The sequence below is a fragment of the Pomacea canaliculata genome, linkage group LG4, assembly GCF_003073045.1.
Source record: "Pomacea canaliculata isolate SZHN2017 linkage group LG4, ASM307304v1, whole genome shotgun sequence".
In the NCBI taxonomy this organism is placed as follows: domain Eukaryota; kingdom Metazoa; phylum Mollusca; class Gastropoda; order Architaenioglossa; family Ampullariidae; genus Pomacea; species Pomacea canaliculata.
The window spans coordinates 12,738,284-12,862,095 of NC_037593.1; the positions used below are offsets into that span (position 1 = coordinate 12,738,284).

Below are 123,812 nucleotides of genomic sequence, written 5' to 3' on the forward strand. Positions count from 1 at the left end.
CACGCACACATTGAATAAAATCCTTTCTTTGATCCGTTTTTGCAGTGTTTTTGTTTTTGTTTTTTTTTTTCTTGCTCGAACAATTTGATGTGATTCTATTGTGTTCCACCAGAACCTTTTTAGGTGACGAAGCTGTGGTCTTTCGTGAGAACTTTTATTTCACCGGAAGTGCCCCCCAGTGAACTTTCATAATCATAGTAAAGATTTCCAGAGCCTTGTCAGTTAACGAGACGCCATTTGCTTTGTGCCTGATGCGACTCGGAAGACACAAGCTCAGAACAAATCAAAAGAAACAAGACTTCCTCCATCCTCCCCGCACACACACCTCCTCGCAAACAAACTGCCGTTCACAGTGCGACAAACAGGGGCGTTGGATCCGGTTACAAGTCAAAAGGCCGAGATCGCCGGGTGTGGTGACGTAGCAGGCAATCTCCCGATGAAATACGTTTTCACGCTACGTAATTAGTTTGTGGGTTTGACGTGCTCTGCAGTCTGTCACACATCCGGGCTACAGGCCACGCTGCAGCTCGCTAGAGCTCGTAAATGTTTTTGTATTAGGCACAGGACATCGTCAGCCCTGAAGACAGGGTCCCTGCTGGTGCAGGAGCTAGTCGGCATGCACGACACAGTGCGTGACCCCCTGACCTTTCTGGAGCACACCAGCGCCTCTGTCAAGGGTCAGCCAGACACGAGGAGATCAGAATGAATGGCGCAGTTACTGTCGTTGGGCAGAAAGTAAGTTCTTTGCAGTCAAGACTACCACTGAACATAACAATGCCATTCTAGGATACTATTTACTAGTGTCTATGATCCTAGTATTTTGGGTGTTTGTAGCGGGTGGGGTGGTTTGATGAGTAAGTTTGGTTTCTAAATATAACTAATATGTTTGATCCCCTTCCACACCCTCATCAGAACCTTCACCGTCAACATTTAAGAATAAAATTAGCATAATTCAAGTTGCAAAAAATAGATAAGAGAAGCCTACCAAACAAGAACTGCTTTGTCTCGGGAAAGCCCCGAGGAAGAAAGGGTGGTAAGAGATTATGAACAACCAGTCACACACCTCGATCAACCGCAAAATCAAAGCAAAGGTGAGACGCCCGAGCAGTCATTTCATTATTTCCACCATCGCTTACACTCCATCGCTTGTTGTCCTCTTTGACGAGTTTCCCTTGATCACAATTACTTCCCTTTTCCTTCCTCTTCACAATTTCCCAATCACTTTCCGTATCCCAAGTTTCCTACAGTACTTGTTCTCTCTCTTTCCTTCTTTCTTTTCTCTCTCTCTCTCTTGTGTTTTGGTAATTCCCTGGAAACACATCCCTGGTCTTGAACTAATTTATCAACAAAACGCTGTTTTACCGAATTTGATGGCAGTATTTTAAACCTCCGACTTCTCTCCAAACCTTTGCCGGCAGATGGGCGAGCAGCGTTCACTGTTTGAGCGGCACGTGCATCTCACGTGCAAGTTTCCGAGTAGCGCGTGCGCTCGAAAACTGCCTGCGCAGAGAACTGCGGGATCGGGTTAATATTGTCACCCAAGCAGAGCACCCTGCACGGCCTTTTTCTCTTCCTTTGTCTTTATTCCTGGGGCCTTACGGGAAGACCCTGAGTCTCTTGTTTTCGCCACGTTAAGATTTGATCAGTCCCACCCATCGCCCCCAGAATTTACGTTAATGTACATGGATCAGATCGCGGATTACTCGGCGAACTCATTAGACTTGCAGATGAAACACATCACATAGATCACAGAAGTTCATCGAATGCCTCATTTAAATGTTAAAGGAAGTTGGAGGTTATTCCGGAACAATTTATTTTTTGCGCCTCTTTAACATAAAGTTAAAACAGCTGTCAGACAAACTAACTGTACTTACGTGTGACTAAACTCGATATCAGCGGTGATTTATGGCAGGAAAGTGGATGGTCGCCATTATTCCTAACACAGCTTTGGAAATGCTGGTGCACTCATGTTTTGTTTTTGCATTGATTTCATTTCCCTTTTCGCCCAAGTATTAATTTGTTTGCAATGAGAGTCTCAGCTGGCTCGCAGCTGCAAAAATAAAAATAAAATAAAATAAAATATTTCATGGCCTCAGGTGCTCGTTGTGTTGATTGTTTATTGTCTTATGTAAGGTCTTGGACTTTAGTCAAGAAACAGAGGGTCATTCATACCCTCTGATTTGCAATTCCTATGCTTAGTGCTTAGAGCCCAAGCAAACCCTCTGTGGGCTTCAGAAAGGCAAGATTGAGACCTGCTAAATCCTCGTCTGATTCCATTTACAGAAACACTTCCGGTTCAAAGTGAATCCGGAGGTAACCTTCCTTCTGCACCATTCCTATGGCCCCAGATGTTTGCCCTGTTATGAATAATCTTCTTGCCTCTTGTTTCTTGCACACGTACGCCCACAAAAGGCTTGGCCATTGGTTCTTCTCAACAAACCTCGCCAAGCCCTCATCATGTGTAACATCTGCTCTGGCCTACTGTGTTTGTGGCAGCAAATGTTGCTAAGCTATAATTCGTAAACAATAAACTCACAATAGCAACCCGTGGCATCAAACTCTTGAAAAAAAAGTGAAAAAGCCGAGCGTTCCGTTCAAAATTATAAAAATTATATTTAAAATTATGCAATTATTTGTAATCAAAGAGCTCGATTATGTAAGTCTACTACAATGGAGCGGTTGCCACCATTCATCATGTCAGGAAGAAATCCAGTTAGCAGAACAAGTGACGTTTAGGTTGATTAGCGGCACGTAACATGGTCAAAGGGGAATAAATCATGCTTAATAACATTAAAAGCATTAACATTTTATTTTCGTTTAACGTACTGACGTTAATTGAGACTTCTGAAAAGGCAGCGATGCAGCAACATGTGTTCTTTTATTTGGGATCCATAATAGAAAAAAGGTTCAAAGAATACAAAAATAAAAACAAATCAAAATATGGCAGTTTGATGATTCTGAAAGGAAGTATTTATGTGTTCGTGGTTGAATATCGTTATTTGCAAGCAGTCTATATTCCCGTATCCTGCTAGATGACTAAATGATAACATATGAGGTGCAGTGTGCAATATATTTTGGAGGCACATTGCCGTTTTATACGTGGACATTACCTGTCAAACCTAATAACCACCAACTTACCTACAACGCACACGTGACCTCTCCTATGTACCCAAGAAGATGGTCATCACATAGATTATTAAATAAAATTAATTTATTAATTCAAAATTTCAAGACGAAGCCCTTGTTAACACACACTGCATTATTATCTACATTTATTAATACTTGCCTTCTTACATAATATCAAGTTCATGTCGGTCTCTATTAATAGATTATGATACTGCCATCCGTCAATTCATGTTTGTGCGTTCGTTTGTGTGTGTCTGAAGGCAGACAGGTTTTCGGTCTTTTGTGTCTTTCTTTCTTTCTTCATCTTTCTTTTCAAGAGAACGTTAAAGTCAACTTCGTCCAGGTGTTGGGGCAGACTGAGGCGCCAGTGGAGGTCACGTGACACTTTTAATTGGCGACGCCCAATCAGTAAGCATAATGGTCACGTGGCGCTCGCATGTCGGTCACGTGCCGCTGGAGGAATCGAACTGCTCTTGTCGCCAAAAGGAGTTGTTTTAATGAAAAGTGCTTTCCCGGGCCTCGCCAGGGACCGCTGGGCCACGGCCAGACCCCAGGACGCAAACGGTTCTCACGGAGCATTTAATGGGAGGAAGAGCTTAGCAGCGCACAGCGAATGGTTTGCACTTGATGAATGAATTTTTGAATCGGTTTGTCATTAGTCGAAGTTTTCATGTGCACCCTCCATCTGACAAGATCCGAACACGCTTAACGGTTCTGTCTTACACGGCGGGTGAGGTCACAGGCCGACGATGCAAAGCGTCAAGAGGGACGTCGAGGAGTGAAAGGGAAGTAACAGAGGCCTGCGTCGCTGTGACAGGGGAGATAACAAGCGTCATGTCACAGTGACGGGACAACGAATCGCGAAAGGACAGTTTCCTTAGCCTCGATCTGTTGTTGGCAGAGACAACACAGCAATGAAAGTCAACAAAACGGCGAGAGTACAAGCTTGATAGAACCCAGTGGTGCTAATCAGTAGCCTCATACCCACACCCGGACCACGAACTGCACTCAGCGGCCACGTCACCACCGTCACACTTCTCGCTGCCTGCTCGCTGCTATAAATTATTTCCCTTGAGTACAGACGCACGTTAAACGATGGGAAAGCACTGCAGGGTTAAAGATTTCTGAGATTAACTAAAATTCTGATTTTCAGTGAATTCAATTTATCCTTAAAAAAACTCCATCCATAGGAGTGCATATTTCGGAAGTTTTTTTCTTCCATAGAAAGAAGATAATTTTCATGGCTGCACGAAGAGCTCGGCCAAGTGTTTAGGTAATGACACTGTATACCATATAGATACCTGATCAAAGCTTCAGCATAGGCTTTTAGCGTATCTTAACAATGATGTTAGTATTTTACGTCTAAATGCTTTAACATGGCGACCCTCTGAAGTTTGATAATCAGCGATCAACGTCGATCTCAATTTCATTCTAGAAGGAATGGCGCTCCAAGAACCTTCCTGAAGATGGATTGTGGACAAGGTACATGGCCGTAGACGTTATGTGGGAAAAAGGCATCTGCTAGTTGATACTTGAAGGTGACTTGCTGAGCTCTCGTGTCAAAAAGACAAAAAAAAATATATTCTAGCAGTACACGAGCGGGTTGTTACTTCGCGAGAATAAATATAAAAAGTGACAGCATGGTTGATTTGACGGTAGCAAAATAAACATGTATGATAAATTTTTTGTTAAAAATAACATTACTTTGTAAGATAAAACTTTTGTTAAAAATAACATTACTTCACTTAAAGTAAACATAATATTAAATACATGTACACAATAAAAAAAAAATACAGGAACAAGAAGACGAAAATGAACAAAACAAAAATTAATTATTAGTAAAAGCATTACAGCGCAAGTAACTGTAAGGTGTGGGCAAATTAAGGAACGGAACTCCTGTCACCTAGATCACCACGAAACCAGTTCGTGAATAATTGGCTTGCAATTAAGAACGACCTTTTGAGTGCTTTAACCAGGTTGGGTTCATGAAGGATCGTCCAATGAAAAGACCCGCGCATGAGTAATGCCGTCCATTGCCGACAGAGGATGGCTTACACATCCCAGGTCATTGATGGACTCGCATCTCGATTTCCCACAATACAAAGATGGAGCTGAAATAAGTAGATAAATAAAGTTATTTGCGTTTTGGGGTATAGAAGGAACTGAAGCACGCTCCCGCGAGCTAGTCCGTCTCGTGCAGATCACAGATGTCTGATAGAAACACTCGGCAGCCGCCGTCAGCAATCTCTAGCTTCGGGGAACCTCGTAAATCTTGTACATGGACGGTCATGTCGGGCAGTGCCACTGACTCAGAGAGTGAACCGTTACTATTCTTTAAATAACGTATACTGCTCTTTCTTTTTCCACAATCTGAACTTCTCTTGTTGGTATTTTTTTCTGAACTCGATGTAAATGTTGAAATAGAAGATACTTAACCAGATTTAATTAAATCCTGAGGAAAGAACTTAAAGTGACATTATTAACAACGATTTTTAATATTGTTTAACAACATCCTCACTCCCCCAAAAAACAACAACAAAACAGAAACGACAACAATTTTTTTTTTTACGACGACGTCATTGACAAAGAACTGTAAAATAACGTCATTAACAAAATGTAAATGACGTCATGAAACTATGACGCGGATACTGCTAGTACCGATGTGCTGGGAAGCGTCCTTTCAGTGTCCACAATGGCTCCGGGTTTTCCAGCTCACCCTTGTATTTCTAACCAGAAGAGCTCTCGCAGCCATGGTTCAGCTTCCACAGAGAAACTTCTTGAACAGTCCAGCTAGGCGAAGGGAGAAGATGTCACTCGGTGTGTACTCACCATGCACGTGCGGTCCTCGAGCAAGTCCCCCTTTTGCTCTCACAGGGAGGAGGAGTGAGCAGGCATCACGGTGCTGCCTCAGCAGGCAGGGCAGGAGAGTAAATGGTCTGGCAGCACAAAGAGCGTTGTTCCTCTCCAGTCTGGGCCGGCGCGTGCCAGGGTTCGCCCGCGCACGCGACCTCAGCGCTGGCGCCTTTCTCTCCCAGGGCCTCCAGCGTCTGGTCACGTGCCTGACACGTGACCGGCGTGTGCGCGCGCATCTGCCGTCCCACGTGCGCCAAAACAAGGGAGGTAAAACAAAAACCGAGTTACGTACAGAATCTAGAACGGTGGTCATCATACTGCTTACACTCCTGTAACATTTCGCGATTGGGGTGAGGGGTGTGTGTGAGGGAGGATGGAGGAGGGGAGATATTTGTATAAACATATAAAGAAATGATATGTTAGGAAACCGTTTTTCGTACGCAAGCTGCTGAGTCGTTCGCCTTTCCCCAAAGATGTCATTCTGCCTCTGGGAGGCCAGCCACACACTCCAGTTCTAACGGATCTGGATGGATTGCTGTGAATGCAGCGACAATGCGTGCATGATAAGGGCGACTACAACAGGGTGCCGTGAGAGACAACCCAGTGCCTTGCATCTGACGTCACGTGACTTGTAATCTGCCGACGACAAACAAGCTTGTGACTTTGAATGCACTTAATGAGGTGCACAGAACAATTCAAATGGCAGTTTAATGTGCGGTTTATATGTTGGACGGCGAACGAGAAAAAAGAAAGAGAGAGTGGGGCTGCAGATTCTATTATCAAGAGTTTGCATGTAAACTAAATCTAAAAGTTCGACATAACTCTTTCTGAAGCTTAGCATACAAGCAAGTGATCTCCCTTGATTCCCCGATTTCGTTTTCAGGTTAAAAACCAATTTAAAAATGGAAGCTTTCTTTGTTTTATTATCTCTTGTCAGCTGACAAGGCACTTTTGTTAACTTTGCTTATTAAATACTTTTCATCTGGTTTTAGCGATAGAATTAATCCCAGACTTCATTCTTCTCACCAAAAAAAAAACAAAACAAAACAAAAAAACACATTGTTTTTAAGGAATATATATTTATAGACATTCGATTTTTTTGGTAATCTTATTATTTCTTTTGTTCCAAATTTGTTCTGTTGCTAATTCTCTCCTTTTTCTGTCCAGCTTTCAGTTTTCTTTTGTCTTTTTTTAAATTTCTTTTGTCTGGCAAATTCTTTCCCTTTTCTCCTTTTCTGCTTTCTTCTTTCCCCTCCCCAACATATACCTCCCCGGTATACATTCAAATCAGAACCCCCGTGAAATAATCTATTGAGGCTATCTACATGCAGAGAATTCGTCTTAAATTTTCCCTCCTTTGTATTTAAATTGTCGTGGTAGAGGTTAACGCGGCGGATTTTTTTTTTTTTTTTTTTTTGGGGGGGGGGGGTTCTTTCCTCTTCCACTGCACGGCTGCATTCTGCGCTAAGAAGTAATTGTTCCAAAAAAAAAAAAAAAAAACATTAGGCATGCAGATGTTAGAGAAAGTTTTTTGTTTAATAACGAAAATGCTCAGGTACGATGTCTATCGCTGCTCACCTTTTCGAAAAGTCACACGCTAAGCGATTTTTAATTCCTTCTGAAGCCCTTGAACCATCTCATTAAGATGCTGAGCTTAATCCCCTCTTACCAAACTGCGCAATTTCATGGGAGATCGTAGAAAAAAATAGTATCTTTTCAAAAGAAAAACAAGGATAATGAAGAATGGGGAATTATGAATGGGGTGTAGAGAATTGTGCAGCCTATTTTTATGTGTGCTGCTGGGCTCTAACCTTCCCACTACAATTTAGTGTATGACTTACAGCTCTTCTTCGTTATTTAAAAACAAATCCTTATGCTTTAGAACATTCTAGATGCTAGATAGGCTTCATTTCACACAAGTGAAGCAAACAGTAAAAGAGAAGTAGTCGTGGTGTCGTCAGGTTGGCTCCACAGATTACGATAATGCAAGCACACAAGGAGACGCCATATCGTCTGGGAGAACATCGAGCTTAAGTAGCCTGAGGACACGCAATCAGTCGTTATGGGCCCACGTGCACAGCGCGTCGTAAGCGCGTAGCGGTCCGGTGAATGCGTCTGTTTTGTGAGCTGAAACTAAAGGATAGAATCTGATTGCTCACCTGCTGGATCAGTTTTAGTGATACTCTGCTAAAAGAAAATAATTTTTTTAAGGGAAGGGGATATTTTTAAAATAAATTTTAAGGACTGCATTTTATTTAAGTGTTTTAGCTCTTTGATTACAAAATTGAGGAGATAGAATGCAATTAGTTCATGCTCCTTGCTGGTTTCTATGAAATGACGAGTGGTAAGATGGAGGGGTAATGTTTTCAACAAGGTAATGGCGAATGGTACTAATCCTCCAAAGTTCAAGGCAAGCAATTCTACAGACATGACAAATCATACCCTGCGGTTAGAGGTGGAGAAAGGAATAGTTGATTACGGAGAAAGACCGAGGAAGAGAAGGATGATTCAAAAATGTCTTGGGACAAGTCAGTAGCAGTTAAGTCTTGTTGTCATTCCATTGCAACCTTTTTTTGGACTTTGTCAAATGCAGTTGACAAGTCTAACAAAGCAAGAAATGACACTTTTTCATCGTTATCACTAAGGAGCGAATCGTTTACGACCTTAAGAAGTACAGATTCAGTACCTGGACCTTTCCTATAAACCGTCTCGAACGGATTAAGATGTTTTTGCTCCACATGTACACTGAGTTTCGAAAGAACAATCTTTTCCAGAACTTTGGACAGAACGGACACAATTATATCCCCTACATGTCGCCAACCTAAGGGTGGGTCACAGTTTCCGGAAAACCCAATTCACTCTAGCTTTGCATCAACAAACCAAACTACATAAATCCATCACAGCAGCAAATCAACCAGCGAAATAAGAGCACCTTCCCCCTCACCATCATATCTCCCATCTTCCATCCTCCCCCTCCCACGCGCGCTCAGAGCTGTCGGCGTTATTGTCGGGCGAAGATAGTTACTTGTCACCTCATACCTGAAATCAACAGCCGCGATATTAATTTGAAAAGCGATCGCGCTGCTTGGCCTGTCACCTCCTTCTGAGCCCAGCAACGCGCGTGACACAGCGCGTGACACGGCGCGTGGCACCCCAAACCTAGCTGGAAGCGTCGCTCGTCGTCCCACGCCGGTGACAGCTTCCAGGCCGAGCCGAGCCCGCTAGGTGGCGTCACGCAGTGGCTGGCTGGGCGAGTCGGTGCGGGCGAGCCGACTGAGCGCGAGAGACGCTTCGCGACTGGGTGGACGGATGTCAAAACTGACAAAATGTCTACAATCGTCAAGACCTCATCGCGTCAGTTCTGTGGGTCGCAGCTGAAGGTGTGGCTGGCTTGCCTGCTGGCTGGCCCTGTCAGCTCCCTGAGTGGCTTGCGACCGAAGGATTTATGATGCCACAAAAGCGGCGTTCGCTGCATCAGGTGTACCGTGACATATGCGTCTACATCCTTGACATGTAGGGGTCAGGGCTGATTTCGCAGTGGCTTGTTTTTCTGGGTGGCTCTAACCTTCCTGTGGAAACAATGTGATGGCAACTGGATTGTGGTTTGATGCTTCACTGGTAGATATTGTCCTCGTAGCACCCACGGGGTCAGATTTTCACAGTGTAATGATGATTTCTTCTTTCTGCAATTATTATTTGTTTGTTTGTTCAGTTTTTGCATTTATATCGAGGTCATGCTAGCCACTGCATTTTTTCTATTTAGAACGAATGCTTGAAAGCATGCCAAGACAATCACCATGCATCTGGAGTACAATAGTCGGGGTAGGCTGGCGATCGTGACGTGTAATGCTTGTCTCGTTGCACCCGGTTTTCATGTCACTGATTTATGCTGTCTCTCCGCTGTCCTATATCTAAATATTAAACATAAACATATGTTTTTCGAAGTTGCCACAAGGTGGGTCCTGGTATTTCTAAAATTAAAAAAAATTAGTGACGATGACGATTGAAGCAAAATTCTTGGTTATTTAGAGTTACATTGCAAAACAACAACAACAACAACAAAAAAAAACAACCAAAAAAACAAAAACAAAAACAACAACAAACAAACAAAAGCCCAAAAACTGGCTGTTAGTATGAAAGGTGCTGAGAGTGGACGACATCTCGATGACCTTTAGAAAACAAACGTCATCTAAACCCTTATTCTGTTGCAAAAGGGGGGCACTAATTAAGTTAGTCCAAACCTTCAGGAATATTTGTTGGTGTTGTTATTACCATAACCCAACTTTAGATGCATGGAACTGTACAGATTACTTCCGCTTAATACCTATATGACTTAAGACAGGTAATTAAACTGCGACGAATTTTAACAGTGACCTTTGTACTTACGGAAAAGAAGTAGGGAAAATGAAAAAAATTCGTTCCACCTCAGACCCATCCCCCCAGCTTTCCTACCCAACCCGCGTAACACGTGCTGTGTGAGAGTGGGTGTAGACATGAGGCTGCACCCCTATTACACTAACTGTAATCGTGCCAAAGGCGTTCGCAGTCGCCATTGTAAGCCCTCGATATCGATCAGCCATCCCTTTCTCTCTACCTCCGAAACGACCTCGCACCCCTTCGCCTTCCACACCTGACTTCGCACCCGGATTCATGACACCCGCTTTTGTCCCGCCCTCCCGTCTCGGCGACGGCGCACACCTGCCTTGCTCCCTGACGTCAGTACCATCAAGTCGGGCCGCCATGTTGTGCCGGCACGCGCCTGCGCGAGGTGTCCACGTGCCAAGAGAGCCTGTCAATGGCGCGGCGCGTGCCACACGGCGTGACACTCCAGCGTCCCGCGCGCTAACGGGATTACCCGCCCCTCCACGAACAAAAGCGCGGAGTTAACTGCCCCTGACCGCCACCTCATAGCGCACGGCTAAACACCTGCATCAGGGGTGGAACAGTCGCGGGAGCCAGCGAGCCTGACGTGTGATGCTTGTCCCGTTACACGCGGTTCTCATGTCCCCAGGTTCCCGTCTGCTGGCTTCTGTCTTGTATCTTAATGGATCAAAAACATCAGCACTTAATATATTTTTTTTTTCTCCTCGCGAAACTACTTGAACCAAACTGATTAGAAGCTGTGATAAACGAACGGTAGCTGACTATGAAAAAAAGAATTTTGATGGGAAGGCTACATTATCAGAAACAACATCACTGTCCAGAACATTTGTCAAGAAGATAAAAGAAAAGTCACTGGTACATCAAAAATGACCATAGGATGTCGTTTATATACTTCACGATCAGGAAATTAACGAAGAAATAGTTTTGAGTTTAAATCTTCCCGTTGAGAAACCAGTGACTTTTGTCCTGGCTTCGGTTCTGTTATAGCTACGAAACATACATCGGATAGAGAAGAAAGAAGAGAGAGAGAGATAATGAGAGGAGAGAAAGATTTGTGATTTTACTTCGAGCCGACAACTATCACGGCAAAGCAGCCACAGGTGCTAAAAGCATATTTTTAAAAAAATGGTACGACCGAGTCGGTATTAGAACCCGCAACATCCGAACTTTACTTACGTGCTCAGTAACAACAACGGATGCGTCGTCCAGTCCTGAGCGGACACACTTACAGATCACTCAGTCGCTATGGAGACACTTCCCAGCACCTGACTGATTACATATGCATTGATGAAACTATTCTTATCTTGTTATGCTTTATTTTAGGAAGTTGATAGTAATTATATATGTCTTGCTTTGCTGACCAATATTCTCAGCTTCTTGCTTTTTGTGGCAGTTATAGCAATTGTTCTGGTTATTAGTCAACAGCTGGCGATGAATAAACACATTCTAAAATACATGAACCTCTGTTGCTGTTCCATCGATCGTAAAAGATCATGAATCTTTAAACAAGTATTAGAGAGAAGAGATGCATTGTGCGATCTTTTTGACTGTTTTTATTTTTTATCCAAATGTTGCATCTTTTAAAATGATATTATCAGGAATCATTGAAAGGTTCATTACATTGAAGTGACAAGCAAAAAAATGTTTATCATTTCCTGGTGGTGAAGTTCAAGCACTGCGAAAATTTATTATAAGAAAATATACGGCTTACGAAGTGCCTAAAAACGATACTTCGTAAATTATGATAACAGTGTGGAATAGAGATAGGAAAGGGAGGTGTCACTTAGCTTAACTTTTGTCAATGAATGAATGTTTGATCTCTCCTGTGTAGAAGGACATCATAGCTGCCCACGTTTTTAAATGTTGAATATGTGAAGACATACTTTACCGCATCAATATTTTATATCCAACGGTTTTTCATTTGCTGTTTGTCTCAAGGTGGGAAAAGCAAGCTTTCTTATTTAACCAGACACATTCAGATATTTGAAAGATATATAAACTTTTGAGAAATATTTAAAGACAAACATCGTATCCGCTTAAGACGACCTTTGCTTTAAAAGCGCATGTAAATATGCGGTTTGGGGTTCGTGCCCTTTTCAGGGTTGTGGTAATCGACCGTGTCTTTTCAGAAGGATGTCGTGGAAATCTTTATCATGCACTCTATAAATAGGTGTGAAAACAAATACACACAAGCACGCACGCATTACAATACAAAGATCACACCAGGACGATAAAAAAAGGACATCAGTTAGATAAAGTTGATTTAAGACATGAGAAATGTGTTTAAAAAAGTTAGTCTATCCAGCCCATTCCCCGCTTCTACGGTCATCACTCACCCAGTGTATCCACCTCCCCAGTGGGCGATCTAGCCCCTCTACCACCCCACCCGTGCAGTCGCTAAACAGTTGGTCATTGCGCGCGCTCATTGCCTTAATGACTTTATAATTAAGGCTCGCATTGTTCTTGCAGACCCGGGCGAGTGTTGACAACTACCTCGTCTATTTCCTACAGAAAAAAAAAAAAGGCGCGCCAGGCGATAGTCCGTACCCGTTAAGACCGCTAAATGTTGGCGAGGACTTAATTATGTTTGGGGAAATGGAACTTTCTTCCACCGATTCTCACGGTCCGAAACGACAAGGGGCAGTCACTCTACACCGACACCTCCCTTCATCCAGAAGTCGGATTCTGACGTCACCGCATCTCGTTCACACTTAGTTTGTAGTCCCCCCACCCCTGTCTTTCTCCCTCCCCCTCCTCTCTTCTTCTCTGATTCCTTTATCCCAGCCCCCACCTCTCTCCGCGTCTTTAATCAGCCTCTCTTCCCCCGTGTCGTCTGCTTGTGAGAGACGCGCCGCCTTCTTGTTCCCACACGCGAGGGCAAAGGCGAGCAACCAGGGGCAGACAGCTCCTCCGTAAGGGACATAACCGTTCTTCACTACTGTCAATCGATGAACGCGCTTGACCTCGGCGCGAGCGCACAGCCTGCGGGGTGGAGGGCGACTTGGAAGGAGGGAGGGGGAGAGTAGACGAGATGAACGCTGGTCAGCAGGCTGGGATGCTGGTGGCCGAGCTCTTCCTGATGTCAAGTTCTTGCAGGCCCCCCGACTGTCCAGCTGGAGGCGGTGGGAGGGTCCGATGCCAAAGGATGACCAGCGATGAGGTTACTTCTGTCGCTGGGGCTTTGTAATGATGACACCCAGTCGTGTCCCACAGTTCTGCCTTTTTTTTTTTTTGCTGACGTGACAGAACAGAAGGTGCTAAGCCTACGGTTGGACGGAGCTCATTCCAGGTTCATCATTGCCAACGGCCTGCGGACATCCTCGCTGCCTCTTAGTATCTATGACTCTTCTTAACTCAAAGCCATTAACCATCCTCTCCCCAACACAGGTTCACTTTTGAGGATATCCAGATGACTTGTGGCATGTAGTTAAAAATAATTAAATGAATAAACAGATTTGAAGCGAGAGATACGTGAGTCAGGAAGAGAGAAGGAAAATGGCAAATGACAATAATTAATGACGATTGATTCATAATTAATTATATAACAAAAGAATGTGCTATTTTATGCACTAATTTACACATGCTTGTCTGGTTTTCTTTCGCTGTTTTGTATAGTTTTTAATCTCTCAGAAATAAAGACCAAGAGATGAAGGATGCACACTTCTCTCTCTATCTCTCCATCTGCACGAATTGTCATATATGTCTATTTGTGTCTGACAGATTAGCGCAAAAAACGTAGATAGTTGATCGAAATACATCTCGCAGAAAGAGGCAAGTGTTATCTACATGCTTGAAACAAATTATTGAAAAATTGAGCATAACTTTAAAAAAAATTTTTAATATTTCCTCCCGCGCAAAACTCTTTTACATCCATCATGACAGTTACCTCTTCCGCGTACTATAGCTCCTCAAAACTGTTGACTATTATTGTTAAAATATTCCTGTATCAGTAGTTTCCCATGTCAGTCGAAAATCGGGCGTCCCGCTTTCCCAGTGGAGATCCTCACTTAAATAGAAGAACGTGAAATAAAAAAAAAAATAATAATAAAGAAAAACATATTGAGTTGTTAAAGAATAAAAATGACAAGGAAAAGAGAAAAAATACTTTTATCAAAAAATTTTAAAAGGACTTAGAAAAGTAAGGAAAATATTCGGAACCTTTTACATTCAGGGGTGGTAACTACACAACACGAGAGAAAAGAGAGAGCGAGAGCGAGAACACCTGTCCACCCGAAGCCAGGCTGTCAATGATAGTTGTAGCCAATGAGAGGCGGCGTCGGAATGCCACGTGACTCGTGTCTAGCCCGCAGCGGCGGTGCTGAATGGTGGCGCACGGCCAACGGGCGGTCTGCGACTCCTCCGGACGCCGAGCGAAGGGAGCGGGAGGGTGGGGAGCAAATTGTGACGGTGGGGACGGGGGGGAGCGCGTGCGCGACGCGCGTGTTTTATTTGGCGGCGCGCGTGAGAGCGGCCGTCACTTCGGCACGAGCGTCGTTCAGGAAGCACATGCATCCGGCGCTCGCACACCCCCTGACCAGTGCTCTGCCCCCGTGTATGTAGACGTCGGTGCCTCTTCTTCTCCCTCGGCAGCCAATTCTATCTTCTTGCATTTTTACTTCTTGAAGGCGTCGGCAGGGCTACAACCTCCCCCCGGCCTCTTTCCCACCACCAGCGCCGTCGCCACCACCACACCCCTCGACTCCTAAAACAGCGCACGTGCGTGGCTAGCGACGACGACAACAACAACACGTGGAGGCTGATGTCGGTGTCTGTGGCTGCACATCTCCCTGCTGCCGCAACATTTTGCAGCACGTGCAGTTCCTTCTATAGGCACGTGTAATTGCTTGCGAAGGTTAAAGTAAGGAACTTCCGGCTATTCACGTGAATGACTTAATTTTTTTTTTTTTTTTTAAAGCGACGCCTTGAAAAACAAACAACATAAGCAAATACTAGGCTGACTACGTGTTTGAATTCGTTTTGAATAAAACGAAAACGTGTCTGTAAGTAAATTTTCCGAGGCACTTCAGAAAAAGGTGGACACTTTCTGCAGTTAGGCCGCAGGCTGTGGGTTTGTCGTCCGTGCGGGACAGTCGGCGAGTTTTGTTTGTTGTGAGAGTGCGCGGAACTTGTGGAGAATGAAGCGAAGTCTCAGCGACAGCGACTCGGACTGCGATGTATTCGACGAGAGGCTGAAATCAGGGTGAGTCTCGAACTTTCCATATTTGTATTTCTGTCTCGCGAAATGGACGGGCGCATGCAACGATGCATTTGTGTGCTTGTGTTCTCGTGCACTTGCATGCGTGTAAGTGAGAGTGTGAGAGAGAGAGCGCATACCCGAAGCTTTGTTTTTAAGTGAGACATCTTTTTCTTTATTAATTTATTGGGTTGTTGAACTTTTATTTTGTTCAAGTATTTTAGCATCTATCCCATTGTCGTCGTGTACTCAAATATAGAGTTCTGATAGTCTCTAAGAGCAGAGTTAACAAGTTTTATAAGTTTTTTTTCTTCACTACAACAGATTATAGTTCATCTGTATTGATCACATTTGTGTAAAACATCAACAGTCAGACAGGAAATATATTCAGATGTTTATCCATCCGTTCTCCACTATCATCACGATTTTAACGATTAAATAAAATAATAATACTAACAATTTCTACACCAAAGCTTTAAAATGGAATGTTAAATGTTGACACGAAAAATTAATCCGACTTAAGGGGCAGGAGGAACGTTCAGCGTTTGTTTTAATGAAAGAATATATGCATTCATGATAAGCGAATAAACACGATGTTCAATTTCTGTGAAAGTTAATAATTTGAAAATATAGTTATAAATGTAAATGAACAATGTGTGTGTGCAACGAATGATAGCAAGAAGTCATTAGTTGTGGAAGGTTAGTGTTATTATACTTTTTTTGTGTGTCTGCAGGTCGCCGTCCCAAAGCTGTCAGATAACAGACAGGAAGAAGAGACGCGGGGTAAGATGTCTTTTCCAAGCGTTACACATGACTGAGCACCAACAGTAAATAAAGAAATAGCAGAACGATCAGTATAAATACCTATATTGTTTAATTGTCACTGAGGTATCAACAGTTAGTTATCAAAAATAGCTTCTTAGAGCACCATGTTCTCCCTTTAACCTTGGAATAGTTAGTTCCTCCAACTTTTAATCCCGACCAGTTAACTGACCTTTTAACTCTGACCCGTTCATATCGTTTCGACAGATTATCGAGAAGCGTCGCCGCGACAGGATCAACTCCAGCCTCTCAGAGCTCAGAAGACTGGTTCCTTCTGCCTTCGAGAAGCAGGTACGATTAGTGCCACAAGTTCCACCATTCTCTCTCTCCTTCTCTGTTTCTCTTCTTCGTTCCTCATTCTACATCGTCTTATTTGCTACTAAACATTGAGCTGCTTAGTGAACTAAACATTTATATATTTACAATTTTTGCGGTTCCTGAGTATATTCGCAACAGCAAAGGAAAAGAAAGGGGAAACAAATAAGTAACTCTCATGACCAGCTGGCTCGTTTCATCTTCAGCAACCGCAGGACATGGCCGATAAAAGAGTGGTCTCCAAGGGGCATCGCCGATAGTGACATCCGGCTTCCAGGTCCCTTGGCAGACACTGTCCTTTTGATAACACCAATACGGCCAGGATGAAGTCATAAACTGCACAACATGGAAAAAGTCTGGGATTTCCGAGGGCATGGAATAGTGGAGGGGTAAGGAGGGGAAAGGTTAGGTTACAGCAGGAACCAGTTCGGACACGGAAAGGAATCGTGTAGCGAGGCTGACAAGGGCAATCGCAACAGATGTATGTGTCGAGGGATCAAGCGCGGGACCCGAGTGAGGGAATGTTGGGATAAGCCCAGCTATGAACAGAAAGGGGTTTGGAGGAGGACATGAGCTATGAGGGACGTGGGCAGAACGCGGCGGAATCAAGTCGGATCGAGTCGGGCGCAAAAATAATAATAAAAAATGTGGCGGCGAGAGTCACGTCCACCTTATTTGTCGCCGGCTAACACAGCCAACACGGCTTTGGAGTCAACACGCCGTGCACCCCCACCCAACTGGCTCCCTCACCACAGCATGCTAAATAGTTTTTGAATAGGAAGCTAGAAATAATTGAGACTTGCTAATCATTAGCTCACTGTCACTGAAATCATATCCGCCGGATTACCCTCACCATTCGATTCGCTTTGTGTTTGCAGGGGTCAGCAAAGCTGGAGAAAGCAGAGATCCTACAAATGACAGTTGACCATCTGAAATTGCTTCATCAGAAAGGTGAGAGCTGGATTCATTTTGTGTAAATACATATTTCCTTATAAGAGACATTTAAATGGTCGGAGACACGTCAGTTCACGGGGATGGGTGAATCTGAGTAGTATGTCACAATGAAACTTATCTGAGGTTAGAAGTAAACTATTTCATTTCTTCAGGAGAATAGAAACGATCCAGACTGTTTCCCGAAGGACACCAGATATAATCTCCTTTAAGCGTTACTGCATTTCATAGGATCAGCGCCAGGCTGGAGCGGCTGATCGAATCCAACTAGTTGTATTTAAACATTCATAGCAAACAATCGCCGGCAACCTGTACTTTGCGGGCGGCCGTTTCGACAAGGGGAGAAAACCCCCCAGCATTATCTGCCCTTTGTAAAGTGTCTTATTGGCGGCAACTATGAACCCTTGTCACTCGGAGTGTGTCCTGCACCACTCTGCGGAGGCCATGCAGTGTGCAGGAAGGTCATGGGAAAAACAAACTGGGACACGCAACCGACACACGTTGACGACAGCCGCCGTAGAGAACAGAAAGGAGAAGGGGAAACATGTGGCCGGGATGCACGTGAAAACATCAGGAATACTAACTCCTTTTTGAGTGTAGATCACATTTCGAGCACGAGTAAACATTCAAACATTTGGGGTTTAAAGTAGGAAGCGAGACAATGGCTAGTCCATGACTTAAAAGGAAAACGGACAATGTCGCTGATGGAAAACTTGTACAGCTGAAGCAGGTATCATCGTGCTTGTTATCTTCTCTGACACCAACATGTCACTGTTTTTTTTTTTTTTTTTTTAATCGGACAGTAACCTTTTTTTTCATCGCATCGAACTTGGCCATTGTCCCATCCACACGTTAGACTCCATGAGGAAACATTCCGACGCCATAGTCTTAACCATTCCGCTATTGAGTGCCATTGGACTGCATTTACTTATCCAGTACTGATATATTTCTTTAAAGACAGTTTAGTTTGAAATTTGTTTTCTTTGCCATTTTTTTTTTTCTTGTACGTTGGATATGAATACTAAAGGGATACTTTCTTGTTGACTGACAGGAATCACAGGCTACAACTGCGATCCACACGCCGTTGCCATGGATTACCGCTACGTTGGCTTCCGGGAATGTGCAGCGGAAGTTGCGCGCTATCCTGGTGGCCGTGGAGGGCTTGGACCTGCAAGACCCCTTACGCATGCGCCTTCTGAGCCACCTTCAGTGCTACTCGGCGCAGCGCGAGGCCGCCGCCAAAGCCACCCTGCAGCCTGTGCCTCCCGCCTGGCCCCCGGCTCCGCCCGCCATGCATCCAGTGCCCGTGCCCTCCTTCAACGCGCAGTACGGCGCCATGGTGCCCACGGGCGGGCAGGCCTCCAGCACGCAGGGCACAGACGCCCACTCCGTCATGACATCGCACGCGGCGTCGTCGTCCTCGGCCTCCTCCGTGCTGAACGTTTTCAGCGACTCGCGCCACATGGCGGGCGACGCCAGCGGCGGCCTGGGTTCCCTGACCGCACACCACGCCCGCGGTGGACCAGCCGTAGCCATGACGACAACCTCCTCGGCAGCCGCCTCGCAGCCGCAGGCCATGTCACCGCCGCTGATCCACTCCCTGCCGCAGTTCCACGCTTCGCAGTTTCCGCCGCAGAGCATCATGCCTTCCGCGTCGCACGCGCCCTACTCACACGCTCACTCCGCGCATGCGCAGAGCGCCGGCCTTCATCCTTCCGCTAGCGTCAAGCCGTACCGACCATGGGGCGGGGAGCTGGCCTACTGACTAGCCGACTAGTCTGACGGAGGCAATGTGATTTCTGTCGCCAACAGGAAGATTGGGGACTTGAAGTTTGCATAATGATCTCCAGCGCTTTCGTTGCGTGGTTTGTTCGCGAACATTCGAACGCAAACCTGCATGATGGCGGTGATCTTATTACAGGTGAAAATATGAACATCAAACTGTGGAAATAATTGTGTAACCCGTTTAGTCAACCGCGTGAACCCCGACAGACAACGTAGGGAAAACAATTATCGCGTGAGCATCGTGTTCTTTCTTCGCACCAATTTTTTTTTAAACATGGACTGCAGTCGCAGACGGACAGACCTTGTCTGTAAGAGTTTGCAAATCCTTTTACTTTTCTCTTCGCATTGGTCTGGTCATCATAGACGATTGTCCTGACAAAGAAGGGGGGGGGGGGGAAAAAATCCCCATAAGGACAACCACAGGTTGCAAAAGAAAATATTTTCTTCCGTGACTTTCTCACTGAATCGTTACTCCCGTTCTAAACGCGATTGTCAAGCGATTTGCTGACCAAACATTGTACAAAGGTCGTTTAAACGTTGTGGCAAAGCCGTTAAACTGTTGAAGTGACGTAACGTTATGTAAGTGCCTGAGTTAGGTGCCTTTACTACGCACGCATTGTGCTTCCCCTCATAGTGGCTTAACAGGTTCATCGTTACCAGTTGTTTAATTAGTGCCTGATATTTAAGTCTTTTTTAATTGATGATGTTTCCCAACCATTCCTCGAATCAACGAATATCGGATTTTTGATAACTCGATGTACCAGTGAACTTTAATAAGCTGTTCGTCAAAATGGTAACATAATCTCAGCAGCTAATTGTTTGGTTACATTTTTTATTAAAAAGATGGCATTAACCCTACAAACTGTGGTGTTGCTATGGCAAATAAGTGGCTCTCACCACGATGTATTTTGAAAAGTAACAATGCCTTCTTGTTACCGGACAGATTTTGTGAAATTTATGTCTTGATGTTATATCATCAGTGAAGTCTCTCTCTGAAACACAATTTTATATCAGGAGGTTGTGGCTGAGTAGGTGTTTAGTATAGCCACCTAACCACTTTGTCACATCTTCTGTGTAATGAATGATGCAGAAAAATAATGAGGATTTTTTTCCTTTATGAATACTTGGGTCTAGTCTGTGAGTTGATACTGGAGTGCAATCATTTCTTAGTTTATTGTTTAAAAAGCAATTATTTTGATTTACAGCAATGCAAGGCTGTGTACATTTTTTCAGTTTACTGTGACTTATAAAACACATGAAATCAGTATATACAATATTATTATGCAATATTTTTAATCCATGTTATACAATCATATTCATGATATGCAATAAATCTTCATTTATATATTAATACAAATATTGTTCATCGAATCGGAACAAATTTTTTTCCTTCCTTTCATTCATTTTTTTGTAAAGTATTAAATTACACGGTATGTGTCATTTAATTGTGCAGTAAATGACGCTCTTCAGAAAACACCGACAACAGTTCTGAAAGATCTTTTCAGACAGAAAAAGGCTGCTTGAATGAATAGCACCTTACATGAAAGGATGAGCAGAAACAGTTTTAGTGCTCTGTGTTTATTGATACATTAACTGATTGATAAACAAGCATTTTCGGAAATCCAAGGTTAAAAATAAAACACCTATGCTCTAGTTCATCAAAAAAATAAACTAAGTGTTAAACAGGTATGAAGTCATTATTATAGCAAGTGTAAATTAATTGCTGAAGGAAGTACAAACAATTTATCCCATGCATTTGTTACACTGAAAACAAAAATAATCTCAGGATTAACCTATGGAAAGACCTTCATCAGGTCTAGTGTACTCTAAAGCATGAGAGTAGCATGCTAACAGTACACAAAAGTGTACAGTTCAGATTAGGACATAGACGTTTTCATCACTTGTAATCCAGGCTGGGCTGGAGGTCACTCAGTAGGAACCCTGAATTCATGATAATACCAGTGAATTGCTAACTTTCGAGGACATCTTTAGATGTTGGTCAGAAGAATTTTCACTGTTATTGTAGTTTTAATAGTACACTTAAGCTTTTTTTTCCAGTGCTGAATACTGAATATACTTAAATGCAGATATTTAACCTAAAAATGAGCCATCATCTTTCCACAAGCTGCACTGCATGTGACAATCTCAGCTGTACCTATAAAAAAAATAAACACTATTCATTTACAAATGATAAAACCCCATTGTGCAAGATGCTTAACGAAAAAACCCAAAAAAACCCAAGAGTCTATTTGCTGTTTCTTTTTAGTTGACCATTTATACATATCACGCATTTTACATTCAAAGACCTGATACGTGGTAGATATGTCTTTTTATAAGCATTGTGTCTTCTATGCACAATATTTTGACCATTATTGCTATCAATTTTATGAAATATTTTGTTGGAACACTTTAACAATATGCAACGAATGTTACCTTTTTCTCATAAGCCTTGAAATTTTATTTGTATAAATGACAAAATAACTTGGATCTTTCTTGCATGTTTGTGTATGTGTGTGTATGCATAGATATTTATCTAAAAACATGAAGCTACAAATGGACACTGAAGGTAGAAACGCTTGATTTTGCTGTTTCTGGTGACTTTGTCCTAAAAATTGCATAAATACATGTGCTCGTTCATGCGCTCACACATACACACTGTGATAATACACAGATATACCTTTTTCAATGTGTTTATTTTTATATATCACTGTAAATATATTGCAGGACCACAACGTGCTGCTGCATAAAAACACAAAAAAATATTATTTGGCTTGTTGAATTCTATCATTGTATTAGATATTCTTCAGTCACATATTAATGAGGGTTTTTTTTTTGTGTTTCCTCAATTACTCAGACATGGCAAACAATCTTACTACTGGAAAAAAAAATCATACATGCATGAAATTACACTCATAACAAATAGCAGACCATGAATAAAGCTAACAATCTCTACAAAATCAGATGTATAAATGAACATCTATTGATTTTACATTATGGAAAATCTATTCTCTCTCATACATGCATGTGTATATATACACACACACATTGTCTAATTCAAAGTTGTATTCAGATGGCAATATCAGATACTCAAATGGATAAGATAATGGTTCATAGTGGTTGGTTTAGTCTGTTACTCCTCGAGGAGCATAGGGCCACAACAACACCTCGCCACTGTACTTAGGTGGTTTCGATGTCCTTTTGTTTCTTTTCATGGTTCATAGTGGACTGACAGCCAATCATCTTCAGTTTCACAATGTCCAGCACAGTCCTCTCTGAACTAATTGCTGCTGATCTGAAAATCGATTAAACAAAAGTATATAAGTATACCTTATGATCATCATTAGTAATGCATTTTATAATACTGATCTATGTCTAAATTATCTCTACTATGAAAATACACTCTGTGAGATACCCGTAGTTGCTGACATGGTGTACAACTCCAACTGCCAAGAAAATACAAAGACTCTTTCTACACAATCAGGACACATTCAAGTAAGGATGAAGGAAAAATAAACTCAACATAAAACTTAAATCAATGAATAATTATTTTGCTGTTACCAGAAATAGTCATTCTTATTTACTATAAAGATTATTGGAATAAGCTGTAAATCCATTGAATTTGCTGACTTTCTTAACCAAATATAACTTGTGCACTATCAATGCAGATGTTTTTTATTAAACATGATAGATGCAGAGAAGCTTATTTATAAAACTTAATGACAACAATTTTGTAATGACTGCTGTTGTTAAACTGATAATAATTTTGATAGTTATTTGCATTATATCAGACAATATTATTACATAAAAACCTATTATTCATCCAAATGTTTGTGGTGTGCAGTCAAGTGAACAATTACAACCTCAGCCCACAATCAACATGTTTTCTAAAGGTTTTGCTCGAAACAGCTGATAACCAAGTGTAAAGTACTTTTATGGCAAGTCCAGACACAAAAAAATATATATTATGGTGCAACTGACCTTGCAGCACAAAAGTACTTAATTTGTCACCAACTGTTTCCTAACTTTTATTCTCAAGGCTTACTGTTAATGTTGTGGCTGGCGGCGAAGGCCTATAAGAGTGCCGTCTGCTTCCAGAAGAGTTATATGCTTGTTGGATCCAAGGAAGCTTGAGGACATTTCCAGATCATTCACTTGCACCTTAACCTTTGTGCCTCGATGGTAACGCCTGAAGGAAAGCAATAAATTGGTGAGAGTGCTTTGAGAATAACTACACCCTCACAAGTATACCACCATACAATAAGATGGGAACAACTCTAGGAATGCTCACAACACAATGATATAAGTTGTTATGGACGACATGGCATGCAACCGTGAATCAGAAAAAGATAAACTTAACCCTAACCCAATTTCTAAAGTTGTGATAATATATGATCTGTAGCATATATTACTTCTAGACTTACTCTGCGTTTAACTTGGGACGTGGACACACGCAATGAAATTTTCCACCGATATCGATGTAAAGGTCATCGCCCACAACCTCAATAACTGTTCCAGCCACCGTCCTCCCTGCAATGTCACCAAGCTGCATCAGCTTGCTGTGACGTAGCATAGCAGCAAATGTTGTGTGTTCTGTTTTAACAATGTCATCTTCGTTATCGACATTTGCCTCTATACTCTGGCTGCGAGCTTTCTCCAGAACCCTCGCAAACCCAGCCAACGCTGTTTCTCCTGTACTTTTTGGGGCATTCTTATTGCTTAGCGAAGGCTCAGAACTTTCGGATGCATATTCTTGATTAGTATTATTTAACCTTTGACCAACAGAGAGATGCCGTGACTCTTTAGGAGCTAAACTTTTGTAAACGAAGACACAGTTTCTAGCAGCACATCGTACCCACAAGGGCGCAGCCATGTTTTTTCTTTCCAAACGACCAATGAAATGTCTCGAAACTCCAGACGTCAGCCAAATGTAATTTTAAACAGAGAAGAGCGTCTCAGTGACGCGTGCACCACTATGCTCGCTAGTTGATTATAATTATTATAAGTGTTTTGAATTAAAAAAGTGCCAAACACTCACTGTTAGAGTAGGATAATGTCTCTGAATTCAGCGAATGTGTTTAAATACATGACATTGATTGGAAAGCTTAAGGTCTCTGCTAGAAAATAAAAACGACTACATTACTGATAATAATTATTACCTGCAGCATTCATTATCTATATCAACGTTATCGCTGTTTATTTGTATACTAGTCCCAAGTGACAAGTCTGTTAGGTTATCTAGTTATTAGTTTCACATACGTGAAAGTTGATTCACTCGATAAATAGTCTATGATTAACTATGGTCACTTTTGTTTAGATAACAGGCAGAATATACTTGAAACCCATAAGGTTATAGTATTTTCATATGTGGCAGCGAGTACAGCGAACAGGATGGGTTCGCAAAGGTGTGAAAAGACCAGAAAGTGTCGCAGACCACATGTACCGCATGGCAATGATGGCGATGTTGGCGCCTCCTGGGTTGGACGTAAATAAGTAAGTTTACAATTAGCTACTTTGAGAAAAAAAAATTCACAAAGGCTTTCATGCTGGCATACATGTAGACTTCAGTGTACCAAAGTATATATATATATTTGTTTACTTCATTTTATCTGACTATGATGATACTGTAATGTCAGTATAGGTATAACTGTTATTGTCTTTTCTCCCATGTGTTAGTAAGGCAAATAAAAGATTTAAAAAAAATGTAAGATCAAGGAAACATGTTTTTTGACAGATGCATCAAGATGGCCTTAGTTCATGACATGGCAGAATGCATTGTGGGGGATCTGACACCTCATGATAGCATAACCAAGGAAGAAAAGCACAAAGCTGAAGAGGTTGCTAATGTTTTGCTTTCTTGTCATTCAGAAAAATTAAGCTAAGTGTGTACATCAGTCTACATGCACAAGTTTGTTGCTTATGAACAGCAAGCTAAAGGTATGCCATCTTTCTCAGAAAACAGCTGTGAGGAAGTGAGGTGGAAGAGAAGGGGTATTGGTATTTGACTCTGAGCAAGCAACTAAGGCTATATCATGGCAAAGCAGCCATTTCTGTACAGTATATGCCACATTCAAAGCAAAGAAAGAAGTGTGCCTGAGACAAGCTGTGAACAAACTCTGATGGCCAATTCTTATAGTATTGGTGACAGGCACTGTCACCCCACCAGACTTCCCTGAAAGCAGGTGTGGGTCAATGTGCAGGAAGTAATAAATACAAATAAGCTGGTTAACATATCTACAGCATTTTGAAAATACCTCTCATGCTTTTCCTTTTGTAGCAACTTGAACTGACTATCAACATATTTCTATTTCTTTACATACTACACACACACATATATATATATACACTTGTTGTTATGAATGCACAGTACATTTTCTGGCTGTTTTCTTTATTGGTCAAAAGAATTGCTGGGAGTCAAGTAATAGAGCTGTTTTTTACAGTTTTATTTACAGGCCATAGGTTTAGAAAATGCTTTACCACTGTGAACAAAGGATTAAAAAAAAAGCGTGTGTAGTAAATTGTATAGGTGTGGGATGTGACTTTATTTTGTTTAGTTTATTACTTATTACAGCTTCCAGCAAAGGACATTTTTTAAAAATCTGAACAGAAAATGTGAACAGAAGTAGACAGAAAAGATATATAGTAAAAGAACAAAGTAATTTTGTTTTTGTTAAAAGGCAGCAATGAAAGAAATGTGCACACTTGTAGGAGACGGAACTGGTGACCAGCTCCTGGCATTATGGCAGGTTTGTTACAACACTTCTTTTGCATGTGTGTATGCCTCTGTTTATGTGTAACCATGTGTACACAGCATTCATGCACATGCATGTGTGAGAGAAAGAGTGGGAGGAAAAGGCAATGTATACAAAGTGGCAGTTTTGTAATATGTAGACATTATATTCCTTTTCACTGATTTCCAGGACTATGAAGAACAGGTTTCAGAAGAGGCAAAATTTGTGAAAGATCTGGACAAACTGGACATGGTGATGCAGGCCTATGAATATGAACAGCTAGAGGAACGACCAAAATTTCTTCAAGAGTTCTTTGACTCCACAGAAGGTGAGGACAGGCTTTATTTTTTCTTGAAAGTGTTAGAGAAGTACTCATTTGATGTTTTCCCAGTGCTATTTAAAAAAAAGTATGGCAAATCCATTATGGAGGTTTTGTGCAATTGTTTACTCACTTATGCTTGTTGTTAAGGGAGATTTTCTGTAAGAAGTTATCACATGCTTTATAGGTGTCAATGATGGATGGCAATGTTAAACACTTGCACCAATCCAATTTTGAAAAATAATAGGAATTTTAATCTAAGATGATTGAAATTAGACCGGAAGTTGGCTTACCAATTTACTTAATAATTTGTATGTAAAAGTACTCATTTGCCATAAATTTCTGACTATAAGCCACAATATTTCCCTCCGGTTTTAAACCCTGCGGCTTATACAGTGATGCGGCTTGTTTGCAGATTTTTTAGATTACTATTAATTTTTCGATGAGCTTTGTGTTAATTTGTTAATTGTTAACTGTTCACATTCTTAAATTAAAGCTGCATACAATTGAAGCATTCAGATCAGTTGCTGGACCACACACCCTTATCATGCTGATAACAAGACGATATGGCTGTGATGTAACTTTAAAGTTGTATTTATCTCCAGCTTATAAACCAGTTCAGCTTGTGTAAAATGTAGAGTTTAAAAAAAAATTAATGGCTGTGACTTATATACAGGTGTGCTCAACAAGTAAGCTTAATAAGAAATAATGTTCTTTACAAGATAGATTCTCTACTTTTCTTTTTTGTATTTTGTGGTGTTTACTGGCATATTGGTTTTGCCGTTTCTTCATACTCTTAGGAAAGTTTGTCACAGACACTGGGTGTGCCTGGAAGGAGCATCTGGATGCCTTACGAAAAAATAATGTGCAAAATTTGTTCAGTGATACAGAACTTCCTAACCAGAAGACGTGAGTTGCTGTGACTCTTTGTGACATTTCATGGGCATTCACCTGTAAATCAGCCATACTGATGAGGGAAGGATTAAATCATAACTTGCACAACTTGATGTTGGGCTAATGGAGCAGTGTCTTTTTCTTATGACTTGACATGTATTAGCAGCTTGTGTGTGACTGGTTTTTTAGAGCCTCTGCTGAGACAAAAAATGCTCTGGTTGCGAAATAAATGATTACTAGAAACCAAAGGGGAGACAATTTAGGGGTCAATCTTTACCAGTGGAATTTAAACACAAGGCAATAACAGGCATTATGCCATACATTTGTATATTACTTTTGTTTTTAATTTTAGATGTTTTTTAAAGCAGTTTAAATACAGTTTTATCACCACAGTTAACCTGAAGGTACTTGCATCCACTGCTGATGTTTTATTTAAAATAGCTAGATTTTAGAAATTGACACAGATGAACAAGATGACTCATCTATTGTAGTTCTTCATCTTGGGCATGATAACTCAGAGACCTTGCACATGGATAATGGTTGAAGTGTAAAACTTAATCATGTACATGTTGTTGGCCACATTAAACCAAACTGACTTTGGGGGGAAAAATATTGTGTCATTACTATGTATCATTACACTACAGGTGCAGAGAATTTTTGCTGATCATCTTGAAACAAAAATACATTTAAGTGCTAAGGGCAGGAGCTGAATGAAGAAGCGCTGTTTGTCCAAGTTACTAAGCTAATTATTTTAAAGATCAAATTGAAGAATCAAAGCCTTTTTGTAGTAAACATGGAATGTGAAGCATAAATTTTGGGTTGTCTAGTTAATATTCATCTGCACTCTGTCAGCAAGTTGTTTGGTCCTGTTAAAATAAATCTGAGTTCTGGACAACACCCACAGTGACTTTATGTTATATTGAGAAACAAGGAGTGGAAGCGTTTGTAACCTTTTTTAAAAACAAAGATTTAAACCTGTTCTAATCCTACCCAACAAACTTCCCTTTCTTCCCACATATTTTTACTCACTTTGGCATTAGCCCCAATTGGTACTTGTGCTTAACTATATCTGGGTTCAAATTGGGTGTTGTTTTTACAAAAAAGTCCAAGCCCAAGTAACACTTGAAGTTGTTTTCACATTAAGTTCTGAGTGGAGTAATGTCTGGGATTTAGGGAAGTTGCATAAATCATTTTAAGGACATCTGTCATTTTTGTTTTCATCATTTGTATCGTATTAGCCAATGTCAAATTGAAACTCAATAACAAAAGATGCTGCTATACACTCAAGTTTTATTTGTCTACATCAACTTCAACATCCAACATTTTTATCAAGTTCTCTGAATGCACCCATCTGAATAACAAAGCAAGCATATGCTGTGTAATACCTAAAAGTGTGTAAAAGCAAATGTCCAACTTTCTCAAAGCTTTGGGGCTGGCAACAAAATGTCCCTGTTTATCTGGTTATTCCCTTTTTAAAAGAGACAAGATAACCCCTGTATCATGTTCGAACCTCTGCTGATTGACTTTATTTTCCTGCTTTGGGACACTTAGTATGATATTGTTCTTATCCTACCTACAGAGAGAAAAGTTTTGCTTTTTGCTCTTCTCTATAAGGCAGCATAAGTCAAGCAAAGGCTGATTTGTGTACCAAGTGCATCAAAGTACAAGAGCAAAGTACAAAGAATTTGGACATTAACTAAACAAAAAAGAGTCCAAACATTATAAGCTGGTTTGCAGTGTCTTCCTAAGAAATCACTATGTGGGCACAGACATGGCAGCAGCTACAAGAGGTAGAATCTCCTGGGTTTTGAGGCGCCAGTTGGGGATGGCCTTGGACACTCGGCACCAATGCTCCCCATGGTGAGGCTCTGCTGCCACACATCGTGTAGCAATGTCATCAGCACTTTTCTGCAAAGAATACAAATTCATTTGTGAGGCAGCATTCACACAAAGCGCTACAATGTTTAAATAGTACATTACCTGTTGAGACAGGCGACCAACAACCTAAATGTAGCTTTATTGCTCTTTAATATTTTAAAAATATTTTATTTAGTTATTTAAAATTATATTCTTACTTGGTCACCATGGAGTGTTTCAAACTTGTAAAATGCTGCCCAGGCATCACCAAGGTCAGGGTCAATCTTGACTGTGCGGTTGAACCAGTCTCGTGCTTTGCTAAGCTTTCGTTCTGACCAGAAGAGTCTGAGCAGATGAAATGATAATCCATCAATTACAAGTCTAAGTGTGCATGACCATAAGGCAAAGGATGCATTAAAATTTTCATTTTTGCATCTTTTTAAGTTGAGCATGTTAATTAAAAGTACACATGCATGTGCATGTGAACAAGCAGCATAAACACACATACACATGTTTATTTGAAGGTCAGAGTAGTACTACAATGTGATAATCTAAGTTCTACTTGTCATGTTTATAATTATAAAGAATAAAATAACACAAGCCAGATATGTTTCTGAGTGTTTACAATATTTATTTTTCTAACAAAAATGCACAACTGTCTTAAAAACATCGATTACGTAATTGATGTAAGAGTGTCACATACTTGGATGCCGCCAAGAGAACATGTGGATCATGCTCACACTTGCGAAGAGCATCGACTGACTTTGTCTTACGCTGTGGTCTAGGTTCCATGAAGATAGCTTCAGCCCACAGTATACCTGAATTTGGGCACTCCTGTAATGCTGGTAAGAAAGGAAAAAGGCAGTTAAAGAAAACAAGAAACAGACAAGTAATGATAGTCACCCAAACATGAATAATAACTGAATAATGACCCATCAAGAAAAGCAAACTCTACTTTTCACCGTTTAAAATGTAATACAAATACCCACAATATTTCTCATCTATTGTAGCCTTTCTATTTACCTTTTGCCATGAGTGTCATAGCTATGTTTTTCAAACCAGCTCGATTCTCCACACGCACAGCTTCCATCCTGCATCATGCCAAAATATTATTTTAAATGTATATATTTGTACAACTCTCAAATGTAAATAAAAGAGTTAAGAAAGGAAGATACAAGAATTAAATAATTTTTAACCTTTTAAGACTTAAAGCTTACTCCTCTCCCTCAATTCTAAAAGCAATCATCACACATCATGAAAGAGATTTAGTCAGATGCTTAACTTTGCACTGCCTTGTAAAAGAAATAGCCTGATTCATTATGACAAGAAAAATAAATGTATTATCCTGATTTGCAATCTCCAATAAGCCACAAACCTTAATACATGTGCTCTATATAAAAGTATGCACTCACCAAATTTGCCTTTAGGTAACAAAGAAAAATCAAAATTGCATTAAAAATAAAGATAGTAATCAGAAAACAGGCTTTTATTTTTAACTTAGGCATGCAGTAAATCAGTTACCACAACTCTGGTGTCTTTGGGTTTTTTAGACGAGCTTTCTCAAGGATTGATCGTGCTCGTGTCAGCTGTCCAGCACGCTCCTCAAGACGACTCAAAAGTAGCCACAAAGGCCACGATGTAGGACACTTCTTCAGCTGGACATTATATTTGTAAAAAAATGTTACATGCATGCACAAATAATTTATGCATGATACTTAGGTTCTTCCAACATGAAGTAAACATTTGATGTGCCTATTATACATAACACCTGGATTCTAAAACTGTATCAGTGTACCATTCTCCTCTTATTGTTTTGTAAAATCATTCCTGCTCTCACTGAGAAAATCTGAATGTATTTAATAATATGCATGTTGTTGGTCACTGAATTTGTAGGGGTTTTTTTTTTTTTGGTACAACATAATGGAAAAAAGAAGTAAATAAAACACAAGTCACTCCAAAATATTTGTTTAATTTGTTAACAGATTTTCAGATTAACTCTGTTCAAATGCACATTTCTGGCAGGATGCAATACTTACCCCCTGATTGTAAGCATTCCGTGCTGTATCCAGGTTTCCACGCTGTTCCTCAATCTGACCACGCATCATAGACAACTGTAGGCAAAATGATTGTCACATCCTCATCATCACTATGACTAGCACTCCCTACTGTCATCATTCACTGACAAGCAAATGGTGAGTCATTAACATTTCAAATTCCTTCTTCTGCATACTAAGTCAATTACCGATTGTAAACAAAATGAATTATAATATCTAAAAACACAAGCAAGCACAAACAGCTAAGATACTTATGAATTTAGGCAGAAATTGCAAGATATAACAAGTAGTGCGCACAAGTAGAACAGCTTGGTGCAGCACATGCAGAGATTGGGGGAGTACTGGGTTTTTTTCTGCCAAACCAGCAACAAAGGCTATATCATAACAAAACAGCCAGCCCCGTAAACAGATACCACAGGAAGAGAAAGAACAGCGTGCCCAAGACAAGAGTTGAACCCAGGACAACTGTATTGGTGGCAGACGCTAACCATTATGTTACCAGACCGCATATGCAGAGATAAGGAGCGTAGACTGGGAAAATGAATAAAATAACTATAAAGCAGAATCCTGCACTGACCTTCGGGAAGTCTGGGTAATGTTTGACGGCTTCATCTAGCAACATCAGGGCATTGTCCACCTCGCCTAGGCACCATTCCAGCTTTACTGACTTCATGAAAACCTGATTTCAGCATAGCAACAGCATTATTTAAGGTTTTAATCTACATTTTCTTTTCAAAACCAAATGATTTTTTTACTAAAAGGTATAAACAATACTGATTCTCACATAACCTGTCCCTATGCTCCATGATAAAACATTCAACTGTATGCCCAATCACTTCATCACACAGCTACAAATATTTGTCTATCCTGATAAGACATCATATGCAATTGAAGGTTTTCATTCTTTAACTCCTGCAGCCATCTCACAACTGAAACTAAAAAAATACAACGCAGTCAAAAACGTTCAACTCTTAAAAAAAAAAAGGTATTTATGGACAAGGGAAGTAACTGTCAATTGACATGTCAAATCATTTTTCCGCAGTCACCTCCCTTTAATAATAATATAATGTAGAGACTGATTCTTGTTAGTCTGGAGAAGGGAGAAAGGGAGAATACTGCTACCTACCCTTGCAGTGGGTGCAGAATTACGAGCTTTGTGCAATAGTCTTCGCGCACGCTCAAACTCATTGTTCTCACTTTCCAGCTTGACGGCAGCCAGCCAGATCTCCTCACTGTTTGGATTAGCCTGGAATGCAAGTGCAAGGATGCTTCGGGCTGCAGGAACATCACCCTAAAAGAAAGGACACAGAGCTCAGTCAAGTGCAATATTTTTGTGATGGCCAACTAAAAAAAAACTATGCTCTCAGATACATGATCTCCCTCCTCTTTAATGCACACATTGCAAAGAAAGCAAATACAACTACAAGCAAAAGAAGGCAAAGCATAAACTTACAGCCAACCATTTGGACTTTGCACCCATCAGCCACAGCACCTCAGCTTTAGGACAATGAGCAACTGCTCGCTGCAGTAAGGACTCAAGAGACTCCCTGCAAAGCACAGTCGCTCTTGAGCTCAAGCATGAAGAACACATTGTATAGACTGAAGGAAGGCAAAATGTGGATATCTGAACCATGTTTTTGGAATTGTTTTGGATGACGTATTCTGTGAATCACAGCAGCATATTAAAAATGAACTGTTCTGTCATATTTGCAGTAGGATTGCACAATGTCATGGGTGAACTTTGATACTGTTTTCATAAGTTTATTTTTTTAAACTGTAAATAGAACAATGAACATATGAGGAAAAAATATCAATTCATCAATCAATGACAGAGGATGGTTTAAGGTTGTACGGGTGGGCAGATGTTTGCATCTTTACATTCTGTACCCACCTTGTACCGTGGTTCTTTTCAAAGTGTGCTGCTCGTAACCAGATGCTCTTCTTGCTGGGGAAAACAGTGAGGGCATAGGCGTAGACAGCACGGGCACACTCATATGCCCCATGTGCTGCGCACTGAAGCAATTAAAAAAAAAAAGAAAAAACAACCAGAAACTCATTTTATTCATCAGGTCATTACCGATTTGTTTTCTTAATGGATGCTATAAAGACATGAAATAACATTTGGTGGACCTCTGTGGCTATCTGACAAGACACCAAATTTCATGTGGCAATTAAATGCTGTGCCAAGGAACATATCATTTTCAAAACTAGCTCTTCTTGAATGCCTGTATGTCCTTCGCGAAAACACATGTTGAGAAATCACGCTGTTAAAAACTGGCCACTAACCATCTCTAGCATCTGCTTAATCTCAACAAATGAGCCAAAGTGTGACACAAAAATTGTTACAATGAAACTGAAATGTAAAAGCAGTCTTCTAGCTCTACATTAAATTATTTGGAACTAATATGTTAAATACAGTGATTTGCTTCTTACAGCATCTGCATCTGCCATCCATGTGTGCTTTTTGTCTTCCTCTTCCACCCCAATGCTGATGACAGCTCGGCTGTAAACCACATGATGGAAGCAAATGTTAGCATACCATATAGATGTAATCCTTCTAAGTTCCTTCATTCACCTTTAGGTCTTCAACAATAAACTTGTCCCTTTGCCTAACTGGCTGGAGGGGGCTGTTTTTGGTCACATTTTTGTCTCATCTGATGGTGATTGTTTTTGATGTGCCTGCCACCATGTGTTTGGAATGTGGCGCTCCTTCTGTTTTGGTGGCTTTCATTCCTTTTTGACAGAAAATCTTCACAATCGAGGTAGTGCTGTCTGTAAGGATGTGCTCTTGCAACTGAGTTTATGGATTTGTCTTTCTGCTTGTATGCTATAACAGCTGCTGTTTTATGATGTCGGTAGACACTATTCTTCGACATGGAGTGCACAGTCTGATACACATCTATATCATTTGCTATGTCTTCACCATATTTTGACTTATTACCATGCTGCTCAGTCTTTACCCTTGATTTTCATTTGTTATTGTTGGCTGTGGCTTTTGTGAAGTACCTTGAGCTTGCCCATAAGGCTGGGATATGGTAGTATATATGCAAACTTTATTATTATTACTTTTTATTAAATAGTTGTTAGATGCACATTTTTAATCAAAGAAGCTGGTTATGAATTTTTTTTTCACATATTGGCTGTTTCCTTCCAACTACACAGACTGTTTGGTTAAATTCCTGTCATCAATACTTTTCCCCATACTCTTTGAAAAAAAAAGGTTGAGCCTATGCGTGTGGTGAGTACTCCCTGTCCTGGTACCACAAGGTGTTAGAAAAGAATTAACTGATAATGTAGTACAACATGCTTCTTAAACATGTCATCATGTTAAGAGTAAAAAAAGAAAAGCTTTGACTATCTTGAAGACTTCCCTTAAAACTATTCTTTCTTGATCTTTTCTCTTAGTTCTCTCTCTTTCTTACATGATTGCCTGACAAGTATGAAGGCTGCCACTGCGCTCACAGTCCTCCGCATCCTTGATCCACTGCTCACGATTGATTTCCACCATGTTCATTCTCAGTGACGTTAGAGCTGAAATACAAGTTTTGAAAGCAAAATTTTCATGTATTTAGAGACAAAATTGTCAAACAGTATTCTCCCCAAACAGTCTGATGACATATTCTCCATTGGTTGTCAGCTAGCTTATATAAGAAAAAAAAGGTAATGGTTTCTTGGAGTAATCTGTAATCTTTATAGTCTTTCCTTCTTTCTGTTTTTGGCTTTCTCACATGACCATGAATTCACAATAACGAGGAATGGTACTAAAATGGACATGACTAAATGACTAGACATGCACATTCCTCCCTGCAAAGACTTTCTCACCTCTGTCAATAATTTTGTCCACCATGGGAATGTTACCATGTGCCTCTTCCAGTTTTGCTGCAGTAATCCAAATTTGCCTATCAGTAGGAATGTTCTCTCGTGCCCTGTTAAGAACTTTGCGGGCGTTCTCATAATTCTCAAGCCTAGCCAAGGCAAGCCACAGCTGTAGTCACAATAACAAAAAAGTGAAGAATATATGTGTCCAAGGGTATACTGGCAAATGTCATTCTTCACCTGTTAAGATAGCACTCAAAAAGAAGTAATCAGTAAAAACCACTAGATTCTCAAAGTTTTCAAACAACTGTTGCACACACTAGGAAACACAGCTGACACATAGTCATATGACATTGTGTGAAGCACGGCATTACATTAATAAGAGAAATTAAGAAAGTCTTTTTGTCTAACCTCAACGCTAGTGGGACAACACTCCACAGCACGACTCAGCATAATAAGAGCATCCTCCTCATCCTCCAGTTCTACAGCAGCCTTCCAAAGTCTGACAGAGTTTGGTATCTGCTCCAGAGCTAATAGTGTGCAATCAAATAAATGAATTAGAAAGATAGAAAGAAATCTACTTCAAAAGTCAAAAGAAAAGAAGCATGAAGTGGACAGTACTGGCAAAGCACTCTTATAAAACAGCAAAAAAAAAAAAAAAAAAATCACAAAAAATATTGTAAAAAAAAAAAATTAATAATGATAAAAAAGTTGATTTGTAAAGCACTTATCCCCATTGAATGCAGGCTCAAAGCACTTTACTAAAGAGGAAAAAAACCCCAAAAACATAATAAAAATGGATGCTGGTCTCATAAACAATAAGTTTCAGTGTTCTTATTAATAAGAAATTTCTAAAATCTAATTTAAAATTCTAAAAATTTAAATTAAAAAAAATAGAAAATAAAAAGACTGAAAAATAAAAAGCAAAGCAGTAAATAGAATTCTGAAGCATTACTTTCAGCTTAAATGCTCCTTTTCTTTTGTTTCAGTTTCTTTTCCTCTACTTCCACATTGTTAAATTTTCATGTGTGACAATTATTTTTTTATTGCTAGATGCCTGCATCACGATGACACATGCAAATATGAATGCACAAGCTGTAAACAGGATACAGGTAGTTGAATCCTTTATTTTTTTCAACATTGATATAGCAGCCCCATGCTTGACAATCCTTACCTTTGTGAAAAACTCGCTTCTGTGCTTTGATTTCTGTTTCTAGGTTTGCAGCTTTGATCCAGATACGAACAGATTGTGGCAAATGCCTGACAGCCTGTGCAACCACTGCTTTAGCCTGGTCCCCTGGCTGCAAACATGAAAATAGAACTGATAATTTTAAAGACCTACCAAGGTGCATTTTTTTTTCTGATGATTGCGTAAAGCTTGAAGCAAGATACTTCTCAAAATCTCAGATAATAAGCCCCTGCTGTCCTCAAGATACACATCTACAGACATCAGTATGCACAGAAAGAGGTCAAACTTATGATATCATGTTTCTCTACAGATATTTATACAGGGAAGCAAAAGAAATAGTAAACATCAATTCTGTCAACTATAACATAAGATGACATTTTATTTATCCCTGAAGACCATTCGGCGGGGCAGTCCGATACAAAAGCACAAAACAATATCAAAACCTATTCTTATCTTCCAAACAGACTCATGCATTCATGTTTCAGAATGAAGGACAGAATGTTGGTCCTGCATGCAGATACACAGAATTGGTAGTCCGATGGGAGTGGAAAATTCTCCTTACAGGACATACCTATTGCCACAAAGGATTTCAGATATTTTCCAAAGTGTCTGATTGTTATAGAGTCTGAAGAGCAGCCTGGGCTGTCCCAGTGCCTTTGGAGCAGGTGGATACAACACAATATAAGCTTTTCTTGTCCTTCACACATAAACTGTTGTAAAAGCAGATAAACAAGAAGGACGGTATGCTCACTATGTACGATCTATAAAAGAACTGTTGAAATTGCTGGGATACAGAGAAAGACTTCAGCTTCCAGAGAAGAAAGAGGCACTGTTGAGCCTTCTTTCCAACAATTAGAAGCTTTGAAATCCCCGCCCAGTCTCCTATCGAAGATGGTGCCCAGGTTTTTAAAAGCAGGGACAATTTCTGCCTCCTTGTTGTGGACGACAAGATATGCAAGAGATACGCACCATAAGTCGAGCAGCCTCCAGCCACATGTCCTCGGACTTGGGACACTCCTCACACCCTTTCATGATCAGATTACGAGCTGCCTGCAGCTTTCCTGTCACCTCTTCTAATCGTGCTGAGGCAATCCAGGCTATAGTGTAGAGAAAACACAAAAATTATTTAAAAATCTACTGTTCTTCACCGAAAAAAAAGTATTTTGTCAATTATTCTTAAAACTATCTCTATTAAGTCATTAAGAAAACCCATCTTACAGCCAGCCCAAATAGTAAAGAATACTCAGTATTTATTCAAGAAATGAAAGGTAGGCAAACCATTTGGCTCATCATAAATTTATGCCATATGTAAAAATCAGTACCTGGAGGATGTTTAGGGTTTGTCTCACGAACAGATTTCAGTAGTAGACGTGCTTTTTTAACATCATTGATATCTCCCCCATGTGAGGGCAGCATAGATTGCAAGTCAGTGAGGTAGCCCTTAGGGTCAACCACGGTCTGGCCACTGACTGAATCTGACACCTGAAAAAATGACCAAAATCATCATTATCATTGCCATCATCATCAGTCATCAATAGTCATCATTATTATCATTACCAAAATCCATAAAACAAACAAAGATTGACCCATTACCTGTGTAAGTTTGATGTCCATCAGCGTGTTTCTAGCCTGTCCAATTTTCTTCATATCGATATCTCCCATAGGTGTAGCTGAACCAATAGGAGTGATTGACCCAAATGGCGTAGTTAACCCTCCAAATTTCTGTAAAAGCAGAAACATGTCTCCTTTTAACCAAAAAAACCCGGAACAACAAACCAACAATAAAATCATTTGCTCTTAGAAGATTAGTCTTACCAATATAAAAAGATAAAAATAATAACCCAATTTTAGTCATATTTTGGATATACATATAAGTTTATTTTGTTTTTTAACAAAGCTCAGCAAAAGACACATTTTAACAATGATATCAAGTTGTATTAGAAAAACAAAAATGGCAAAAGCTGTGCTCCCTTTTATTTTATTTAAACTCAGCTGGATACTTCCACTTTTTTCCAGTCACGCCATCTATTTGCTCTCCTCTTTATTGACTGTAGAATAAACTGGAAAATGAAACAACAGCCACTGTCTGCATTTACTCTCTTAACTGCATGTCTTACCTGCTCTTGTTCTGACACAGCAGAATTGACACTGCCAGATGCAGCAGCACGTGCTAGCACACTATCTGGGACTGGAGTGAACCTATAACACATGCATTTCTTTTTTCAACACGTTCTCCATCACTTCAAAAGTCAGCTATTAACTCTCACAGTTTATTGGAACAACAGTCAAAAACACCATCTGCATGGTACATGAAACTACCAACTGTAAAAAGTTAACAAGGATAAGCTTGTTTTGTGCAGGCAGAACTCAAGGGATGATTTTAAAGTTACTAGTAAAGGCAAATTTATGTCTCAGTCATGGTTATGCTATCTTTGGACTTCTAGAATATGTTGCACAACAACAGAACAAAGGGAAGGTGGGGGGAGAAAATGAACTGATCCACATAGAAGCATCTTGCTAAATTAGTTGGCTCTATTCCTTTTTGAAATACTTGCCATTTTAATAAAATAAATAAAAGTATTTTTCAACATTAAAATATATATAGAAATGTAAAAGATTTCCAAGATATTTTGCAGCATCAATTTGGTTTTGGTGTGCTGAGCTTAACTTTTTCTAGTACAGAAAAAAAAACAGTTAACAGCAAGAGCAGGAGGTACCAGGGTAAAATTTTATACAGGCAGAATAAAATGTTCTACATTTATCGTAAAATGTTATACAAGTAATGAAGTATGTTATACATAAAATATAAAATGTAATCATGTGAACACTTTTACTTTTTTTAACGCTGATTAAAGAATGTAGTTATTATCATGTCTCACTTTTCTGCACGGCCAACACGTTGTTTGCGATTACGAGCATCTCCAACTTCTGGGAGATTGTTCCAATCATCAACACTGACGCTGGCCAGGTCTCGCTGTGGACATTTATCCATACAACAATTTAAGTAGCTGTAAATAGTCAGAAGGAGTTTACAGTTTCTGCTGACATGCACAGAGTATGCTAAAAAGTAAAATGGTGAGAGGGGTGCAGGCATACAAGTCTGCTGTTAAAAGGGACAGAATCTTATTTATTCACCTGTTCAAAGCAGAATATGTCATAAGACATGCCTAACTGTTGAATACATTATTATTCATGCTAATAAATCAGGAACCACTAATTGGTAGTTTATGGTATTGCACAAGGTGCAGACGTAACAGGTAAAATGCAAGATGCACGTGGAAATGTAGAAGATTTGAAATTTTAGAACATCTACACTAACCTTTTGTCTCAAGTTATTAATTATTTCTTTGCAGTTTGGAAAGGTCTTGTAAATAGTATTAGGTGGTAAGTAAGGAAGAAAACTTATAATTCACCTTTAAATCTGAGAACTGCTGTTGGATTTTGGGGCGTTCCTGACGGAACTTTTCGATATCCCTTTTCAGCTTTTCTTCACGTCGTTCCTTGCGTTTCTCATCCATTCGTTTATCAATGGCCTCATAGATAGCATCTGCTTCCTCATCATCTTTGTCATAGGGATCCTTGCTGCAAAGGCTGCCACCGTAGCCAGAAAACTGAAAAGAAAAATGCATTTCAGAGCATCTCTAGGACATTCTGCTTCCTCTGAGAATGACATCATCTGCAGTATGCATTTCTGAGGAAGGAGCTGCCAGAAAAGAGATTACATGTCTTGACTCCTGACTAATACAGGGATTAATAAGGAGATCACTTTTAGCACTTTCTCTAACCAATAAGTACAGATCTTTGCATTTGTTTTCCTGCATGGAATTTGAAATGTACACTCATGCTGGCCTAGGAGACAGCTGGTCCCCCTGTACTGTAAATAGATAAAATGGAAATAGAACCTTAATGTTATAGGGTGTAAAATTACTTTCAGGGATAAAACACTTGAACCATTTTCTGCATTCACTATGCCTCTCACCTCGTCATAGTTTGCATCATTCAAATCTTCATCATCTTCCTCTTCTTTCTGTTTTGCTTTCTTGTTTGGTGGTGCATGACGATCTTCCCTATATAAAAAAAATCAAAACATAAACATATATAAATGATATAAAAGGAATAAAGACCATTCAAAACAAAATGCTGAAAACTGAAACATCGCTATTTTAGATGAATATAATAAACATTTGTTAACTACCATAACCAACATAAGCAGCACAGTGATTTGTTGTGATATTTTATAGTATTTTGATATTGACTCATTAATGTACTGTAGAAAAAATGAGGACATTTTAGCATGTTTATTTGTATGATTGCCTATGGTGATGGCCTTCACTGTCACAAGGTATCAGACCTATTTTCCTTTATAGATTGTAAAGTGCTTTGAGTTCGGAGAAATGTGCTATATAAATATCCTTATTACATTTCTTTGAACTGAAGACATGTAAAAAATAAATTATATATTGCTATAATAAATTACATAATTACTGTAAAAGTCAGTTCATAAGTACTCACGGTATATCATCAGCATCTCTGGCAGGTCCAATATCTGACCGTGTGGTGAAGCCTGTGGCTCTGAGGAAAATATTTTATCATATTATGCATATATAATGATGATTATTAGATCATGCAGATACATTGATAATAATGTTGATTATCTTAAAAATTTTATGAAATCTCAACTGTACCATCTTAAGGTCAGTATGTAGTAAAACAGATCACTAAATAACTATCTAGTATTCTGAGTTAACATAAAAAAAACAATTCTCCATTTAAAATTTACTTCAAAAAATAAAAAAATATTAAAATGATATTTAAAAAAATAGGACTACAAAACTTTAATAACAAAAATATAAGGCATGAGTTTACTTTTTAAACTACCACTTCAGATAAGTTGGCTAAGGCAAACAACAAAAAAAAAGTGCAATGCTGTTTTAGTTACAAATACAGATGTATAAAGGTCACAATTAAAAAATGAGATGATAATGAATTTAAACAATTTATTCCATTTAAGAGGTATCCAGATATAAGACCACGGCATTTACTGTTTGTTCTAAAACAGTTTAATCACTTTTTTAATCATCATTATCATGTCAGTCACACTATTATACTATAACAAATACTTAATATTATTATACCAATTATAAACTATAAACAGTTCCATCCATTTAAAATATAACTAACTTATTACCCGTGTTCCATATAATTTTGTACTACGATGGTTATCGTTTGATTTGCAAGAAACATTGCTCAAAAGTATTAATTTTCAGTGCAAGTGATATGTTGCAAATTTGTACATAATAATAGTTATCTTGAAAAGCAATAACACATCGCAATTTTAATTTTAAAAATTAAATTGTAAGTACCCTCTTCCAAGACCAGGAACATAACCTAGTGGAGCTGGAAGACCTATGAAGGTCTTCTTTCTCCTGCTGACCAAAGACTGAACAGACATGGTTTAACTTAGGCTTTCAACAACTCCACCAACTGTCGCCATTGACAGGAAGTTGAAATAGAGTTACCATCTCTTGCGGTTAGCAGCTTGCGGCGTCTCTAGGAAAAGAAGAGCTGCTGATAATTTGAGTTCATTTCAAGTTTTTTAAGTTCGCATTGTTGCACAAAAAAAGACACTTTTTCTTTCCTAACTGCATCCGCGTTCAAAGCCTTCAAATCCAGCCTCAAATCAATGACTGGTTGGTTTTTGGGTCATTTGTAGTCTTTAACGTCAAGGGGAGCTAAATGCTCATTTCTTTAGCTGAGCATAGGAGTTGCCTCTCTTTGACCATCAACTTAGTAACTTCGGTATCTGGGAGAACTCTTTCTGTACCTATGAGATCGAAAATATTATCATTGTTTGTTCATCTATATTCATCCTTGGAGGCTGCAATCCAATTCATTTTATGTATGCGATTCTATGGCTATAGAATTAATGTCGATATCATGGAAATAATATACAGTGATACCTCGGTTCTCGAACGCCTTGACTTTCGACCAAATCGGTATTCGACCAGGAAATTCGAGAAAATTTTGTTTTGGAATCCGAACAAATATTTGGAACTCGAACATCCGAACGTCCGAGATGAGCCGAGTTGAGCCGAATGGCGTTCATTGGGCCCAGCGCGCCTTGCTTGCGTCATCAGTGTGAGTGCAGAGAGAGAGAGAGTCATGAAATGTGTGCAAAATGGGCAGAAATCGCAAATTTTGTTGAACAACATCACCCTGATAAAGTGGTAGCAAATAGAGCAGTTAACATTTTTAATGACAATGTTATGTCCACTTTCCGCAAAATTTTGCAAAGGAGAAAAAAACAGCAAACAATTGACAAATTCTTCCGTAAAGAAATCAGACAAGCAACTGCAGAGCAAGATTCTGATTCTCCTCAGCAAAAGATACAGAGAACAGAAACACCCGAAGAGCAGTTACCCTCTGTTTTTATTGAAGAGGACTCCCCTTCAAAACAATAACCATACCCTCCTCCCTCCACATTCATTCCTCCTGCCATAAAGTTTGGTACAGGTAAAGTAAATGAAACACATTTACTGCACTGTACTGTACAGTACATTTGATTTATTTTTGTTTTGTTTTAATAAATACACTTTTATTTCTTATTTCTTGTTGAGACTCATGTTTTCTACATGGCTTTTAACGGAGACTTTTAGCAGACTGCTGAATTTACTGAAAGCAGCGAGACAAGCGCTTGCATAAGCTTGATTTTTCCGTATCTAAAACAATATACTCACGTTGACACACCCACACACACACTCACACACATTTGAATGTAAAACCAACATTTAAGGCACAAAAATTTACTTTAAGCTGGAACATTTCCCATAAAAGAAGAATGTTTTGAAAAAGATAAGAACATTCGTAGCAGAAGGCATCAAATAAATATTCCACACACATCTAATGAAGGCATAGAATTTATGGACACAAAACATCTTCTAGGCCTGTTTCATGCTTGTAGCTCCAAGTTGCTGAAGGAAGTTTCAAGTGGTAGTTGATGTGTGATGAAACCAGTTTCTTGCCATTAACAACCACATCATTGAAAATATTTGCCCTTTGTTGATATTTAATACTGCTCTCTCAATTACTACTACCGTTACTCTGCTTCGTCTCCATTGCTATTGCATCCTTACAGTCACACATACAAACACACTTGAAAGCTTGTATCAGTCCAGGATGCTCACTTTCTCTTGGCACATCATGTTTCCGCAATGTCTGGCGATACGGAGCAAGCATGGACAAGAACTGTCTTCCCGCAGGCGTCGACAGGAAGTCAGCACTTCCATCCTCATCCCAAGGACGCCCTGCTATGACAGAGCAACCACACTTCTACTGCAATGAGGGTTGCGAGAGCCTGGGCTTGTGCTTTCACATTTCTCGTAGAGGACTAACTTCCTGTCAGAAAATCCAGACATACTCTGTCGCTGTCCCCGGCTTTGACTCCTGTCTCGGTAAGTTAACAGACCTCAGAGATGTGTTTGTATTTTGCAGAACTTAAATGCTAGTCCTCTTCTGAAAACGCGAGGTTTTATAAAAATGGAAACTCGATATTTAGGTGTAGATTTAGGCAGATCATGAGTAAAAGCCGAAATTTCGGATTAACATATTAACATAAGATGGCTAGGAGAATTGGATTTGTTCAGCAGGCGTCACGATCCCTTTGTTTTCAATTTCAATGTTACCTTGTTATACAAAGCTTCAGTCTCTTAAAGACAAGATCACACCGTATTCATGACACTGGTTTAAAAATGGGTTGTTTGTTTATTTATTATTTTTTGCTTTGAAAAATAAACTGGAAACATTATTATTTTTGACTTGTCACTTTTTGCTCTATGTGCTGTTGTGTGTATGTTTTCAGTCACACAGGAAACTGGCCATGGCTTGCATCTCCAAGATCCTCTTTGCTGGTGTTTGGGGTACACAAATTTATTTAAAAATCAATTGCAGACTTACTTGCTTAGAATTTAATAAAATTAATTGGTGACATTTGACGTGACAACAAGAGAAATGTGTGAAGTCCATAAAAAGAGATGTTTCAGTCATTATGTATATGATGGACATTTTCACTTCTTTAAATCCTCAGGCTTTTGAAGGCTTTGATGTCTTTTAAAATGCTTACAGGTTTTTCTTTTCTTAAGTCTGGATGGATGAACAGGGTGTCCAGTACCCCGGCAGACACTTCACTTGCGATAAAGTGTAAAGGAGACAACCTGGTGTTGAACGAACCAGTTCCTGAAGCTACCGCCGATGATGTTTATGTCTTCCGCAATGAAGTTTCCATAGCAAACACCAACACAAGGGCCACCGCAACCCTGCGGGTACAGTACCTCAAGTTATGGACGAGGAATTGATTGATTCATCAGTATTAAAATGCATTGCTTTAAGTAAAATTTTATTTGTTTGGAGTACAATATAGTTACATTGACAAATGGCTTGAAAAGGCCTTTTTGGATGAGTTTTCAATTTTCTCGGTCCAGTTTCCTGTGGAACTGTGGCTTAAAATTTGTGACAGTCCAGCGACAACATTTTTTATCACATATATGGGACTGTGATGCTGCATTCGTTTTACCGTGCTTGTCACATGGCCTTTTTTAAAAGCATGAATGCTGCTAGTGCTTCTCTGGATCTGCTAGCATCCATCATCCATAATTTACCATCGTTATTGCATTAGCATAGAACACTTTGACTAAAATAAAGTGACTTTTTAACTAATGTTAAAGAAAAACAGACAAAAAGAAAACAAACAAGTGAATTAACATTGCAGGATCGTCTGCTCGTGGATGCTGATTCAAGAGTCACGCTGACCAACCTGTCGTCAAATGACTTTGGAGTTTACCGTGTGGAAGTCAAACTGACCAATGGGAAATCCACAGAGAGCAGCATTAGACTGTTCGTAGAAGGTAGCATCATGAATATTTAATTCCTTGAAAAGTCAGTTGCCTGGAAGATCGAGCAGTTGACCCTTGTGTCAGTGCCCGAGAACACATCTCAGTGATTTGATTTGCTTATACACAACTTACACAAATACAAGTAATGAAAATAGGTCTTGTCTTCATCCTCTTTCGAGAAAAAAAGAAATCGAAATTTTGATATACTCATAGTACAAACGTAAAAATATATTTCTGAAGCTCGGTAATAATTATTGCTTGTTTACTAGAAATTCGTATGTCAATTGTTTTCAACTGCAGAGCCACCGGAGATTGTCAACGGAAGCCTACTCGTCCTTTCTGATTCGTACAATGCCTCTTTCATTCGACTCCGATGTGGCCCATTCATTTCTTTGGGCTCTCCTCCGGTTTCAGTTTCATGGAAAGTAAGATAGAGTAGTTCTTCTGTGATACAAATTTAGGTCTTGTAAAATAAACATTTAAAACACGTGACGCAAGATCTGACATTAATGTAGATGAAAGCAACTGAGATATTTCTCACCTGACGGCCACAATAGGAAATTTGCCTAATACCGTATTTCTTGCATGTTAGAGTGCTTCAGCTTATTAATCAAATTTCTTTCTCTATAGAAAAAAATACATTTGTGGAGATCCCTTGGGCATTACTCTTTGCCGTGTAGCTTCTTTCATCCATACAAAATTTTATCACTAACTTTAGCTGCCTATTACCATTTGAAACTATATTTATATTTTTATTTTAGTTATGTAGAAAAGATAAATCATAAAATTATCTTCCTTACACCGTATTGTGCTCAAGACTGAAGAAAATCAGCATGCGTCCATTTATTTCTTAGGATCCCATGGGGCAACCGTTTCAAAGCACTGGTTTCTCAGGACAATATTTTATTCTGGACATACCCGCCAACGTTGCCATATCTGGCTCATACTGCTGTGAACTGGACTGTCATGCCCCCAACTTCTGCTGCATTGATGACCGGTCCCTGCTCCGACAGTGTGGGAATGCCGAGCTACAGACCGCAGTCAAAAAAGTCAGGACGAACGTGGAAAGTGCAAATCTCGCGGCTCGTCTCGCGGGACTCGAGAAGCGGGTCTCTGTGATGGAAGCCCTGTGGCGAGACTTGGACAAAGCCGGGCAACAGGACCTGAGGCAGACTGGAGTAGCTGCTGTGTCTCAGTCTGTACAGTGCCGAGAGAAGTGCGACCAGCCTGACGCATCCCTCGAGACCTCAACTTTCAAGTTCCAAGCCGACGTGCGAGAGCTCGGTAGGCTCCAGACTCAACTAGACACCATGCAACAGACGATGACAGAAGTTCGTTCGTGGGTTCAAGATGGAGTAGCTAGACTGAATGCATCTATTCAAGATCATCGCAATAAGTCTGCCAAAGACATCGAAGCTGTGAGCGCTGGGCTGGAGCGTTACCTCGCGAGGCTACAGAATGTGGAGGGCTGGATGACGAAGACGGATAACAGGTATTCTCACATCAAGGACTGGCTGTCCAACTCCCATGGCTGGATTTCAAAGATATCCGGTCAGATGAAGCTGATTATGCACAACATGACCGCTCTGGGTGACAATCTGACCAATTTTCAGACTGCAACGGAACAGCGGCTGTCAGAAGTGACCGACGATTTAAGAGATGTCAAAGGCGCCTTGAAGGATCTCGCCAACGACGCGAACAAGTCGTTCAACGCTCTTCAGTCGCGGGTTTCAGCTCTGACGACGATGTACAGACAACGAACATACGGTAAATATGCCTCAACCTTGCACACCTGCAGGATGTTTACATTAAAGGGCTAATGGGGTGCAATTTTCTTTCCTGATGATTGAATACAGCTTAGCGCAAGATGCTATATCTCCCACGATAAAACCTATTGGAAATGTCACGAATAAAAAAAAAAAGATTTTAACTCTATTTAACTCAGACGACCCAATAAAAAAAGTTTCCCACGATTTAAGCGACGGAGCATAAATGCCAATATTGTAATAGAAATATAATACAGGGAGTCCATACCTGAAAATAACACAGTTTGTAATTATTATACCGTTATCTTTCCCCAAGTCCTCATCTTGGTTACATCATGCACTAGTTATCGTAATGCTCATTATCATCGTCAATAACACACAAAAACTACATAAAGGACCTAGGACACTACGTGTAGTCATGTAAACATGGTTACTGGTGTAAACACCTCGGTGGCATGTGACTACTGACGTGCAGGCGGCTGTCCAGTAGAGAAAGGCTACCTCCTGTATGGCCAGCGCTGTCTGAAGCTGTACACCAGGAGACAGAACTACCAGTCAGCGAGGACGTGCTGCCAGGCTGACGGGGCGCATCTCTTCCATTTGAAGTCACGTGACCACGACGTCCAGCCCTTGTTTTACCTCCTAGACACGCTCGGTATGTTATACGTGATCAGCCGAACGTCAGGATAAATGTACAGGGTCTCATAGCAACATGGCCAACCAACTGTAAGTGGCTCACATTGTCTAGGGATCGGCATGGTTCACGAATAGTGGACGCTCCGTAGTCATGGCTATAAAGGTCTTGCGATGGGAGGTAAGCAGCGGTACGGCTTTACCTGTGGTTGATAGTTACGTCCCTTGACAAACCTTACAGTGAAGGTTGTACAAGTCTCAGACCACAGTGTGTCTGATAGCAAGAAAAACAGTATTTGGGAGCAAATAAATACCACAGAATTTCTGCCACAATCTTATAACCTACCGATATTGCAGAACAACTTATAATAACATATGTATTATACAGTGTTTCTGCATAACGAAGAGTATCTCGACACATTACTCTCTGTAATGACTTTATAATTTCTATAAGCTACTTCAGGATATACAATACACACTAATTCAAGAGTATGTTCACTGTCAACAGTTCATGAGATGCGTTTTCTGTGCAGGAAAGAGGCTAAGCCAGTATACCAAGAACGGTTTGTGGGTGGGAGCAGACGACATTGCGGCCGAGGGCAACTTCACCTGGACTGATGGAACGGTCATTCCTCGAAAGTCTAACCTCTGGTCTTACGGTCAACCAGACGATTATGGGAGAAACGAGGACTGTGTGCAGGTCCGTTACTCGCGCGACTTTGTCCTGACTGACGAGTCATGTTCTCAGACGGTGGAGTTTGTTTGTCAGGTAGATGTCAAGGCCTAACGAAGAATCGTCTAAATTCCAGGTGTGAACATTTGTGAAAGGTTTGACCCGTAACATCGGTATGAAAGTACAGGGTCTGTGAATTGATTTGACATTCTCGGGGTGGATGACATGTGGGTGACACTAGAGAAGACATTTTTGACATTTATGTCGTTAGACACAAACAATGATTTTCTTCGTGTTAATGTTAACCTGATATCATTCTTACCCTAGTCAATTATAAATAATCCGTCACATATAGTAAAAAAATCGCGAAGACTATTAAAAACCATTGTAATGCTGGTATTTAAATAATTCTGATGTTTTGGAGAATGAAAGCGATGACTCGTATAAATAGATAAAAACGTAAAGGTTTAATCCAGAACGGATACTTTGTTTAGTACACACTTTTGTGATCTGTTGTGTGAGTGGCATATAAACAATTACTTTATTTATTAGCTTCTAACCAAATATTCTCATAATTTATTAAAGCCTTGAGTCTAGAAGTTTGAATATGTCGTTATGGGCATGAAGTTCCTGAACTAATACCGGCCGGACTGGGAGCAGTCTGTACCAGTATCAGTCGTTGGAGACATGACCAAAGAAGACCATTTTAGTCTCTTGAAGAGCAAAGGTCGCTGAGGACCAACCAGAATGGCAACAACATTTTACAGAATCCTTTGATATGTTCCCCCTACAAGAGATTCGGATAATTCTCCTAAAGCATTTAGTTTCGAGTGCCTGGATCCTACTCTCTCTTTCTTGGTCAGCAAGGTGCACGTGACAGCATTATGGGGACGACTTGTATAAAGTATGTACTTAGTCCTCATCTTATACTTTTGCTGTCCCAGATGTTGTTCTGCCTCTCCATCGATGCCATTGTTGTTGTTTTTCGAACGTCCATTACTCAGCTGCTATCCTTAGAGATCGTCAGCCCCAACTACTTGAAACTCTGTCCCCCTCAAGTTTACACAGTTGACACAGATCTCGGCTTTTCCCTGTCCGTTAGTGTCCCCGTTACTTTAACGGCCATGAGTACGAGCTGTGAACACGTACTTCCTGTGGTGTCCGCTTTGTGTGGTTAATAAAATAAAGACGGCAACATGGAGAACTGTACAGGTGAGAGAGAGGGGAGAGACAGATAATAAGTCTACAAACAAAGGTATGACGTCACCATAGGTGTAATTAACCTGTATTACCACCTTTCCGTTGACAGAGGCCTCGACAGCATAAAGGTATCTGTGTTGTTGACCTCTTGTTGTGTATTGTTAGATCGCATGACCAACGATAATTTGTCACAGAGATATCAGCTAGTAAGATTTTGTAAACACCAATTCATGCATTCTTTTAAACGCATTTTTTTTTTCAGAAGGAAGAGTAGAACTGTGTAATCAATATTTATCTTTCCTCCAGCTACGAAAACAGATAAGAAAGAAGCACACATATTACAGTAAACTGTATATTTATGTATAAGACTGCAAACTGGCATTTACAGAGCTACATGGTATCCACACATCAGCTGAAAGCTTCACTTGCGAATGATGAGGACAATGAAAGTAAGTAAGATACTGCAGTAGACGTTTGATAAAGTGTGATATTGGTTGTACACGTGTGTATGTGTATCTGCACGCACGTGTGGAGATTCTTTTTTGAATCACTGTAGTATGTAGAGTTTCTTGAAAAGTTTGGTTTCATAGAATTTCACTCGCTGTGTATGCAAGGCGTTAAGATGACGTGGGTAAAACTGTAAACCTCGCTAACTAAAGTATAATAAAGACAAACAGTCATTTCTATGAACGACTGAAGCTGACGACAGTGGTTGACACTCATTGTGACAGACACAGGTGTCATCTTCATTTGTAATACAGTGACATCAGTTACATAACAACTGGTATGAAATGCGTTTATTGATATAATTATATTTAATAATATTTACAAACATACAGGAATAAAATGTACAGTTTTATTTTATGCTCAGATTAGTAGTAGCATGTAACTGCATTGTAAGCAAAGTAAATTAAAATTTAGTATTATTTTTATTACAATTGTAAGACGAATGCTAAACAATACTAGATACTTGATTACATTTGAAGTCTAGGGAACAAATTTAACTGTAGATTCTAAAGATATTATGTCTCATACTAAGTATGCATCTCTGTTCAATGTTACAACACCATCACGTGAATTTTACAGAAAGAACAGTTTTCATGTAGATACTTTCTTCTGTATCACTCTGCAAGCAAAACTCTCATTTTATAATTTAACCATTTGAGGTTAGGGTTACAAACGCCCTCAAGTCAGGCTGGCGTAACGGTGCACCTCATCCTCAGTGGGGTTAAAATGGTGGAAACTGTGGTCTTTAAATTCCTGGATGTAACCTCAGTAGTAGATAGTAGTTATTTAAATGTGGGTGAATAACTTTATTACCTACTGGAAAGACAAGTCGGTAGATATCATCAAAAGACATTTCACACTCAAATAACCAGTAATAACTCATCCTAATAACGATTAACTGGGGTTGAGCCTCATAAACATCGACCTCGTCCATATGATGAAGACTTGGCAACGTAAAGGGTCTGATGAACAATCGTGTCAACTGTATTTGTGACCGCTTTCTGTTGATGCGGATGTTTATATGTGACGATGATGTTTATAGCTAGAGAACGAAAGAATAATATTAATACAAATTTGGAGAAATATGAAGAGAAGGTTGGAGACTTATTTACACAGTAGATGTTTGAATAACTATTCCTACAGCCACTTGTGTCGTGAATCAGTTTGATTGTTGGGTTTTACTCCAGTACGACATAATCTCGCCCTCGTAACTGACCTTAGTCAGTCATCTGCCATTCAGGTATTTGCGAAATACTACGTCACCAGACAGGACTGTCCGTTTTTCTCCGCACATCGTACTGACAAAGGTAATGCATATGGAAAGAGCAACCATCGTCGTACAATACAAACTTTAGATAAGTGACGTATAGGAAAATACAGTCCTGACCTCCATCGCCGTCATCAGGCTGACCTGTAGCCCATAATTTAGAGGAAGACGACAGAGGAGTTCCGTCACTCCAGCGGTAGTCTCCCTCAACCTCAAGGTCATTTCCTCCCAACCAAATGTGGATGGAGAGAGATAATCCTGTGCAATAAAAATAAATCACATAGTCTAATATAAGGTGCAGTAAAAAGATAACGGTTGCTTTTACTTTACATCTACACTCATGAAGAAAACTACAAGTACAAACATTCAAATCTCGACTGTAAGTAACATGAAGCTACGCATCTTGTACTGTCCACGGTCCATCGAGTATATTTCTTGTAGACATAGCGAGTGCTGCCCTCCATGTGTGTCGTGTGTGGAAGTAGTCCTCCACTTTGTTAATTAGGAGAGAGAAAATTAATGTACTGAATAAACCTCCTTCTCAGACTGGAACTGGACAGTAAAAGAAATCTGAGTACATAAATTTTGTTAGTACGCCTGCTTTGAATGACATACACGGCCTTCAGTGGTTTGAACTTCTGTAGATACCTGTATATACTACACAACAAAGACCACAACATTTCTCTATTCCCAATGAATCCAAAGTCAGTCTGCAGAACATTAGTCACTAGATTTAAATTGGACAAAAAAAAAAAAGCAAAATCCTCGTTATCATTCACTCTATGTGTTTGCTTACATATAATATACTGTGTAACTGGGTGTTTCACTTCTTGAGCAGTATAGCAGTGAAATGGCTGACTGTACAATCGCGAGTTAATAGCACATGAACGTTAACTGACAAAACTGATAATGCAACCGACAGAGTAAAAACTAATTATCATATTATGACACAGGTAGCTCATTGTCACTGTACCTGAAGACTAACAACTTACCTGCTTGTTTGACAGCGAAGCGAACTCGCTCCTCGTCTAAGACCGGAGACTTGATGTCATACAGGTGAGCGCCGTCTGCCTGGCAGTTGACTTTTGCAGTAACGTAGTTCACCTCTTTCGTCGAAAGCTTCAAGCAGGTTCCCAGGTACCACATGTAGCCCGCTTTCAAAAGACATTGAGCTGGAAGTAGAGATTGAAAGTGAGGTGAAAACCACTTCTTATATACAAACGACACAGCGATGTGACTGGTTGGCTGGGAAGACATTATCAGTATCCTTGACGATGTGACGATGATAGCGATGCTGTTGATGGAAGTGATGATGATTACTATTATTTCATTGTAATGGTGATTGATAATATTAAAGACAGTGGTTTCCGATCAAGCTATAATGGAGTAAAAATATGGTTGTTTGTTATACAAATAAATATTTTCTAGATCTTCTTTAAATAAGAGTACTAAGATAAAAAAAAATTAAGTTGCCTTCTGGTGTCGGCCCTTATAAATCGCTGAAATGTTTGAACGAATGGCTTCCAGTGATTTGTTTGTACTCGTCTCAAGTCTGTTCAACGTATTGAGGATGGCTGGCAGTTTCCTCTCGAGTTCCGACACCCGAAGCTCAGTTTTCGATGTCAGGTTTGTCAATGTCTGGACATTGCTGGTCAACGTAGTTCTGAGATCTGATGTTATTTGTTGCAGACCAGAAAGTCCTGTCTTCCCTTCAGCTTCAAGTTCTGTAATTTGCTTGTTAAGTTGTAATTGGTGTTTGTCAGCTGCCTCGGAAATTTCTTTCATCCTCTGTTGCAAATCTTTAACCTCGTCCGAAGCTCTGGTTAGTTTTAATTCAATGCCTCCATCTTTGTCAAGTCTAGTGACAATGTTTTTCACTTGATATGAGAAGTTAGTTTGGTTTAACTGCAGTTCCTTTGATGTCTTGATCAGACGCTCATTAAGCTCATTATAGGATTCTACAGCTTTAGAAATGTTAGCATTAAGCTGTAATTGTACTTTCTGGAGATGTTCCACGGATTTGTTGATGTTTGCCTCTAGTCTTCTATCAGCAGTAAAACTCGCATTGTGAAGGTCGACCAAGTCCTTGTTTAACTTCGTTTCCAGCTCTAAAAGTTTGTCAGAACTGTAGTCAGTAGCTGCTGCTGACTAACATTACAAGACTCCATAACTTTAGACACATTAGAATCCAACTGAAGCTGAAAGTTCCACAGTTTGTGGTTCGTTTCTGTCTCTAGCTGGACTCGAGCGTCTGTAGTCGTGTTCCTCATGTTCTCGATGCCTTTCAGCATGTCCACTTGTAAACGTCTCCACCTTTGTGATGTAAGTGTCCAGCTGGTCACACCTGGCTTGTCGGTGAACCAGGTAAGCCATCGCTTGAGTTACGTTTCCTGAAGACATCTTGTCGTCAGTCGTGACCTCGACCTTTGTGTCTGTTGTGGACAGGTATTGTCGCGCCACGACTTAGCGGCGGGACTGGTCGTCAAGACAACAGAAGTCGGGGCTCGGCAGTCCAGCTGACAGCAGTAGTCACCAGAGTCCGCCATGTCGGCAGGTATATCCAGGTAAAAGTACTCATCCTTAAACCCGTCACTGCTTAGTGTTCGTCCTGCGGGATCCTGTGAAAGGAAAAGGAGTGAATTGTGATTTGATTGATGAGTGAATAGCATGGAAGTCTTCCTCGCATGAGCTTTTGTATGCACGCACATCCACAATGTCATCCTTTTTATCTCACTCTGTCGCTCACTCATCTTAGTGAACATCTCTAACGTACGATCCTGATATTAAAGGTGAAATTTTGTTTGTGATTGATCTTATATGTTATTTAATATGACAAAAAGGACATCCCTGTAAAAATACACATACCTACATTCTTATTCCATCTTTGAGTAAAACTTCCCCACCTGACTGACACCTCCCCCCCAACTCGCTTATTCACTAACTCATGTTGGAAAACTTTTAGTTCGTTTCCATGGTTACTGCGATACAAAAGTAGAATCGTGTGTAGCACACGGACATCGACACCCATGCTATAATCAGAAATCACGGTATCGTCCACTACGAAACAGCCATATATAATTATTCACTCTCTTTCTTTCATGTATATCTCTCTCATTTTGTTTTCCTCAAGTATGAGACATCGTCGGCACGTGTCATGTCGCTGTATTTACCTTCCACACTGCTGACACAGGCGGGAAGCCCAAAGATGTAAACGTTCCACACATCAGACGAATAGAGTTTGTGTCTGACAAGGCTTTCTTCATCACGAACAACTTTCCGTCTGCTGATCTAGGAGGCTCTTGATCACAAGAGGATAGAAAAATATTTTTAAAAAATCAACGAAATACTAATTCAAAGATTCAGCAGCACTGCAGTCAGTACTGACATCCTCTGATGCTGTTGGTTACAATAGTACCAGATGGTAATCTTCCCCATTTTCCATCCATCAACCCATCCAACAATTATTTGTTCTTTTTCTCATCTATTGTTTTGGTTAATACCTTTAATAATCAGTCTGATGTTGTGTGTGATCTTGTCCTCAGCTTGGACCTCCACTCGGTATCTCCCCAGGTCATCTGACGTCAGATTGGTCAAGGTGACTCTTCCGTTATTGTCAACGGTCAAACGTTTCTGTGTAATCCACAAAACAGATTTTTGTAAGTGAGGTCTGTATCAATCAATCAATCAATCAATCAATCAATCAATCAATCAATCAATCAATCAATCAATCAATCAATCAATCAATGTCTAGTTACCTCAAACATTCCTGTAGCCGGTACCGAAGAGCTGGCCAGAGATTCTCTCCCGAGAAACACAAACACGTGAAGAACGGTAACCTCGTCATCGGGTTCGTACAGTGTCAGGTTACTTCCCTTACATTTGTGAAATATTCTTGTACCTGCTTCTTCTGTCTCAAAGACTTGTACGCTTATTACTCTCAAGCTGTGAGTCAATAAAGCTGAAAAAGGGAAATTTTGTGAAATGTGTATTACGGATACTGCATCAATATGCAATTTAAGTGAAACACTTGCTTTATAGATTATAGTATCTGTGGGTATAATAAGAATGTTGGGCCTAAACGAAGCGAAATTCATGAAAGTAGCGGTTAGTGAAATGTTTAGAAGCAACAGTTTGTTTTTTATTATGATGCGCTGTAAATACTGTCTCAAACCTTTGTAACCTTTAATAAAAGAACAATACGAGTGCAAATTTTTTATGATCAGGTTCGAGTCAAGTGAATAAACATCACTTAGGTTGTCGTGTTCAAGAAGTGATTTATTTTTGCTCAGAAAATGAAACGGCTAATTTTGAACAGCCCTACAGATTTTAACTTCATTTAGAAGTAAAGATGATCAAGCCAAAGCTTCAACTTAATTTAAAAATAACAATACACTTAAAATTACTCAAGTTATTATGGAGAGATGATAAAAGAGGAATCAATAATTAGCCTTTAGTTAATCTAAAGAATAATTATTTAGCCACTTTGTCCTTTATTTAACAGTAACAGTTGTTCGCTACCATCTTCAACAAGGAACTGAGAGGTAGTACTGTCTTAATTAACAAATAAAAAGTAATTACATAACGGACATTAAACATATTTATTTTAAGACAATACACACATTTATGCGTTATTATAGGTTTCATATTGTTGTAGATTTTCTTGTAGACTATTGCCTTTTGTGTTAATTTATAACTATCACTACTTTGTTCGAAACATATTTCACTTAGGCTTTGCTAAATAGTTTTGCAAATGCAAATAAACTTATTATAATAAGTTGTTTGTTCCTTTCCATAAGAGTACACTGTTTATGATTTAGAATTTGTTGGTATTAAATGCTCTTTAATTCAATGCCTTAGATGTTGTGGTTTTGTTGGAGAAATTTATAGACGAATTCGAGTTTTTAAATAGACAAAAATTAAATATTTATACATTTTACAATAGCCAATTCTGAACCAATTCAAGTGACAAACATTCAATTTAGGTAAATGATATTTGAGGACCTCATTTGAAGATAAAATTAAGAACACTTACCCCAAATAATAACAAGTCTCAACGCCATTCCTGCTGCCACGTGACTGGTCTGTGGTTGGGTGGATGAAAAGACAGAACATTTACTGCAAATATTATTTCAGCCAAAATAACTTGATGCGTTTTATTTTGTAAGTCTTAGTTAGAAAACTATACAAGTCTTTGTCATTCTTTACATCTGTAGCAGGAGCTTTTGCCTGGGGCAGCGTGTACCGCTGTCAGAGCTTTGATCCGCCCACCCTGCACCGCCTTCACTTTCTAATCATCCCCATCCTCCTCCTCATCATTATTTAAGAAAGAGAAATAGAGATGGAAAGAGAAAAGATTTAGAAAGCAAGTTCGATCACACAATTCCTTAAACAGACTGTTTGATGTTGGGCTTCTCTTCGAATGTCAATGGGTAAAACACAACTGGTGGACACAGTTATACCTAGAGATAAGCATGTACCTATGTAATCCTCTCTGTATCTATGTGCCAGCTTGTCATAACATGTTAAAACAAGAATCATAACATACCTTTCTGTGTCAGCTTGTTTGTGAGGACCAATCTTCCAGATGTCTTCTTGTGCCACGTGATACCTAGACATGTATAGACATGTACACTGTTCTGTGCCGCGGTGATTGCAGCTTAAGTACCTGTTACCACATCTCCTGAGTACAAAGCAGCCTTGTCTGTAATAATTTGTTTTCCTTATAATTCCTACTCGGTGAAACAGTGCAGCCTGTCTTTGATTGTATGTGCTGGCTTCTAAAGAAAACTAACTTTGTTTGTGACTATGATACAGTAGAAGAGGGAGACAGAGAAGTAGATAGATTGATAGATCAATAGATGATTGGAATGAAAATTAATTAGTAAACACAAGTAAACAATAACGAACGTAATGTTTTATACCATACTAGAGTTTTCTTGAAAAAGCCTGTACCTAAACATTCTAAAATTCTCAGTCTTTTGAACAAGATGGTCGATGTTTGTGTTAGTAGCACCGGGCCTGACACTATATTCTATTTGCTCGAAGTGTTCTACCAGTAGGTTCAGGAATACATCTAACTGTAAGCCTTTAATCGTCAGTATATGGAAAGCAGGTTTAATGTACTGTCTGTCTCTAGTGGCAGTCTGTACTTCCTCTCTTGAAGTTTCAGAGTCCCACTTCCTCCGTCATTGCGGTCTGTGTTACTGTTTTATTGTAACCCCTTAGGGACACACTTTGATGAGAAATACTTTTGCCGAAACAACATAGTCTGCAGTTAGGTTTTTATACTTAAACTAATCCATAGGAATACGCCATGATGGATAAAGACAGGTGATGCTGGACAACAATCAGAAGTCCTTTAGACTACAAGTCCACATGGCGGTTCTTGCCATCAGGTCTCTCAATCTCTCTTGGTTCTCTACTCTTCTTTAGTCAGTTTGTGTGGGAAATCCTATGCTACGACTAAATGCAGCGCTGCCTGGTAACTGCGACAGGTTCTCTACAGTTTGTTTGGCCGTTAAAAACCTTATTCATGCCGAAAATATCGTTTCAAGATTAGACTCTTGCTTCACATGATGATATGTAGCAATGGATGTTAGTAAGTATTTCATAAAGAGCTTTACTTGTTTTCAGTTATCAATGTTAATTTCACGAGTAAGTAGAGAACAGATGACAAGGTCATCTTCGGACGATATATAACGATAATATGGCTAAACATTGTCGAAGGGCTGGGATGTATGACAGCTGAGATTGTATGACCACGACACTTAGGACTAGTAGAGTTGTCATGTGTACAGACCTACCGAGATATAAAGGAAGAAATAACTAGCAGACCTGGAACTAAGCAATCCTATGTCCAGTAGCGGGATGACCATCTCTCCAGGTGGCGGATCGGAGAGTGCCCCCAAGATATGGAGGTTATCTGCAAAATAAGCCTGCTTCTTCCTGGATGAATAAGCAGTCGCCTTTCATTACAAAATGTCTGGCGAGTTATCCATACAGTGCAATGAACTTGAAAAACTCCACCAAAATCAATATGTTTAGTTAACTAGTCAATTCATTTGTGAGGCCTAAGGCACTGATCATGTTGTAAGGATATTACTTTGTGTACATTACATATTTATTTGTGTATGTATCTGACCCATATAATACTTGCATGTGTGTATTGCACTCATATACACCACATACACATTGTGTAGATTGTGCTTAACCAAAAGGTTATAGTTATAAGAGTTGAATTGAAATCAGCTAGATGAAAATATGGATGCGTTCATTATATGTATTTTGACTGAATACCACTGTGCTAGTTAAGATATCTATAAAAATGAATTTATGACTTCTCCCCACCCTTGGTCTATGGTCTACAACCATGGATGCCCAACCTACGGCCCGCGGGCCATATCCGGCCAGCGACCGTGCCATCCGGCCCGCGAAATTTTCTGCCCACAGTGCAGAAATACTTAATTAATGGTAAGTACAACTTGTTTCTAATAAAAATGGTGTCTCCTCTATTTTTTTTTTTCTTTTTTGTATTTTTGCGGTGAAGCGGCCCGTGACACGCATGTCGAAATGTGTATGGCCCGCAGGCCGAAAAAAGGTTGGGCATCACTGGTCTTCACTGAATAAAGTCAGAGTCAACGTCCCCTGTGCTCTTGTCCTTCTTGCTGTGAATCGGTAATGTGCATGTAGCACACATCACCAAAAGGTCATCATGAGCCACAGCAAGTCATTAAACCAAGAGTTATCTGCCTTGCGACCCACCTTTGACACAAGCAAAATCTTGTTAGGAACGACCTCTGATGCAAGCCTCATGTGAACCATGTGCCTGATGTCTACATTCTGGAACTAATTTCAGTAAAGAAGATCGTGCAGGAGATTTGACTGCTGAGAAAAAACTAGTTTTTTTTAGCTTCACGCTTGTTTGTTCATGCTGTGATAATCATTAATGCTTCAGGATGTAATCCTATATTTAAAAAAATCTTCTGGAATCTTTGACTCTGACATCTGCTGCAGAAAAAAGTCGTTTCTCAGGGCGTGAGAGCGGTCACTGTATCACTGTATCAAAAGATTGCACAGAGACAAAGAATAGAATATGTTACTGTTAAACGGCTACACGGACTTTTCGCCGACGGACGTTTCGCCGCCGGACCGTTTCGAGCCGGGACGTTTTGCGAGTCGGACGTTTTTGCCGGGACCGGACGTTCGCCGCCGGGACCGTTTCGAGCGGACGTTTTCGGAGTCGGACGTTTTGCCGACCGGAGGTTTCCGCCGCCGGACGTTTCGGCGCAGGGCACTTCATTGTATCGGCATTTTCACGCGGGACCTTTAGCCGAAGTCAAGTGTGGGAGCCCCTTAGCTCCACACATTTCTCTCGCATTGTATCAACTTGTATCAGTGACCTCTCTCACTATCCCTCCTCATGTGAACCGTTAGCTCACACATTTCTCTCGCCATTGTATCAATGTTTTTCTCAAAGCTGGTTGCGCACCACAACAAATCTGTGACAATCAAAGTGAAACTGTCTGTGAAGTCTGTGTGTAAACTTTTTTGGAAATAAAAGACTTCTTTCCTCATTATTAAAGAATTGTGTAATCTAGTAGTTACTTTTCATTCTTTGAGAGGTAAGTAAGCTCTCTCTCTCTCTCTTGACATAATGCGGCGAACGTCCGGCGGAGAAACGTCCAGCGGCGAAACGTCCAGTCGAACAAAACGTCCGCACCACCGCTGTTAAACAATATTTATAGCAGGAATAGTGCAAGTTCTCAATATGTAGTCAGGTATGTAGATGCTACAAAACTTACTTTGTCTCTCGCACATAGCGACTATAGAGAAGCTTATGTTTAACGTATTTTTTTTTAAAAAACTGAAAGACGACATTTTCTGTCACAACAAAACATCAATTTCGCTATGTAAATACATTTCAATATATATGTCACAACTCGGGTGGCCCACCACAACACACTCGCCAAACGAAAAATACATGTTCTTCAAAACACAACAAAACGAATTGCCTGAGTCTGTCCAAAATCTTCGTTATTAAGTTGTCGAATGGCTCAAGACTTTACAGAATAAAGAACATATGCATAAATAATCAACTGGCCTCAACGCAATACTCTATCGCCGCCACACAGCTCACGATACATTACAATAAGTTTACATCCGGGGCACTTCCCATGGGAGGGCGATACTTCGTTATCCACTAGAGCTTCCAACTCTTTCAGTCCATACAATTAAAAATCTGTAACTCGAGGTTACACTATACTACAAAGTCCAAACTATATTTTTCAGTCACTCGTCCTTCTCTCATATATTTACGACTTCCAACTTACGTAAGTTCTAATACAATTCCAGAAGTAATACATAAAAAATATGTTATACCTCGTTCTAGGCGAGGTTCATCCAACAACGTTGAGTAACGCGCAGTTTTTATTATATATCAAAGTTTATATTATACTGACATAAATCTCACATGGAAAAAATCCGCTTGAAATACAGCAAGTTCATAGTTCATCACTATTTTGTCCTGAATATAGATGACAGAAAATCCAGCGAGCATTTTGAGAGCTATTCACCACTTTAAGAAAGAAAACAAAACATTAGCTACAGGTATTAAGAGAAATGAGAAACGTTAATACATTTTAAAATGATTTACAAGAAGAAACTCAGCCAAGTATTTTTTTTTCTTTTTGGCTGGAAGTGAATTGGTGTTGCGAGGCCTCAGGCATCATGTTTATGTTTATGTCGTTAGACACAAACAATGATTTTCTTCGTGTTCATGTTCACCTGATATAATCCTTACCCTAGTCAATTATAAATAAGCCGTCACATATAATAAAGAAATCGCGAAGACTATTAAAAATCATTGTAATGTTGGTAATTAAATAATTTTGATGTTTTGGTGAATAAAAGCGATGACTCGTACAAAAAGATAAAAATGTAAAGAATGTGAAAAATGTACAGAACGGATACTTTGTTTAGTACACACTTTTGTGATCTGATGTGTGAGTGGCATGTAAACAATTACTTAATTTATTTGCTTCTAAACAAATATGCTCATCATTTATTGAAGCCTTGAGTCTAGACGTTTGAATGTGTGGTTATCGGAGTGAAGTTCCTGAACTAATACCTGCCGGACTGGGAGCAGTCTGTTCCAGTATCAGTCGTTGGGGGACACAGTGAGGTGTAGTAACGACGAAGGTACATCGGACTGATCTTGATTATCTCTTACTAGCTCCCCCTTCTAGAGGTCTGTCTATGATTTGATGTCAGTCAGCCACGATTTGCTTCTTTGTTTACTTTGCCGAAACCCTTCTTGTACAGATCTCTTGAGGACTGAGGTAGGATATCGTGTTGCGACATGACAAAAGCAGACCATTGTAGGCTCTTGAAGAGCAAAGGTCCCTGGGTACCGACCACGACGGCAACAACATTCCTACAGAATCCTTGTTTTATGCTCCCTGCTACAGATTCGGAGAAGTCTCCTAAAGTATTTAGTTTCTAGTGGTCAGCAAGGTGCACGTGACAGCATGATGGGGACGACAAGGCACTTGTATAAATTATGTACTTAGTCCTCATCTTATACTTTTGATGTAATAGATGTTGTTCTGCCTCTCCATCGCTGACGTCATTGTTGTTATTCTTTTTCTAACGTCTGTTACTCAGCTGCTATCCTTAGAAATCGTCAGCCCCAGTACTTGAAACTCCGTTCCCCAGTTAATACAGATCTCGGCTTTTCCCTGTCCGATAGTGTTCGTCATTACTTTAACGGCCATGAGTACGAGCTGTGAACACGTACTTCCTGTGGTGCGGCACAAAGACCGCTTTGTGTTGTTAATAAAATAAATACAGTGACATGTAGAACTGTACAGGTGAGGGAGAGCGGAGAGACAGACAATAAGTATACAAACATAGGTATGCACAGAAAGAGGTCAACATCGTGACGCCATCATTGGTGTAATTAACCGATATTAACCGATATTACCAGCTCATTACGTTGGCACAGGCCTTAAAGGTCTCTATGCTCTGTGTTGTTGACCTCTTGTTGTGTATTGTCAGATCTCATGAACAATGTTAACTGGTCACTGAGATGTGAGCTAGTAAGAATTGTAAACACACCTCCTACAGTTCATTCATTCTTTTAAACGCGTTTTTTCAGAATGAAGAATAGAACTTTGCAATCAATATTTATCTGTCCTCCAGTTACAATAACAGAAGAAGAAAGAAGCACACACATTACAGTAAACTTTATATTTACGTATAGGAATGAAAAATACCATTTACAGAGCTACATTGTATCCACACATCAGCTGAAAGCTTCACTTGCGAATGATGAGGACAATGAAAGTAAGTAAGATACTGCAGTAGACGTTTGATAAAGTGTGATATTGGTTGTACACGTGTGTATGTGTATCTGCAAGCTCGTAAAGAGTTTCTTTTATGAATCACTGTAGTTTGTAGGGTTTCTTTAAAAGTTAGATTTCATAGAATTTTACCCGCTGTGTCCAGATGCTTACACTAAATACAATGACTGCCTTGTATATTACTAAAAATACGATTTCCCACTCAAATAACCAGTAATAACTCATCCTAATAACGATTAACTGGGGTTGTGCCTCATAAACATCGACCTCGTCCATATGATGAAGACTTGGCAACGTAAAGGGTCTGATGAACAATCGTGACATCTGTATTTGTGACACCTTTCTGTTGATGCGGATGTTTATATGTGACGATGATGTTTATAGCTAGAGAACGAAAGAATAATATTAATACAAATTTGGAGAAATATGAAGAGAAGATTGGAGACTTATTTACACAGTGGATGTGTGAATAACTATTCTTCAAGCCACTTGTGTCGAGAATCAGAAATTTAATTGCTGGGTTTGACTCCAGTAGAACATAATCTCGCCCCGTAACTGACCTTAGTCAGTCATCTGCCATTCAGGTATTTGTCAAGTACTACGTCACCAGACAGGACTGTCCGTTTTTCTCCTACAAATCGTACTGACAAAGGTAACGCAAATGGGAAGAGCAACGATAGTCGTACAATACAAACTGTAGATCAGTGACGTGTAGGACAATACAGTCCTGACCTCCATCGGCGTCATTAGGTTGACCTGTATCCCATAATTTAGAGGAAGACGACAGAGGAGTTCCGTCACTCCAGCGGTAGTCTCCCTCAACCTCAAGGTCATTTCCTCCCAACCAAATGTCGATGTAGAGAGGTAATCCTGTGTAATAAAAATAAATCACATAGTCTAATATAAGGTGCAGTAAAAAGATAACGGTTGCTTTTCCTTTACATCTACATTTCGAGAAGAAAACTACTAGTGCAAACATTCAAATCTTTACTCTAAGTAACATGAAGACTACGCATCTTGTACTGTCCACGGTCCATCGAGTATATTTCTTGTAGACATAGCGAGTGCTTCCCTCCATGTGTGTCGTGTGTGTGGACATAGTCCACCTCTTTGTTAATTAGGAGAGAGAAAATTAATGTACTAAATAAACCTCCTTCTCAGACTGGAACTGGACAGTTAAAGAAATCTGAGTACATAAATATTGTTAGTACGCCTGCTTTAAATGACATACACAGCCTTCAGTGTTTGAACTTCTGTAGATACCTGTATACTACACAACACAGACCACAACATTTCTCTATTCCCAAATGAATCCAAAGTTCAGTCTGCAGAACATTAGTCACTAGATTTCAATTGGACAAAAAAAAAAAAAAAAAAGCAAAATCCTCGTTATCATTCACTCTATGTGTTTGCTTACATATTAATATACTGTGTAACTGGTGTTTCACTTCTTTGAGCAGTATAGCAGTGAAATGGCTGACTGTAAATCGCGAGAGTTTAATAGCACATGAACATTAACTGACAAAACTGATAATTGCAACCGACAGAGTAAAAACTAATTATCATATTATGACACATATACCTCATTGTCACTATACCTGAAGACTAACAACTTACCTTCTTGTTTGATAGCGAAGCGCACTCGCTCCTCGTCTAAGTCCGGAGAATTGACGTCATACAGGTGAGCGCCGTCTGCCTCGCAGTCTGCTTTTGCAGTAACGTAGTTCTTATGTCTCGTCAAAAACTTGAAGCAGGTTTCCAGGTACCACATGTAGCCCGCTTTCAAGGGACATTTATCTGGAAGTAGAGATTGAAAGTGAGGTAAACACTGTTCTTATACAAACGACACAGCGATGTGACTGGTTGGCTGGGAAGACATTATCAGTATTCCTTGACGCTGTGACGATGATAGCGATGATGTTGGAGGTAGTGATGATTATTATTATCATTGTAATGGTGATTGATAATATTAAAGACGGTGGTTTCGATGAAGCTATAAAGGAGTAAAAATATGGTTGTTTTTATACAAATAAATATTTTTCTAGAACTGTTCTTAAATAAGAGCGTGTGCGGACGTTTTGTCGACCGGATGTTTCGCCGCTGGACGTTTCGTCGCCGGACGTTTCGCCGCATTATGTCAGAGAGAGAGAGAGAGAGCTTACTTACTTCTCACAGAATGAAAGTAACTACTAGATTACACAATAATTCTTTATTTCAAACAAGTTTTACACACAGACTTCACAGACAGTTCACTTTGATTGTCACAGATTATGCGCAACAGCTTTGAGAAAAAACATTGATACAATGGCGAGAGAAATTTGTGAGCTAAGGGGCGTCACACACTTGACTTCGGCTAAAGGTCCCGCGTGAAATTCCGAAATGAAGTGCTCCGCGGCGAAACGTCCGGTCGGCAAAACGTCCGTGTACCAATAAGAATACTTAAGATAAAAAAAACTTAAGTACCTTTTAGCGTCGCCTTATAAATCGCTGACATTTTTGAACGAATGGCTTCCAGTGATGTGTTTGTACTCGTCTCAAGTCTGTTCAACGTATTGTCGATGGCTGACAGTTTTTTCTCGAGTTCCGACACCCGAAGCTCAGTTTTCGATGTCAGGTTTGTCAATGTCTGGACATTGCTGGTCAACGTAGTTCTGAGATCTGATGTTATTTGTTGCAGACCAGAAAGTCCTGTCTTCCCGTCAGCTTCAAGTTCTGTAATTTGCTTGTTAAGTTGTGTTTGGTGTTTGTCAGCTTTTTCGGAAATTTCTTCTGTCCTCTGTTGCAAATCCTTAACCTGGTCGGAAGCTCTGGTTAGTTCTAATTCAATGCCTCCATCTTTGTCAAGTCTAGTGACAATGTTTTCCACTTGATATGAGAAGTTAGTTTGGCTTAACTGCAGTTCCTTTGATGTCTCCATTAGATGTTCATTAAGCTCATTATAGGATTCTACAGCCTTAGAAATGTTAGCATCCAGCTGTAATTGTACTTTCTGGAGATGCTCCACGGATCGGTTGATGTTTACCTCGAGTCTTGTATCAGCAGTAAAGCTCGCATTGTGAAGGTCGACCAAGCCCTTGTTTAACTTCATTTCCAGCTCTAAAAGTTTGTCAGAAACTGTAGTCAGTAGCTGCTGCTGACTAACATTACAAGACTCCATAACTTTAGAGGCGTTAGAATCCATCTGAAGCTGAAAGTTCCACAGTTTGTGGTTCGTTTCTCTCTCTAGCTGGACTCGAGCGTCTGTAGTCGTGTTCCTCATGTTCTCGATGCCTTTCAGCATGTCCACTTGTAACGTCTCCACCTTTGTGATGTAAGTGTCCAGCTGGTCACACCTGGCTTGTCGGTGAACCAGGTAAGCCATCGCTTGAGTTACGTTTCCTGAAGACATCTTGTCGTCAGTCGTGACCTCGACCTTTCTGTCTGTGTGGACAGGTATTGTCGCGAACGACCTTAGCGGCGACTGGTCGTCAAGGCAACAGAAGTCGGGGGCTCGGCAGTCCAGCTGACAGCAGTAGTCACCAGAGTCCGCCGTGTCGGCAGGTACATCCAGGTAAAAGTACTCATCCTTAAACCCGTCACTGCTTAGTGTTCGACCTGCGGGATCCTGTGAAAGGACATTTTAGTAATTTGTATTAAATGTCACTCACTCACGAACTGACTTCTTCTAATTTTAAAGAAAAAAATGCATGGTTATCTTTGTCTCTCAATATTTGCCGATGTATACGAAATAATTTAAAACGACCATCTCGCTTGTTTACCTTCCACACGGCAGAAGCTGGAGGAAACCCCAGAGTTGTAAACATGCCACACATCAGTCGAATAGAGTTTTCGTTTGGCGAGTACTTTTTCATCACAAATAACTTCCCGTCTATGGTTTCAGGTGGTTCTGTTCACAAGAAGACTTTTGTTAACATCACACATTTTATTGTACTTTATAACAAGACTTGTAAAACCTGCTTTATAACAAGGTAAACGAATGCGTAATCAATTCTATACAGAAATTTTGTGTGTGTGACAGTAACATTGTTTAAAAAAAGACAGTAGCTATTTCCGACTTTCAACAACTTCTGATATCGCCGGTCATAACAGCATGAGATGGTCTCTTTAATGTTTGATTCTTTCCATTCGTCTGTCTATATTCTTATCCATTTAGCATTCGCTTCTTTTCATTTACTTTTTCCTTGCGGTATTTTGTTTAATACCTTTAATAACCAGACTGATGTTGTACGTGTGCTTGTTCTCAGCCAGTTGATATTCAACTCGGTATCTTCCATGGTCATCTGGTGTTAAATCAGTCAAAGTCACTTTTCCGTCATTGTTCACGATTAGACGATCCTGTACAATTGGCAAAAACATAGTTGTGGACGTGAGGGTTAGGATCAATCAATCAATCAATCAATCAATCAATTCAATCAATCAATCAATCAATCAATCAATCAATCATCAATGTCTAGTTACCTCAAACATTCCTGTGGCGGTACCGAAGAGCTGGCCAGAGATTCTCTTCCGAGAAACACAAACACATGAAGAACGGTAACCTCGTCATCTGGTTCGTGCAGTGTCAGGTTACTTCCCTTACATTTGTCAACGATTAAGCTCTTTCCCATTAGGGTGGGTATTAAAAAACCTGGAAAAAGGAAATTTTGTAAAGTAGGGATTTTAGATATTTTATAAAAAGGTAATCTATGTGATATGCCAGCTAAAATAATTCAACTCATGCAGGGGCGACTCTAGGCTCGTGAGTGAACTAGAGTGAAGGACTGTCTCCATTAATAAATTATTGTTAGGAGAAAACACGTTTGATAATCTTTTATAATACTTTCCTTTTCACTATCCAGATATTAGCAACCGAAATGCGTCTCAGCTTAGTGATAACTACACCGTCCGCAAATGTGAGTAAAAACTCCTTTAATGAAGATCTGATGAAAAAAACGAAGAAGACTCACCCCAGATAAAAGTAACAAGAAGCAGTCTTAATGCCATTCCGGCTGCCAGGCGATGGGTCTGTGATCTTGTAGATAAAAAGAAAGTACTTACTTACATAGTTTTTATTGTCAAACACTGGTAATAGTTTGATTTGTAGATCACAGTGGGAAAGTTAGGTCGCTTGTCATTCTTTTCATTTCTGGCACTTAATACATAGAAACATAATAATACTTGAAATGTGTGTGTGTGCGGGCATCGTGCGCTCGTCAACAACTGGTGAAGAATGTTATTCTAATAGTTCATCTTTCTCTTCCCCGTTATGCAATACACAGACAAGCAAATTCAATCAAAGAAAAAGGAAGATGCACTTACAAACTTAGGCATAAGAAAATACTGAAGACATGGGAACATTATTTTCTGTGATCTTGTCATAACAAGTTACATGCTGTAACATACCTTTCTGTGTCAGCTTGTCATCAAACTGAAGTGCTGTGTAAATTGTTTCCTTCCTGTTGTAGTCTCAGTCTTAGATGTCCTCCTTGTCTAGTGGTAGCTTTTCTGTGCAAGGATCAAGCTGCCAGACGCTTGACTGCAACACACTGATGTCTGGAAGTGTAGGAGCCAGAAAACTTCACAAATATATACACGGCGTTGTACCAGGATGTTTACAGCTTACACAAACGTATATCTGCGAGCTAATCTTTTGAGTAAACAGTGGAACAGCAAGCTTGTTCACAACTTTTCTTTCTTTCCTTACATCCTTGTCAAACAGTGCTGCCTGTCTTTGACATCCCGTGCTGAGCTTTTTAAAAACACTAACATGTTTGTGTCTTTGCACTTTATTCACGTAGACACAAGTGAGACAGACTGATAGTTACATTGGAAACACCCCGGGTAACCTGCCGGACCAAAGCCCGGATGAAGGAGGAGGGTTTGGTGTGGGGCTCGCAACCCCACCCTGTAAACAACCCATGCTACACAGACCGCAAATTCTCATCATGTAAGAGCCTTTAAATAAACGGTTAAAACTCAGTCACATGTTTAGTTTGTCGGTTTTGCAAGTGATTGCTGCTTCTGTAAAACATTTTAACACTAAAGACGGAGAGTCTCTGCGTGTTGCTAGGAGCAACCAGAGCTCAATGTGTTTTTCCTGGATGGAGCACGTGACCAGGAATATGTTGTTAAGCTGCTAAAATGCAGCCATCAGGGTAGGTGTTCTTTATTTATCAAAGAGTGAAGTAGTCTTTGCTTCAAGCTTCAAGCAACCTCTGTCATCCTCGCTGTACTGTTGTTTCATTGTAAGCAGTAAGATAAATAATTTCTACTACAAAAAGCCTTGTCTAGATAGACTATGCTGTGAAGTTTTAATACTCAATGTAGCACATGTAGACAGAAGGAAGATTAAACCAGGACTGAGTAGACACGTCAGGCCTCGAACCTCTGACACTGGACAAAGATCACAAGTGATTCAGAGTACATTTCTATTTTCACAGATTTCACTCCTACATATCATACGTTATAATCTTAGTGCTATAAATGTTTATTCATAATGTAAATCGTAAAGAAAAAAATAGTATTATTAATTTGAAGAAACAAATACTATAAAGAAAATAAAACCCCATTAAAAAAATTGTCATCATGTTATAACAGTCCTCAGTCTTACTAGACAAGTCGACAACACCGCGATCTTACCAGAACATCTCCCAGTCTGCCCTGGTTATCTATGTATGTTTCTAGGGTAGGTCTATTTGTGGAGATACCCAGGCTACAAGAAACTACAGGCATCGTCGCTAACTCGTGGTAACAGAACCTCTTCTGGTCTTCGTGGCTTTTAAAAAACACATTTCGGAAATCGAGAAAACATAAACATTTCTCCGGGCAATTTTTAAAATAAAAGTATGTCAGGAGTTTCCATTTCAAATGTGCAGACTCTTGGCAAGTATGTGGTAAACTGTGTGTGTGTGAGAGATGGCTTTATAAGGATGTTGTTAGAGTTTGCGAATGTGTGGTGAGGATGAAAATGTTTTATTTAGTTTGCTTTGCCGCAAATGGCCTTGAGGATGTTTTTCTTTTTTCAGATTTTCTTTATCACATGTTTAAAATATATAATGATAATGCATGAATAGGAATCTATGTGTGTGTTTGTGTGTTTGTGTGCGTTTGGATATCGTCTTAAGTGTTATGTATTGACACGCATGTATATTTGTGAATGTAGTTTTCTGTGCATGTGTTTATAGAAGTTAGTTTTAATTGTTGTTATAATTGAATTATATTCTAAGATGTGTAATTATATTGACAGATACTGAAGCCCTTGCTAGAGCTATGTTGAAACACTAAAATATCAAAAAAATCACTTGCTTCTTCCCTCCCTTTGGATCTGTTATATAAAGTTAGATAAAGTGTAATATTGGTAGTACACGTGAGTATGTGTATCTGCACGCACGTGGGGAGAATCTTCGAATAACTATGATATGTAGGGTTCCTTTAAAAGTTTGGTTTCATAGAATTTCACTCGCTGTGTATGCAAGGCGTTAAGATCACGTGGGTAAAACTGTAAACCTCGCTAACTGAAGTAAAATAAAGACAAACAGTCATTTCTATGAACGACTGAAGCTCACGGCAGAGGTTGACACTCATTGCTAGGACAGACACAGGTGTCATCTTCATTTGTGATATAGTGACATCAGTTACATAACAACTGGTATGGAATGCATTTATTGATATAATTATGTATATATAATATTATTTACAAACGTACACGAATAAAAAGGTATAGTGTTGTTTTATGCTCAGATAAGTAGAAGCATGTAACTTTATTGTAAACAAACTAAATTAAAATTGAATAAGATTGAATACTAAACAATACTAGATACTTGATTACATTTGAAGTATAGGGAACAAATTTAACTGTAGATTCTAACGATTTTATGTCTCATACTAAGTATACACCTGTGTTCCATGTTACAACACCATCACGGGAATTTTACAGAAATAACAGTTTTCATTTAGATACTTTCTTCTGTATCACTCTGCAAGCAAAATTCTCATTTCATGATTTAACCATTTGAGGTTAGGGTTACAAACGCCCTCAAGTCAGGCTGGCGTAACGGTGCACCTCATCCTCAGTGTGGTTAAAATGGTGGAAACTGTGGTCTTTAAATCCCTGATGTAACCTCAGTAGCTGATTGTAGTTATTTAAATGTGGGTGAATAACTTTATTCCCTACTTGAAAGACAAGTCGGTAGATATCATCAAAAGACATTTCCCACTCAAATAACTAATACTAAACTCGTAAGTAGAAGTAATCCTTGTAGAGACTGACCGGGATACTCATAAACATCGACCTCGACCATTGGATGAAGCCTTGGCAACGTAACGGCTGTGACTCGTGACATCTGTATTTGTGACAACTTTCTGTTGATTGGGATGTTTATATGTGACGATGATGTTTATAGGTAGAGAGTGAAAGAATAATATTAATACAAATTTGGGGAAATATGAAGAGAAGATTGGACACATCTGCCATTCAGGTATTTGCAAAATACTACGTCACCAGACAGGACCGTCCGCATTTCTTCTACAAATCGTACTGACAAAGGTAACGGTAACTGGCAGAGCATCTTTCGTCGAGCAAAACAAACTGTACAGGAGTGACGTTTATGACAACACAGTCCTGAACTCCACCCAAATTATCTGGCTCACCTCCACCCCATAATTTATAGAGAGGCGACAGAGGAGTTCCGTCACTCCAGCGGTGGACACTCTCAACCTCAAGGTCGTTTCCTCCCACCCAAATGTTGATGTAGAGAGGTAATCCTGTGCAATAAAAATAAATCACATATTCTATTATTAGGTACAGTAAAAGAAACAAAACTGTTGCTTTTGCTTTACATCTACATTCATGAAGAAAACTTATAAAACATTGAAATCTTGACTCTAACAGGAAGCCTACTAATCTTGTACTGTCCACGGTCCATCGAGTATATTTCTTGTAGACATAGCGAGTTCTTCCCTCCACGTGTGTCGTGTGTGTGGACGTAGTCCGCCACTTTGTTAATTAGGAGAGAGAAAATTAATGTACTGAATAAACTAGATTTCAATCAGAGAAATGAAAGTGTAAAATCCTCGTTATCATTCACTCTATGTGTTTGTTTCCACATTAAAATGCCGTGTAACTGCTGTTTCAACTCTGTGAGCAGTATAGCAGCGAAATGGCTGACTGTAAGTCGCGAGAGTTTAATTACATGAACGTTCACTGATAAAACTGATAATTGCAGCCGACAGAGTAAAAAACTAGTGTTATTATCATTTGATGACACACGTAACGGACTTTCACTATACCTGAAGACAACTTACCTGCTTGTTTGATAGCGAAGCGAATTCGCTCCTCGTCTAAGATCGGAGACTTGACGTCATACAGGTGAGCGCCGTCTGCCTCGCACTTGGCTTTTGCAGTAGTGTAGTTCTCCTCTCTCGTCGAAAGCTTGAAGCAGGTTTCCAGGTACCACACGTAGCCCGTTTTTAAAAGACATTGAACTGAAAGTAGAGATTGAAAGTGAGGTAAACACTGTTGTTATACAAACGACACAGCGATGTGACTGGTTGGCTGGGAAGACATTATCAGTATTCCTTGACGCTGTGACGATGATAGCGATGCTGTTCGTGGTAGTGATGATTATTATTATTATTGTAACGGTGATAATATTAAAGACAGTGGTGGCAATGAATCTAAATTTGAAGGAAAAATATGGTTGTTTGTATACAAGTAAACACTTTTCTAGAACTGTTTTTAAAGAAGAACAATTAAGATATAAAAAGAATAAAGTACCTCCTGGCGTCGCCCTAAATATCGCTGACATGTTTGAACGAATGGCTTCCAGTGATATTTTTGTACTCGTCTCAAGTCTTTTCAGCCTATTGTCGATGGTTGACAGTTTCTTCTCGAGTTCCGACACCCGAAGCTCAGTTTTCGATGTCAGGTTTGTCAATGTCTGGACATTGCTGGTCAACGTAGTTCTGAGATCTGATGTTATTTGTTGCAGACCAGAAAGTCCTGTCTTCCCTTCAGCTTCAAGTTCTGTAATTTGCTTGTTAAGTTGTGACTGGTGTTCATCAGCTGCCTCGGAAATTTTTTGCATCCTCTGTTGCAAATCTTTAACCTGGTCGGAAGCTCTGGTTAGTTTTAATTCAATGCCTCCATCTTTGTCAAGTCTAGTGACAATGTTTTCCACTTGATATGAGAAGGTAGTTTGGTTTAACTGCAGTTCCTTTGATGTCTCCATTAGACGCTCATTAAGTTCATTATAGGATTGTACAGCTTTAGAAATGTTAGCATCCAGCTGCAATTGCACTTTCTGGAGATGTTCGACGGATTCGTTGATGTTTGCCTCTAGTCTTCTATCAGCAGTAAAGCTCGCATTGTGAAGGTCGACCAAGCCCTTGTTTAACTTCGTTTCCAGCTGTAAAAGTTTGTCAGAAACTGTAGTCAGTAGCTGCTGCTGACTAACATTACAAGACTCCATAACTTTAGACACGTTAGAATCCATCTGAAGCTGAAAGTTCCACAGTTTGTGGTTCGTTTCTGTCTCTAGCTGGACTCGAGCGTCTGTAGTCGTGTTCCTCATGTTCTCGATGCCTTTCGTCAAGACAACAGAAGTCGGGGGCTCGGCAGTCCAGCTGACAGCAGTAGTCACCAGAGTCCGCCGTGTCGGCAGGTACATCCAGGTAAAAGTACTCATCCTTAAACCCGTCACTGCTTAGTGTGCGACCTGCGGGATCCTGTGAAAGGAAAAAGTTACTCAAGGCTTGTGATAAGGCTCTGGTCAAACGTTTCAAAAATATATTTAGTTACAATGACAGAGCACGAGAGCAAAACAGGAGAAATAAATGATTCGTTTCTTACTTAATTACCACTTATTAGCACTATTGCGTCATAAGAATAAAAAGACGACGACAAATCTTCGCAATGACCACAGACACTTCCTGTGGTTGTGACGTCATAAGGAGACTGATGTCATAAGGAGACTGACGTCACAACAAGACTTGTCTGCTTGATCATCTCGGGAAGCTATCGTGGTTACTCGGCGGAAGGACACAAGGGTCGATTTCACTGGATTTTTATTTTTTATAAACATCGGCAACCACAATAGTGCTAATAATTCGTAATTTGATTAATGGGTAAATAACATCACAGGCTTCTTCACATGAGCGCTTGCACGCAAGCACATCCATAACCCTAGTTTTCTCCATGTCACTCACTCGCTCACTCATATTTGTAAACATCTGAAACGAACGGTCCTGTTATTAAGGGTGAAAATATGTTGTTTGTGATTTTTTTTATCATTTACTATGGGAAAAAGGACATCCCTGTACGAACGTAATCACGTCAATTCTTATTGCTCCTTTGAGTCCCACTTCCCCAACTGAGAGACTACCTAACTCACTCACTCACTCATGTTTGAAAACTTCTACTAAGTTTCCATGGTTACTGCGATACAGTACAAGTGGAATCGTCTGTAGCACACGGACAGCGAAACACGTGCTATAATCAGAAAACACGGTCTCGTCCACAAAGACCCACAGGCATATATAATTATTCACTCTGTACATCTCTCTCATTTTGTTTTTCTCCCTAATAAGACATCGTCGGCACGTGTCATGTCGCTGTATTTACCTTCCACACTGCTGACACAGGCGGGAAGCCCAAAGTTGTAAACGCGCCACACATCAGGCGAATAGAGTTTGTGTCTGACAAGGCATTCTTCACCACCAATAACTCTCCGTAAAATGATCTAGGCGGCTCTTGATCACAAGAGGATAGAAGAACATTTTAAAAAGTCAACGAAATACTAATTCAAACATTCAGCAGCAACGCAGTCAGTACCGACATCGTCTGATGATGTTTGTTACAATAGTACCAGATAGTAATCTTCACTTTCATCTTTCCATCCATCAATCAAGCCACCCAACATTTAGTTGTTCTTTTTCTTATCTATCGTTCTGTTTCATACCTTTAATAGTCAGTCTGATGTTGTTTGTGATGTTGTAATTACCTATGACCTCCACTCGGTATCTCCCCAGGTCATCTGACGTCAAATCGGTCAAGGTGACTCTTCCGTTATTGTGAACGGTCAAACGTTTCTGTGTAATCCACAAAACAGATTTATGTGAGTCAGGTCTGTATCAATCAATCAATCAATCAATCAATCAATCAATCAATCAATCAATCAATCAATCAATGTCTAGTTACCTCAAATAATCCTGTGGCGGGTACCGAAGAGCTGGCCAGAGATTCTCTCCCGTAAAACACAAACACGTGAAGAACGGTAACCTCGTCATCTGGCTCGTACAGTGTCAGGTTACTTCCCTTACATTTGTGAAATATTCTTGTTTCTGGTTCTTCCCTCTCAAAGACTTGTGCGCTTTGTCCTCTGAAGGTGGGATTCAGTAAAACTGAAAAAGGGAAAATGTGTGTTACGGATACTACATCAAACTGTAATTTAAGTGAAACACTTGCTAACATTTATTGACGTTTAACAGTTTTTGTACCTTGTCCTACAGTTGAACTTACACTTTTTCGAGAAGAATGTTTAATCAAAAAACAAAATTTGAAACAAAGCTTACTTTTACACGTACTTAATGGTGCGTAGACCAATAAGATCATAAACTCCTTGTTTATATAAAGAGTTACCACCCATATGTTCCCTATTCCTACAGAAATTGAGTTCACATTACTAGTGAACGCTCAAGTGGTTGGTTCTATGACCGAAAAAAAAGACCAGTGGTAATAGTGGAGATTAGTATATGTGGGTACACAACAATAGTGGGCGGTATCGAATTAAAATTCGTGAAAGAAGCGATTAGGGAAATGGAAAAAAACACAGTTTTTTTATTTTTATTTTTATGAAGCACTGTAAATACTGTCTCATACCTTTGTAACCTTTAATTAAAGAACAACACGAGTGCAACAGTTTTTCTTTATGATCAGGTTACATTTAGTTAAAAATAATAATTCCCAAAATATGAGTACATAATTATGCCTAATGTTTAAGATATCGGCCTTATACATCGGCATTCTCACCTGCCACTAGAAAAGCAGAAGAAATTTACTCTCCTATACTGGAGAGTTCCGTTGCGAGCAAGTAGTTTTTATTTTTATTTTATTTATTCATTCAGTTTTTAGGAGGCCATCTGGCCCACATCAACATCAGATAATAATAACAATCAGACAAGATTCAGACAAGATTCTGACATTCATCCTCATGTAATGCTCATGGTCATGCAGATCTCCTTTACAAACCTTGTTTTTAAGTAAAGGACAACTCTAATGGTTACTCTACACTCTAGGTTCTTACATGTGTAGTTTACAATTTCCATTTGGTTCACATCAACCTCTTATATTGTATGTTACATGCATATTAACAGTGGGTTGCTGTACATGATCAACATTTTAGTTGTATTTGGTTTTTAGTTAAATGATAAACAGTATAATGACATTCAGTGCTAAGTAATTATATGTACACTGTCATGATGTCCTCATTTTCAGACATTCTGTTATATAGAGGGCAACATTAATAGCTACTTTACCTTTAAGGTTCTTACACAAAACGTGAACCTTAAAGGATGAGGGGAATTTATGGTAAAAGAGTGGGATATATCTCTTACGTAGAGTTGTCTATTTAGGGCATATTAACAAAAAATGGTATCGGTCTTCCACACTTTGACTATCACATTGCTTGCACTCAGGTTTATTGCTAGTTTGGTGACGGGTACTTCCATTAAGGGGCAAACAATTACTTCTCAACAAACACAGGACCCGTCTATGTTCACGTCGTAATATCTGGTCTATATATGTTGCTCTAAGTAAATCTGGCTGGTAATCGCAGTAATCTGAAGAAGAGGAAGAAGATACTGAATCATGCCATTTTTGGAGAGAGCAATCCTTGAATAAAATTCTAACTTGGGAGGCCCAGTTGGTTCTGCCTGCCTTATCTTGTAAATATAACATGTTGTAACATTGTTTTGGGTACCTGTGTTCTGGCAACGTTAATATTCTGCACCAGTATTGAATAACTCTTATATATGAATCAGACACAAGAGGAAGCCTTCCACATTCACTCAAGGCTATATCATTTTTAACATCCCTACCTACATTTAAAATTAATTTACAAAGTTTTATTTGAACTTTCTCTATATCATTGTATTGCTTCCATCCCCAAATCTCAGATCCATATAAAAGAATAGGTTTTATTTTTGTGTCAAATATTTTAAAGATTATGTCTGTTGGAAGGTTCTTTAGTCTGAAATACTCCTGCAAAGGCTTTTAATGTCTTTCCAGATAAACTATCAGTACATTTGACCCATTTAAGTGTAGACGTGAATGTAATCCCCAAATAATTATAGCTGGGTTCTACAATAATCTTCTTTCCAGCATAGTACCATTTTTCACAATCTTTAATAAATCCACCATTTTAAAAAACTATTATTTTTGTTTTATCCATATTGACTGTAAGTCCCCATTTGTTACAAAATGTTTCAAGATAACATATTTTACTTTGAAGGTCAACAGGGGAATCAGCAACAATAGCAATGTCATCAGCATACATCAAAAGGGAGATCCCAAGTGGATCTGCCAGGACATCAATACCACGTGCACCACATAATGTTAGGTCTGACCAAAGCTCAGATAGAAATATGGGCGAGCAAGTAGTGTAACAGTGAGTGTGGCTCAGTTCAGCAAACGTATGTATCTCTTCAAGTTAAATGAATAAATATCGCTTAGGTTGTCGTGTTCAAGAAGCAATTTTTCTTTTTGCCCAACAAATGGAACGGCTACACAGCCCTACATATTTGAACTTTATTTAGAAGTTGAAGATGATCAAAGCTTCAGCTGAAATTAAACATAAAAAAGGTAAAAATCCAATTAGCCCGACAGACTGGTAAATAAATCTTCTGAAGATCAAAATTTAATGAGCAGCAATGATGGTCATTGCATTATTGACTATTAAACTGTAGTTTTAATTCTGTTGCATTTGAGTTAATTTTTAATGAGTATTATTGTTTATAAAGTACAAAAAACATTTCAGATGTTCGTTTGTCTAAGATGATCTCCTGCAATTTTTTTATATCGTCGATGGTTTACTTCCAACATCTATCATAGACGACTAGACATCACTGAGGTTGGCGTTTGACGACCCAGTCAATGAAGAATTCTGCTGTCTCATGCAAACTCTCATTATCTCTGAGATCAGCACTTATCCCGCATTCATCACTGGAAGTTATTATGTAGAGATGATAACAGAAGCCGCAATCATCATACTTTGGTTAATCTAAAGAATATTTATTTAACCACTCTGTTCTTGATTTAATCTTAATTAGTATCTTAATTAACAAATAAAAAGAAATTACTTAACTGACATAAATATTTAACTTAAGACAATGCACATATTTATGCGTTATTATAGTTTTCATGTTGTTGTAGATATTGTTGACAGACTACTGCCTTTTATGTTAGTCTATAACTATAACTACTTTGTTCGAAACATCTTTCACTTAGGCTTTGCTAAATAGGTTTGCAAATGCAAATAAACTTATTGTAATAAGGTATTTGTCATTTTCCGAATTAGGACACTGTTTATGATTCAGAATTGTTTGTTTGTAAATGCTGTTTAATTCAATGCCTTAGATGTTGTGGTTTTGTTGGAGAAATTTATGAACCACTTCGAAATTTTAAATAGACAAAAATTAAATACTTACTGCATTTTAAAATTCACTAAATATCTAGTTCTGAACCAGTTCAAGTGACAAACATTCATTACATCGAATGTAAGTGAAGAATATATTCAACATAAAATTATAAATACTTACCGAAAATAAAAACGAGGAGAGGTCTCAACGCCATTCCTGCTGCCAGGTGATTGGTCTGTGGTTGGGTGGATGAACAGACAGAAAATTTACTGCGAATTTACTTTCAGCCAAAATATCTGGATGCATTTTATTTTGTAAGCCATAGTGAGAAAACTATACAAGTCTTTGTCATTCTTTGCATTTGTATCAGGAGCTTGTGCATGGGGCAGCCTGTACCGCTGACAGTGCTTTGATCCGCCACCCTGCACCGCTTTCCCTTTCTAATTATCCCCCCTCTTTATCATTATCATTATCATTTATGAAAGAGAAATAGAGATGGAAAGTGAAAAGATTTAGAAAGTATGTTCGATCACACAGTTCCTTAAACAGACTGTTTGATGTTGGGCTTCTCTTCGAGAATCAATAAATAAAACACAACTGGTGGACAAAGTTATTACTAGAGATAAGCATGTACCTATGTAATCCTTTCTGTCTCTATGTGTCAGCCTGTCATAACATGTTAAACACAAAATCATAACTTACCTTTCTGTGTCAGCTTGTCACTAAAGTGAATTGTCTCGCAGTCTTCTTGTTAGTGAGGACCAAGCTTCCAGACGTCTTCCTTTGCCACGTGATGCCTAGACACGTATACACATGTACACTGTTCTGTGCCGCGGGAATTTCAGCTTAAGTGCCTGTTACCACATCTGTTAGCTTATCTCCAGTCTGTAATTTGTTTTCCGTATAATTACTACTCGGTGAAACAGTGCAGCCTGTCTTTGATTGTCGGACTTGACTTCTAAACAAAACTTTGTGACTATGATACAAATAGAAGAGGGAGACAGAGAAGTAGATAGATCGATAGATCAATAGACGATTGGCATTAAAATTAATTAGTAAACAAAAGTAAACAGTAACGAACATAATGTTTTATACCATACTAGAGCTTTCTGTAGCTAAAGCCTGTACCTAAACATTCTAGAAGTCAGTTGAACAAGATGGTCGATGTTTGTGTTAGTAGGACCGGCCATGGCACTATGTTCCTTTAGGTCGAAGTGCTCTACTAGTAGGTTCAGTAATATGGCTAACTGTGGGACTCTTTTCTTAAGTCTATGAAAAGCAGGTTTAATGTACTGTCTGTCTCTAGTGGCAGTCTGTACTTCCTCTCTTGAAGCTTCAGAGTCCCACTTCCTCCGTCATTCTGGTCTGTACTGCTGTTTTATCTTAACACCTTAGCGACATACTTTGATGAGAAATACTTTTGCCTAAACAGCATAGTCTGCAGTATATATACTTAAACTAATCCACAGGAATACGCCTGACGCAGTGAGAGAGTTGAAGCCGAGAACCCGGCGTGTGCGGACTTTTTGCCGACGGACGTTTCACCGCATTATGTCAGAGAGAGAGAGCTTACTTACTTCTCAAAGAATGAAAGTAACTACTAGATTACACAATAATTCTTTATTTCAAACAAATTTTACACACAGACTTCACAGACAGTTCACTTTGATTGTCACAGATTATGCGCAACAGCTTTGAGAAAAAACATTGATACAATGGCGAGAGAAATTTGTGAGCTAGCGGTTCACATGAGGAGGGATAGTGAGAGAGAGTTCACTGATACATTGATACAATGGCGAGAGAAATGTGTGAGCTAAGGGGCGTCACACACTTGACTTCGGCTAAAGTTCCCGCGTGAAATGCCGAAATGAAGTGCCCCGCGCCGAAACGTCCGGCTCCGAAACGTCCGGCGGCGAAACGTCCGTCTACCGAACCCGGGTGGTTATTGCCACTGATGTGAGTTGAGATGATAGCATCAATGTACACACAGGCTGAGAGGTGCGGACAGAAACAGACAAAAGTATACCTGGAAACACAGACTAAACTCTAAATAGAACATACCTTCGTGTGTCAGTTGATAACCTGTGAGAAGAACAATTTGAAACTTTGTTTCTCCTCCTTTTCTGGTTTCAACATTTCTGTTTCTAGAGGTCTAGTCGACCAGATTCTTCTTTGGGCTGCAGTATTGTCTAGAAGTTACTCACCTCACATATTATATATATATCGCCAAGTGCACGGAGTCTTCACTAGGTCCCACATCTGTCAGATATTTTTTACTTGGGGGGATAGTGTAACAGAAAACAATTAGCGATATCATTAGACAGTACGACCCTCACAGAAACAGGCCATGAGTGCGAACAAAATGTGATTGTTCTGAACAACAATGTCAAATAACATCAGTATCAGATAGGATACGTGCTCCATTATACATATAAAATAAAAAGGAGGTATTAGAAGTATACATGCACATGTCTGCACTCCCCCTCTCCTCAAACATAATCACTTACAGAAAACAGATGTTAGTGTCTTTATGAGAGTTCTCCATTGTATTTTAGATTCTAATTACACTTTCCACAAACTCGTGAAAATAATATATTTTCTCTGTTAGCCGACCTTTACGACAGTTAATGCTCACAGTCCTCTGTTAAGTCACTTTCCACGATCAAAGAATCTGTAGCAGCCACTATTGTTTGAATCAGGTTTCAGTGACTTACTATGAAGGAATGAGCTGAGCTCACGGTCCACACGGTGGCTGTTTTTCTGTCCTCCCAGCAATGTGTTATGATTATTCTAGCATCCTTGTAATCGGCTTATTTTTTTGGAGACCTGCCTGTGTCATACTTTTACAATGTTCATGAGTTCACGAGAAACTCGAACACTGGAGCTAGGGAACTAGTCCCGTAATGTGACAGTCACTACCCAAGTCAACACAATTTTGTAAGGAAACAATATGTATAATAATTACAAGTTTTCACTAAACACGTCACGAGCTCCCATCCTTGCTCTACATCAAACAAAAAGATTTAATGACTTGTGACTTTAACTACAACAATAAATTAATTTTGAGAGGGAAAGACGATTTTGCACTGTGTGGGGGATGGGGATATGTGGGAGGTATGCCAAGTGGAGCAAAGGAGGGGCGAGGAGGGTGATGGGTTCGTTAGGTTGGGAGAAGGGTCGCTGCTCGGTGGCCTTGTTGTTTTTCTGTTGTTGTCACTGACTCTTGGTGTCTAGGAGTCCTGCCAAGTCCGTAGTGGCTGTGTACTGTACTGGTTGCCAGAATCTTTATTTTGTTCTATTTTAGACTTCTATTTAGTTTTATGTGTTATATGGCAGAGGCATTTAAAAGCTAATCGTAGTCATGCACTACTCAGATGTAAGTGTTGTTGACCTCTTTCTGTGCGTTGTTGAACCAAAGCCAGCTGTCCACAGATTTCAGTCAGAAGTAGTTTCAGTCTTCTCTCTTTTGGTCTTTCAATAATCAACAATGATCCAACTGACGGTATGTCTAGTTTCTTACAAAGTGAAAAGAGCTGAATCCAAGAACAGTATTGTTAGAGAAAGGAATCGAGGTTCACCCGATATAGATATTCCTTAGTTTACTATAACATAAATGAAAAACATACTCATATTACAAAGAAAAGGTACTTTTATTAAGCAATATTTTGTATGTGCAGGGTGGCATTTACAATTGTATACGGTATACGTACCCCTTTTGTAGGTTTCACACGCATATTATGTGCCCAACAAAGTATCTTTCTCAAACAGACGCTTTCCATGGCAAGTGTGACATTCTGTGTGTGTGTGTGCGTGCAAGTATTTGTAGGTGTATGTGAACGAGAAAGAGTTGTTTGTAAGTAGACATTCCATATGGAAAACATACCATTCCCTGTATATAAGTAATAAAGCGAGTAATTAAGCAAGAATTGTATATTACTATACTACCTGTAAATAAAGTCCGTTTGCCTTGTTCCCTTAAGGTCTGGCAAGTCTCGTCGGTGTTGCCATACTTTGTTATATAAAGGATAACACGAGGTGACATATTTATTTTTTAACCTACATCAGCTGACAAGGTATCCTTTGCTGCTGTACGCTGATATTCTACCATCCTTTTGTTGTTTCCTTTATTTTTGTAAATGTGAAGAACACAACTCCAACATGATTTAAATTTAAACGAGTGACAACAAGCACACACCATTTTTTTTTATTAAAAGAAAATGTATAATTAACGAAAGTTGATGAAGAGTATTTTACTTTGACTGTAGAGTCTTTAAGAGACATACTCATTGATTTAATGTCCTATTCTAAGGGTCGTACTGACAAATGAAATAACTCCAAAGATCACAAGGGTGGTCATTGATCAGCAAGCCGTCATCAGTCACAAAAGCATCTACACAGTCTTCATTTCCGCCCCAGCTGTTTGGTTCATTTGTATTCCACAGCTCAGACGAAGTGGGAAGAGAACTCCCGTCATCCCAGAAGAACTTTCCTTCACGGCCATTGTCATTTGCTCCCACCGTGTAGCGATTGTTTAGTCCTAAACAACTAAAGCATTGCAGTGACGAAACGGTACTGTTTTAGGCATAAATAAAATAAATAAAGTTAACTTACATAGCGCCATATCCCTATGGACAAACGCATACGCTTTACAAAGAATCACACACACAATATATATATGAAAACTAGTTCTAGAATGCCATATGAGATGATTAAAATGTAACCAGCGATGTCTAGATTAATGAAGAAATATGTAATCCAGGCTGCAAATGCTTCTATCCACATCACAGTCTCAGTCATAAAACCGATAACATAGATTTATTTTTTTGCTTCTAGGGTAGCGTGCAGTTTCCGCCCTTTCCTCACCTTTTTTTAATGCTTTCTCTTTATACCCCGGGGTATGCTCGCCTAACGAGCAGTGGAAGAAAAGGGTCCCTGCTATCCAGCCAGGCATATCGTAAGAGGAGACTAAGGTGGACACCTCACCTAGAGGTAAAATAGGTTGTGGTAGGGCTAACAACCCCACCATGTAAACAGCTAAAACCAGACAACTCGTCACAGATGGCGGAGGTAATGAAGCACACCAGGAGAATGGACTTACGACGGACGACAGCCAAACCCGAAAGGGAGCTGGCGCCCCGACGGTGGATTTACTGAAGCCGAGGCAAAAGTTGAGGGTGGGGTGCTGGAACGTCCAGACCTTGTACCAGACTGGCAGGATGCTCCAACTAGTCAAGGAGTTTGACAACTACAACTTGGACATCCTGGAAGTCATTGAGGTCAGATGGACCGGCACGGGAAAGAGGAGACTAGCGTCAGGACATACCATCTTGTTCTCAGGAAGATCAGACGGTCAGCACTATGAAGGAGTAGCTCTACTCCTCAACAAGAAAACTGAAAAGGCACTGCTGGAATGGAAGCCTTATGGACCCAGGCTTTTGAGAGCAGCATTCCATTCAAAGTACACCAAGCTGACAGTGCTAGCTTGCTATGCACCAACAGAAGCCTCCGAGGCAGAAGACAAGGATGCTTTTTACAATCAGCTCCAGGCAGCCTCGGAGAGCATTCGAGCCCACGACATGTTGCTCATCATCGGCGACCTCAATGCCAAGGTGGGAAGTGACAACATCTGCAGGGAGCATGTCATGGGCAAGCATAGAATTGGAACCATCATTGACCACGGAGAGAGACTGGCAGACCTTTGGGAAGAAATCAACCTACTGATTGGAGGCACACTCTTCCAACACAAAGACATCCACAAGGCAACGTGGACATCACCAGATGGGATCACAAAGAACCAGATAGACCATGTCATCATCAACCAAAGATGGAGGAGCTCACTTCAAGATGCCAGAGCCTACAGAGGAGCAGACGTTGCCAGTGACCACACTCTTGTGATAGCTGCAGTTTCTCTGAAGCTACGTCGATCGCGAGGAAAACAGGCACGTCAGCAGAGAGTGGACAGTTTCACCTATCTTGGGTCCAAAATGTCAAACACCGGGGATGCGGAGGTGGACATTCGAGCCGACTGGCGAAAGCCAGCCAGACCTTCGCCTCACTCAGGAGCACATGGAAGGCAAGAAACATCAGTCAGAAGAGCAAGCTGAGAAGCAAATGTGATCAGCACCCTCACTTACGGATCAGAATCATGGTAGATGACCAAAACCATCAGTAACAGACGACGTCTTCCAGAACAGATGCCTCAGGCGCATACTTAACATCTTTTGGCCAAATACATTCACCAACGAAGAACTCCACCGAAGAGCTGAAACTGAGTCCATCACCACGCAGGTTCAACGAAGGCGTTGGCGATGGATTGGACATGTGCTCCGCCAGCAGACAGCAGACCTCTCCACAGTTGCCCTGCGATGGACTCCAGACGGCTGAAGAAAACGAGGCCGCCCAAAGGAAACCTTCTCCAAGTTTCTCTCCAAAGGGAGATAAAAGGAAAGGGCTGGACATGGGGTCACCTAGAGCGGGTTTCAGCCGATCGACATCGGTGGCGGACTCTGGTTGAAGCCTTATGTGCAATCTGATGCACGAAGAGGAATAGATAGATTCTCTTGATCTCTTTCTCTTGTGATCTCCTCATAATCATGTATTCTATAAATGGAATCAACAATAAATCTGCCTCAATATTTACTTTTAAAAATAGTTGGTCGTTGGGCTGACTAAAGAACATTCAGTTATTGTTTCCTTTTGTTTTCTGCTAATGGCTGAAATCCCGATCCTTTATTCAATATTTAGATGATAAATATGATGAATTAGTCTCTAATATTCTAGTTTTAAAGTCGTTGGTGAAACTTCTGCTTCATTCTGTCCATCACTGACTTTTAAAAAAATACTTGACCAGAAAGTGGATCACAGCAATCGCAGAGAACTTACCTCCAACTTGCTTTAATGCGAAACGCAATGGTGCCTCATCATCACCACGTGATTTGATGATGTACAAGTGAGCCCCTTCTGCCTCACAGAACCGTTTGGCATCGTAGTATGATTTGTTTAAAAGGTGAACCTTCAAGCATTTCTCTGAGTGCCATGTGTAACCTTTCTTCCGACATCGACCTGCAAGATTGAAGCAAACAAACAATGTACCAATTATGAATACTTAAATTGCAATAAAATTATGAACGATAAGAGCAACAATATTTTCCCAATATTATTGTTTAAATAATTATATGATGTCGTTGCATTTTACAGATAAATAGCCGGTGTATTTCTTACAAATAGGAAAGGTAGGTGAAATGTGCTACACTGTATACCTGATTTGTCCAACATGTCTATGTCTGAGCGGATGGTTTTCATCAACTGGCTATTGGTGGTCACGTGGCTATCGAATCTTCTCTCGATGGCTGACAGTCTGCTCTCAATCGCTGATACACGATTGTCTGTTTTCGGTCTCAAGTCTGCCAGTCCCGCTTGATTTGAACTCCTTACTTCTGAAATCATTTGAATTAATCGATTCTCTAACTTTGATACATCACTGCTTATTGTTTGTCTCAAATTCGACAATTCATTTGTTGACTTAGTTTGAAGATTTTTGATCGTTTCGTTAAACAATAAAACGTAACTGTCAGCTTTCTTGAATATGTCTTGCATTTGCGACTGGAGACTAGCCAAGGAGCGGTTCGTGTTTGTCTCAAGTGTTTTATCACCATTGGCAGTAACAATCCGTAGTTCAGCCAAATCTGTACCTAACCTCTGTGCCTGGGTTTCCACTTTGTCGGAAATTCTGGTCAGTCTGACATCCATTTCCCCATCTTTGTCAAGTCGCTGACTCAGTTTTTCAACTTGGTTTGAAAACATTGATCATTTTTGTATCTAGGTCTCTGCTCGAAGTCACTAGCTGCTTCATAATTTCATCTAGTGAGTTCACAGCTAGATATGTTGTAATCAAGCTGCAATTGAAAGCTCTGGAGAATTTCAAAGGAGCGGTTCATGTTTGCCTCTAGTATTATGTCAGCGGCAAGACCAGAAGTTCGTATTTCAGCTAAGTCCACGTCGATCCTCTGTTTCAACTCGTCTACTATTCCCGACACTTCTGATATTTGTATCTCTATTTCTCCACCTTTATCTAATTTCTTCCTCAAAGCTTCGACCTTGTCTAAGACAGATGTCCATGTTACCTCTTGTCTCATGTCCGTTTCCATTAGACGCTTCTGAAGTTCCTTGAAGGATTCCAGAGATAAAGACATGTTATAATCAAGCTGCCTCTGAAAGTTCTGTAGACTTTCTATGGAATAGTTCACATTAGTCTCTAGTCGGCCATCAGCTTTATCGCTATACTGTTGTATTTCAGTTAACTTTGTGTCTAATCTTTGTTCCATCGCTTCAACTTTGTCCGATGTATTTGTCCGTTTTGATTCCAGTCCTGTGGCTGCTTTCATGAAATGTTCCTGAAGTTCCCTACAAGATTCCACAGCTATCGACAAGTTGTAATCTACCTGCAGCTGAAAGTTCCAGAACATCTGCATTGTTTCTTTCTCAAGCTGCCTTCTAGCCTCTGCACTGATGTTTACCACATTCTCTAATTCTTTCCGAATGTCTTCTTCCAATGTCTGCACTTTGCTCATGTATTCATCAGCCTGGTTGCTACAGTTCTGAATATGAAGCTCTGATAAATCAACCAAATTCTTAGTTGAGTTTGAGACATTTTCTTGCAGTTTCGTGAAAGGTTCCAATGAAATATTTGGTGTCGGCGTGACCTCTATCTTCTTATTTGTCCGCACGTGCACAGTTGCGCACGACCTTAGCGGCGACTGGTCGTCAAGACAACAGAAGTCGGGGGCTCGGCAGTCCAGCTGACAGCAGTAGTCACCAGAGTCCGCCGTGTCGGCAGGTACATCCAGGTAAAAGTACTCATCCTTAAACCCGTCACTGCTTAGTGTTCGACCTGCGGGATCCTGTGAAAGGAAATTTTAGTAATTTGATTTAAATGCCACTCACTCACTCACGCACTCACGCACTCACGCACTGACTCATTCTAATTTTAAAGAAAAAATGCATAGTTATCTTTGTCTCTCATTATTGGCCGATGTATACGAAATAATTTAAACGACCATCTCGCTGAAGTTTACCTTCCACACGGCTAAAGCTGGTGGAAACCCCAGAGTTGTAAACATGCCACACATCAGTCGAATAGAGTTTTCGTTTGGCGAGTACTTTTTCATCACAAATAATTTCCCGTCTATGGTTTCAGGTGGTTCTGCGCCACAAGAAGACTTTTGTTAACATCACACACATTTAATTGTACTTTATAACAGCAACATTGTTTAAAAAATGACAGTAGCTATTTCCGACTTTCAACAGCTTCTGATATCGCTAATCATAACAGTATGAGATGGTCTCTTTAATGTTTGATAGTTTCCATTCGTCCTTCCATATTCTCATTCATTTATCATTCGCATCTTTTCATTTACTTTCTCCTTGTTCTCTTTTGTTTAATACCTTTAATAACCAGACTGATGTTGTACGTGTGCTTGTTCTCAGCCAGTTGATATTCAACTCGGTATCTTCCATGGTCATCTGGTGTCAAATCGTTCAAAGTCACTTTTCCTTCATTGCTCACGATTAGACGATCCTGAACAATTGGAAAAAACATAGTTGTGTACGTGAGGCCTGTGTCAATCAGTCAATCAGTCAATCAATCAATCAATCAATCAATCAATCAATCAATCAATTAATCAAGTAAGTTACCTTAAACATTCCTGTAGCTGGTATCGAGGTGCTTGCTAGAGTTTCTCTCCCGAGAAATACAAAGACATGAAGGACGGTAACATTTGCCGTGGGCTCATTCAGTGTCAGATTAGCTCCCTTGCACTTGTGGTGTATTATTGTGTGGGATTCTTTTGTCCCTGAGAGTTCAACGTTCTCTGCCTTCAAACCACGTACCAGTGAACCTTAAATGAAGAATATAAAAATGTTATCAGCATATTTTCCTAAAATAATTATCTCTATAAAACAATCCGACTATCTGTCCCAGCAGGCAGTAAGAAAGCAGCTCACACAGCAACACATATCACATACTTGTATCCGCTACAACAAAATCATCATGAGCTCAACTCATTAACAACATTTCAAACCCACATGTAATGCTTGGAGTAAACTCTCAAACCTTCAGACTCCTGTCAATTGTTATACCACGACCAACGCCCCCTGGTGATAAGTGTTCTGGCCTTCGTTCACATGAAATCTTCAAGCACAGGATGTACTGATTCACTACTTGTTGCCACATCCTGGTCGCTATGTGTAGAAGTGTGAGCGTCCACTGTCTGCCATGATGGTCATATTGTGGGAGACTGCTTCGTCCACCTCTTTGCTCGGGAGGAATCCCACGACATGCTCATGTTGAGTTTTCTCGCCTCTGTACCAGAGATTCTAACCTTCGTCCCTCACTGTCTCAAAGAAACCTTTCACCTTACCTCTTGTATTCCTTCTCTATCGTGCAAGCTCATGGTAAGCTCATGAACTTTGCCCTGGAGCCTACGAACGTTACATGTACCAGTCGTTGCCACTTGTTTTCGTAACGTTTGTTCTGTCTGGATTGCAGGCTACTTGTTATTAAAAGGTTTCCTGTACCGCACTAGTACAAATATTTATAATTCTACTAAATTTAAACAACTGTAATAATGATGTTTGTTATTAAAGTATTTGGATGGTGAGTAGGAAGTTCACGTGATAAGCTGAGGGGATGAAGTCATTAAATCAACAGGCATAGCTAGAACCGAAATAATATTCTCTGAGATTAGCAAACGCGTAAAAAAATCGAAATGAACTAAACAATTCACATGGTACCAAATATTTGTTTACAAATAAAAATGAATATTTCTAGCATTTTCTGGAAGAGCGTCATTAAGTCTTTGTAAATGACTTTGACTCCACACAACTTTTCACTTCTCAGTTTCTCACACCTTCCTACTTTTGTGTTTAGTTTTCACTCTTGCCAGCTAAACTGAACAACGCAGGCGCAGTTTCACTCTTTTTTAATCTCAATTATAGATATGCCTGTCTTGGTAAATAAATCGACTCGTTTATATATCGAGAGTTCGTCGGGTTTACTTTTCCCAGTCAAGCTAGAGAAAGGGACCTTTGACCGACTGCTATGAGTATGAGTCATAAATACGTACGTCCTGTAGTTTACCGCCATAATCGATGCTAAAAATAGAATCTAGAGAGAGGACTCTCTTCGCTAATGGGTTTGATTGCTTAGAACGATCACATTTAATGATGGTAAAATCTCCCTCCAGGATTGTGACAAACGCTCATTGCAGATGCCTGCGAATTATAGAAAAAGAACTCCAGATAGAAGTTTCTCTGCGACCAACGTCATTTCAGAAGAAAGTAAACACCACTCACCCCACATCAAAATGAATAGAAGTAACGACGGCGCCATTCGCACTGTCAGGTGACGGGCCTGCGGTCTTGTATCCACAAAAAGAAAGAATTCACACACAGGTTCAGATAGTCAAGAAATGAATATCTCAGGTAATAGTACTCTGTGTGTTTGTACAAACACACACACACATTCTTTTTCTCCTTCTCTCTCTCTGTGTCATACAAATGCACCGCCACACACACATACAGAGACACACAAAGGCGCAACAACATTCTAAATATTCGTTTTGAAAATTAAAAATTAACAAATGACATTGGTTTAGCTGACAGACAGCTGGCAGTATTTTGATGACTATACTGCTACTATTACCATAGCTACCACATATACAATGTTTTCTACTAAAGACACAATATTGGACTTACTTTATTGGCTCTGCATGAAGAAGTGTCATTGTCAGCAATCTCTAGTTGATGTCCGACAACAGGATTCAATGTGCTGGCTGTCGCCAGGTTTCACGAGCCCCTTCGTCATTGGATAGCGTTGATCACGTGTTCTTAGAGCCATTGGTCTTTGGCTCTCTTAGAGTCCTTGGTGGCTACCTTTGGCCCTCTCCATATTTTCAAGTATTTCAATTATGTGATGTAGACCAAATGAAGTGTGTTGTTTATTTAGCTGTATGTAGGTCGAAATCTTTATTTACTATATAAATATAATAAAATGTTATTGTTCCCGAATTGTATCATTTGTTCCAGAAGGAAGAAGTTTTTTTCATAAAGATGATGATGATGATGACACTACGACGACAACGACGACGACGACGACGACGATGATGATGATGATAGCAGAGCTACAGCTTGCACATCACCTACAGCGATAGCTCTTAGGATCATGTGGAATGCAGCAGGGGTCCAGAAGAAGAAATCATAGCTTCCTAAAGACACCAAGACCGATGTCATCTGCATCCAACAATCCCATCTCAATGAATCCTGCAAGTTCTTCACCCGAGCTTTTGAAACCTATGGGCGAGGCAGACCAACCGGCCATAGAACCTTCTCTAAGAATTTAATACTTTCAGTAGATGGTAGCATTGTGATTTCTCTTTCTTCCTTTCACTGTTTGTATGCACGTGTGTACGTGTGTGTGTTTGAAGAATTGTTAAGCTGGTTGTTATGTCAAAGTGCTCTAGAAGTGCTGCTGGCATGGAACTGGGCTATAGAAAGCTATAGTATTATTATTAGTAGTAAACAATCTAAACAACTAGTAAGCTGTGTTTTTAATAAATAATGAATTATGTCCTCTCATCCCCGGCATCTCAAGTCAGGTTAGGGTATCGCTCTAAATAAGTTAACATATTTTTCTTCTTCTTATTATTAGTAGTAGTAGTAGTCCTGTAGGACATATATTTGTAGCCTGTAACGTTTTGGGAAGAGTGAGTTACAAATGTATGCGAGCGCGTGTAAACATCTACATGTAAACCACGCTCGCCGCACTCTTCCACCTTTTTCAACAAAAAGGTCCGGCCAACGGTTAACACATTTAATGTTTTTAGGAACTAAATAGTAATGAAACGTGAACGAAACAAGAAAAAATGATTTTTATCCCCTTACTGTCCTACACACCCCTATGGTTGTCCGACGGCAGATGGGATGACAGACTGCTGTCCGGCAAGTTAAATCTGAATGAATTCACAAACGGGTTACGTCCCAACGAGCGTGTTGATAAAGATGGAAATCACAAAATCCGGAGTCCAAGATAGATAATGCCGTATCCCTGGTATCGGTGTAGTGACTGTAGTCGATATTCTCCTATCGAAGCAATATCTACACCACACCACAACATACAAGGCGATGTCTGTGCTCCACCTATTAGGGATGAACGTCGAAGATTAACGTTAAAGACCGTTAACGAAATTGTAATCCTCTTCAGAGATCTTATCCCTCTGACTGCTCGTCTCCGTCTGTCTCTGGAGACGTTAGTTTCCCTAAATTAACTCTCTCTTTTTCTTCTAATGACCAATCAGGTCATTAGCAACCCGGTAACTAGGACGACCTCTTAACAATTCCTCTTGGAGACTGTGCCGACCAATCATAATCACTATATTGAAGAGTTGGCATGGCTTCTGCTTCGATTGACTGCCGTCGCCCTAGTTACGTTTTGCCACGCTCACTTACGTCAAACTTCATAAATGACTGACCTCCCCTGAAGTCAAAGACAATAAAAAAAAAAAAAAAAATCTAACTATATTCTCCTGAATCGTGAATCGTTACATAGCCAAAAAATATACCGTGGGATATCTAGCAGTTTGCAAAACCCTTGGGAGGGTCAGAATTAACGGTTGTTCTCTTCAGTCTTTGGTCTCTGTCGATGTTGTACATGTTGCCACTCGGTGTCTTCGGAGATGTACGGATCTCTTGAGTGGAGATGGTGTGTACTATGATTGCTTTGTATTATAATTATTTTGGGTTCCACGCACTGCCTCAAATCAGCTTTCTGAACAGACTTCTTCACTTTCGCCTTTTGTTGCTCGCAGTCCTTTCAAACCCAAACCCCTGACATGATTGAAAAGCAGATTTTCCCGTCTTTAATGTCTGTTGATGTGTCTTTCTCTCCAGCTGCTTGTTGATATGTTTTGTTTCTGTCAGTATGTGTGTTATGTACATTTAGTGTCTGTTTGAATGCGTTCTGCAACTGTTTTCTTTTCTAAAATCCTTTGTAAATCGCATTATGTTACACACTGAAGAAATGTGTTATATAAACTACCACCACCAATTGCTATCATTTGTTATATGCTTAACACTAATATGAAAATCGACATGAAAAAAATTCATTCTAGAGTTTTTGTAATCTGCAATAAAATTGGTTAGTTAGTTAGTTCCCGTTTTGCCGGTCGGCACGTAGGGCAGTGACAAAGGTCCTCCACTTTTGCCTGTCCTGGGCTAGACTCCCCACAGTACCCCAGCTGAGGTTTTGGGTCTTCATGTCTGCCTCCACAGTTCGGCGCCAGGTGATCTTGGGCCGGCCTCGCTTGCGTTTTCCTTCTGGCGTCCAGTGTAAGGCAGTTTTTATGATGGAGTTGCTCCCGCCTAGGAGGACGTGACCAATCCAGCGCCATCGCTTCTTCAACAGGATGGTGGCCATACTCTCCTGCCCACACTGGGCAAGTAGTTCTTCGTTGGAGATTGTCCTTGGCTAGAAGATGCCCAGGATTCTTCGCAGGCTTTTAGTGTGGAAGACTGACAGTTTGTTGAGGTCGCTGTCAGTCATTCGCCAGCACTCCGAGCCATATAGTAGAGTGGACATGACCAGACTCCGGTAAAGTCTCAGCTTGGTATTGATGCTGTACTGTGTCGACTTCCAGATGTTGCGTAGGCTACAAACGATGCCCCTGCCTTTGCTCAGTCTGCTCTGGATGTCACGGCCTGCTCCTCCATCTTGCGTGACCACGCTGCCCAAGTAGGTGAAGCTTTCAACCATCGGCAGGTCTTCTCCCTCTATGCTGATCGGTGTTGGATTGGTGGTGTTCAGGGTCATCACAATAAAATTGGGTACATCACCAAATAGTAACTGATCTCTGGTTAATACCTTTAAAAACTCAAGTCATAGACTAGGTCTTAGGTTTCTTTCCATGTCCCTAGTACAGCTGTTTGGGAGCATCTCTGGGAGTGTTCAGCAATAGTCAGCCATCATGGTAGTGGACAACTATCCCCGGTATCTTCTTTTGATTATTGCAAAATCTTGATGAAAACGTTCGCCATACTCATCACTAACCATATCACAGTTCTGAGGAAAGAAATCCAGATGAGAATGAAGTAAGTGGATCTTTAGAGTTTTGTAGTTTTCTGTCATAACATTCTCGAGTAAGTTGGTAGACACCATGCGAAAAGTATTCCGTGCCTGTTCCTCATCACCCTGCAGCAAGTTGTTCAATCCGCCATCTTTGAAGAGCTTTCCAATCTGTGAACCCACAAAAACTCCCTCTTTAATCTTGTCATGATTCCGGCCTTTCTGTCAGCGCCTGGGGACGCTCCTGTTCCAGTAGGCAGCTCACAGCAGACGACGGTTGACGACTGTTTTTTTTTTTTTGTACAGTTTGCGGGGGAAAGGTCAAGGCCTTCTCCTGCTGACCGTAGCCGTGCCTTACGTCACGCTCTTGCTACGTCACGTGACGTCGGCTTGAGTGCTGTGTGCTGCCGGTGGGAGCTTTGGGGGTGCACTGTTCGGGCCCCTCCCTTCCCTGTCCAAGGTTTTGGCGTGAAAAGCGTTCACGCGCCTTGGCGTGGCCTGGGTGTCGTGGGCGCTGGCGATTGGTCTCAGCCCCTGGGCGACAGGTAGTGACCCCCAGAGAGCAGCGTCCCTCGTGGCAGTTCTGACCTGGGCTCTGTGGAGAGTAGAGTGTTTGTGTCGGAAAGGACGGCGGGAGGCCGGGCGTGTAGTCTGCTCCCGTTTTACCCAAGCCGTGTGGGCTTCGTATGGAAAGTGTCCGCGGATATCCACGGGAAAGTTTCTGCCATTCCTGTTGTGGAGGGCAGCTGACCGTCGGGCCGTAGCACAAGCCGTTTTGGGTGAGCAGAGTCTATTTCTTTGAGTTCCACTCTATTCTAGTTTATAGAGCCCTTAGTTCTCTGTTGGAGTGCTAATGCGCTGATTTTTATATGTTACAACTATGTTTATGGTTTTGAATGGAAGACATGTCGCTTTTCAATGTTAGGTTAGAATCTGTAATGGCCGGGTCGCGTCGCGTGTGGCACGCACCCGTTTTTCCATGTATCAATTTGTGAGTTAAGGGCCACTTGTCTAACGGGAGAATATTTGTATTTGTATGAGAGCGAGCGGTTTCGTGACCAGTCTGGTCATAGATGTGTATTTGTACTAGGATGGTTTTAGAAACTGAGAAATGTTTGGAGTGCCGCATGTTGATTGGATGAATTGTTTTTTCTACAGGCTTCCATTTGTTTCTTCTACACGTGTTACGTATTCTCCGTGTTCTACGTATGCCACATTGTTCTTCATAATCGTGATCTCGCTGGACGTTTTCTGCTCCTCATCTGTGTCGTCGTCGTCTTTTGCGTGACTGTCCGCCATTGTGCCGACCTTACGCCATCATCGCTCGCAAGCGCTACCCTGCTGTGCCAGTGTACGGCCTAGCCATCGGGGGGAGCACCTAGGGTGGAGGCCGACGAGCAGAGACTCCGTGACCAAGGTCTACCTGGACGAGAGAAGTGAGGTCAGCTGGACAGCTGGTCCAGAGGGAGAGGGGGTGGCACCGCTGGTTCTGTGAACACCTTGAGCGGACACTTGACTGCTGTGTCGCAGTGCACTTTGTATTTTTTCTGCTGTGTGCGAATTTTATTTGTATTTTCTTTGCGGGGAGGCAGTCCCCTGTTGCTATTTTTTATTTGACGAGTACTCGTAGGTGTATTTTTTATCCGTTTTTGTTTGTTTTTTTTTTGTTTTTGTGGGGGTGTGTGTACGTGTATTCGTGTTTATATTTTTATTAAACTGCGTGTTTGTATCGTTTTTCCCGTCTTTGTCGTGGTTTGTGCCGTGCACGGGTTCGAGAGGTAAGTCGCTGACTGCTTCCGGCCGAGTGTCTGTGCGTGTCTGGCCGGCTGTGCGAGTGGCTGTGCGCGTGCTTCCGGCGACGCTGGGGGTGGAACGCGACAGATGTCAAGGCCTTACAAAAATAGTCTAGAATCCAGGTGTGAACATTTTTAAAGGCTTGACTCTTCGCATCGGTTTGAAAGTACAGTGTCCCTGAATTAATTTAACATTCTCGGGGTGGATGACATGTGGCTGACACTAGAGAAGTAATTTCTGTCGTGGTAACTTGTTCTCTCGAAGCTGATGTCTGTCAGTCCACAAGCTAGACTGAACCTTGGGACTGGAAACTGTTCATGGAGTCAGGAGCAGCTTATCTTGTTTATGTAATGCATCAAGGGAGCGAATTACTTTCACTTATCAACCTCTACGTGCACTAGACGACCTTGAACTTATTATTAAACTGTCATGACAACGCTCTCAGCTCTACCTGTAAACCTCGCTAACCGAAGTATAATAACGACAAACAGTCATTTCTATGAAAAACTGAAGCTCACGACAGAGGTTGACACTCATTGGTAGGACAGACACAGGTGTCATCTTCATTTGTGATACAGGGACATTAGTAACATAACAAGTGGTATGAAATGCTTTATTGATATATATTTAATAATATTTACAAACATACACGAATAAAAAGTACAGTGTTATTTGATGCTCAGATAAGTAGAAGCTCGCGAATGCATCAGTATACATCCTCTGTTCCATGTTACAACACCAGCACGTAGTTTTTTACAGAAAGAACAGTTTTCATTTAGATACTTTCTTCTGTATCAGTCTGCAAGCAAAATTCTCAATTTATAATTTAACCATTTGAGGTTAGGGTTACAAACGCCCTCAAGTCATGTTGGCGTAAGGGTGCACCTCAGTGGGGTTAAAATAGTGGAAACTGTGGTCTTTAAATCCCTGATGTAACCTCAGAAGTAGATAGTAGTCATTTAAATGTGGGTGAATAACCTTATTCCCAATTGGAAAGACAAGTCGGTAGATATCATCAAAAGACATTTCCCACTCAAATAACCAATAATAACACATCCTAATAACGATTAACTGGGGTGGCGCCTCATAAACATCGACCTCGTCCATATGATGAAGACATGACAACGTAAAGGGTTTGATGAACAATCGTGACATCTGTATTTGTGACCGCTTTCTGTTGATGCGGATGTTTATATGTGACGATGATGTTTATAGCTAGAGAACGAAAGAATAATATTAATACAAATTTGGAGAAATATGAAGAGAAGATTGGAGACTTATTTACACAGTAGATGTTTGAATAACTATTCCTCCAGCCACTTGTGTCGTGAATCAGTTTGATCGTTGGGTTTTACTCTCGTAAAACATAATCTCGCCCTCGTAACTGACCTTAGTCAGTCATCTTCCATTCAGGTATTTGCGAAATAATACGTCATCAGACAGGAATGTCCGTATTTCTCCTACACATCGTATTGACAAAGATAACCCATTTGGTAAGAGCAACGATAGTCGCGCAATACAAACTTTAGTTTAGTGACGGATAGTGCAATACAGTTCTCACTTTTGTCATTGTCACTAGGCTGACCTGTTTCCCATAATTTAGAGGAAGACGACAGAGGAGTTCCGTCACTCCAGCGGTAGTCTCCCTCAAACTCAAGGTCGTTTCCTCCCACCCAAATGTCGATGTCGAGAGATAATCCTGTGTAATAAAAATAAATCACATAGTCTAATATAAGGTGCAGTAAAAAGATAACGGTTGCTTTTACTTTACATCTACACTCATGAAGAAAACTACAAGTACAAACATTCAAATCTTGACTAAGTAACATGAAGTCTACACATCTTGTACTGTCCACGGTCCATCGAGTATATTTCTTGTAGACATAGCGAGTGCTTCTCTCCATGTGTGTTATGTGTGTGGACGTAGTCCTCCACTTTGTTAATTAGGAGAGAGAACATTAATGTACTAAATAAACCACCTTCTCAGACTGGAACTGGACAGTAAAAGAAATCTGAGTACATAAATTTTGTTAGTACGCCTGCTTTGAATGACATACACAGCCTTCAGTGTTTGAACCACTTCTGTAGATACCTGTATACTACACAACACAGACCACAACATTTCTCTATTCCCAAATGAATCCAAAGTTCAGTCTGCAGAACATTAGTCACTAGATTTAAATTGGATAAACAAAAGCAAAAATCCTCGTTATCATTCACTCTGTGTGTTTGCTTACATATTAATATACTGTGTAACTGGAGTTTCACTTCTTTGAGCAGTATAGCAGTGAAATGGCTGACTGTAAATCGCGAGAGTTTAATAGCACATGAACGTTAACTGACAAAACTGATAATTGCAACCGACAGAGTAAAAACAAATTATCATATTATGACACACATACCTCACTGTCACTATACCTGAAGACTAACAACTTACCTCTTCGTTTGATAGCGAAGCTCACTCGCTCCTCGTCTAAGACAGGATACCTGACGGCATACAGGTGAGCGCCGTCTGCCTCGCAGTTGGCTTTTGCAGTAGTGTAGTCCACCTGTCTCGTCGAAAGCTTCAAGCAGGTTCTCTGGTACCACATGTAGCCCGTTTTCAAAAGACATTCACCTGGAAGTAGAGATTGAAAGTCAGGTGAACACTGTTCTTATACAAACGACACAGCGATGTGACTGGTTGGCTGGGAAGACATTATCAGTATTCATTGACGATGTGACGATGATAGCGATGGTGTTGGTGGAAGTGATGATGATTACTATTATTATCATTGTAATGGTGATTTGTAATATTAAAGACAGTGGTTTCGATCAAGCTATAATGGAGTAAAAATATGGTTGTTTTTATACAAATAAACACTTTTCTAGAACTGTTCTTAAATAAGAGTACTTAAGAGAAAAAAAATTAAGTGCCTTCTGGCGTCGCCTTATAAATCGCTGACATGTTTGAACGAATGGCTTCCAATGATTTGTTTGCATTCGTCTCAAGTCTGTTCAACGTATTGTGGATGGTTGACAGTTTCTTCTCGAGTTCCGACACCCGAAGCTCAGTTTTTGATGTCAGGTTTGTCAATGTCTGGACATTGCTGGTCAACGTAGTTCTGAGATCTGATGTTATTTGTTGCAGACCAGAAAGTCCTGTCTTTTGATTGTTAAGTTGTGATTGGTGTTTGTCAGCTGCCTCGGAAATTTCTTCTATCCTCTGTTGCAAATCTGTAACCTGGTCCGAAGCTCTGGTTAGTTCTAATTCAATGCCTCCATCTTTGTCAAGTCTAGTGACAATGTTTTCCACTTGATATGAGAAGTTAGTTTGGTTTAACTGCAGTTCCTTTGATGTCTCCATCAGACGCTCATTAAGCTCATTATAGGATTGTACAGCTTTAGAAATGTTAGCATCCAGCTGTAATTGTACTTTCTGGAGATGTTCCGCGGATTCGTTGATGTTTGCCTCTAGTCTTCTATCAGCAGTAAAGCTCGCATTGTGAAGGTCGGCCAAGTCCTTATTCAACTTCGTTTCCAGCTCTAAAAGTTTGTCAGAAACTGTAGTCAGTAGCTGCTGCTGACTAACATTACAAGACTCCATAACTTTAGAGGCGTTAGAATCCATCTGAAGCTGAAAGTTCCACAGTTTGTGGTTCGTTTCTCTCTCTAGCTGGACTCGAGCGTCTGTAGTCATGTTCCTCATGTTCTCGATGCCTTTCAGCATGTCCACTTGTAACGTCTCCACCTTTGTGATGTAAGTGTCCAGCTGGTCACACCTGGCTTGTCGGTGAACCAGGTAAGCCATCGCTTGAGTTACGTTTCCTAAAGACATCTTGTCGTCAGTCGTGATCTCGACCTTTGTGTGTTTGTGGACAGGTATTGTGGCGCACGACCTCAGCGGCGACTGGTCGTCAAGACAACAGAAGTCGGGGGCTCGGCAGTCCAGCTGACAGCAGTAGTCACCAGAGTCCGCCGTGTCGGCAGGTACATCCAGGTAAAAGTACTCATCCTTAAACCCGTCACTGCTTAGTGTTCGACCTGCGGGATCCTGTGAAAGGAAAAGGAGTGAATTGTGATTTGATTGATGAGTGAATAGCATTACAGGCTTCTTCAAATGATCGCTTGCACGCACGCACATCCATAACTCTTATTCTCTCCATCTTACTAACTCGCTCAATCAAATTTGTAAACATCTACAACGAACAATCTTGTTATTAATGGTGAAATTGTGTTTGTTAATGATCTTATTTATCATCAAATCAAATCAAAATCAAATCAAAACAGACTTTATTGTCTGCCCAGGAGGACAGAAATTTGTCTTTGCTCACATACCCATACAGACATTTAACAAACAGTTAGGAGTAAAAGTGAGGAGTAAAATAGTGTTGATTGCACCAGTCCATCAAGGCAGTGTATGTTTATCCTAACAACAAACCTTGGGTGACCAAGGGCCTAAAAGCACTGCTGAACAAAAAGAAACATTTGTTCATCACGGCAGAAGCCCACGACAGAAGATTAGTACATAGAGAGGACCATGATGCTATCCGTTGGGTGGGCAGAGGCTCTACGAGCATACTAGTTTGTCCGCTTTCAGTAGTTTGCCGGTGGACCAACGAGTGTCGACGAGATTGAAACAGAGGTCGAGTTAGCTCTCGCCATAAACCCGATGTGTCAGAATGCGGCTCGTGGTTACATCTTGAGCTCGCTGGAGGGACCTGCCAGACGTCGAGTTATGATGCTTCCGCATGACGCAAGAGATACGCCGAGAAAGATCTTGGTGTGTCCCTAGTGGAGGCGTACGGCGAACGGAAAGATGTCGACATCAGTGCCACAGCAACGTGATGAGGTGGTCGACGAATAAGCCGCGAAGCTCCAGAATTTAAGCAGGCGAGGTAGAAGGCGGCGCAGAGCGTCGAAGTGGCGGCGATTGACACCATCACGGAGGACTGCAGCCCGACCGGTCAGGGAAAGTGACTGCCCCCGTTTTCCGTAACAGGATGACAGGGAAATAAAGTGTAGCTGGCCTGACTGGAAAGTGTCCGACGGCGGAGGTTGTCATTTATGGCAGTTGAGTGATGGCGTTGCTCGACACCGGCAGTGAGGTAACGACGGTCACTGACGAGTGGGCACGAGGGCACATACAGGACTTACAGCTAAAACAAACTCAGGAGTGGCGGTGGTGGACATGTTTACGGCCAGCGTCTGAGGACGTTCCTATCCTGGTGGTCAAGGACCTGGTCGATGTGGTCACAAGTGAGCGCAGGAGGCGCGTGTCGCTTCTACTAGGGAAGAACGTCTTGATCGGATAATGGACTCTACCGCAGATGTGGCGCAGGCAGTACAGGCAGCCGTGCATGAAGCTCATCTTGAGAAGACATTGTCAACAAAAAGGACTGGCTAGGGCCGCTGGCAACACGCCCGTTCCAGGATGCCAATGGGGTCTGACGTCCACACCAGCCACTTTCCAGAGGTTAATGCAGACCACCATGCCGAACTGTTTAATTTCAGTCCTTCTTGTGTACCTAGACGATCATTTGGTATACTCCAAGATAAAGGACATTCAACTGCGGGAGGCGCCATACCTTCAGGATGACGACAGTGAAGAGGAAACGCCAGGTGGTATGCTACTCTTCCAAACCATCACCACAGAACTCTTGTGACAATGCCTGTGGTGCAGAAGTAACAGTGTCTGTGGTGTCAGATGACAGTACCAGAAATGACAGTCCCTATCGTGTCCGAACCGCGCAGATCGCAGCGACTTACCGCGAGACAGGCAACAAACTCGCACAAAGTGTAGGATGAAACAGTTTCGTGCGACGCTATGCCATGGCAATATGAATACCATGGATATATTTTTAGTTGCGGTGATCGGTGACACCGTAGATGACACGTACGCATTGATCAGTTGTTTATTTTGCTAATTGTTCATTTTTCTTCAACTTTACCGCGGCTGCGTCCAGAAAATGTCATTGACAAGAATGACACACGAGGTGATGGCTGACAATAGATGTCAGCACTCACTCTTCTTCAGTCTCTGTTTGATTCCTCCTGAGTCCTTGTGCCTTTATTTAGGATGGTGATGGCTGCTGGCACGAAGGACCTCTGTAGGCAGCTTTCCTTATGCGTGGTACCTCCTTATAGCGCCTGCCTGAGGGCAACAGCTGGAAGCTAGTGTGGAGAGGGTGTTTCAGGTCCGAAATGATGTTATGTGCCATCCTTCTGACTGCATGAAGGTACAAGTCAGAAAGTGGCAGCTGTGCTTGACCAATAATTTTATTTGCCTGGTGGATGATTCTGGCCAGCCTTGCCTTGTCTTTGACTAGTAGGTGACCATACCAGGCAGCGATGTCGAATGAGAGGATGCTCTCAACAAGAGACCTGTACACAGTCTCCAGCACCCAGAGCTGACGTCGAAGCTGCGAAGTCTCCTCAGAAGGTACAGCCGTTGCTGGGCCTTTTTGTACACTTGGTTCACGTGATCACTAAATGAGAGCTTTCCGTCGATCACTGTACCAAGGTACCTAAACACAGCAGCCCTCTGCACCTGCTGTCCCTTGATTTGAGTGGTGGGAGAGAGGGGTTGTGCCATCTCTTCCTTCGTAGGCTCTTCCAAAGGCCATCTCCTCCGTTTGTCAACGTTCAGATCCAGAAAGCTGCGGTCAAACCACTCCTCCAGCTCCCCCACACAGGCCAGGTACTGTGACAGGGACTGCTCGTCTTTCAGGCAGCCCACAAGGGCCATGTCATCTGCATATCTAACAAGTTTGAGAATAGCACTGTTAATACTAATCCCATTTGTATATACAGAGAACAGGATGGGGGAAAGCACACATCCCTGAGGGGTACCCGTGTTGAGGATCTGCTCATCTGACAGAATCATTCCATCCACTGACAAATAAACTCCGTCAGACGAGCTGCTGGACCCTATAGTACCTGTCGGTGGAACTCTGAGACCCACCCTCTGTGGTCGGTCCTTCAGGAATGATCTGATCCATAGAACTAGGCCAGTGTTGACATCCAGGTCTAGTAGGCGCTGTACAAGAAGGTGTGGCTGGACCGTGTTGAAGGCGCTGGAAAAGTCCATGAACAGGACCCGAACATAGGTGCCAGAAGTGTCCAAGTGTTGTAGGATAGTATTTAAAAGCGTGAGAGTTGCATCAGACACCCCCCTGCGTGGCTTGTAGGCAAACTGCAAAGGATCCAGGCGATCAGCCATGGTGGGGATTAACAATCTTCCCACAACTCTCTCCAAACATTTGGCCACAACAGACGTGAGAGCCACAGGTCGAAAGTCTTTCAAGTTGGTAGCATGAGGCTTCTTTGGCACTGGTATTATTGTGGATGTTCTCCACACGCGGGGGACACTATGAGAGTCAAGGGAGAGCTGAAAAAGTCTGGTAAAAACACCACTCAGCTGACTAGCACACTCTTTGAGTATTTTGCCTCTCACGTGGTCAGGTCCAGGGGCTTTACGTGGGTTCACATGAGAGAGAATTCTGACAACATCTCCCTCACAGATGGTGACAGTGGCTGCCGACAGTGAAGAACAGATATTTTCTGCTTCATTGCTGAAGTCTCTCACATCAAACCGCGCGTAGAAAGTGTTGAGCTCATTAACAAATGACACTGGGTCATCACACTTTACTCTTTGTGTCTTGCGTTCTCTACCCATCATGGTGTCCAGGCCCTTCCAAGCATCTCTTGCGTTGCCCTCAATTAATTGCTTTTCTACCTTCTTTCTGTATTCCACCCTAGCCGTTCTTGCCTTTGCCCTGAACTCCTTCTCCTTTTCTTTCACTTTCTGTTTGTCTCCTTGCATAAAAGCTATCTTCTTTTCATTGAGACAGTGCTTCAGTCCTTTACCTAGCCATGGTTTGTTATTTGGATAGCTGCAGATCTGCTTGGTAGGGATGACAGACTCTTCACAGAAGGTGATGTAAGAGGTGATTGTGTCTGCCAGGACAGTCCAGGTCGTCTCCACAGGTAGTGAAGAACAGATCCCAGTCAGTGACCTCTAGGCAGTCTCTGAGCATCTCAGTTGCTTCATTTGTCCAGGTCCTAATACATAGTGTTGTCGCTTTTCACGTTTAAGGAGCTGTCTGTATGTGGGTAGCAGATGAACAATGTTGTGGGTCCGATCTGCCCAGCGGCGGCCGGCACTTGGAAACATAAGCGGCCGGCACATTACCGAAACACCTGTCTAGCGTTCTGTCGAGGCGGGTGGGACACGTGACGTATTGATGGAGACAGGGAGCAGCTTACAGACATCACAGCGGTTGAAGTCACCGAGCAAAACACAGGCTGACAACTGATCTTGTTGTCGCTCGATTATATGTGTCTGCAATGTGCTCAGCTGCAAGTTGAAGTCTGGCAGGGCATATAGACGAGGACACAGTGATTTGGCCGAATTCACGAGGTAAATAATGCGGCCTGAAGGACACTGTCAGTTATCATAATGGGGGGTACTAGTCTGTTCTCGTACTGTGTAGTTCTGGCCCATTTCTCATTTGCAAGCATACACAAGCCTCCCCCTACATGCTTGTTTTGTCGCTTGTGCATTCCTGTCAAATCGAATCGTTGTGTATCCTCAAGTCCGAATGTCCTCCTCTGTTAGCCATGTTTCAGTGAAACAGAAGAGGTCACAGCGTCGGTAGTCTCCATCGAATTTAATGAGCGCAGAGAGCTCATCCTGTTTGTTTGTGGAGAGAGCGCACATTCGACAGGGTGATGGCTGGCAGTGGATGTCGGCACCCTCTCCTCTTCAGTCTGTGTCTGACTCCTCCTCTAGATCCTCTCAGTTTCTTTTTCTTTTGCCCGCCCTGTGTCGGAATGTCACTGAAATTCACAACAGGGGCCTGTGTGGCCTTCTGCCTCAGCGATAGCAGAAAGTCCCGACTGTAGATCAGCATGAAGACAGCGCCACTCTAACACATCGAAGTGTGAAAGTCTGCCGTACAGGCACACACACGCATAGACTACACTGCTCATAGCACGATCATGGCAGATCTATCGCCGATTCAACTAGGTATTGGGATTGTAATAGATCTACCTGGTAGGGACGATACTCAGTCACTGAAGGGAGTGTTATCAGCCAGATAGTCCCGATTGGCCGCACATGTAGTCCATTTCAGTCCGTTTCTGACTATCTATAGATCTAACCAACGGTCACAAAATGGACGCGGTATTGGTAAAAGAAATTTCTCCCGTACAGGGATACTCACACGCAGCAATACGGTGCTCCTCACAGTCAGACGTATTGAAGTAACACTTATAACCATTCATGCACAAGCTTGAGTAAGCGAAATTCCCGTAGAATTCAAACACGTCAAAAAACGTAGAGAATGATTGTGAGCCGGGGTCAAGCCACAGAGTAGCGCCCCCTATCCAGTAGCATTTAGTATATAAAAAAGGACATCCCTGTACGATCGCACACACACGTTTTCTTATCGTTCCTTTGAATCCCACTTCCCCAACTGACTCTCACTCACTCATGTTTTGAAAACTTTTTATACGTTTCCATGGTTACTGCGAATACAGTACAAGTAGAATCGTCTGTAAAACACGGACACACGAGCTGTCATCAGTTTTGTGGTGCACGTGGTTTTGCATCCACCGAGGAGTGATTGGCTTCGTTGCTGTCGTCGGGCGTGTGAAAGTTTGTCTGTGTGTTTGCGAGTGTGCCTGTGGGAGAGCAAGTCCCGCGACGTCCGATCGCGTTACGCGACACACACATATATAATTATTCACTCTGTTTCTGTCATGTACATCTCTTTCATTTTGTTTTCCTCAAGTATAAGAAATCGTCGGCACGTGTCATGTCGCTGTATTTACCTTCCACACTGCTGACACAGGCGGGAAGCCCAAAGTTGTAAACGTGCCACACATCAGACGAATAGAGTTTGTGTCTGACAAGACATTCTTCATCACAAATAACTTTCCGTCTGCTGATCTAGGAGGCTCTTGATCATAAGAGAATAGAACAACATTTAAAAAAAATCAGCAAAGTACTAATTCAAACATTCAGGACCCTGCAGTCAGTACCGACATCCTCTGATGCTGTTGGTTACAATAGTACCAGGTGGTAATCTTCCCCATTTTCCATCCATCAACCCATCCAACAATTATTTGTACTTTTTATCATCTATTGTTTTGGTTTATACCTTTAATAATCAGTCTGATGTTGTGTGTGATCTTGTCCTCAGCTTGGACCTCCACTCGGTATCTCCCCAGGTCATCTGACGTCAGATTGGTCAAGGTCACTCTTCCGTTATTGTGAACGGTCAAACGTTTCTGAATAATCAATAAAAAATATTCTGTTTGTAAGGTCTGAGTCAATCAATCAATCAATCAATCAATCAATCAATCAATCAATCAATCAATCCATCAATCCATCCATCCATCAATCAATCAATCAATCAATCAATCAATCAATCAATCAATCAATGTCTAGTTACCTCAAACATTCCTGTGGCCGGTACCGAATAGCTGGCCAGAGATTCTCTCCCGAGAAACACAGACACGTGAAGAACGGTAACCTCGTCATCTGCTTCGTACAGTGTCAGGTTACTTCCCTTGCATTTGTGAAATATTCTTGTACCTGCTTCTTCTGTCTCAAACAGTTGTACGCTTTTTCCTCTCAAGTTGGGAGTCAATAAAACTGAAAAAGGGAAATTTTGAGAAATGTGTATTACGGATACTGCATCAAAATGTAATTTAAGTGAAACACTTGCTAACGTTTACAGACGTTTAACAGTTTTTTGTACCTTCTCCTAAAGTTGAACTTACACTTTTTTGGAAGAATGTTTAATCAGAAAACAAAATTTAAAACAAAGCTTACTTTTACACCGTACTTAATGTGCGTAGACCAATAATAACCCGAACTCGTTATTTATGCAAAGGGTTACCACCCATATGTTCCTATTCCTACAGAAAGCAGTTAAGCTCACATTACTAGTGAACGCTCAAGTGGTTGGTTCTATGACAGAAAAAAATCAGTGTTAATAGTGGAGATTAGTATCTGTGGGTACATAACAATAGTGGGACGTAACGAATGAAAATTCGTTAAATGAAGCGATCAGGGAAATGTTAAAAAAAAAAAAGTTTTTTTTTATTTTTATGAAGCACTGTAAATACTGTCTCACACCTTTGTAACCTTTAATTAAAGAAGAACACGAGTGCAACATTTTTTCTTTATGATCAGGTTAAATTCAGTTTAAAATAATTATTTCCAAAATATGAGTACATAATTATGATTAATGTTTAAGATGTCAGCCTTAATAAACACCGGCATTCTCACCTGCCACTGGGAAAGCAGAAGAAAATTACTCTCCTATACTAGAGAGCTACGTTTCGAGCAAGTAGTGTAACAGTGAGTGTGGCTCAGTTCAGCAAACCTATGTATCTCTTCGAGTCAAATGAAAAAACATTGTTAGATTGTCGTGTTCAAGAAGCAATTTTTCTTTTAGAACGGCTGATTTTGAACACAGCCCTACAGATTTGAACTTTATTTAGAAGTTGAAGATGATCAAAGCTTCAACTGAATTAAAACATAAAAAAAGTTCGAAATCCAATTTACTCCACAGACTGGTAAGTAAATCGCTGGAAGATCAAAATTAATGAGCAACAATGATTGTCATTGCATTATTTAATATTAAACTGTAGTTTTGATTCTGTTCATTTGAGTTAATTTTTTATGGGTATTATTGTTTATAAAGTACAAAAACATTTCAGATGTTCGTTTGTCTTAGATGGTCTCTTTGCAATTTTTTTATATCGTCGATGGTTTACTTCCACCATCTATCATAGACGACTAGAAATCACTGAGGTTGGCGCTTGACGACCCCAGTCAATGAAGAAATTCTGTTGTCTCATGCAAACTCTCATTATCTCTGAGATCAGCACTTATCCCGCATTCATCACTGGAAGTTATTATGTTAGAGATGATAACAGAAGCCGCAATCATCATACTTTGTTTAATCTAAAGAATATTTATTTAACCACTCTGTTCTTGATTTAATCTTAATTTGTATCTTAATTAACAAATAAAAAAGAAAATTACTTAACTGACATAAATATTAACTTAAGACAATGCACATATTTATGCGTTATTATAGTTTTCATGTTGTTGTAGATATTGTTGACAGAATACTGCCTTTTATGTTAACCTATAACAGACCTGGGCAAACGCCGGCCCGCCTTCTGTCTCTGACCGGCCCGCCCGCTGGCCTGCCGCCAGTGTATATGACTATGTATACAGTATTGGGTAAAACTGAGTTAACTACTATTAGTCCGGCCTCTAGAACCATCCCAGTTTCTCATGCGGCCCCTTGGAAAATTAATTGCCCACCCCTGACCTATAACAATAACTACTTTGTTCGAAATATCTTCACTTAGGCTTTGCTCAATAGGTTTGCAAATGTATTTATTGTAATAAGTTATTTGTCCTATCCATAAGAGTACACTGTTTATGATCAGAATTGTTTGTTTGTAAATGCTGTTTAATTCAATGCCTTAGATGTTGTGGTTTTGTTGGAGAAATTTATGGACGACTTCGAAAAAGACAAAAATTAAATACTTACTGCATTTTAAAATTCACTAAATATCTAGTTCTGAACCAGTTCAAGTGACAAACATTTATTACATCGAATGTAAGTGAAGAATTCATTCAAGATAAAATTATAAAATACTTACCGAAAATAAAAAACGAGGAGAGGTCTCATCGCCATTCCTGCTGCCAGGTGATTGTCTGTGATTGGGTGATGAACAGACAGAACATTTACTGCGAAATTATTTTCAGCCAAAAAACATCTGGATGCATTTTATTTTGTAAGCCATAGTGAGAAAACTTATGGAAGTCTTTGTCATTCTTTGCATCTGTAGCAGGAGCCTTGGACTGGGCAGCCTGTACCGCTGTCAGAGCTTGATCCGCCACCCTGCACCGCCTTCCTTTCTAATAATCCCCGTCATCCTTATCATCATCATTTATGAAGGAGAAATAGAGATGGAAGAGAAAAGATTTAGAAAAGCATGTTCGATCACACAATTCCTTAAACAGAACTGTTGATGTTGGGCTTTCTCTTCGAATGTCAATGGGTTAAAACACAACTGGTTGAACACAGTTATACCTAGAGATAAGCATGTACCTCTGCTGTCTCTATGTGCCAGCCTGTCATAACACGTTAAAACAAGATCATAACATACCTTCCTCTGTCAGCTTGTCACTAAAGTGAATTGTCTCGCAGTCTTCTTGTTAGTGAGGACCAAGCTTCCAGATGTCTTCTTGTGCCACTGATGCCTAGACACGTTATACAAATGTTCACTGTTCTTGCCGCGGTGATTGCAGCTTAAGTACCTGTTGCCACATCTGTTGAGCTTATCTCCAGAGTCTGTAATTTGTTTTCTTTATAATTACTACTCTGTGCAACAGTGCAGCCTGTCTTTTTTTAGAAAGCAAGCTCGTTCAAACTGTTGCTTAAACAGACTGTTTGACGTTTGGGATTCTCTTTGAATGTCAATGGGTTTAAAACACAACTGGTGTTACAAAGTTATTACTAGAGATAAGCATGTAACCTATGTAATCCTCTCTGTCTCTATGTGCAAGCCTTGTTAAACACCCGAATCATAACATACCTTCCTCTGTCAGCTTGTCACTAAAGTGAGTTGTCTCGCAGTCTTCGTTCTTGGGTTGTGGAACCAAGCTTCCAGATGTCTTCTTGTACCACGTGATGCCTAGGACATGTATACACATGTACACTGTTCTGTGCCGCGGTGATTTGCAGCTGAAGTACCTGTCTACCACATCTCCTGAGTACAAAAAGCAGCCTTGTCTGTAATAATTTGTTTCCTTTTAATTCCTACTCCGGTGAAACAGTGCAGCCTGTCTTCGATTGTATGTACTGGTTTCTAAAGAAAAACTTGGGGGACTATGATACAAATAGAAGAGGGAGACAGAGATGTAGATTAATAGATCAATAGATGATAGAAATGAAAATTAATTAGTAAACAAAAGTAAACAATTACGAACATAATGTTTCATACCATACTAAAGTTTCTTGAAAAAGCCTGTATCTAAAAATTCTAAAAGTCAGTTGAACAAGATGGTCGATGTTGTGTTAGTATGACCGGCCATGGCACTATGTTCTATTTGGTCGAAGTGTTCTACCAGTAGGTTCAGTAATAGGGCTAACTGTGGGACTCCTATCTTAAGTATATGAAAAGCAGGTTTAATGTACTGTCTGTCTCTAGTGTCAGTCTGTACTTCCTCTCTTGAAGTTTCAGAGTCCCACTTCCACCGTCATTCTGGTCTGTACTGCTGTTTTATCTTAACACCTTAGGGACACACTTTGATGAGAAAAACTTTTGCCTAAACAACATAATCTGCAGTTTATATACCTAAACTAATCGACAGGAATACGCCTGACGCAGTGAGAGAGTTGAAGGCGAGAACCCGGGTGGTTATTGCTACTGATGTGAGTTGAGATGACAGCATGAATGTACACACAGGCTGAGAGGTGCGGACAGAAACAGACAAAAGTACACCTGGAAACACAGACTAAACTCTGAATAGAACATACCGTCGTGTGTCAGTTGAAAGCCTGTCAAAAGAGCAATTTGAAACTTTGCTTCTCCTCCTTTTCTCGTCTCAACCTTTTTGTTTCTCGAGGTCTAGTCGTCCAGATGCTTCTTTGGGCTGCAGTATTGTCTAGAAGATAATCACCTCACACATTAAATATATATCATCATGTGCACGGAGTCTTCACTAGGTCCCACATCTGTCAGATATTTTTTACTTGGGGGGATAGTGTAACAGAAAACAATAGACAATTGTCCATAGACAGTACGACCCTCACAGAAACAGCCCATGAGACTGCGAACGAAATGTGATTGTTTTGAACAACAATGTCAAATAACATCAGTATCACATAGGATACGTGCTCCATCATACATATAAAATAAAAAGGAGGTATTAGAAGTATACATGCACATGTCTGCACTCCCCTTCCCCTCAAACATAATCACGCATAGTAAACAGAAAGTTTTAATACTAAAGGTAGTACATGTAGATCAGGGCTCCGGTGCATGGGCGGTCTCAACTCGCTAAGCAAGCGGTCTTCGTCTTAAAATTTAAGACTGGTCCCCCCCAGGCTTAACTCCTTGCTTAGCCGCGACACGCTGCTTACGCATGACCGCACGGAGGCTTTCGTAGTAACAGTGGCGCTTGTTGATCGTGTTGTTACTGATTTGCTCTGCGATACCATTGACAGATACAGATTTTCACTACTTCAGCGATCCAATCAAAATCCATTTGAAATGTATGATGTCGATTTGTTTCATCGTTTTTTGATTCCGTCGAGCGAACATAACAGTGGAAAATGATTTCGACCATTCATTTTTCAACGAAAAGACTCTATTCCGCCTTTGCTGCAGGTAAGAACCATAGTCACCACCACTATATAAATATATAATTAATAAGTGTTAATAAGTGCATTATGTTAAAAATATTTAATAATGTTAGAATGACTTCAAAATATAATCACATAACAAAACAATGGCGTATAACTTAAAGACGGTGTTGACGACAGTGGGTGATGTTTGTTATTATTGCTGCTCTTCAGGTAAACCATGAGACCACAAAACCACCAGGTACATATTTGGAAAGGATAAAAACTTGAACTTTGCAATAAAAGTAATGAAAATTTTCTACTTTCACTCTGGTGACAGCAATAATCCAAGAAAATTCACAGTTTGCTATATACTTGGCTCATATGAGCAGAGGCACAATTCTGGCCCCATTGTACCACTGTGCTCCAAGTCATTGTTTCTAGAGTATGTAAACATTATTAAAAAAATTGTAATGTCATTGTATCCGAGTTAAAGTAAAACAACACAGAATAAAGTAGCAGAGCACCCAGACAATCTCCGATTGAATAGTTGATTTACATAACATGTTTATCAATTTGACAGGCAGTTCCTTGCAGTATGTCTCAAGCTGTAAGCATGTGGCTCAAGAAGGTAAATAATCATAATAGGTTGATGTTCACATCGTCCTTTTTAACTAAAAATGGACAGTTTCGTTGAGATGGGAGTACTAAATATAAAATCATTGGGGTCAATAATGTTTCCTATGTCTTTTGCAGGTGATGGTGGCATTACAATTTTTGTGCAACAAGGCATAATGCAAGTTGTAGTGGCTGACACTTTTGGCATTGCATGGGATGAATATGGAGACAGTGGCTACCCGCTGATTGATTGGCTTAGTATCCCCTTTTTTAAAATGCAGACACTAGAGCCCAAGGAAAAGTTCAACTGTGCCCACAGCTCAACAAGGTGACACCATTGAGAGAAACCAATGATGTTCTCAAAAATTGTTCCATTTTCTTCAGCACAACTACGATATAATTACTGTCTTTGCTTTGTCAGGTTTAAAATGCACAAGTTTGCTTGTGGGCCTGGTTAGTATGTGTCTTTACTCCATGTGATAATTATATTGCACCCTTGTTTGCATCATGGTTTAGAATACATAAAACTCCTCCCCTTTAACATCCAATGCTCCAAATATATTGTGTGGTCCTACTTCAGATAATCCCTGCCAAAGCAGCAAAAAATCATCATGTGTTCCATAGTGCTGTCATAATTTCTAACTGAATGGTCACAACATTTATTATTCAATTACTTTGGCTGAATAGCAGCATCCGGCCTCAAACCAGTTGGTCAACACTTTGAGCAGCCGGCATTACCAATTCATTTTCCATCTGTTTTTCCATGTAGTATTTGTTTACCTCAGCCTGCGCCAGATTTATTTTATTCCATCAATTGCGATTCTTTTTTAACATGATCAAGTTCACTGTCCAGAGATACAAAGTTTTTCTTTCTTTAATCTTTGTTGTGGATTCTTTTGTATCATCAGGTATTTTGTTTTCTTCAGATGACTCAGTTGACGGATGGAAATACTGGCTGCTTGGTACATCACCTGTTGTTATCTTTGCTTGTTATTCTTTTGATGCCCAAGTAACTATAAAAGCAGTAATGTGATATTTACTACATGCTGCTGGGGATTTTTGTTGAGAAGGACATGTTTTTCTCTTTAGAGCTAATATTTAGCACTTTTCACTGACCCAGGTATAGCTCATTTCAAGAACTTTGATAACATGCAACTGGTAAAGAATGTAGACACTGACACATCCATGTCACTCAGAAGCTGATCAGTGTCTACTGGAATCTAAACTGTAGAAACACTGGTCACTGTAAATGTATTAGACTTGTAGTTAAAACTGGTTAAATGTCCAAATTGACTGTGGATGTAAAGACAAACCTGCTGTGTACACCTTCCAAATTATGTCATAATCTATGTTTGGCACTTGAATTAAACAATTTATAATTTTAAGCCAGCTTTGGAAGTAAAGTACAAAAACATCGGCGCTTTTCCTTAATATTTTATGTTTTGTTCAAACTTACCATCAGGAATATCTATGTGATATAAAGTACATTTTAAAATTTTCCCATTTGAAAACATTGTCTGAAATGTTCAATTCCTTCTTGCTTGTTATGCAAGAAATAATACATATTCATTATACTTCTAACAAAAGCATTTCCATTATTGAATTAGAAGATGGAACTGGGTGTTCTACATAAGTACATATATTGCACCTCCTACATTATGTCAATATTATTTTATTACTCTCCCCTATCATAAAGAACTTCTTGAGGAACCAGTGTAAATGATTCACCACCTGTCACAAAAACTAAATGAGAAATGTACCTAGTCATTTTAAATAAAGTTATTTCGGATGGAAATATTTATTTTCTAAACCGGCTGTTGTGTGCTGACTATATCGGCTTTGCATTTGCATTCTCTCGGTATCTAGGGCTTTTTCTGCGGATGACACAGACGTGTAAAAAATAAGTCTACACAGGTAAACAAAATGACTAACCTTCGATGTTTATGTCGTCCATCAGTTGTCTGCAATTCATCTAAAATATTTATCACTTTCTCTGTTTATCACGGGTTCTGGTGGTTGCCCCCGCCCGTGGTGGATGTTTTTGACGACTGCGAGATGAAATTGTGGAAGATTTTAAATTGTTTCATTTTCTTTCTTATTTCATCTTTTCTTTTTTCTGTAAAGCCTCTTCTTCTCCCTGGTAACCTCCTCGATTAAGACTAATATTTCGCTGTCGCACATCTCTCCTTCGTTTCAGTAATGGTGTGCAGACGAATTTCGCGGCTCAGCCACCATCGCTGTAGCGGCAGGTTTTGCATTGGTGGAATATACGGTTGGCAAGGCCGCTCCCGGACGAATTTATTTATATCGCTTGACCTCGACCGCCGGGCTGACCTGACCCGTTTCTCAGCTAAGCAAGGGGCTGAGATCGCTCATGCAACAGGATTGAGACCGCGAACTTAGCTAAGACGAAAAGCGAGTTAAGCAAGGCATCTTAAGACGAAAAGTTAAGACCGCCTATGCACCGGAGCCCTGGGGTCTCAAACTCGGGGCCAGCGGGCAAATTGCGGCCCGCGGGCCAAAAGTTTGCGGCCCCCACCTCAATATCAAAGTTTCATGCTAGTGCGGCCCGAGTTTGATACTGCTCAGCAGGGGAAACATATTGAAGAGATTTTTTGAGTTGAGAGCCGAAGTGAAAGCCTTCATGGAGAAAGATGCGGTTGCTGTTCCTGTGCTAAGTGATCCAAAATGGCTCATGGACTTAGCTTTTTTGGTTGATATGACACATGAGCTTAACGTACTTGAACAAGAAGCTACAAGGTCAGGCCCATTCTAATTTTCGGCAACTTGTCAGTGCTGCCTATGACAACGTCAGATTCATTCTCTACAAAACTTATGTTATGGAAAGCCCACCTTTCTCAGGACAAACCTTTGCCATTTCCCAGCATGCAAGCACTCATGGATGCAGGCACACCGTTCAGTGGTGAAGAAGTATGTGGATGTCATTTAGAAGCTACAGAGGAATTCGATCACAGATTTGCAGACTTCAAGACGCACAGAACCACATTTCAAATTTTTGCGGACCCTTCTCCTTGATGTGCAAGATGCTCCTCCTGTGCTTCAAATGGAGCTCATTGGACTCTGCAGTGCAACTCTGAACTCAAAGCCAAGTTCAGGGAGGTGAGTGGAAAAGCAGACAAGCTCGGGCAATTTTTGAGAGTATTGGCCCTTAGCTTCCCTGAGCTTTCCCGAATGTTTCAAGCGGACCATGTGTCTTTTTTGGGAGCACATACTTGTGCGAAAAGCTCTTCTCTTACCTTGAACTTCAATATGTCCAAGTACAGATCCAGACTTACTGATGAGCATCTTCAAGCCGTACTGAGGGTCTCAACTGCTTCTCCCTTAAGCCAAATGTGGCTCGGCTATGCGAGAGTAAGCGCTGCCAGACCTCTAGCAGCAAAGAAGTAGGCAGAAGAAGCCATGTTCAGAACAGTTTTATGTTTAATGTTCCATTCATATTCAGAAAGTTAAATGTTAAAGAAATGCTAATACAGGCATTGAATCTGAATAATAATAATTACATTTCTCTGGTAAGCAACTATATTTTTCTTCAGTCTGTCTATATCTGCTGTATTTATTATTATATTTTCATTTCAATTCTATTTATTACTGATTGATTTTTTTCTTATGAATTTGTTAATTTATTTTTACTTTTAACACAAAAATAAGATGAAAAAATAAGACATTTCATAACATGGAATGCTTTTGTAAACGAGCTTTTTTAGTGTGGAAAACTGATGCGGCCCAGCCTCATCCAGACTCTGCCTCAGTGCCCCCGGGTAAATTGAGTTTGAGACCCTGATGTAGATAGAAGGAAGATTAAACCAGGACTAGGTAGACACGTTAGGCCGCGAACAATCTGACACTGGACAAAGATCACAAGTGATTCAGAGGAAATTTTCTCTTTTCACAGATTGAACTCCTACATATATGTTATAATCTTCGTGATATAAATGTTTACTCATAGCTTTAATCGTAAAGAAAAAGATAATAATATCAATTGGAAGAAACAAATGCAATCAAGAAAATGAAATGCAGCTAAGAATATCATCTGCGTTAAAAACACAGCCCTCAGTCTTACTAGACAAGTCGACAACACTGCGATCTTACCAAGAAATCTCCCAGTCTGTTTGGTTATCTATTTTTTTCTAGAGAAGGTTCTGCTTCCATTTGTCTGCGCCTTTAAAAAGACATTTCTTAATATTTCTTAAAACGTACACATATCAGGAGTTCCATTTAAAATGCACAGCTTCTTTAGCAACTTTCACACCTGTTCTTTCCTTCTTCTCTCATCTCCGCGTCGTCTGCTTTCTTCCAAAATTTTCACTCTCTTCCAAACTAAAATTACGTCATAAAATGACGTCGTGTTCTGACGCTAAACACGACGCAACCAAAAACACTCTCCGATACTGGTAAGGGCAATAATCTTTGACAAACAAAGACAGGGCAACAACCCCCTGTTCCTAATAGACTGGTCCGTGACATTAAGATCAGAAACACTAGATCACTGCAGGTGCGACCAGTAAATGGTGCCTACCATGACAGATGCCGTCCCTGCCCTGGGCTAGCTGCTGTCCCCGGCATCTCCAGTTCAGGTTAGGGTATCGCTCTAAATAAGTTAACATATTTTCTTCTTGTTATTATATTATTTAGTAGTGGTCCTGTAGGACATTTATTTGTAGTCCCAAAATAATACCGTGGGATATCGTCGCAGTTTGCAAAATGTTGAAATGTTGAATTGAAGTAAAAAGCAAATAGACTGAAAGTAAATGGACCATTAGTACATTGGAACATTTGACTACAAGCGTTATGCCTAAATCTTTACATTTGGGAGGAGTCAGAATTAACGGATGTACTTCAGTCTTTTGGTCTCTGTCGATGTTGTACAGTGTTGCCACTCGGAGTCTTCGGAGATGTACAGATTACCTTGAGAGGAGAATGGTGTGTACTGTGATTACTTTGTATTATAATTAGTTTGGGTTCCACGCGCTGCCTCAAATCAGCTTTCTGAACAGACTTCTTCACTATCGCATTTGTTGCTCGCAGTCCTTTCAAACACCAAACCCGCTGACATGATTCATGAGCAGATTTTCCCGTCTTTAATGTCTGTTGATGTGTCTTTCTCTCCAGCTGCTTGTTGATATGTTTGTTTCTGTCAGTATGTGTGTTATGTACATTTAGTGTCTGTTTGAATGCGTGCTGCAACTGTTTTCTTTCCAAAATCGCTTTGGGTTTCTTTCCATGTCCCTAGTACAGCTGTTTGGGAGCATTTCTGGGAGTGTCCAGCAATAGTCAGCCAGCATGGTAGTGGACAACTATCCCCGGTATCTTCTTTTGATTATTGCAAAATCTTTGATGAAAACGTTCGCCATACTCAATCACTAACCATATCACAGTTCTGAGGAAAGAAATCCAGATGAGAAATGAAGTAAGTGGATCTTTAGAGTTTTTGTAGTTTTCTGTCATAACATTCTCGAGTAAGTTGGTAGAACACCATGCGAAAGCATTCCGTGCCTGGTTTCTCATTCACCCTGCAGCAAGTTGTTCAAATCCGCCATCTTTGAAGAGCTTTCCAATCTGTGGATGCACAAAGACTCGCGTCTTCAATCTTTGCCTCGCCCTGAGTTGAGGGAAGTTTGATGCAGGTACCAGAAATGCGGCGAAGTTTGGTCCAATGGCTTCCACAAAGTTCTTCATATAAACCAAGTTTGATGTGAAGTCGTGCTATAGCAGGGTTTTGTGAGCCTCGACCCTGAGCTGGGTTGCTGAATAATCTCTTCTCTCCAACTCTGTTACATTTTGTCTGCAAGTCCATTCCTTCCGCAAGTAGTGTAACTCCTTTGCTACAGCTATCCCACTCACACAAAACACAAAGTATTTGTATATTTCTGCTGTAGTCCCGTTTAAATGACAATTATCTTCAAATCAGGGAGGACTGTTCAGGTCCGTTACTTGCGCGATTTTGTCCTGACTGACGAGTCATGTTCTCAGACGGAGTTTGTTTGTCAGGTAGATGTTGTCGCGTGTCGTGATTGCTTCCTTTCTGTCAGCGCCTGGGGACCGATCCTGTTCCAGTAGACAGCATCACATCAGACGACGTTGACCGACTGTTTTTTTTGTACAGTTTGCGGGGGAAAGGTCAAGGCCTTCTACTGCTGACCGTAGCCGTGCTTACGTCACACGCTCTTGCTACGTCACGTGACTCGGCTTGAGTGCTGTGCGCTGTATGAGCGAGGCGGTTTCGTGACCAGGCTGTCATAGATGTGTATTTGTACTCGGGTGGTTTTTAGAAACTGAGAAATGTTTGGAGTGCCGCATGTTGATTGGATGAATTGTTTTTTCTACAGGCTCCAATTTGTTTTTCTACACGTGTTAAGTATTCTCCGTGTTCTACGTATGCCACATTGTTCTTCATAATCGTTGATCTCGCTGGACGTTTTTCTGCTCCTCATCTGTGTCGTCGTCTTTTGCGTGATCTGTCCGCCATTGTTGTCACCTGACTCCATCATCGCCTTCGTCGCAACGCGACCGTGCTGTGCAGTGTACGGCCCTAGCATCGGGGGATAAAAGAGAGCACCTAGGGTGGAGGCCGACGAGAGAGACTCCGGACCAACCAGATAGCATGCAAACGTTTTAAAAACATTTTAAAAAACGTTTTAAAAGTTTACATAAACATAATTAAAAAGGTTTTCAGAAAACGTTTTAAAAATGTTTATCATGCACATCAAAGTAAATGTTTTTAAAAACACGTTTTCTGCAAACATTTTTTATAAACGTTTTTCAAATGTTTTTAAAACGTTTTATAAACATTTTTTCTGTAAAACATTTTTATAACATTAATAAATATTCGTATGTAAACGTTTTTAAAACGTTTTTAAAAATGTTTTTTAAACCTAATTTAACATGTTTCGCATGACACGTTTTTAAAACGTTTTTAAAGATGTTTTTAAAACTATAATTAAAAATGTTCCACATTTCACAGACATACTTTGTGCAGTTTCACTTCAAACATGGCAAAAAGGATGTACAGAGAGATTTTCATTTGTTTTAATTAAAACAATAATTTCGTGTCGTTGGGAATAAACCCAGGAACATTTACATTATACAATAGACAAGTATGAAATGGTGACCATTTGTGATAAAAATGAATAAATGATACTCAAAAAAGAGAAAAAGAAGATTAATGAATTAATTAAACACCGCAAAATCAATGCATAGGATTTTTTCTTAAATTAATACATTTAAAATATTTCAATTTCAAATACTTAAATGGTGAGGTGGGTGCGGCACTGTGCTCCGTGCAGAGTGCCAAGGAATAATTAACTAAAACATAAACTTATAGACCTTTAGATTTACAAAAAAACAGTGATTGTAAATACAATTTGGATGATGTACAAAATACACCAAAAAGTACAGTTCCCTGTTGTAGATAACAAAGTCATGCAGCATTATCATCTCTACCCTTCTACAAGGGACATATCATTCCAATTAATTATAATATGAGAATTCCATACCGTAAATAAGGCTGACAAAATAAACAGTTCATGTATGTCTGGTAAAAGCGGCTTTACGAAAAATGCACTTAGAACACTATCAGATCCACATGCTTCATTTTAACATACTAAACCTTCTTATATGTAATTACTTAGATATCTCAAATATGAGACATTGTTGCTAAATATAGCAAGCGTCCAATTAGGGTCAAGAGTGGCTTGGTGATAAGCTGATGTTCCTTATGCAGCAAAGTTAGGCATACATGCCAGTGTAGAGGAGTTCAAAAGGAGGCAGAAAGCACAGAAGTGTTATATGTGGGAGACAGCTCTTGAGCGTGGGGAGAGCCAGTGACAGAAGGACTGTCAGGACTACCTGCTGTTGCCGTTGGAAGCGAATGGCTATGTGACCAAGTACTGGCATTCGGGCGGCTGTAGGTGGCATTTGCAGTCATCGTAGACATTAGTGTATATCTCTAGACTTCTCTGTCGCTGGGAGAGGAGTTCGTCGCTCTCTGATGCGGATGGCAGCTCGGGCGGGAAGGACGACGGACAGGTGGAAACAGCACTGTCTGCTGAAGCATTGGTCTCCACTCTGTGATGGCCATCCTGCACTACTTTATCGGAAGCCTCCATACACCCACGGTTCTTCCGTACAGCTTCTGCAGATAGCAAAATGGGATTTGTAGATTAAAGAAGCGCTAGGTTTATAGATTAAAGATGGACTAAAGAAGTCTACACTATACCTATTGTTTCAGTTTATGGTGCTTATGCTTGTTCCCCATGTCTTTCCGTTTTTACGCTAGTTTCACCCATAGAAGCACAATTAATACTGACAAGAGCTACAAATAATTTTTAACTGCAGAGCTAGCAATGAAAAATGTCAATTCATGTTATACAAAATAGCATTAGATTGCACTTCTCTTTTTGTCAAGTATGTGTAGACAATATATCATATATCTATACCTTTAATAATAATATACACTAACATTTATACATCATCACTTACTGTAGATCATGGCCTGCACCTTCAGTCCCTTGAAAGCACACATCTCTCCCTTTTGTCCTTCCAGTTATAGTTCCGAGCAACCTTGTCGGTCAGGAGTCGCCGCATGATTCTTTTCGCACAATCCTTTGCATTCGTTCTACCCACACAGGAGAGGCTTTTTGACTTGCAAATCTTTAGAAGACAAGAACATATCTGTCAAAAGTAGGCACACATCATAAACAAGAAAGGGTGTAGTGAAAATATACATGGCTTTAATTATTTACAATTCAAGGGCCATACAAAATTATAACTGAAAACTTTCACAAAAAGCTGACATTAATGTTTCCTTCCCAATAACCATAAAGTTTATGAGGCTGAACCCTTTGAAACTGGATTTAAAATTTGACTTATTGTGTTCCACACTATATATGTATGATAGATTGACAAGAACTGATCATTCTCAAATGAATTCCTATAAAACATAAGTTTTTCAAAAATGTCAAGCTATGCTTTAAAATTCCCCTAAATATTACAGATTATCATTTCAATCATGGCTGTAACAATGACATCTGCTTTACGTAGCGAGTAATTCATGAAAGGAATCATCTCATCAAGGCGTCCATCCAGTTCCACAGCTCTGCTGTTCTAATCGGAAGGATCAAATCTTCTGGCAACATTCAGGCATCCTTTGCTGGAAGGCTGGTCTTTGCTTATCAGTGAATGAATCACCATATCTTTTACTTCCTGTAGCATCAATTTCAATTCTCTGTCTTGTTCAGAATGAGCCAGGCAAATGCTGCAACAGTATGAACATAGCACTGTGAGCAAAAGTGGACAATTAACTTTTATAGGTGAATGAAGCCATCAACTCGGTATTTGGGAGGCAGTAAGAACTTGTATAACCACACTATGTTCAACTTGAGATTGTGAAGGAATTCACAACAAATATTAAATAGGCAAAACAAAAAGCAAGAAAAGTAACCCATAAGTATAAATTGATCTGATTACCTTCATTAGACACTCTCTGGTACCGCCTTTTACTGCTGCAGTTGTGAGGTTTCCCCTCTTGTACTCCTTGCTGAGAGTCACTACGTTGGTCACTGGGTGACTCACGTCGTGGGGGCAATATTCTTGTGGTTAGTGCATTACCTGTGGGCATAAACGCTTGTTTTCCACTTGTGGTTGCAATGATGTCTGGCAATGGTCCTGCTGCACTGCTGGATGCACTGATTTTCCATCTAAAGTCGTCTTCTTCCTCCTCGTCTGGGCTCTCTAGCCCTAACCTAATTAACAAGCATACCTATTAATAAGTGTGCAGTTGAAATGACAATTATGAAATTTAAGAATTTCTGGAGTAAAAAGATTTAAGAAATAAATAATAAATAATTCCTAGGCTATACCTATCATATATCAATATTACCCTCATGAAAATTGAAATGAACTACTGAAATCTGTACTGATCTTGTAAGTTGTCTCCAAACTAGGGATTCCCTATCCCTGTCATTCTATAACTCAGACAAGACACAATGTGACTACTTGTTTCTCTTCCTCTTCCGATCTTTTCAACCTTTAGTGCTGTCTATCTGTTGTATCCAAGTTTGATGTAAGTACTGGCTGTTATCCACTTTTCGTTGGCACCAAATGCTATCTGAAAGGGTTAATTATTTTTGTGAAGTATTAATAAACATCGAGAATAATGGCATGCACATGCTTTACGCACACAATAATGAATTTCACATGACAAAATCAGTTAACTGTCTGTTCGCTGAGATGTTAATGGTCATGTGGCTGTATGTTTCCAGTCTGTACCAACAATAAACCCTAAGCAAGGTCTGCGTGGACTAAAGACACTAACACTACCTTAAAAACTTTTACAAAATAAATATGAACAAACTTTATCAAGAGACTGACCACAAAAATATTAACCAGGCTGATGAAGTCATCAAACATCTAATCTCTATAATAACATATATATGACAATGAGTAAAAAGTATAAAAGTACCCTTTGAACCCAAATGCAAACAGCTTGAGAGTCCAGGTATGTCGTATCGGAGACCTCCTCCTGAAGGTGTTTGTCAGCCACTTGGTGGCCAGTATGCTAAGCGTTTTCGCGTGCTGAAAAATAAACAATCCTCTATGAACTCTTACCGGGAGGCTAACTGTGTGTTCTTATGGGAGTGTTGGACGCAAGTTTGACTTCATCTGTCATATTTCCATCAGAGATTATGACTGCATATATTTTTATACACTGTTATTATCTCAAGGAACTATGGTAATTCAGGAAGGATAGCATGAAATTGTTCAGCTGACTTGTATTGATGCAGTTTTGGGGGGCCCGCCTTCCCCTGTGGCAATGCATGTTATAATTTTAACGTTATTTAATGTTATTAAAGAACTCTAAATCATCCGTAAGAACATGTAATACAAATTTACTACCATAATGAGATATGATTACACAATACGCAGTGGTACCTTCAGCCTATAGATAACGGTTTAGCAATGAATTCAAGCAAGCAGTTATTACAGGGATGCTTTGTCGCAACAAGGCAGAAGTACTTGAAAGTGAACTGTTGGAAATGTTAAATGTTGCGACCAATATGCCAACTGTGTGGCCAAATCTGTATCTAGTTTCGCTGTCGCTCTCTGAAGATATTCCTGAATCAAAGCTGATCATCAATATAATCTTCAAATTCACTAAAATTAGATTTCACAACATCATCATTTATTTTCATCCAAATTGTATTTAGTCCGGTAAATATTGCTGGCGTGATGTTGATCGCTGAGAGTTTCTGGCTGTCTTGCCTGGTTTCGAAACTGTTATTAATTTGACTCTGTGATCTAAAACTGTGAGCACTCTCTACGGACAGTGAATCGTGAATGTTTGTATCAGTGTGTATTGATAATCTGACTTCTTTTTTCAGTTCTGCGACGTGCTTCTACAAGTTATTAACTTTTTCGTCCAGTAGACGACAGTGTGAATATGCAGTGCCTTAACGTATAAAGATTAAGATTAGTTACGGGTCAATTCAGAAGTAAACTTGGAAACACTCAACATCCCCCAATAAGCATCATTAAAATGTGTGTTGTATAGAACACGGTAATAGTAGCGTTTTATAATAAAGAACCTGCAAGTATCTGTGTGGTAACAAAGAGAAAATGATTACAACTTGGGTTTCAAACATACAGTGACTATCAGCAGAGAAAATGTCGGCCGCGTGGAATCATGGGGATTACGTGCATAATCCACAAGAAGAATACCAATATAGTTAGTTAACGTAGGCTATGATGTTCTAAAAATTGCAAATTTTAAACTATCAATAGTCATAAGACAAAGTATAAAAGGTCTTTTAAAACAAGTGCTTTTTTGTAAGGATTTTTCAGGTATCTCACACGGGACTGGCTCTAAAATCGTAGGAAAAGTGAATCGGGCAAATAAGAGTAGTGACGTCTTATAAAAACATTACGTCATTGACGCAATAGCCATAAAGTTAACATTGTACATGTTTTAAAACATTTATTAACATTTTGTTTTAAATTTTTATTTCCAAACATTTTTAAGAAATGTTTTTAAAATTTTGACTGAAAATGTTTTTTGGTAAATCGTTTTTTTCAAATGTTAAAATGTTTCATCTAACACGTAAACCTTATTACAACCATGTAAACCGTTTTTAAAACGTTTTTTAGAAAATGTTTCATGCTATCTGGGAGTCTAGCCCCGGACGAGGAGAAGTGAAGTCAGCTGGACAGCTGGTCCGAGGGAGAGGGTGGGCACGTGTTCTGTGAACACCTTGAGCGGAGCACTTGACTGCTGTGTCGCAGTAACAACTTTGTCTTTTTCTGCTGGTTGCGAATTTATTTGTATTTGTTTCTTTTTTATGTGGCGGGGGAGGCAGTCCCCAGTTGCTATTTTTTTATTTAGACGCGTATCGTAGTGTATTTTTTATCCGTTTTTTTCTTTTTTGCGTTTGTGTGGGTGTGAGTGACGTGTAGTTGGGTGTTTATTTTTTATTAAACTGCGGTGTTTGTATGTTTTTGCGTCTTGAATTGTTTGTGCCGTGCACGGGTTCGAGAGGTTAAGTCTCTGACTGCGTTCCGGCCGAATGGCTGTGCGTGTGCTGGCAGGGCTGTGCGAGTGGGTGTGCGGTGTCTGGCGGCTGTGGAGTCTGTGTCGTGCCTGGCCGGCTGTCGAACTGGCTGTCAGCGGCTTCCGCGACGCTGGGGTGGAACGCGACAGATGTCAAAGGGCCATT

At 40.3% G+C, this 123,812-nt stretch overlaps 8 protein-coding genes across 12 annotated transcripts; 3 read left to right on the forward strand and 5 right to left on the reverse strand.

Moving 5' to 3' along the window:
* Positions 1–14,214: 14,214 nt before the first annotated feature.
* Positions 14,215–21,658, forward strand: LOC112562885 (hairy/enhancer-of-split related with YRPW motif protein 1-like). The gene is given in 6 exon segments (XM_025236468.1): positions 14,215–15,562; positions 16,291–16,339; positions 16,586–16,669; positions 17,572–17,644; positions 18,696–18,787; positions 18,789–21,658. Coding segments are annotated over 6 exon segments (984 nt in total). The 5' UTR covers positions 14,215–15,497; the 3' UTR covers positions 19,410–21,658.
* A 445-nt stretch (positions 21,659–22,103) lies between these two features.
* Positions 22,104–24,310, reverse strand: LOC112562886 (28S ribosomal protein S28, mitochondrial-like). Its single transcript, XM_025236470.1, has 3 exons — positions 23,851–24,310; positions 23,472–23,615; positions 22,104–22,721 (listed from the first exon to the last, which is right to left on the reverse strand). The coding sequence occupies exons 1-2, from the start codon at positions 24,297–24,299 to the stop codon at positions 23,474–23,476; spliced, it is 591 nt and encodes a 196-aa protein (XP_025092255.1). The 5' UTR covers positions 24,300–24,310; the 3' UTR covers positions 22,104–22,721; positions 23,472–23,473.
* Positions 24,311–24,373: 63 nt separating this feature from the next.
* On the forward strand, positions 24,374–28,271 carry LOC112563090 (HD domain-containing protein 2-like). The gene is made up of 6 exons (XM_025236820.1): positions 24,374–24,536; positions 24,801–24,919; positions 25,161–25,263; positions 26,104–26,172; positions 26,347–26,485; positions 27,277–28,271. The coding sequence occupies exons 1-6, from the start codon at positions 24,480–24,482 to the stop codon at positions 27,387–27,389; spliced, it is 600 nt and encodes a 199-aa protein (XP_025092605.1). The 5' UTR covers positions 24,374–24,479; the 3' UTR covers positions 27,390–28,271.
* Positions 28,272–28,640: 369 nt separating this feature from the next.
* On the reverse strand, positions 28,641–41,807 carry LOC112562843 (pre-mRNA-processing factor 6-like). The gene is made up of 24 exons (XM_025236389.1): positions 41,650–41,807; positions 40,799–40,858; positions 40,266–40,353; positions 39,700–39,897; positions 39,166–39,260; positions 38,404–38,485; positions 37,880–38,008; positions 37,609–37,768; positions 37,256–37,383; positions 36,272–36,398; positions 35,509–35,627; positions 35,104–35,266; positions 34,704–34,812; positions 33,715–33,784; positions 33,173–33,294; positions 32,735–32,828; positions 32,408–32,572; positions 31,859–31,960; positions 31,264–31,338; positions 30,749–30,882; positions 30,251–30,318; positions 29,931–30,069; positions 29,446–29,572; positions 28,641–29,278 (listed from the first exon to the last, which is right to left on the reverse strand). The coding sequence occupies exons 1-24, from the start codon at positions 41,736–41,738 to the stop codon at positions 29,126–29,128; spliced, it is 2,796 nt and encodes a 931-aa protein (XP_025092174.1). The 5' UTR covers positions 41,739–41,807; the 3' UTR covers positions 28,641–29,125.
* Positions 41,808–43,561: 1,754 nt separating this feature from the next.
* On the forward strand, positions 43,562–48,651 carry LOC112562562 (C-type lectin domain family 4 member F-like). Its single transcript, XM_025235860.1, has 8 exons — positions 43,562–43,737; positions 44,145–44,203; positions 44,410–44,604; positions 45,051–45,186; positions 45,475–45,599; positions 46,029–46,941; positions 47,416–47,595; positions 48,107–48,651. Exons 1-8 carry the CDS (start codon positions 43,596–43,598, stop codon positions 48,358–48,360), a joined length of 2,004 nt encoding a protein of 667 aa, XP_025091645.1. The 5' UTR covers positions 43,562–43,595; the 3' UTR covers positions 48,361–48,651.
* Positions 48,652–48,849: 198 nt separating this feature from the next.
* Positions 48,850–81,180, reverse strand: LOC112562573 (collectin-10-like). Its single transcript, XM_025235880.1, has 7 exons — positions 80,254–81,180; positions 78,895–78,989; positions 78,373–78,427; positions 74,756–74,958; positions 54,721–54,850; positions 52,213–52,392; positions 48,850–51,478 (listed from the first exon to the last, which is right to left on the reverse strand). The coding sequence occupies exons 3-7, from the start codon at positions 78,404–78,406 to the stop codon at positions 51,213–51,215; spliced, it is 813 nt and encodes a 270-aa protein (XP_025091665.1). The 5' UTR covers positions 78,407–78,427; positions 78,895–78,989; positions 80,254–81,180; the 3' UTR covers positions 48,850–51,212.
* On the reverse strand, positions 60,905–98,973 carry LOC112562570 (C-type lectin domain family 4 member F-like). Of its 3 annotated transcripts, none has more exons than XM_025235874.1 (5): positions 98,234–98,973; positions 72,335–72,550; positions 71,863–72,042; positions 63,337–63,450; positions 60,905–62,018 (listed from the first exon to the last, which is right to left on the reverse strand). In XM_025235874.1, the coding sequence occupies exons 1-5, from the start codon at positions 98,916–98,918 to the stop codon at positions 61,879–61,881; spliced, it is 1,335 nt and encodes a 444-aa protein (XP_025091659.1). In that variant the 5' UTR covers positions 98,919–98,973; the 3' UTR covers positions 60,905–61,878. The 3 variants fall into 3 exon arrangements, with proteins under 3 accessions (XP_025091659.1, XP_025091658.1, XP_025091660.1); XM_025235873.1 differs by having other exon boundaries at positions 72,335–73,141; positions 98,801–98,971; XM_025235875.1 differs by lacking the exons at positions 60,905–62,018; positions 63,337–63,450; positions 71,863–72,042; positions 72,335–72,550 and adding exons at positions 95,716–96,316; positions 96,687–96,800; positions 97,539–97,718 and having other exon boundaries at positions 98,018–98,973.
* On the reverse strand, positions 81,824–90,333 carry LOC112562568. Of its 3 annotated transcripts, none has more exons than XM_025235866.1 (8): positions 89,947–90,333; positions 89,545–89,609; positions 87,886–88,088; positions 87,637–87,769; positions 87,267–87,394; positions 85,452–87,092; positions 85,075–85,254; positions 81,824–82,729 (listed from the first exon to the last, which is right to left on the reverse strand). In XM_025235866.1, the coding sequence occupies exons 1-6, from the start codon at positions 89,973–89,975 to the stop codon at positions 86,049–86,051; spliced, it is 1,602 nt and encodes a 533-aa protein (XP_025091651.1). In that variant the 5' UTR covers positions 89,976–90,333; the 3' UTR covers positions 81,824–82,729; positions 85,075–85,254; positions 85,452–86,048. The 3 variants fall into 3 exon arrangements, with proteins under 3 accessions (XP_025091651.1, XP_025091652.1, XP_025091654.1); XM_025235867.1 differs by having other exon boundaries at positions 81,824–82,737; XM_025235869.1 differs by lacking the exons at positions 89,545–89,609; positions 89,947–90,333 and adding an exon at positions 88,304–88,683.
* Positions 98,974–123,812: the final 24,839 nt, after the last annotated feature.

Bases quoted from the DNA above. Each gene is read 5' to 3' on its own strand.
- LOC112562886 (XM_025236470.1), bottom strand. From the start codon at position 24,299: ATGGCTGCGCCCTTGTGGGTACGATGTGCTGCTAGAAACTGTGTCTTC. The intron at 23,616-23,850 runs GTAAGTCTAGAA...GCTTTCCTTCAG, and splicing joins CGTCCCAAGTTAAACGCAGA to GCGTTACCATCGAGGCACAA.
- LOC112563090 (XM_025236820.1), top strand. From the start codon at position 24,480: ATGTCTCTGAATTCAGCGAATGTGTTTAAATACATGACATTGATTGGA. The intron at 24,537-24,800 runs GTCTCTGCTAGA...CATATGTGGCAG, and splicing joins CATTGATTGGAAAGCTTAAG to CGAGTACAGCGAACAGGATG. The intron at 25,264-26,103 runs GTTGCTAATGTT...TTTTGTTAAAAG, and splicing joins AAAAGCACAAAGCTGAAGAG to GCAGCAATGAAAGAAATGTG.
- LOC112562843 (XM_025236389.1), bottom strand. From the start codon at position 41,738: ATGTCTGTTCAGTCTTTGGTCAGCAGGAGAAAGAAGACCTTCATAGGT. The intron at 33,295-33,714 runs GTAAGAAGCAAA...TAATTGCTTCAG, and splicing joins GGATGGCAGATGCAGATGCT to TGCGCAGCACATGGGGCATA. The intron at 30,319-30,748 runs GTAACTGATTTA...GGCATGATGCAG, and splicing joins CCAAAGACACCAGAGTTGTG to GATGGAAGCTGTGCGTGTGG.
- LOC112562562 (XM_025235860.1), top strand. From the start codon at position 43,596: ATGACAGAGCAACCACACTTCTACTGCAATGAGGGTTGCGAGAGCCTG. The intron at 44,204-44,409 runs TACACAAATTTA...ATGCTTACAGGT, and splicing joins CTCTTTGCTGGTGTTTGGGG to TTTTCTTTTCTTAAGTCTGG. The intron at 47,596-48,106 runs GTATGTTATACG...TTTTCTGTGCAG, and splicing joins TTACCTCCTAGACACGCTCG to GAAAGAGGCTAAGCCAGTAT.
- LOC112562573 (XM_025235880.1), bottom strand. From the start codon at position 78,406: ATGGCGTTGAGACCTCTCCTCGTTTTTATTTTCG. The intron at 52,393-54,720 runs GTATTAACCAAA...CTCTACTTCCAG, and splicing joins CATCAGACTGATTATTAAAG to CTCAATGTCTTTTGAAAGCG. The intron at 51,479-52,212 runs GTAAGTTGTTAG...TTTATTGCACAG, and splicing joins CTTCGCTGTCAAACAAGCAG to GATTATCTCTCTCCATCCAC.
- LOC112562568 (XM_025235866.1), bottom strand. From the start codon at position 89,975: ATGACACTTCTTCATGCAGAGCCAATAAA. The intron at 87,770-87,885 runs GTAACTTACTTG...CCAATTGTTCAG, and splicing joins CAGCTACAGGAATGTTTAAG to GATCGTCTAATCGTGAGCAA. The intron at 87,093-87,266 runs GTAAACTTCAGC...TTCCTTTCACAG, and splicing joins CAGCTTTAGCCGTGTGGAAG to GATCCCGCAGGTCGAACACT.
- LOC112562570 (XM_025235873.1), bottom strand. From the start codon at position 98,918: ATGTCTTTAGGAAACGTAACTCAAGCGATGGCTTACCTGGTTCACCGA. The intron at 73,142-98,800 runs GCATCGAGAACA...TCTTGACGAAAG, and splicing joins ACAAGTGGACATGCTGAAAG to GCATCGAGAACATGAGGAAC. The intron at 72,043-72,334 runs GTACTTTATTCT...CTCTACTTTCAG, and splicing joins ATTTAGGGCGACGCCAGGAG to TTCAATGTCTTTTAAAAACG.